This window comes from Vanellus vanellus, assembly GCF_965231255.1.
Source record: "Vanellus vanellus genome assembly, chromosome: 17".
Classification (NCBI taxonomy): domain Eukaryota; kingdom Metazoa; phylum Chordata; class Aves; order Charadriiformes; family Charadriidae; genus Vanellus; species Vanellus vanellus.
Genome location: NC_138922.1, coordinates 12455129 through 12595598, shown reverse-complemented (window position 1 = coordinate 12595598; position 140470 = coordinate 12455129). Strand labels below are relative to the sequence as shown.

General features: G+C 50.5%; 4 protein-coding genes across 4 annotated transcripts in view; 3 read left to right on the top strand and 1 right to left on the bottom strand.

Moving 5' to 3' along the window:
• MAP2K6 (mitogen-activated protein kinase kinase 6) overlaps positions 1-49236 on the bottom strand; it is a gene marked incomplete at its 5' end in the record, with an annotated part of 58979 nt that extends 9743 nt beyond the window's left edge. Inside the window, 12 exons of the mRNA XM_082492141.1 lie at positions 6906-7021; positions 10501-10546; positions 13437-13576; positions 14367-14444; positions 15167-15294; positions 17375-17426; positions 18192-18308; positions 19040-19159; positions 20786-20899; positions 23906-23954; positions 24903-24969; positions 49221-49236. Coding sequence (XP_082348267.1) covers positions 6944-7021; positions 10501-10546; positions 13437-13576; positions 14367-14444; positions 15167-15294; positions 17375-17426; positions 18192-18308; positions 19040-19159; positions 20786-20899; positions 23906-23954; positions 24903-24969; positions 49221-49236 — 1005 coding nt within the window. The 3' untranslated portion in view covers positions 6906-6943. The remainder of the gene's footprint in view (positions 1-6905; positions 7022-10500; positions 10547-13436; positions 13577-14366; positions 14445-15166; positions 15295-17374; positions 17427-18191; positions 18309-19039; positions 19160-20785; positions 20900-23905; positions 23955-24902; positions 24970-49220) is intronic.
• A 23631-nt stretch (positions 49237-72867) lies between these two features.
• Positions 72868-104846, top strand: ABCA5 (ATP binding cassette subfamily A member 5; the record flags this gene model as incomplete). The annotated part of the gene is made up of 38 exons (XM_082492253.1): positions 72868-72972; positions 73713-73917; positions 75229-75387; positions 76516-76613; positions 77226-77455; positions 79067-79208; positions 80649-80837; positions 81201-81348; positions 82194-82362; positions 83943-84001; positions 84551-84661; positions 84909-85084; positions 85368-85487; positions 86286-86424; positions 86598-86688; positions 86934-87073; positions 89141-89260; positions 90267-90468; positions 90724-90893; positions 92129-92262; positions 93222-93359; positions 93827-93940; positions 94561-94731; positions 95734-95847; positions 96109-96246; positions 96754-96828; positions 97363-97454; positions 98015-98141; positions 98238-98355; positions 98463-98554; positions 98715-98890; positions 99428-99503; positions 99587-99681; positions 100080-100199; positions 100399-100548; positions 101569-101648; positions 101908-101963; positions 103250-104846. 38 exons carry the CDS (start codon positions 72868-72870, stop codon positions 103355-103357), a joined length of 4947 nt encoding a protein of 1648 aa, XP_082348379.1. The 3' UTR covers positions 103358-104846.
• Positions 104847-106838: 1992 nt separating this feature from the next.
• Positions 106839-135223, top strand: LOC309679169 (ATP-binding cassette sub-family A member 9-like). The gene is made up of 40 exons (XM_082492421.1): positions 106839-107700; positions 107910-108886; positions 111866-111978; positions 112498-112708; positions 112946-113104; positions 114053-114153; positions 114527-114753; positions 115569-115707; positions 116217-116402; positions 116872-117004; positions 117660-117831; positions 118594-118652; positions 119604-119714; positions 120221-120396; positions 120715-120834; positions 121201-121339; positions 121881-121971; positions 122569-122708; positions 123182-123301; positions 123849-124008; positions 124307-124473; positions 124887-125014; positions 125451-125588; positions 126123-126236; positions 126657-126827; positions 126990-127103; positions 127270-127380; positions 127999-128067; positions 128635-128726; positions 129744-129864; positions 130195-130312; positions 130575-130666; positions 131400-131578; positions 132330-132405; positions 133160-133254; positions 133859-133978; positions 134285-134425; positions 134596-134675; positions 134768-134823; positions 134949-135223. The coding sequence occupies exons 2-40, from the start codon at positions 108868-108870 to the stop codon at positions 135036-135038; spliced, it is 4848 nt and encodes a 1615-aa protein (XP_082348547.1). The 5' UTR covers positions 106839-107700; positions 107910-108867; the 3' UTR covers positions 135039-135223.
• A 4044-nt stretch (positions 135224-139267) lies between these two features.
• The window catches only part of LOC309679010 (ATP-binding cassette sub-family A member 10-like), a 23636-nt gene continuing 22433 nt past the window's right edge, over positions 139268-140470 (top strand). Inside the window, exon 1 of the mRNA XM_082492234.1 lies at positions 139268-139776. Coding sequence (XP_082348360.1) covers positions 139642-139776 — 135 coding nt within the window. The 5' untranslated portion in view covers positions 139268-139641. The remainder of the gene's footprint in view (positions 139777-140470) is intronic.

Sequence of the window (140470 nt, the reverse complement as noted above, 5' to 3'; positions counted from 1 at the left end):
ATCGTTTAGAGAAACCCAAGAGCCTTTCGAGGAAGGGAACGCGGCCCATCCTCGCAGCCCGGCTGCCGGTAAGAGCGAGCCGCCTTGGAGCGAGGCTGCTGCAACTCCGGAGCTGCTCCACTTCCAGGCAGGGATTTTTAATGCAATGGCAGCGAAGCACGAAAGGAGAAGCTCTCGCTTCGGCTGGATACCTGCAGGGTAGCAAACCTCTGGCTGCAGCTTGCCGTTAAGCCGGCACTGGATAAGAGACAGGCGGCTCCTTCCTCTCCTGAAGCGCTCTGCGGAGGGCTGGCTGGACGGCCCCTCCCCTTGCCTTCACCCTGACCAACCGCCTAGAAAAAAGGCTGCTAGTAAAATCCCAGACAGTAAAATACAAAACGTAAAGGTGACTGCGACGTGAGGTGTCGATGGAGGCGAAGAGCTTTCTAGCAACCCAGGAGCGCACTAAGGGAGGCCACGTAATAAATGTCACGCCGCCAAAATTGTTCCCGGTGGAACGGCACTGGCCGGCTGCATATGCCCCTGAAGAATTCATTTATCCCTGTGGCCTGTAAATTAGCTATATTTCCACCATTAGGCTAGTTAGACACCACCATAAAATGTTTACCCTCTTCTTTCCCAGCTACAGAAGCTTTTCCCATGCTTTCCCCATCATTTAAGTCCGACCTCTGTATCTCACCAACGAGCTTGGCAGGAGAAGCAGCACTACACAAGACCACGTAGCAGGCAACAAGCATCAGCTCGCTTGCAGTTTTTCCCTGCGGGTTTCTTTTGGGTTTTAGATTTTGTTTCTCTTGTTGGAAGTGGGGATGCAGTGGCAATCTGGGACTTGTGAGCAAACCCACTGCCTACAGATCTGGGCCTGAAGGAGTACGTGGCAAGAGAAAGAGGACACAGGCTGCTCTCACCAGGCTACGTACTCCATCGAGTCTGTGGCTGTCTCTTTTTGCTCCAGCCTTCCTCATCGACTCGGGAGCTTCCTTGGCAGAGTGGATTGACACCAGCTGGTAATAGAGGAATCATTTTGTCCCTATGGCATTAAAATCACCCTTGCAGTTCACTACACTCTCTTTAGAGTCCTCTTCATTTTTATAGCACGCGAACCTTTGTGTCCAGACCACTGGCAGCACCACCTCCTAGCTGTGTCTACACACATCTGCAAACACATAAAAGCTGAAATCCAATTGAGCTTTTTCTGGCCCTCTTTATTAACAAAATGAACTGCTTTTATGGTGTGAGGTTACGTGAAGGAGTAGCATCCTTTCAACCTGCAACACAGCTGCCTACTGCACAGAAAGCATCTCTTCTAGCCACGGTCCGGGAGAGTGAATCTCACTGCACTGCAGAGCTCCGGCCTGCCAGAGCACACGTCAAATTTCATATTTTCCATCTGCTCCAGTAAAGGCTGAGTTGAAATATTAATTAGGAGATCTGATCCCTTCTCACCAGAAACAATCTGGATTTTATAGCTCAGCCAGAGGCCAGCGAAGCAGACAAAGCTCGGTGATACATCCTTTGCTGCTGGTTAACGGCTTTCAAGGAAACAAGCAACTTGGGGGAAGGACACAGACCGTAAAACACGTGGACATCTGGTCTGGTTTGTCCACCCTTCATCTCCCCCATGCTCAACCCCCACCTCCTAAGTGCATGTTCAGAACAGAGAGAGACAACTCCTCTAACATAAACAGCTATAATATGGCAATAAAGATTAATGAGTAAAACTTGCCATTTTATGTATAATCCGTGGGGATTTACAATCATTAATCTTTATTAGTGTGCAATAACTGTTTAGACATTAAGGACAGATTCTCAGCTGGACAAAACTGGCCTTATTCCAGCCAAGCCAATGGAGCAATGCCAGTTTACACCCTCCGTGACCCTAGCACTAAATGAGACCCATCCCCATCTGTAGGAATCATATCACTAGCAGTATTTCCCCAACAGCAGGGGCAAACCAGTGAAGGCAACTATTTGTCTTTCTCTGTATCCGAAAAAGAGAGCTGCATGTGTCCAGGAAGCTCAACAATAGACATGTCAATAAACATGAGGAAATTCAATGAAAAAGCAACAGCAACAAAAGGAACCCCAAGGAGCAGGGAAGTGGATGATTTTTGAGGCAAGACTATAAGATCTGGTTTGGCAGGAGTGTAACTAAGAGGGATGTAGCAATCTTTGGCATGTGAAAGAGCGAAAGCACCAAGACAGGCTCCCAGAGTTCCTCTAAAAGGAACAAGATGGAAGAGAGAGAGAAAAAAAAGAGCATCTTGGCTAGCTTTTCTGAGAGAGGAGTTTGGGTTTTGTTTTTAATAAAAAAGAGGTCTATTAAACAAGGGAGCTGGTGGGAACCTTGTCTGAACTACATCAGACCAGCCACTAAAGCAATGCTGCATTGGCCGAGCAGGATTTCCTCTTCCAAAATGTCTAGGAAAGATGGGAAATGTGCAGGTACGTACTTAGCTTGCAGCAAACATGGAGAAATCCCAGCTAAGGCTGTACATGCCCATGTCTCTGCCTTCGGCACTGGGCACTGCTCCGCTGCATGGGCGAAGGGCCCGGCAGCCCCTTCCCACCAAGACAAGGTGCAGCTTCCATTCACCCAACAGGCACACAGCCACCTCCCTCTGCACCCTCTCAACAACTGGGAGTTCAACTGCAGATCTTTTTTTAGAGCTTTTTCGGAGTATTGACCCACCAACTGCCTCCTCCATCACACAACGGAGGCCAGCTGCCTCCAGAAATGGTGTTCCCACCTCTTTAACAAGTCAGAAATGCCTCCTTCCTCACCAGTAAACCTGACAAAAGTCAGGAAAAATGCAGAAATACAGTACTGTGTAAAGTATTGTATACCTGGAAAAACTCCAGAAAAGATGGGCAACTTCACCCACTGCAGCAGCATGAACCTGGCGTTTAAAAAAAGTAACCAGCAAATGCCCCCCAACTCCCCTTTCAGGTTTAAGGGACCAGTGGGCTCTTGGAGACCCAGAAAATAGCTTTTCTGCCAGTGACACTTCAAGAGCTTTACGACGGCAAGGCCTCCAGCGTCCAGGATGTTGCAGGAACACCAAGAGCTGTATGGTTGAGGAAAAAAAGAGGATGAACATCGTTCCCCGGTGGTCCCCCACTGCCTGCCACAGCGATGGGCTATGCATCTTCCATGTAGCCCAATAACCACCGCCCGTGGCAGAGCGGAGAGGCCCTCCCTGCCTTGCACATGGCTAATTGTGCCGGAATTCATTCACGCAGCTGGTCTGGGTCACAGCTCAGTGCTGAGCTCTGAGCAGCTTTTCTCTCCCCTCTGCTCCCTGGCATGGTTTTGGTGTGCTTCAGGGTCTGTGGCACAAGACCTGTTACTTTTTTAGTTTAAAGATCCCAGTTCAGAACAATCTAACTTGCTGCCCGGAGTCCTGTGCAGTCTGAAAACAAAACAGCTTTCTGAAGAATAGCTTTAAGCTTCAACACCTTGGCTGGGCGTTGGGAAAGGCTTAGTGTCCCAGAAACCATGCCTGTCCTAGGCAACCCTGGGCTCATGTTATAGCCAAGCAAAGTTCTGAGCACTGACCAAAGGCTTTTCATCTTCACAGAGGTTACAATCACATGAAAGAGAAGAGAGTCTGATTTTCATCTTGTAGCCCAGAATGTTTTCAAAGCTTTTAAGCACACAGGAGTCCCTGGCTCTCCTCCCTGCGCCGAGGCCACCAGCTCAGGCTTCTCTCTAAGAAATCCTGGGGCAGGCCAAGCTTTCTGTCCACATGTGCCACGAGGGATGCAGAGACAGACAGACAGCCTCTGCATGTCTCTGCCACCACAACGACCTTCCGCAGTGGTGATCACTTGGATCACTGTTTTCATTCACACTTGGTCATATGGATTCACACTTACTCTGGGCTGACGCAAATGACTTTTAAAGGAACAAATCATGGAGAATCAGGAGGAAAGTGAAGTGATTTGTTGCATGCCCTATTGTAATGTCATTAAAACAAAAGGATTAAACGGCCCAAGCACTCCAAGAGCAAACAGCATAAAAGAAAGCACTCAGCATGTAGTGTCGAGGCATGTAGGAATCATTTTAGAGGGTTACTAGCTGCAGACAACACTGACATTAATTTTCTATTGGAAAACGCTGGTGACATTAATATCTGCTATTAATACTGAACTTTGACAGTATCTCATAAATTCAACCTGTCAATTACAATGGCACTGAAATAAAGGTGCTCTGAGGTCAAGGAGATGTGGTGTCCAAATGAGACTTATATTCCAGGAGAAAAGCGGCAAAAACAATCTTTAACAAAAGCATCAGATCCATATGTAGGAAAACCAAAGGGTGGTTTTAAATGTCATGTTTTTCAAAGCGAGAATTGATGCTGGAACCAACTCTATAAACTGGCTGGCTGGACTTTTAGCTGCAGCTGAGGACAATCAATCAAAACAGCTCTGCGACTCTGAGAAAGTGAGAGAGAGAAAACACACACATACACCATGGAATATGAGAGGGCAGATTATGAGCCATGCGAGGCCTCTTAAAATTACACTGCGAAGTAAAACATCCTTGTGTTTCATCCGCAACAAAATGTAACCTGAAAGGTTCCTCCCGACACGAAGTGGCATATGGAGCTTATAGTTATCGAGGGCCGGGCAGGCTTGTGAAACGCGGGCTGAGGAAGAGGAACCTCTTCCCCAAAACCTGCACGACCCATGAGCTCTTTGCAGCAAGGAAAGCCCTGCACCCCAACTCCTGCGAGCCCTCCTCAAGCCACCCTGCTCTGCAGCTGAGGGGCACAAGGATCGACAAATCCCCATGAGCAATGCTTCCCTATCTCCTTCGATCCCGGCCCCAGGGCAAAACTACACAATTCTGGGGTTCCCAGCCACCTCTGCGGGCACCACCAGCCACGGCTGTGACGGTGGCAGCCCAGGCACTGGCGGTTTCTACGTGCACCTCTTCAAAGTGGTCGGCATGTCCCCAGCACAAGAGGTACCACTGTTGGGGAACCCCTGTTCTAAATGCTGCTCTCCCCAGCAGCCCTCCCAAGGGATCGCTGCCCAAACAGATGCTCAGGCTAGTCCAAAAGCCCAATCCACGCCAACAAAGACTGGAGTCACTAAACTGGGAGAAAAAGGGCTGGATCCCGGGCTGAATTACATCCTGCACAACTTAGTGCAGAGCAAAGCATGCTTCTAGTTGGGATTTGACTCTGAGAGTCTGTGCTGAAGCAATGGATGGAGAAAAGAAGCATGTGGAGGGGCGCGAGGCACGTGTGTACGCTCCGGCGCAGCCGCACACGCAGGCATTGTCCTTCGCAGGGCCGGGGGAAGGAGCCACGGGCAAAGGCAAAGGACCTCATAGCCAAGTGAGGCAGCTATGCGGGTTTGGCTCAGTCAAACCAGCATCAGTCTGGAGCCAGTGGCCTTGCTCCAGACTCATAGCAACACCTTGCAGTGCACAGTCTCCCCTTTCTCTAGACAGTAACTGTGTTACCTAAAAGCAGCATGATCTGCTGTCTTCCCCTCCCACCCTGACAGTCCCCGCACTCCTGCCTTTGGCTAGCAGCTTTTCTCTGAGGACATGGCCAACAGCAATGAGCTCCTGGTACGGGTGGGCTGTGGTTTCCCTGCGCAGCTTTGCAGGCTGCAGCTCTTGTGGGGGACACCTGCAGCCCATGCCGGAGCCCAGTGCTCCTGGCTGCCTTCAGCATCCCAACCAGAACTGGACACAGCCCAAACCGCATGCCGGCACCGGCTCCAGGGGAGCTAGCACTCCCAAAGTCTGTGGGCAAGCACAGAGGGATTGCTGGCGATGCAGTGCCAAGAGCCCTGGAAACTCACACAGATATCCCATTTTTCACAGATGTCGTGCTATGCAGACTGTTATCCTTTCCCGTCTGGAGAAGGAGAGAGGAACTCCCTTTTAGACCCAAAGCAGCTCATCCCCAGCCCAAGGGAGCCCCAGACGCTGCAATGCTGCTGGGCTCGCAGGCAGGTGGGGACTGACCACGGCAGCCTCCTCCTAATCTTTGTGCAACTTAACTGACAATCTATCTCCCTCTGGGGCTTTTGTCCCAGACACTATCCCAGCAATGCAGTCCCACTCCAGACCTCATTACCCGCCCAATAGAGCAGAGTAAGTCGGTGGGACATAGGGCAGGGGCTTTCCCCAGGCGGGATGCTGGCAGTGCACCGCAGGCGGCAGGCTGTCTGGAGCTCAGTGTCTGGAGAAGAGGTGACCTTGCAGGACGCTGGGGCCTCCCTCCCTTACAGTGATGCTGCCTCACACGCTGCGAAAGCAGCTCGAGTAGCTGAGCTGAGATCCTTGTTTATAAATTCTTTTTACGATGCACATTAAATATTTTCCACAACACAGACACTTCTTCTCTTCTTTCTCTTTTCCTTTGACACCTTTTCCCCAGCAAAGCCCTACGACTATTGCTTGCTGTGGCCTCATTTAGTATCATCATCGTCACCACGCATTCATCCTCATATAAAACAGAAATCTATTCCATCAAGCACTTAACATAAATATTAAAATAATGGAAGGGACAAAATATAAATCTACATACAACTTCATGACTACCATAGCACCTATTACCATGACAAAGCAAATTCTGGTTCAGGGGGAAGGGAAGGGGGATGAGGATAAAGTTAGGGAGAGGGACTTCGACTGTCATTAAATATGTAAATCACTCGTTTAAATCTTTTTTGTTTTGTTTTTGTTTTAAGGTTACCAACCTTATTGAAATTCATTTCACTAACCAGCTTGTTCTATGTCACTATGGATACCAAAGAACCCTTTTAAAAACTTCGGCGAGGCGGGGGCTTCTCAGAATAAAAACAAAACAAAACAAAACACGGCGACTTTCTGTTGGTGCTTTCATGACAAGTCCTGCCACGCGCCCCTCCCCTGCACCCACCAGTCCACAGAAGGGCAATTCATTTACAAGTCCAGTTCTCAGTCTCCCAGGATGAGTTTGACAAAAGAGGCGACGTCTGTCTCTTTGGATTCGTGCAGGGTGAAGAAAGGATGTTGCTGGGAAAGAAAAGAAAGAACAAATAGAGAAGTTTATTATTCACAACGCTGAGGACCAAACCAAAAACCTTTTCAGACAATCTTCTAGACAGTGAAAAAGATTTTGTTGCTAGCATCATACTATTGGGCTTTCCACGTTTTGCAGCTGAGGCGAGTCGAGGAGCCCGAGCGGCCACTTCACGCAGGCTGCAGATTTGTGCTGCCTTCTTGGATTCCCTCTAAACCCTGCCCTGGCTGGGAGGGCTGAGCTGGGCAGCTCTCGAAGCAAGGGAAAGTATTAAAAACCACTGCTTCCACGTCTAACACATTGTGCCCTTCAGCACACACTGGCTTGCAGCTTTGCGGTGCCCTGGGAGGACACATGTTCCTCCTGAGACGGTGGTTACCCACCCCACCGCATGCCAGCTCCCAACAGGAGCAAGGAAAACCTTGCAGGAAGGCTGACTGCGGTGCGTTTTCCCCCAGCTTCCTGCTTTATCTGTGTATTTACCCTCTGGTGACTTTTGAGTCTCATTTCTTCCCTGCAATTGCTCATACTCACAGCGGGAGATGGCTACTTTACCCCTAACCACCGCAAAGAGGAAAGCCATCCCGGCTGGAAAGCCATCCGCAGCTGTATGTTTAACTACTTAATCGTGACCAACATGGGAAGACATCCTGCCAGAAAATCTTGCCTACATTTCAGCACGAACGGAAAAATACGTGTAAGGAGACGAAAACACAACCAAATGCCCCTGACAGCAACAGTGAAGTCCCTCTCTGTCAGTACCGGTGACTCAGTTTGCCACCCGGGGCTGCAACACATCAGCTGAGGTCAACCAACTTCCACCTGAAATCACCAAACACTGTTGGACACCCACTGTCCTGACAGTTAATCGTATTTATTTGGATGGAGGGTGTCAGAGAGAAGCAAAAGGCAGCTGTGGCCCAGCGGGGCTCACAGGTGACCTCCACCTTGTGCAAAATGCTGCTGTGCTTCCCATACACAGGCTGGGGGAGCTTGGTTTGATTCCTGACCCTCTCATTTCAAGGCAGATTTTTTTAAAGACAATTTGGGGTTTCTAGGGTTTTTCAAAGCTGTTCGTCACCTCAATCCCTGAGCACTCTCTGTTTCAATGATCTTTTATGGCAGTGGCCAAGTGGAGGGAGAAGAAGAGCAAAGAGACTTTCCAAGGTGGGCTTGAACGGAAGGTTATCCAGTGAATAAAAAGAGGCAGCTCTGAGCAGCTGGGAAGCGACCCAAAGACACACCAGCAAGGAAAAGGAAGCACAATTATGTGGGAAACAGAGCTGAAATGGGCTGAGGCAAGGATCCAGACATAATTTAAGGTCTCCCTGGGTCAGACAGTCACGGGAATCGAAGTGTCCTGAGTAACTCTTGGAGAGACGGCCCAAATGGCCTGCTGTGTTATTATCCCAGTGTGATGCCACTGCTTTCACATCCCAGCTAAGTCACACCCAAAGCAGAGCTACTGCAACCTGGAAGCACCCGCAAGCGTGGCATGCACGGCAGTGGTGGCCTCCAGCCCCGTCTGTCACTGAACCCAACCCCTTTGCAACGACTGAGTCTGGTTATAGCACAAAACACCCTGTGCCAGGCGGGACGTGCTCCATGCAATGGGCAGACCACCGGTCCTGCAGTAGTTTCATGCTCCACTTCACCTGGGGAAGTGGGTTTTAAAATGAAATTAAGCATCCGTATCAGTTTTTCTGATGCTCAAGATAGCACAGAGTCATATTTTCCATGAGAAACCTCAATTCCACAGGAAAGCAAGGGAGCAGTCTTGGTCTAAATGACAAGTCCAATCCAGTACCGCAACTTAATGCCATAAGAGAGAGAGAAGGGAGAAAAAAAACCCAACAAAACAGCAACCCTCAACCACAGGACCTCACAACATTCATGTCAGCCATAAAATACCACAGCATTGAGATACTCTGGAGAGGTGATCCAAGAACCTAATTCAATAGAAATGCACTCGCTTGCCAATGGGTATTAATGCTGCAACAGACGGAGCTGCTCCGGTGAACCTTTTTGATAAAAGGCCATTTGGCAAATATCAGAAATTTGCTTAAAATATATATGTATTTATTCAATAATATTAAAAAAAAAGGAAAAAGAGAAGCCATAAACCTCGGGCCTCCCTTTGTTTGAAACCAGTATTTGGGCAAACTGTGTGTAAATCAGATCTATATATAGTTTAACTTCATTACAGAGCCCAGCAAGAAATGCCACAGGAATTATTCATTGCTTACTACTCACGTTCAAAAGGTACATGGATTTCCAGCGTGTCTTGCAGCTGGAGAGCACCTCAAACCCTGGCACCTTCCCACCACAGAGGTCCTAACACTTCCGAGCACACAGCATGAGGTAGCAATGAGGCTGACCCCCTGGGTGGCATAATGCACGTCCTAGAAGTCATGGAGCCAGAGACACCAATGCCTGAGGAAATCCTGCAGCATTTTCCACCCTTAACCCAGAAGATCTTGCTGGTGGCACCGGACAGGGGTGGACATGTAGGGACAGGTAAGCATTTCGGTCAGGATCTTCAGGAATAACAAAGTTAGGCACCTTCCTGCCTTTAGCAAGCCATGAAATCAGGTGAGAGTAAAAAAGGGACTAGATGCTTATGGGAGTGAAACACTGACTTCCTAAGCTTTTTGCTGGCTATTAGGAGCACCAGGATCAATACTAGAAACTCGGGAGAGAGAGAGAGGCCATGAAGCTGTGGTGCCCTAGCAAAAAAATCCCACCACAGACCCTGTTCTTGCCAGCTCTAGCCCAGAGCTCTGCCTGAGCACACACCAGTGTCTGCGCTGCTGGGAGTTCATCAGCAGTTAAGTGCGTCTGACCTCAAAGCCCTACACTGCCTCGCGCTTCCCCCGTCGTAAGCCTTTATCAGCATTTTCCTCCTCAGTTATTCCTCTGTCCTAGACATGCTCACAGCAAACAGTCTCTAAGTAGCAGATGAAATTCAATAACCGGAATTATTAGTCACAGACTCGTCTCTGTCCCTAACATCCACGAATTACTCTGTCCAAAAAGTCTCCTGTCCAAGGCGCTGTGACAGTAAAGCCTAGCAGGCCGCTCAGCTCCCGCAGCCCATGTGGAGCATCCGTGGTGTATGCGTTTCACTTAGGCGTTTGAAGCCATCACACAAAACCAAGAAGAAGATTTTATCCTCGCTAACTGACTCTTCACAGCCTCGTTCTTGTCCCTTAGCAAATTTGTTAACTGCTTTTACGTATTTTTCTCCCTTGATCTGACTGGAATAGCACCTGAATGACATTTCAAAGAGCACCTCTGATTTACAGTTACTCTCCCAAGACCCTGAAGTGCCATGATTCTTACATCTGTTATGAAAATAGAGATGTTAAGTATCCCAAATCACCAGACACTATTGGAAACCCTGTCCTCAGCATCTCATTGTAATGCATCTCAGCTCTGAACCACTACGCTGCTTAAACACAGGCACACTCACCATAAGCTCTGGGTATGTTGGCCGTTCTTTGGAATTCTTCTTCAAGCTTTAATGAAAAAAGAAGAAAAATTTTAAAAGTTACATTCTGTATGCAATTTAAGCAAGGCCATAAAATTACACCATGACAAAAGCAAGGTTTCAAGTCCCTGTAGAGTAAGTTCAACAACTCATCTGTATGTTAAGCTTAGGTCTTGAGGACAGCTACAGCCAACGCAGCCTGCAGATGTGCCCTGTGTGGTACACAGTGCTGGGTACACACAAGCGCAGTGAGCCCAATCAAGGTCAAACAAGAGATCTGGAGACACCATATACACCAGTCAACACACAGTCAACACACTGCCTGTTGCTGGGAGCCAGGTACAATTGGTTTTTTGGGTACTATCCAGTAGGCCAGTGTCTAAGGGAATGGATACAGCCTCCAACCTCTGATTGGGAGCAGTGACCAAGTGGTTCTGAAGCACGTGTACAACTATTTGTTTATCACCATGCTGTTATCAGCAGGGACGGTTACATGGGACATCCTTTTTTTCTCCTCTCCTACAACAGATGGCTCTGGAGGGTTGTAGCTGGAAGTTATTTTGGTTTCCCTCCAGCAAAAAATAGTTTTTAAAAGACAGGACGTAATCTCTACTCACTTCCTGACAGTGCATTTAGGGGAAAGACGCTTGGAGCAACTTGAAAAGATCTTCACACACGTACACGTCGGTGGCGGGGAAAAGGTGTCACACTGAGCAAAACAAAAGTGAGAACCTCGGTGATGATAAGTTGCTCCTCTGCTGGGATTTGCCGGAGCCCAGAGGAAGCGGAGGACACACACTGAATAGATATTTCCTGCTTGCTGTGTGTAGCGGGCTCATGTTTAGTGTCATGTTGTGAATGAACAGAGGAACCTAGTAACGATACGTGCCAATATTGCCGAACTAAAGGTACGGGATGTGTCACATCCTCTGAGCTCAAAAGCAGCCCAAGCTGAGATGCTAAGGTGAATTTGAAGGTTAGGTGTGTTCAGAAGCAGGACATATAATCCTCCTAATTTAGTCTCTCTACAAACAAAAACCTTGTTCCAGGTTACTAATACCAGGAAATCTGGTGACAAGTTACTGAAATCAATGTAAATCTTCAGGAATGGAGAGCCATATTTGGATCTGATCCTGACTCAGACACCCCAGGAACTTCCCTGCAGCGGCTACAGGTAGATCAGCCTTTCGCTGCCCCAGGCAGTGGATGGTGTGGCTCATTCTGTGACCTCTTGAATTTGAGATAGGCCTAAGGTAGGCCGCTCTCAACACACTCAGTTCATGTGACCTGGTTTGGTGTCAGAAGAAATTCTCAAGATTCCAACAACACAAAACTAGTGTAATCCGCAGCCAAAGCTCACTCTTCCAAGTCCACGCCACTCCACTGGTGTTGAGGGATCTTTAATGATCCTGGAGGATCAGATTTGCAAAGAGAGGAACCGCCATGTGCTCCCCAAAGCATGAGTTCGAAGACATGAGTGCTGCTCAGCGGGGTCATTCTTCTCACTGCGACCATCATGAACGGCTGTGGATATCTTACTCCTAAATCAGCCCACGGCTATAGCTGCAAGACAGCGTGCTTGCAAAAGCAAAATATTCAGTGGGAACAACAGCCTGCCTGGCACAAACAAGCAACTTTGCAATAACAAGTAGCGAGCCAGCAGCATGGGAGAAAGGCAGCCGGCCCAAAATCTCAGCGTGGGCCTTGCAGAAACGGTGGGCATTCTGTGAGAGGGTTTTTCCAAGCCAGATCCCACCTCTGATAGACACAGAGCAGTGTGGGCATGGGCAGGTATTCCCCCAGCGCGGGTCGGTGGAGAAGCGTGCAGCTGAATCACAGAGACCTCGAAAACATGTTTGAACAAGACACCAAAGAATCTGAGTGTCAGTACTTAAAGTCCCTGGGCAGGAGTGGCTGATAATCCCCTTCCTGGGTCACAACAGAGCCGGCCGGGCTCCAGGCCCTGATGCTGGCAGCTCGGGAACAGTCTCACATTTCTGTATTTGTCGATCTGCCGTCCTTTCTTGGCTACCATGCAAACCCACCATCCACCTGCCAAGTTGGCAAGCAGCGGATGGCACTGCAGCGCCTGGAAAATAAAAACGCCTCCCAGGCGGTTTCCAGGGAAGCTGGAGGGAGAAGCAGTCAGGAGCCGCGGGGCCGCCGCCAGCTCTCTTTGAACCATACGCCGAGGGCAGCTGTGAGTCTCCTCGGGCGCGGGGAGAGCCTGTGCTTTTATGCAGCTCTCGCAACCTCCAGACAGCGCGCATCTGCTCCAGCCCTTTTCCTACACCACAGCCAAACTCTCCCGCTGCTTCCAGCTCCAAGTCCCATGGAAAGCAGCACAGCAGCCGGAGGGCCCCGGTAGCGGGACGGATGCCGACGGGGGCCATCGTGGGGTGAACAGCCCCTGTCCTCAGAGCCATGTCCCCCTGGGAGCAGGAGGCAGGAGGACGCAGCCATGAGGGGACGTGAGGGGCCTGGTGGACCTGCCTGTCCACACCTGCCCGTGCTGCCGGCCCGGCCACAGACACCCTGTGCTGTTGATGTTGGGGCAATCGGACTGAGAAAGCATCCTCAATCCCTTCCTCCTGTGTGTACCCCCAAGCGTGTTCCTCGCCACCTCAGGCGGGGAAGACCCCCACAGCTGCCATCACCGACACTCTGACAAAGGGTGCGCCTCACCTGCACAGCGCTAGGCCCCAGCCCAGCCCTCACGGCTCAGCGAGGGCATGAAGTCCCGTCCCTTCCCTTGTTTTGTTCAAAAATTTGGGTTGTACCCCACAGAGACGCCTGTGGGGACGGGGACGGAGGACGCCACCGGTGCCTGCCCTCCTCAGCCTCCCCACAGCATGGCGGAGGGGAGCCGGGCCAGGGTGAGGGGGATCATGGTGAGCGGGGCCGAGGGGTTGTTTTACCATTGCGAGGTAAAATCGACGAACTCTGCCGAGAACTTCTCTGCCGGCAGCTGCGGCGACGGCTCCTCCACCACCTGCTTGAGCTGCTGAAAGGGCGTCCCCCAGGAGTCGTAGGGAAAGCGCAGGATGGCCAGCTCGATCTGGGGAGACAGAGCCCTTGCCTCAGGCATGGCGGGCGGCCGCCCCACGGCTCACCTTCCCACCCCACAGATTTCAGAGTCCCATCTGCCCACCCAGGGGTCTGCTTTTTGAGGCCCCGCACAAACACGTGGCATTTCCTCACCCTACCCGGCCACAACGTCTTGCTTAACCTCCCCCAGCAAAAGGTGCAGGCCTGAGGAGAGCCGGCAGTCTCCATTCCCAATCCTCCGTTAACCCCCGTGTCAGACAGCGCTCGGGAAAGGTCAGAAGTTAAAAAACAACCCCACGTCGCAAAGGGCAACTGCGCCATAAAACGATTCTGCGAGCAGATGGATTCCCCCTAAACGCTGCGTGGGAGACGCCACCCATCCCTCCTCTTCTGAGGGGGACTTTGCTAATTGCGAAGCGCCGGGAGTATATTTTTTTCGTGTGTGCTTGAAATCCAACCTGCTCCAAGGCGACAGACGTGCGGCGCCGGACGCCCTCGCCTTAGCCCATGCTGCCATCTCCCGGCAGCCCACGGCCACCGCAGCAGGGTGGTCCCCACCAGGGTGACACCCCACCACTGCCACTGAAGACAGCAAGCAGTTGTCTAAACAGCTCCATCCTCCTTCCCTTCGACCCTGCAGCATGCTCCCTGTTACCCTCAGACCTGCATTCCCATTCCCACCCCACCACCTTCCCAGGGAACCAGTGCCACCGGTGTGAAAGAGGCTATGGGGAGGAAAATGAATCCATAAGCGATGCTCAACCCTCCCGGCATCGCTGCAAGCCCCCAGGTCACCCTACCATAGTGATCCCCAGGCTCCAGATATCAGATTTGACGCTGTACCCCTTCTGGTTCAGCTCCGGGTTAATTCTTTCAGGCTGCGAACAGAGACAAAGGCGGTTGAGGAACGGGGATGGCCCCAGTGTGATCCCCACACCCAAGGCTCACCAACCTCAGGTGGGTCTTTCATGGTGGCAGGCCAGGACCGCTTAGCCCATGCCACCAGCTTGCTCCCTTGGTTGTCATGGGGACAGATCTGGTCCCACACCCTTGCCGGTAAGGGCAGGCAGTGAAATGGGTCACCAGAAGCAGATGGTACCTGCACGAGGGATTGGGGTGGTGGGGCCAACCCAGCACATCTGGCACGCAGGGGGTGACAAGCCCCAATTCTCCAGGACCGTTTTCACCCTGTGCAAGTGCTCCACAGACAGCGAACCCTGAACAGCAGCTCCTGGAAGGAGTCTGAAGGACCCACTCCCTGGGGACTGTTTTTCCTCCCAGATGGAAAGTACTATTGTTGCCACAGGGCAAATAGCAAAAAATGCAACTCAGAGTAATGGCTGAACCTTCCCCAAGGTCACAGGGAGGTGACAAGGCAGCAGGACGCTGTGCCTAGGAGATCTGATCTGACCCATGAGATCCCTGTGCCCTCTCTGCCCCTTTGCAAGTAACTTCAGGGATACGTCTTCCAAAAGGAGTCCCCAGGACACATGCCGGAGGCTGATCCTTCCCCCTTTAGGATGAGCCGGTGCCCAGGCTCATGTTCCTCTGGCTGTCCTGCAGCAGCTTTCACACGCAGCTTCTCCGCGGCTCAACTTACAGCCATGTAGGGTTTGCATCCTGCATCCATGGTTTTAGCAACCGAGTCAACGAGGTAACCGCTAATTCCAAAATCACACATTTTCACCTGCCCCTGCGTATTGATCAACACGTTAGAGGGCTTTACATCTGCAAGAAGGAACACATACCACAGTCACTGTCGCGCATAGGTGGCTGTGCCAAGCCAAAAAAAGCCAAAGAGCTTTCTATCAGCAGAGGGCACCAGAGGTGGCCGTGCAAAGCCCTGTGCTTTGTGCATGCCAGGAACCCGGCTGGCTGCAGCTATGCAAGTTCAGGTGACGGTCTCATGGGCCTGTCATATGTCCTGCAAGCGTCCCTGCACTTGCAGACTCCTCTCCCTGATTTGGGGAGGTTTGGGAGGTGACCCTGCACGTAGCCATTGTACGCCACCGCACCGGGGATGGCCACGGACATCAGAGGGCTCCCAAGGGAACAGCTCAGCGGGGCTGGGGGCATCTCCAGAGGATGTCTGTGAACACCTGGAGCTCTGGCAAGTCCCCATCTGGAGCTGGTCTCACACCGGCACAAGGGAAAACCCATGGGGAAAGGATGAGGGGGTGGGCAAGGGTGAAGAGGAGCAGGGGTTGCAGGGGAAGGGAGGGGAGCAGTAAACTAACACGAGGATCAGGATTTCAGCAATGCCCTCTGATTTTAAGGATGGCAAGCTTGAAGGCAATGTGAACAGCAGCAGGCGTGTGGGTGCTCCACACCTTATGGAAATCAGGCCAGTGTCTCATCTATTTATTACTGCCAGATTTATCTGCTTCCCATCACGGCCTTATAATCCTTGGTGCAGTCACACTTGCATCACTGTCATGAAGGCAGTTACAATAACCATCAGAAAGGGAAATTAAGGGACAGAAAGAAGCTAGTAAGTGATATCCATGAGAGCACGGAGGTGCTTTCCTGTACTTCAGGCAACCGCTCTCTGTGAGGCTAATCCCAGGTGAAACCTCAGCACAGCACCAGTAGCGCAGGCTGCCCTGTTTTCTCTTGTCCCAGCACCCATCCTCCAAAGGGAGCAATCCTTTCCCACCCAGAAATAAGAGGTCTCTTCCGCACGAAGCTCCTCTGTCTATGTGTGATAAACTATTAAACAGAAGAGCTGAAACACCATCCGAAAGAGGCCAGAAGCTGCTTTGGAGTCCTGCTTATTAGAATTGGGTGGTTTATAGTTCCATAACATCTGCTCTCTAATCAGCATTTTGCAATCAAAAGCTTCAGGTATCTGAGATCCTCACCCATCTGTTACTATGCTGAAATAAGACAATTTTCAGTGGAAATCAAACAAGTAAACAGAAATCCAGAAGCCAAGCAGCATTTTCCACCTACTGTAAATGATACAGAAGGCAGAAACTCAACCCCCAGCCACATGCAGAATGTACAAAATGTGACTGCCTGCTAGAGCTGAACCCTGTTCGCTTCAGATGCTCCTTTCCCCAGAAGTCACACACTCCAGAGGGGGCTTTTTCCTCCTCATGACAAATTGAAAATGACCCTTTAAAAATAAAGGTGTCAAGCAGCAACATTGCAAATTTCTTTCTTTCTTTGTGGCATCTCTGAGATGCTCTAGAGGGGAAAATGTCAGAAGAGTTTAAGGAGGGTATTCATGACCTCACTTGAGGCTATTTTAGGTATAAAACTATCCTGCCCCACCAGTGCTCAGGGTAGCTCACAGAAGGGGATGGTTAGATCACTGCATGAGGCTTCACGCTGGCATGGAGCCGCCTCTCACTGCACATCAACGCGGAGCCATCAAGCTAGGGGAGAAGCCTTCGCAAAGCCTGATCCGAAGCCCACCAAGGTCAGAAGAAAAAGTCTGTTTAAATTTTGCAGAGGTGTTGATACAGACCATGGATTTAGACCGCGCATTAGGGAAATGCAGCCCAGGGGCAATCAGCCCTCTCTCTGCCAGCACAAACAGGCTGGAGCTCGCTTCTCCTCCCCCTCGGGGAAACGCTGGGACCAGCACGCAGTTTTTAAAGAGCAAACCAGCAGACGTTTCCTCTGACTAGGTTTTGCTAGTCATGAGATGCTGGGGAATGTTTTTGCTGTCAAAGGCCCATTTTATCTCGGGTATTTTGGGAGCCCTGTGCCTAGCCACAAGGCCAGCCCTTGCAAGGTCGAGAGCGCGCGGCGCAGGGCAGACAGACACCAGCATGGTCATGGCTGTGTGCCGGGCACTTACCTCTGTGGATCACGGAGAGCTTACTGTGTAGATGTTCTAGTGCTTTTACGATCTGAAACAACAAATCTGGAGTGAATCACAGCTGGCAACACCAGGATGAGGAGGAAATGCTATCTGGCTTCACCTGCCCCATCCTCACCAGACCTCCCCTTGGAGGGAAGGAACTACATCTCCCACGAATCCTGCACCCTCACAGCAGCCCGAGGTGACAGTGGGTACCCAGGGATCTCCCAGGGGCACCAGGACCTGAATCATAGAATCATAGAATCACAGAATCATAGAATCATAGAATGGTTCGGGTTGGAAGGGACCTTGAAGATCATCTAGTTTCAAACCCCCTGCCCTGGGCAGGGACACCTCCCCCCAGCCCAGGTTGCTCCCAGCCCCGTCCAACCTGTCCTTGAACACCTCCAGGGATGGGGCAACCACAGCTTCTTGGGGCAACCTGCGTCAGGGGCTCACAGCCCTTACAGTGAAAAATTTCTTCCTAATATCTCATCTAAATCTCCCCTCTTCCACTTTGAAGCCATTCCCCCTCATCTTATCATAGAATTATAGAATGAAAAGGGCAAAGGAGCTGCAGGGCCCTCCCCACATCTAACGCTAATTACGTATACAGGCACGTTTGGGGTATTTATGCTTTATATATAACATCATCTCAGACAAAATACTGGAAACCAGGTAAGAATGTTCACATGGGCTGGCCCATGGACCATGCTCTTCCTGGTGCCAATGCAGCAGGGAGACTGCGTCACACAGGCCTTGGTTTAGAAGAGAAATACCCTTTCCCCTCCCTCCTTGCTCCGGCAATACTCACAGAGACGGCTATTTTCCCCAAGATGTCCTCAGGAATCGTCAGGCCTTTGTCAATGACGTGTTTGTAGAACTTGTCCAGTGAGGTATCCATCAGCTCCATACAAATCCAAACGTCTCCCTGGAGGATAAAGAAAGTAAATATCTGCCCACTGGAATGAAGCATCCTTTCCTTTCATGCGCAAAGGTCTTCTTTGGCACTTGCCTTTTGCTGGCCTGTTTGCCTCTTCCCTGTCTTTTAAAAGTCATCCAACAAAACTGTACGGGGCCTTCTCTTTCCCTCCTCCCCAGCTGGAATGAAGTGCTGTCCACTACCATTTAGGGTGTATTTTCTGCTGTCTTTTCCCAAAGCAGAGTCCCAGTGATTTAGGCGTCCCGAAAGTTACTGGGACTGAGGTTCCCTACATGCTCAGGTCACTGCAAATGCTCAGCCAGGAAAAGTTCAGCTCTGCAGAGCTATGCTTAAAACCCTTCAATAAATCTTGCCCTTCAGAGCTTTCCACATTTTTCCTCCATGTGGCTTTCTCATTGCAAGTCAGGACAATATTAACACTAACGGATCAGGCTGTGAGTCGGTTGTCCCCATCACTCAAACCCACCACCAAGCTCCAGGGTCTGGGCACAGGGGCCTCGCACATTCCTGGCACCGGGGCCTGGCTGCCCTCGGAGCCTCCTCGCATGGGACCGCATCCCTCCTCGCTCACCAAGAAGTAACTGTATGCGACAGATCCTTAGGCTGGGATTGAGCACATCCACATCGTACCAAGTCTCCATGTCTAGATGGAGATTAAACCCCTCGCACTTGGAGGGATTCTCCCAGGAGCAGTGCGGCTGATCTCCAGGATGCCATACCTCTCGGAAAAGCGCCCCATAAAACGTGACAGTGAAGGGGCAATCTACTGTCCTCATGGAGATATCCAGATCCATCAACAACCTCTTCTGCTCCTGACTGTTCACTGTGGCTCGGATCCGCTGGAAGACAAAGCGTTTTAGCATTGGCTGTCAGCACCTCTGTACCACACTGCTGCCGCTGCAGAGGACTCACCACAGCCATACCCGTGCTGGCCGCAGTGCCTTGACATCACACCTTTACCCTTTTATCACACCTCTCTGTATTACCCTTTTCTCGTATCTCTTTGTCATAGGCACGTGACAAGCCCAGTACCCACAGCAGGAGCGCCCTGGTGCCACCAAAGGCAATGCTGGATGAAGGGATCTTCTCACCTCAGCCCAAGCTGCAGCTGATTTTGCTCCTCCCTGCAAATGCCACTTGTTTTGCATCAGCCAAAAGTCACCGCGGCTTGGGAGAGGAGAAAGGAGCAGGAAATCAAACTCTAGGCTGGTGGAAGCCCATGATTTTCAGAGCTGCAGTGGACATCTATTTACATCAGCAGACTTTGGTCACGAGAGAGGGCTCCAGCTCGGCAGCCAGAGCCCATGTGCTCCCCATGGCGTCGGAAAATGGACAATTCCCGGTCTCCAAGGGAAGAGATGTCATTTATGTGAAACACCTGGAGACCCTCAGCTGGGAAGCACCACAAAGGGGCATGACACAGCCTGACACTGGTCACACACGTATTCCAGGCTCCTTGGCCAAAGCTACTCGAGGTCAGTAATGTGATATAGAATTAAATTCAGCATTGCAGACGCAAGTAATAGCCTGAATGTTCCTGCCATACCCTCTGCAGATCTTCCATCATACTCAGAGAGGTTTTTTGCAGTTTGCTGAACACCAAAGCATACAAGAAGACTAAATGCAGAGCACAGAGGCCCTGAGACACATCCCAGCGTCCACAGCAAAGTCTATCCACAACTGAGGAGCTAAGAATTTTCTTTCAGTTTGCTCATAGCTTCCAGCTCTGCACCTTTTTTTTCTTTTTTCTTATTGTGAAAGGAAACTTGAGCTAAAATTCAGCCAAGCAAAAATTGGTCCTTCCCAAAATACAACTTTTCCCATGACTATTTCCCTAAGCTGCAAGCTTATGAGTCTAAACTGTTGTTTAGAAACTTTTGTTTTGAAATTTTTTTTGTTTGTTTTTAAACTTTTCATAATAGCACCTACAAGCCTGTCACGAATCAAGATCCCAGCGTAGCAGACAAAATGTGAAAATCTCAACAAAAATTTCCTGTTCCAAAGAGCCTAAAAAAGTCCCAGCTGAAGAAAATCATCTTATGCAATTAAGTTTACAGTACGCTCTTCTTTACAACTAGTGTGCAGAGCCCTGAATCTGAGGGCATTCCTACATTACAAAAAAAAAGATGTGTATTTAAAAAAATGATGGCAAGCAGCCTGTAAAATCCTAGCGAAAACAGGAATATTGCAGACATAGACAAACAATATGTTTGTATGCACCACAATGCTGGAAACACATTGAGCATCATACTTTCAAAACACACCCCTTTTCACGGTTAAACGGCCCAAATCTACCTTGGCACTCTTTGTCCTTGTATAGAAAGAGGATTCCATAAGGAAAGAAGTCGGTCCCGGTAAAGGCATGCGTCAGAACAAGCGAGATTAGAAATGTGCATGAACGAGAGCGCAGAGGGTGTCCCCACACAACGATACAGACAGAAAGCACCTCGGGAGGCTCACTCTACCTTCACTGCCATGATCTGCCCGCTAGGCATGTGTCGCATCTTCTCCACCACCCCGTACGCACCTCGTCCCAGCTCGGAGATGGGCTCCAGGTCATCGGCTTTCACCTCAAAGTTCTGCGGGGGAAAAAAAACATCAGCGCCAAAGCGGCCGCTGCACGTACGTGCTATGCAAGGAGCGAAACGCCCCGAAAATCTAGCCCTGCTTGGCACATAAATTCACCTCTGTGCACCCCCCTCCCTATCTGTGTTCATGAGGCTTGGAAAAAAAATCATGGTCCTCAGGAGCTGTCAGGAGGATTAACTCCTGTGCAGTAATTAGCAGAGTTCTGAAAAGGACGTGCCTCGTAACAGCATGAGCGGGGAGCCCGTGTTGATGAGCATCCCGAGCAGGGCGGGCGCAGGAACGACCGCTCCTTCGGTCCTTCGCTCCCCGCTGCCACCCGCACCCGAATGGCCCTCCCGGCCACCTTTAGCTGCCAGCACTTCCAGCTTCTTCATCCTCTAAGGGCTGGGATGGAAAAGGCCATGGCAGCCTCTCCCGTAGGAATCACCTTCGGTCTTTTACTCCTTTTTTTTTCCTTCCATCCTCCTCCTCCCACAATCATGGAAATTTCTCCAGTTTTTTTTTTTTTTTTTTTTTTTTTAAGGCCTGTAAAAGCTTATTTCTTCAGACCTGTAGATGGGCCAAATACCAGCTGAATGTGCCCCATTTTTAAACCACAGAGGATTTATTTTGTCTAGCATTCGAGATCTCTTTCTCCTGGCCTTACACAAAGGACAACTTTGTTTGGAGCCCTGCATTCTAACCTGCCCTTCTCCTTTCTGCCACGATATTGTGCAGCAGCTCTATTTTTTGGTTATTATTATTTTTGGATGTTTAAAATATGCCTTTGCTACTAAAACCAGCCATTCTGTTTGCTGAACGCACAACCACATCAGTCAATCATCCTACAGAAAGAAGCGGGTTATAATGAACTGATTCACAGTGCATAATCCCACACTGCTTTTTGCCGGCACAGCAGAAAAAAAGAGAGAAAAAAAAACCCCTACAGCCTGAAACGTGCCGGCTGGGGACGCCACGGCGTGCAGGGCCATACACTGTGTTACTGTGAGCTCGGGCGCCCGGTCACTCACCGGCAGCTACGCCACCTGCAAAAGGAGCCCTGACGAACACTTTTGTGTTAACGGCAGAGATTTAAGCATCTCTGACTGCCTGACGCTGCTCCCGCTGTTCAACAGGACCCTTTCCAAAAAAGCATTGGGACTCTCTCAAGGCCACTCTTAAACTTAGCAGCAAAGTTTAAAGGGAGAGGAGGGAAAGCGGCTTTCCCTAAGGATCAGGGGTGAGTGTGGAAAGGCGGGTGGAAGAGGGAGCACATCCTAAAGGAACTTGGCTGGAGTGGGGCCAGAGGAGGGCCACGAAGATGCTGGGAGGGCTGGAGCCCTACTCCTATGAGGACAGGCGGAGAGAGTTGGGGGGGGTCAGCCTGGAGAAGAGAAGGCTCCGGGGACACCTTAGAGCTCCTTCCAGTGCCTAAAGGGGCTCCAGGAGAGCTGGGGAGGGAGTTTTTACACGGACATGGAGTGACAGGATGAGGGGGAATGGCTTCACACTGGAAGAGGACAGATTTAGATGATATATTGGGAAGAAATTTTTCCCTGTGCGGGCGGTGAGCCCCTGGCGCAGGGTGCCCCGAGGAGCTGTGGCTGCCCCATCCCTGGGGGTGTTCAAGGCCGGGTTGGACGGGGCTGGGAGCACCCTGGGCTGGGGGGAGGTGGCCCTGCCCAGGGCAGGGGGTGGGACTGGATGGTCTTCAAGGTCCCTTCCGACCCAAACCATTCTGTGATTCCATGAAACAGGTACCAGATCTATGGGAAGTGCAAGCCAGCCCCTCCGAGATAGCCACCTATCTGCAGCCATAAAAAAGACCGAGCTCCGAGTTTTACAAGTGCATTTCTCTTTGCACCATCCAACATGGGCTCTCTGCCTCCGTGCATGGAGCCTTTTTGGAGCGCTTGGGCTTTTCCTCGTCCCTGGGACGGCGGGGGAGAAATGATTTTCTTGGAACGGGCGCTTGCTCTAGCAGCAGGCATTTTCTCTGCCTCGGTGCTGCATCATTTTGCTCCAGAGGCATCTCACACTCTTTCCACCTTCCAGCCCCCGCTCCATGCCAGGGAAAATACAAAATATGAAATGAAAGAAAAGCGTCCAAAGATAGACATTCTAAAACACTAGTGGATTAGCATTTCACTTCATAAATTAACTCGCTGACACCGAGGCCTATCTTTTGCGCCTCATAAATTTATTGCCCAGCTTTAAAGTGCTTTTATGAATGCTGCTGTGCCGTTTTCTCCTATCAAAATAGCTGTCCTCAGTTTTTCCCTGCTATTTTTTTTTTTTTTAGAACATCAGGTGGACTGGTTTCCGTGCTGTCAGAAGGATTTGCTTCCAGGACAGGAAGACCTACCCTAAGTTAGACTCTGGAGGAGATGGCCTTCAATATTAGCAAAGGGAAATACTTTGATGAAGGCTTTAAATCAGCAAAAGAACTGCAAAGGAGAGTAAAACCTGCTGTTAGCAATCCCCTTGTTTTATAATCATTATTTCCAGGGGATTAGCTGCACCTTATTGAGGCAAGGAAGGAACTTCCAAGGTGGAAAACATGAAGGGGACCCAGGTGTCATGGGATGGAAAGGGCGAGCGTTTGGGGGCATGTTCATCAGAGCGGTGACAACCAGTAGGTCACACTGCAGCTGGCCATGAGGCCATCGGTCCCACGGGACGTGTCTGTCCCATGCAGACAGCCCTTGTTGGAGAAGCACAAACACCAGATGCTAGTCGGCTGGAGGTGGCTGGAGGTGGCTGTCAGGGCTCCCACAAGCCCGGGCTGACTCTTCTTAGTGCTTTTTTCATCAAGCAACTGCCTTCCATTTCAAGCAAAATGGGCTATGTTTTTTTTTTAATAGCCGGTGTTTATTAATCTGCCCTTTTCTGGGGGGCTGAAGTTAAGCAATCCCACGAGCAGCCCGCCTGGACGAGCAGCCAGAACCACAGCAGCCAGCCCAGGAATGGTCGCCTGTCCCCAGAGGTCTTCTTCTCACCATAACTCCTAGCCTTACCTCCTCGCCAATAGAGATGCAGGCTTTGGAGTCTAGATCTCTGGGTGGCCTGCAGGAGAGAAAAGCGAAAAGATGTGAAATGTTCTTTTACAAAGATCAGTTTTCCTTCAATGAGTCAATACAACCCCCGTGGTCCCCCAGGCCATCCCCTCGCACCCCCAGGCCAGCAGCCCTCACAGCCCCGAGCAGCCAAAGCAGTCTCCCACCTTTGCAGGATCAATAGATACAGCCAAGATCCACAAAGTCACCCCAAAAAGGGGTCAGGAAAGAAGCTGCTGGAGTTGGCATTTCTAACATCTAACTTCCCCGTGCAGGAACCCAGAGAGGTTCACTGCGAAAGGCAAGCCAGGTGGCAAGCGCCAAATCTCTGCCAGCCTGTATGAAAAATGGATTGAACGCACATAAAGGTCTAAACCCACTGTAAATGATTACCTAAGTCACACAGCACGGGTTAACAGGCTAATAAAAGTCAATCCTCAAGGAAGCAAAGGAGGCCAAGCAGGCTGGAGTTGCACAAACTGTCTTAAAAACATAAGTTTTTCTTATGCGAGGCCGAGTACGGAGGGAAGGGGATGCGTTTTTATGCCTCGATCAAATGCATGTTACTCGAACTGGGTGGCAGAAGTGCCACATCGGTTAAAACTGGGTGCCCATTCTGCTTTTTCCTTTTCACGGGCACATCGTGAAGACATGAGACATGGGGAGCAGTGATGGACTGAGACCCCCTGCTTGTACCTGGGGCTACATGAGAAATACCAGGGCTGTTAAGTTATTAACCTCCCTAATGGTGCCAACATCAACCCAGGCGTTCTGCCCCTGTTCCTCGTGGTCCTCCCGTGTTCCTCCCCTCGTCCCAGACCTGCAAGCAGGAGCCCCGGGTGCTGGCCGTGACCGGCCGCCGGCCCCTGGCCGCGACAGCGCAGGCGCTCGCGGAGGCTGGAAGGCAGCTGGGGTTCGTGGTTTTCTTTTTATTCTCTCTTAGTGTTTGCAGACTTACGTGGAGCTTGTCTGTGGTTGCTCAAATGCTTCTTTAGGAATTTTCAGCCCAGGGTTTCTCTTCTTGCCTGCGAAAGAAGAAAGAGGCAGAATTAAAGAAAGGCTTTTTTTTTTTTTTTTTTTGCTGTTGTTGTTTTGGTTTGGTTTAATTTGCAAAACACAGCTTGTCTATATTTGTTGACCTTATTTAACATAAATGCCCGGCCGGGCTGGTGGTGTAGGCTCAGGGCACAGAGTTCAAAACATAAAGTGCCTTTGTTCAGTAACGCTTCATTTAGACCTGCAAGGTCTGGCTGCCAACTTGGTACAGAAAGCAGGCAAGAGCTCTGGCGCAGGCAGGCCATGTGAAAATGCAAAGAGAAAGGTATTTCTCCTTCGTCAGCCCTACCCACGTAGGATCCCTTAAAATGTTTCTTAGATTTTAAACCGTTCCAGATACATAACTGTGAACCCTGGCAGGATTAAGGCTTTTTACAATTGAATCTGAAAGTCCAGAACCGGATTGTGATTCTGTTTAAATGGCTGTTTCACCTCTCAGTCATTAAAGTTGTGCAAACCCAGCAAAAATAAAGCAGAATTAAGTTTGCAAGCTTCAAAGCCATTTGTTTCTGTCCACGCTGACCAGCCAAGCTTTTCTGAGCTGGATGAAGCTCAAGCTCTGAAGCAGTTCAAATGCAGGCTCTCCTGTAAAGGGGGTCCAAGCCGGCAGACACAAGAGCCAGGCAGGCTAGAGAAATACAAGAACCTTTTTATGACTAAACACATACAGCCACATTTCAGCACGGGGATTTGAATTCATGGATAAAATAACCCGAAAACATCAGTCATGTCACCAAAACCCCAAAGTAAACATCTGGCTGTTTGGCTGGGTAATAAAATCTCTGGTCCCCCAAAAACAGCACAAGCATCTAATTTAGGCGTTAAACATTTTTAACCTAATAATTTATATCAGTTACTGTCTTTCTTTTAAGCCTGAGTTTTACTCTCTCCTCCCAACGCTCTCTTTCAAACTTTACCTATGCATGTTGGAGTTTGTTTTTCCTCTTGACACAAACTCCCGTCAATAGATGTCTGTGCGTCCCAGTGCCGGAGGGGTGCTACATCAAAGCACAGGCACCCAGAACTTAAAATGACCTTTTTGAAGCAATTAGTCAATTCAGATTGCCAACCTTTCTTTTTTTTCTTTAATCATCTTGTTTTTTTTCCCTTGTCTGCTCCAAAAGACAGGATCGCGCTCACTCCTTTTGGCAAAGAGTCATTCCAGGATGGGACAGACTGTGACAACCCAGCTGACACCTCGTGGGAAAAGCATTTATTGGAAACCACTGTGCACACTTGCTATTGTTATTAGAAATCAACAGAGCTGCAAATTTACAAAAGGGGGGAAAAAAAAAAAAAGCAGCCAATTCTCTGCTCCAAGGAGCTTCCAGTCTAACGCAGAAAAGGCAAAATAAAAGCAGCAAGGTCACTCAGAAGCATGAAGAATAGCTCTCAGTTTTCGCAAGAGGTAAAAGCTGGTCTGTAAGGAAGTAAAAATTGTTGTAAAAACAAGTGGAGGAAATTCTACAGTTAGCAGAGCTGTTCTTTGACCCTTTTCCTTCTCGTTTTCTCGGTTGTACTACGAAGGCCGCTAGAAGGCACAGCCGAGGAGCAAGCCCTGCTGTGCAACATGCTCCACATACCATTTTTGCCCAAGCTGTGCCAAGGGCACATCGGATCCCACAGGATGCTAAATGGGTAACGTTCTTGACGTTGTGGTGTTTTAGATAAAAAAAGGAATCTCAAAAATACAGGTCTTGCAGCGCAGGCAAACAAACCTCCTGTTTGTCTGGCGCTTTCTACGTGTGCCGTCCCAGCGGCCTCTCTGCCTCCAAAAACCCGCCTGCATCCTCTCGCAGCTCAGGCAAACACGACAACCACGGGCACAAGGAAAGCAGCGTCTCGCTCTCGACAACTATCTGAAAGGAGGTTGCAGGGAGGTGGGGGTCGACCTGTTCTGTCAAGTAACAGGTGATAGAACAAGAGGAAATGGCTTCAAGTTGCGCCAAGGGCAGTTTAGATTGGATATGAGGACGAATTTCTTCACTGAAAGGGTCATCGGGCACTGGAACGTATTACCCGGGGCAGTGGTGGGGTCCCCATCCCTGGAGGGATTTAAGGGTTGTGTAGATATAGTGCTGAGGGATATGGTTTAGCGGTGGGTTGTTGGCATTAGGTTAATGACTGGACTAGATGATCTTACAGGGCTTTTCCAATCCAGGAGATTCTGTGATTCTGCGATTCTCTCTTCACCCGTATTTCACACGTGGGAATTAAGACACAGTAATTCACCGCCTTCCCACGGAGGCACAAACTACCTCTCCAGCTCCAGAGCTGAACTCTTCCTATTAACACTCACCAGCCGCCTCTTGGCGTACTGCTACACACCGACCGTCCCGCCATCCACGCTGCCGCAGCGGCATTCACACGCCAACCAAAAGCAAAAGAGAAACAAGCACAAATTTGCTTCGTTCTTTCCTTTTTTTTTTCCCCTTTGCAGACTTGCCTGCACAAGCCCATGGGCAGTACCTGACCCTCAGGACCCGGCTCGCAGGCAGCTCTAGGAAGGCGAAAACGAACCTACTGGAAATTCACCTAATTTCAACGTGAACCAGAACAGGTTGTACAGCATTGAATCTTATCGTGGTTCACCAGCGGTGTCAGCAGAAGAACTAGGTAGCAAAATGCCAAACCCAAATAAATATTAAAAGCCTTCCGCCTCCTGGTGAAATAAAATCTGCACTTTGAGGAGTTTATTTTCCTTGTCTCTTCTTCACAGAATACAATATTTTGAAACTTTGCCATTTTTTTGAAGCCCAATCTGTTCGCGTATTCGAGTTGCCAAGACACAGACACAGTTTAACGTTCTTTGGGGGTTTCTTTTCAAAAAAGAAGAAAGCAACGACGGTAGCGAGAAGAAAACGCGGATTTCACGACGGCACCGGGAGAAGGGATTGGAGAGGGGAATTGCCACGGCCTTAGTGATCCTGAACGTGATGCTGCCGTAAAACCGAGGGGGCACGGAGCAGCGGTCAGCACCGCTCTGCAGAGCCGGGGCTGCCACCCTGGCGGGCTGCAGCGGGCTGCGGGAACCGGGGTCCCCCTCTCGCCCCGCGCCCCGGCTCCCCAGCTCCCAGCCGCATGAACGATGGAGGGGCTCAGCTGAGGCTCCGCAGCCGCTCCGAAAAAAACAAAGGTCCAGGTCACACGTGCTTCCAAGAGTTTCTCCCCAAAGGCAACCAATGACACTTGTTTTTAAAGGAAAAAAAAAAAAAAATAATTGGAAGTCCCAGGATCAGTTCTCTTCAATAATAACTGCCAAGCAAGTATCTCGCTGTCAAAACAAAATCCCCCAGTTTACCGTAGCAGACATCGGCTTTCAAAGACGACGCTCTCTGAAATTGCAGTTTGCAGAGAAAGTGCAGGAGTTCAAAACGTGGAGGCAGCTTAAAAACACACAAAATTGGACGTTACCTGCTCCATCCACCAGAAAAGCAGTATTTTCCATAGTGTTTTTATGAACCGTTATTATTTTTAGCTTCGCTTCCTGAAGAAAATCACCATGTGTGTGTATTTGACAGTCTGTCCCCCTTGTGGCACGTTTAAATCCCCTGGCCAATTTCAGCCCCATCTGATGGAGAAAATGAGCTTTTGGAGATTGCAAATCTGAGAAAAGCGGGTGACTACATAAGTCCCCGACTCAGAGGCAGCTGAAGCACAAAAGCAACCCCTGGCAGACGCCGGGCATCCACACCAAAATAACAGCAGCAGGTTCAATCCCGAGGCACAACCCAGCCTGAGTGAGCATCAGTGCGGAGGATTCACTGCAATTCCTTGGGATTTGCAATAAGGAAAGCCCCAACGAGCCATCTCACAAAGCACGGAGTCGAAACGCGGCTCCTTCTGCAAACGGTTCACGGTCCTGGTTGATCAACAGATGGGATCGTACATCTGCTCCCCAGCATCTGAAAACTCATGAGTTTTCTGTGTAAACAACCACTGGTGGCTTTCTGGTCGCTGAGCCTTCAAGCTAAAGCTCATTTGAGAGCTCTCCCTGCAATTTTCCACGCGGAGACTTCCACAAGCACTTGACTCAAAAGCCAGGTTTTAAGAATAATTGAGGGAAAAAAACAGACTGGTTTGGAGCGATGCTGAGACGTCTCCAGAACCGAGTTCTGATTCAGCAAAACATACAGGATATCTCTAACGTTAAGCACAAACTTAAGTCTACGTTCTTTTAGCAAAGCGATTACCCACAGTATAGAATCACAGCATCATAGAATGGTTTGGGATGGAAGGCACCTTGAAGACCATCCAGCGCCACCCCCTGCCCTGGGCAGGGACACCTCCCCCCAGCCCAGGTTGCTCCCAGCCCCGTCCAACCCGGCCTTGAGCACCTCCAGAGATGGGGCAGCCACAGCTCCTCGGGGCACCCTGCGCCAGGGGCTCACCGCCTTCAGAGTGAAAATTTCCTCCCAATATCTCATCTAAATCTCCCCTCTTCCAGTGTGAAGCCATTCCCCCTCATCCCATCACTACATGTCCCAGTAAAAAGTCCCTCCCCGGCTCTCCTGGAGCCCCTTGAGGGACTGGAAGGGTAATATTTACTGGAATTAAATATTGAGCTGACTGGTGCTAGAGAAGTTGCCACCTTTAAAAACCCTCTGTTTTCCCGGCACACGCACTGCTCATGGCAGCAGTACCGCAAGCCGGCAGCCGCATCCCTGCAACTCCTGCGCCCAGCTCCCACCCTGCGTGCCTCCCGCGCGGGCACTGACTCCACCAGCCCAAGAAAGTCAACGCTGAGCACGAAGTGAGGTCTGAAAGCAAAATTCTTAATAGGAAAAAGAAAACCTGCCTTAATGAAAACACATTAAATACTTCCCTGTGAAGGTCTTAAACCCAGTTCCTGCGGGAGGGGAGAAAAATACAACTTCCAGCGGGCTCATTAACCTCTTCCCACCAGCCCTGACAGAGCGTACAGAGTGATTCATGTTGCTAGCCCCGTTCAATTAGGGCAGCGTTAAATATCAATACTGACAAAGGAAACTTCAAAGTTTCACAGCAGAAGGGTAGGAAGCATAACAGAGGATGATAAAGAAAGGGAAGACAGGAATTCACTACCCACATACGCTGTAATGGAAAACAACCTTGTACTTCTGAAGGAAAATCCCATTCCCCCCCGTCTCCAGACTTTTCATTGCAGTCAAAAACTTTGTACGATATAATCCAAAGTAAATGGTTCCTTGCCACAAAAAGCTCCTATTTCCTTCAAAGGATATTAACCAGTTCTGTCTTCACCACAATTTATTATTAAAGCTGTGTTCAACAGCCATGTAGCAACACTGTCTTTCAAATAACACTCTTTAACATAAAATTTGCTGGTAAAATTTCACAGGCGGGAAATGCCTCTTTCTCCCACTTTTTTAAGAGATTAAAATTGGTGCATTTACTACTCCTGTCTTTCCTAAGGATTTTTTTGTCTGATTTCTTGAAAGGTATTGAAAGCCCAATGATCTGCTTTCCCCCTATCAGCCGTACTCAACTGTGTAAGCAAAACCCCCACCCCTAAACCGAGGGTGAAATGGAGGCGCTTGGTGTGCTTCCATGGCACAGGAGTGAAGCGGCATCTCACGGGCTCTGCGAGACCGAGCCCTGCACCACGCACCGGCACAGCCAGCGTCTCGCCTCATACCAAAGGGCCACTGCGCCCACTTGGCCACAATCGAAGCACTGTGCCGGGCGCAGAGATAGCCGCGGGACAGCCCTAACTTCCTCTGAACTCCTAGTTCCCCGCTCCTTCTTTTGGTGCTTTTCTCCCAAAATAAATCTCATTTCATCCCAAACCTGGAAACACCCGCGGGCTATATGGAGTGCTTGAGTCGCTTCTCCTTGCGTTTTCCCTCTGCCTCTCCTTCCTGGCTCTGACTGGTGGCCGAGACATGCTGCACTGAGCAGGGGGAACCGGCTCCTAAAGACACCTTCCACAGACTTAAACGCCGCCAACACATCGCCCCAAGTGCTACCAAATTCGCTTTGGCAAAGAGGAGATGACCTCAGAGCCACAGCCCAGAGGCGGACGCTTCCTCTTCTCTAAGTCAGTCTAAGCAATGAAAACACAGAGACAGAAAGCCCCTGCATCTGCAGCTGGAAACCCAACATCTGGAAACCTGTATGGTAGGAAACCTTCAACTGTTGGCACAACACATGAGCAGGTGATGCTGCATCCACCTCCCATTTCAATTCCCGAGGTTCCTGAAGGTAAGAAGAGCATGGCGCACCATGGCCCGGGCACAGTTCACCCAGTGACCACGTACCGGCCGATCCCAAACGACTTGCCGATCCCGTTAGCGCCCACATTACAACGCCGGGAATGTCCTTCGCTGTCCTGCCCCGGCGCCTGCCCCGAGGTCTCTGTCGCAGGGCTCAGCTCGCTCCTCTGACTCAATCCTGCAACCTGCAATAAACCCAGCGCCGGAGAGGCCCTGAACCGAAACAGCCGGGCTTTTGCAAGGAGTGACCGAGGTGCACCCAACGGAGCCCACGGCACAGGTTGTGCAATGCCAGCTGGGATCGCACCAGGGCGATGTGCGTCCCGGGAACCACCTCCGCCGCAAGAGCCAGCGGCGCCTCCAACTGGCGGCGGCTGACGTAGGTCAGCTCTGCCGAGGCACAAACACAACGGAGACAAAGTTCTTCAGCTTCGCTGCAAAGTAAAACCACAAGGTCAGTCCCTCGCGCCTGCCTCAAGATCGGCTTCCGGCAGGAGACGCTTTGGTGGCGAAGCTCTGGACGGCACAGGAACAAACCGCTGGAAGAAGGCGAAGCAGAAAGCTTTGCAATAAGGCCTCCAGCAGACTAATCTCTGGATCCCGCCGTGCAGAAACATACAGAAATGTCACCAAACTGTGCAAATATCAGAACCTATTCGCCCGCCTTTCAATAAGCTCTGCATTTCAGTAATTCAATTTTGAAGGTAATTTCCTGATTCGGGCTAATCTCTCGGACTCTGTCCATTTTCCTCTTAACACATCCTGCAAAAGGGCTGCAGGCGGCTGTGTTTGTTCATGTCAATACAGAAACCGGAGGGATGCAATTTCTTCCTATCTATCTATCTGCACATTTCAGTTATGAGAGTCTGTTTGTCACTCTGATAAGAGCGCATCTCTAAATTTTAGAAGAGTTAAGACCTTCGGAGTGGGAAACGGAAGAGATACTTTGACAGAGATTTGACATGAGATCCCGTGCCGAGACGTGCACCGAGGGCAGGGCTGCAGGGACCCTGGGAAGGGTCCTGTACCCTCCTGTAATCCCCCACCAAACAAAACTGACCCCCTGCACCTCTAGTCCATAGGAGCCCACAGGGAGCACTGGGGTAATCACGTGCTGGAGCAACCTTCTTTTGTGGGACACCAACACCCAACGCCAGTTTTGAGATGAAGACCGTCCATCTCATGGAGGGTTTAACAAACATGGCTGCAGGGGAGAGGGTATAAGGGCTTGGGATGATCTTTTGTATCCCACAGAAGTTGCTGCCACTTCACTGAGCTGTTTCATGGGTTCCAGCACTGGCTTGGACCTTCCATTGCTGGGACTCTGGACTTTGCTTCCTAAGTGGGGTCTGCCCCGATGTGTTCCCCACCCCCAGCTCCAGTGTTTGCTTGCAACCCCACCTGGAGTACTGCCTCCAGCTCTGGAGCCCCCAACAGAGGAATAACATGGACCTGTTGGAGCGGGGCCAGAGAAGGCCATAAAGATGCTGGGAGGGCTGGAGCCCCTCTGCTGGGAGGACAGGCGGGGAGAGTTGGGGGGGTTCAGCCTGGAGAAAAGAAGGCCCGCGGAGACCTTATTGTGGGCTTCCAGTCCCTAAAGGGGCTCCAGGAGAGCCGGGGAGAGACTTTTTACAAGGGCATGGAGTGATAGGAGGAGGGGCAATGGCTTCAAACTGGAAGAGGGCAGATTTAGGTAAGATATTAGGAAGAAACTCTTGACCGTGAGGGTGGTGAGACACCGGCCCAGGTTGCCCCAAGAAGCTGTGGCTGCCCCATCCCTGGAGATGTTCAAGGCCGGGTTGGACGGGGCTGGGAGCAACCTGGGCTGGGGGGAGGTGTCCCTGCCCAGGGCAGGGGGTGGGACTGGATGATCTTCAAGGTCCCTTCCGACCCAAACCATTCTATGATTCCATGATTCTATGAATACCAACACGAGAAGAAAAAGCGCCTTCCACGACCGTTTTCATGCTTACAAACCAACAAAGAGCAGCCACATGCTCCCTTCTGACGCTAACAGTTCAGAGGGGAGGTGACAACAAATGGCTTTTCCAGGTAATGTCCCTCCCAGTCCTGAAGCAGCATCACTCCCAATCTCAGGGAGGGAACGGCAGGCAAAGCGTGGGGCCACCCATCATGTTCCTGTTGGAGCTGGTGCCTAGACCACATCAGTATCTGCAGACGTGACAAGGCAAGACAGAGCCCTCCACTGTCGTCCTGCTCTGTCGAGGGCCTTTAGCTCAGCCAACTTTTCTTCAGAAAGTAGACGCAATGCAAAACAGCCCTAAATCCATCGTACTTCAGGTGCTAACGTAAGTGGGAGATGGTAGATAGGAGGGTTTTGCCTGCCTACGGCTTCCAGCATAAGGGCACGAGAGACTTTAATATTAAAAATGCTGTTACGACACTTTGGCTGAACTCATCTGGCATGTGCACCCAGCTGCTCCGACGACGACGGCCTGGGGGAAAGGGCACGGCTCCTCCCAACCAGCAGCACCTCTGCGCATACCGTGGCAACATCACGGCGCAGGAAAGGCACTGGATGCGGCAGAGCCAGGAGCATCGGCTGTCAGGGAATTCCACCCGGGCTGGGGCTCGGCCGCCCCCAGCTGACCCCCAGCCCTGCCCCTGCACGGCTCTCCGGGGCTCAGCGCCTTCCTTCTCGGTGCCAGCATCGCCCGGGAGGTTGCAAATGTGTGGGTTTCTGCCGATTCAGCCCAGGTGCGAGATGCTCCGTCAGGGACGGGCGCTGCATGGTGACCCATGGCATGACGAGGGGAGGAGGTGGGGGGTGGAAGGGACCGGGTACCGGGATGCGCATCCTCCAGTTTCAGCTCTAGCAACCCCGTCCATGGCCGCAGGCAAGTTAATCACAGAATCGCAGAATCTCTCAAGTTGGAAGGGACCCATAAGGATCATCGAGCCCAACTCCCGAAGTTGCACAAGCCTTGTTTGCGCGCGCGTCCCCGCTCTGCCTAGCCTGCAGGTGTGCTGCAATAATGAATCAAGACGAAAACACCTCTGTTGCTTTGGGCTCTGACTCACACCCACCAAACCAAAGGCCTACCATGGATGAGGACATTGGCAGCTGCCGAAGGATGCTGCCCACGTTGCATGGGGGGCACAAGGCAGCACAGGCTCCACCACCGTCTCCGCTCCCCTTGGCACCGGAGAGAATTAGCCCAAACCCATTGAGGTGGCTCCAGCCAAGGATGGGAGAGCGCCACCAACCTCCAACAGGTTTGTGAGATTTCTGTGACACCCTTTAGCTGCAAGGAGACACGTGCCCATGCCAAAGCTGAAGCCGTCTGTGTCTTGATGCTCAGGACATGTTGGATCCTCCAGAGATGGTCGTGGAAGCACATCCATAAAAACACAAAATGCAAAATTCAACAGTTTGCCTGCGCACGCCCCATCTCCAATAGTCTGACGGAAATGCTGTAGGGACCAAAGCCTCTTCCTTCTCCCCTTGCTTTGCCAAACTGTTTTCCCACCCCGCAACTTAATTTCACGGGTGTGCCCAAGCCTTCCTCGTCACGCACAGAGAGAACCCACTCCCACGCCTCTCCTCCCGTCACGCCATCTCAAATACCCTCAAATCCTGCAAATCACTCACGGCTGCCTGACGTGAGGCTGCGAGAGCCAAAATCTTGGGGACATCTGACTGGGGTCAAAGCGATGCCAAAAAGGACTGTTTTCTGCTCCTCGCGGGCGCTGGAGCGGGTCGCATCCCTCGCGGGTCGCATCCCGGCGCTCAGGCAGCTGCATCTTCCCGTTGCTCTGGGAAAGAGGCGATGGTGGCGGAGACTCCACGGAGCAACAGAGGCCGTCGGGAGCCTCGTGGCCTCTCCCCTCGTCCCCATTATCATGAGAAATCACAGCAGCGGAGCTCCGGGGAGGCGAGCGGCGGGGGCAGTCGCTCCCTCCAGTCACCGGGACACCATAAATCAAGCCCGTATTTTCCCTCTGCCAAGGTCCGCTGGCTCCGCTGCCTCCCCATCCCAGAGCCTGTTTTCTTTGCTGCTTATCTCAAATTAGGAAATCCACAGGAATTGCAGGCCGGGGAAGCTGTTTGTCAAGAGCCTCCCAGCCCTCGTGGGGATATTTTATGAGGGACTTTTGGTTTAGTTGCTGCTTTGTTTTCAAGCCCTCGGCTGCCCGCTTGCAGTGGGAGTTTGCTGGAATCAAAACTGGAGAAAAGCTCTTGGAATTCACCCGGGGAACAAAAGGGCTTTTGTGCAGGAGGATTTGGAGGACGAGGCTGCTTTCATTGCCGCTACCTTCATTTCTGTTTTCTCCCTGCCAAAGAGCACCTGCCGGCGGCGCCGGAGGAGGTGGGCTGCTGCCCGTGCCCGGGGGGGGACGCGCGGGGGCAGGAGGACAGACGCCTCCAGTGCTCGCAGGCAGCCGAAGCCCAGCGCTGCAGGCGGGAGGGCGAAGTGCTTTCCAAACGTTCATGCATTGTGGCGTGCAAGGCTTACCCGAGCCTTTGCGATAAGCTTCGCGCTCCCCGCAGGGTGGGCTCTGCCTCTCCGTGCAGCGGCAGAACCCTAAAACGCCGCCCAAGGGACGGGCAGGCTCTGCCGTGCCGGTGGGTGCTGCCACGCGAGGCAGCCCCCGGCGTGAGGGGCTGAAGGGCCCACGGCCAACACGTGAGCGGGGATGCTGCGGGTTCGCCCGCAAGCTGGGCATCACTCCCGGGAGAATCACAGAACGGTTAGAGTTGGAAGGGACCTTAAAGATCATCCAGTTTCAACCCCTTGCCACGGGCAGGGACACCTCCCACGGGACCGGCGTGCTCAAAACACTCCACTTGCTGTTTTTTTTTTTAACTTCCCCTTATCCACCAAGATTTCACCTCCAAACGCCACAGTGCATGACCGCATGCAGCTACGGGGCTCTGAGCAGCCCCCATACGGATATCTAGCAGGCAGCAGCGCGTCTCCTACATTCAGCATAAAAGCAGGCGCCCTGTCCGCCTCAGCCACGGTGGGAGCAGGATTTGCCTTAAACCCACCAGCCCCAGCCCAGCTACAAACACTTCTACGCTTGCCAAACCCGCCGCTCCCTGGAAAACTCAACACACCAAAGGAGCACCCACCTCCTTTCCCCACTGCTCTGCGGAGCCTCAAAACCCAACTTTCTCAGGTCTGGCTGCAGGGAGCTGACGAGGATGTCCTCTCCCATCAGACAAACTTTCCCCTCGAGGTCTCCCTCCAGTTTCAATTTGGCTTTTCAGGTTTTTTAACCACGCTCGGCACGGCTGGGATTATCTCCCAGTGGATCCCACACAGTGTTTTTAAAGCGGCATCGCTGGCGGAGAGAGGACCCTGCAGCAGAGCTTCATTTCCCCTGAAAACACCAAAAAAAACAGATTGACTTCTGCATCTGCCGCGGCTGCCCGGATTCCGAGGGGCGACGAGTCCACGGGCGAGGGGCAGCCGCCCCGGCAGCGCCGGCACCCCGCTTCCCGAGCCAGGGCCTCTGGGAGCCGAGAGACGTGCTGCCAGCCCGGGGAAATGCAAATCGCTTTGGAAAACCAAGGTGACATTTCCATCCGCTTGCTGATTTCTGCTGTGCTGCTGACTCAAAAGCTCGATTCGGGCTTGTGGCTCCAGCTATGAAGGTTCTTATATCTCGGCGGTGCTCACGGTTAAGCACGTGCTTACCGGGAACACACGTTCCTATCAGGGCTGTAGGAAGTGCCGGGCTGAGCAGGAACGTGCACGTAGAGGCTGTGCCAGACTGCTGTCTCAGCCTTTGCAATAGCCGCAGCAAGTGTCCGTCCCCTGGGACCCGGCCACAGGCTTCAGCCCGTTCCTCAGCCATACACACCACAATGGACACAACACACGGGCTTCGGTGGAAGTCCCTCTGCAATCAGTGGTGTCCCCTCATCATTGCCCTCCTGTGCCCGAGATGCTGCTCCACTGGCAAAGCTCCGTGGGCAAGCGCTGAGGCTTGTTCAGCCAAAAATGAGGGTTAAACATGGAATCATAGAATGGTTTGGGTCAGAATGGACCTTGAAGACCATCCAGTGCCGACCCCTGCCCTGGGCAGGGCCACCTTCCCCCAGCCCAGGTTGCTCCCAGCCCCGTCCAACCCGGCCTTGAACACCTCCAGGGATGGGGCAGCCACAGCTTTTCGGGGCAACCTGCGCCAGGGGCTCACTGCCCCCACAGGGAAAGATTTCTTCCCAATATCTCATCTAAATCTACCATTCCCCCTCCTCCTATCACTCCATGCCCTTGGAAACAGTCCCTCCACAGCTCTCCTGGAGCCCCTTTAGGCACTGGAAGGGGCTCTGAGGCCTCCCCAGAGCCTTCTCCTCTCCAGGCTGACCCCCCCACCTCTCCCCGCCTGTCCTCCCAGCAGAGGGGCTCCAGCCCTCCCAGCAGCTCCGGGGCTCCTCGGGGGAAAATAGCACCTCTGGGATGAAAAGCTTTAATAAATAGTGTCAAAGTCATACAAGACACCTCTAGACTGAGTTACTCCTCTTCAGTCCCCAAGTTGTGCTGTTCCGCTTGGCAGCTGCCAACTGTTTGTTTCAACAAAAAGTGTTGAACAGAAGATAATTTTAGGACCACTTTCCTCTTCTGTGGTGCAAATAACACTCGGAAAAATTTCAAATCAACACCTCATTTTCTTCCTAGTGAAATGCTGCTCACGCTCTGTCCTCCACTCGCGGCTCGGGCCAAACAGATGAGTTGATTAGAAATCCGGTGGCAATCTCGCCCAGAGGTTTTCCTGCATCAGAAGAAGGTGGCGGCACCCGCAGCACCGGCAGAGAAGGAGAGGATCCGCTTCCTTGCTTAACATCTTGGCACGGGGAATTTTTGTAATGGTTTGGCCAAATATTGTGATTAAGTTTCCAACACGGTCAAGACTTTGACCGATCTGCCTTTGTGCTACCCCGTTAGAGAGGTCTCTTTTGCTATTCTTTTTTTGATTTAAGAACTTATTTGCTTATTGTTGTACCTAAATTATTAAATATTTGCCGGTTCGGGACCGCGTAGATGGGAGGAACTAACTCATGCTCCCTCTGCTGGCAGTGCCTCCCAGCAAACGTGTAGGTCCTACTTTAAAACCCCCCAGTAACCCTATTGCCAGTGAGAAGCCACGGGCAACCGCAGGAAAGCCAAACCCACATCCCCCAGAGCCCCGGCACCCACCCAGAGCTCCAGCACCGCAATTTTGGGCACTACCCCGACATGAAGCGGGGACAGGAGGCAGTAGGAGAAGAACTGCAACAACGGGGGCTACCCCAAGAACCCGCCGGCGGCGGAGACGGGCGAGAACCGGAGCTGCTCCTCCACCACCGCTGCTGCGGCAGCCACGAGCCTGTCCCACCGCGAACATCAAAGTCTCGGTCCTGCAACCAATTCGGCAACGTGTCTTTGCGCACAGGAGGCGGCTCGGGAAGCCCGAAGCCCTTCACGTGCAGGTGTGCAGGACACAGCGCAGCTCTCGGGGCTCCCAGGGAACCTCTGTCAAGTTCAAAGAGACTTCAGCCAGAGGTCAGACAGCAATGAACGTCCGGCTCTCCTCCCAGACACCTGCTAAGAGCATACGCTTGCTTCTATGCCATACAATACGTAAAGAACAAAAGCTTTTCCCCAGTTTTTATCCTGCAATTTTATTTCGGTTTGGAAAACACGCCGAAGCAGCGCATTACGGCACGGTACTGTGGCAGAAGCCGGCAAGGCTTGTTCTTTTTTTTTCCCCCAATGAAGTGTCTCTGACACAACTGGGCAGATTTTTTTTTCTATCCTCATATGCCCACATGGATCAAACCCCGTCGGGTTACGTCTCTCCACCCAGCCTTCTACACCAGGAGCTGGAAATACAAAACTCCCTTTATAAGCCTTTCTGTCAAAGCCTCCATAGAGCTCCCCGTGCGAGGTTCAAGCCCGTAGTCTCAGTTATACACGCACACACGCTCGCAAATACAATACTGCTTTCTAAGTTGCAAGAACAGATAAGCAGAAATGGGAAAAAAAGAAGCCAAGAGAGCGCAGGGGAGCCTAAATCATCTACGCAGGTCCATAACGTCCATCCTACTTAGCAACCGGGACAAAATACATCCCCAACCTTGTAAATTCTTATGTGTGTGCTCAACCCCGAGCACATTCAGTCCCACTCGCTCCCGCAGAAGGACTCATACGCTCCAAGTTTAGCATGTGCGCAAGCGGTTTCAAGATCAGAGCATGAAACAAAAAAATAATAATAATCCTATTTAGCTCCTCTTTTAAGGGGAAAGAAAAAAAAATATAAATTCCTCAGACCCCACTGGTCCAAACGAGGGCCCTGCTCGGCTACAGCTGCTCCGCATCGGCTCTGATTCAATCCTCCAGATTGCGCCTTGCGTTTCAGCTGCGGCAATGCCTTTTTCAAGCAAGCTCCCGGAAAAAAAAGTCATCCCCCCCACCTCCTCTCTCCACCCATTGCAGGAGGTGCTGGCCGGGGAGATGCTCGCGCAGGATGGGCCCTAAGCGGGTGCGCGACGCAGTACAGTAAATGGTTGTTGGCGCTGGAAGCGCTGGCATTGTTCTGCGGTCGGCGCAGGAAGAGCGAGAGGAGGAATGCTCTCCTATTGCAGGAAGCTGTTCCAGCCTCTTATCAGGCATAAAGCTGCTGATTTCTCGCGGGGGAAGTACCAAATGTTTTTGAGGGGAAGAAAAAAGGGGAAAAGTAAAAAATAAAAAAAAAAAAAGTAAAAAAAATAAATAAATAAAAAAAAAAAATAATCACGTGCTTAGCCGTAAAGGAAGCCGCCTAATGACATGAATGAAACTGAAGCCGTGCTGCGTGGAGGCCAGCTTGCTGCGCTGCCCGGCTCAGGTGGCTTCGAGCAAGGACACGTCCCTGCGCTGTCACCCCGGAGAGGTGCGAGCCCCGAGGTCCTTCTCTCTGCCAAAAAGGTGCCTGCCGCCAATTCAGCCTTTCTCGTCTCCAGAGAGCAACTCACTACTAATCGTCTTTGAACGCAGCGTCGGTGTGGCCCTCCCCAGCTGCCAGGGACTATTTTGGGCTCTCCCTCCAGTTGAGATGCTGCTCTGGGGGAAGGGGGGTGAGGAGGGGGGGTGGTTTGTGCTGTCCCTTCACGCGGTGCACCGCACCGATCTCCTCCTTCAGTTCATCTGTAAAACTGACTCCTTGGCAGGAATTCAAGTTCTCCCCGCAGAGATGCTCCGAGCTTTGTTAGCAATGAGCAAAAATTCCGGGTGTCCTTGGGAAAGGTAAGGAAGTCAGAGTCTATGTTAATTGCCTTCATTTTTTTTCCAAAGGGTATCTCCCAAAGGACAACTCTGTGCCACACAGAACGGCTCTCTGGTTACACAAGTACCTGTGTATATAATGGCTGTGGTGGCTTATTCCATAGGTATCCGCGTAAACTTCAGTTTTAAGTACGTTCTCTGTTTTATCAGACTTTGTGCTTTATTTGAGCCGAGCACGCTTTGTCTCCAGCCTGGTTTCTCCTGGTCGGTTATGAGGGGATTATGGTTTCCATCTCTTATAGTTAAAAAGCAGAAAACACTTTGGAACAGGTTGAAAAACAACAGTCTCTAGAGCATTGCCTTTCTTCTCCTTTAATAGGCTGCTCTGTCAGCCCTGCGCTTGTTAAACGAGAGAAAAATCTGTGGGCATGCAGTGAAGGTCAATCTTGTGGTTTTTGAAAACATTTAATTAGTATGGTTAAGTACTGAGGTCCGCTTGGGAGTGAGCTTCTGCATTACCCGTCAGCGTCCTTCAATCTGGAGACACAAACCCCCAAGAGGGGACTTCACGTTAAGTCTACACCTCCATATCCAGAACTTCAGTGGTGGTCAAGCTTGGGATGAACGCTGCCGGGGCCTCCCTGTCCTCTCGGAAGCTCCGAGACCCGCGTGGGGTTGGGAAATGGAGCTCAGAGCCCTGCACGCCCCCGACAGCGCAGAGCCCCCGTGGCCGGGTCCTGCCCCTCCGGGGCAGGGCTTGGGGCGACCTACGGCACCTTCAGGGCTACCAAAAGCCCTGTGCTCTGCCTGGGGCTTCTGCCGAGGCGGTTTTGCGAAGCGCTGAGGCTCAGCTTAGAAAAATCTACTTAAGGCGCAGCTTTGCCCGAAGCGGGGCAAAGTGGCGCTTTGACGGTAGCGTGTAAAGTCCCCGTCTTTTCCCTCATCTAACTGGCAGAAGGGGAGAGCTGCTCCCACGGGTGTCCCACTCCTTGCGCGAAGCTCCAACCGATGTCACGTATCTGCGCTTTAAGTCGCCGGCATCACCGCTGGGCTCGCGGGCCGACACTGCCTTTTTAAAAGGCCACCGCATCAGCTGTTTGGGGGCAGAAATCAATCCCAGTCCTCCCGACGCCAAACTTGGGTTTATTTCTTCATACTTTTGCAGCACCGGAGACCCTAATTGCAGGCAATTAAAGCAGCCCCGGGAAGAAAGGGGCCGTGTCGAAATCAAAGCGGGAAAGTGTGGCTCTGCACGGCCGCCGGCTGCCAGCGCTGGAGAAGCGCCCCGGGAAGAAGGAGCCGGTGCCAAAGGCAGCGCCGGGCGCTGCGCAAACCCTCCGCGCGGAGCCGCTGCCAAAAGGACCTTCTCATCTCCCATGCGCCGGTTTTCAAGCGAACGCCTCACCTCCTACGTGCGAGTACTTGTGCGAGCCTGCAAGTCTAGCGGGCTCTCACCGGGAGAGAGACGGGACAGGAGATGCTGAGAGCTGATGAGAGCAGATAGGACGGAGCAAATCCAGGGAAATAAACCCCGTAATCGATGCAGCGTTTGCCTTCAAAATTCCCCTCTCTCTTTTTTTGGTGCCGGTACTCTGGGAAGTCTGTCTTTGCCAGATGGGGACTTCCATTACTTGGGAGCTGTCAGAACAACAAAAGACTTTTGAGTCATTTTCTGTGTCTGACCTTGAACTACTGGAGAAGCAATAAACATTCTTAAGAGGAATGATAACACGGAGCGAAGCTGTAACTGAAGGGTGTCAAACCCTGCTGAAAACGCACAACGGGGGAACTTCAGGACGAGCCCCCGTTGCAGGACGAACAGAAGTGCACAAACATGTTACCTGGGACTCCCACAGAAGAAGAGCCAGGTGATGCTCCGAGGCCATTTGGCGCTGATAAGCATTGTTTCGCCGAGTGCAGCTACGTATTTTTGTTTAGAAAAATATTCTCCTTCAAAAGCAGCTACCAAGTCGATGCTGATTCAGCCTTCATTAAAGGCCTCTTGCTGCAGACACAGTGAAGCGTTGACTCCTGCACTTATTTTCTATTGCTGCTTTATCTTTGGCATCTCATCTGCAACTTCTGCTGGGTTGTTGTTTTGTTGGGTTGTTTTTTTTTTTCCACTGGTTTCATCTGAGTGCAGTAGAAGTGGATGCCGCTTGGGCTTCAGTTCTAACGGCTTCTGATCTGCTTGGGTGCAGGCTGGGAAAACCTACCCTCGATTATAAAATTGCCGGCTAAGTAGGCTAACAAAACAGCCGGAGCAAGAAACTGGATCAGCTCTGCTCGGCGAAGTTTTCCTGCTCAAAGAGGGGGGGGAAAAAAAAAAAAAATAATAAAAATAAATGCTTTCTTTCTCTGCAATCTTCCTTCAAAATATGAAACTATCTATCTCGGCTGCAGAGGCTGCTCCCTCCAGCTGTGGGCACAACGCTCCGTGGCACTCCGCTGCCTGCAGCGCCCCCACCCCGAACTGCCCTCCTGACGCGCTGGGACGCTGCTCTTCCCGCGCTCCCACGAATCCTCACTTGAGCACGGGATGCAAACCCAGAGCGCTGCTCAGCCGCAGCTCTGCCGGCACCGCGGCCCCGGGTGCCCCAGGGGCTGTTTGGAGCTCCCGCGGAGGATGTTCAGCATCTGCCCGCAGCATCTCCGCAGTCAGGATGACTCAGAAGCGCTTTAGCACCCCAGAGACTGCCACGGTGGGGCGAACCCTCCGAGACATCAACCAGGGGGTTGGGATTTCTAGCCGAAAAATAAGGCTACCTTTAATTTTGGCTTTGAGGCACGAGAAGGCCCTACAAGCGCCAGTCTCGGGCTTCTCCTCTCCAAATCCCTTTTCACTGAGCCGGGATTACTGAGCAGAAGGCACTTCTGCATTTGCGCTTGTCAACACGCAGAACATTGTGGATTTGGAAGGCAGAAGCCATAAAAAGGATCGTTTTGCGCAATGAGTCGATATGGAAATTGCACTGAATGGCCTTCACCACTCCGCCACCACAGAGCATAATATCCAGGGTGGCACCGCTCCAGGGCCCGGCATCCGCGTTCCTGCTAACATCGCTCCCGCTGATAACGCTGATCCCTTCAGCGGCTCCCAGACGGGCCCTCAGGACAGCAGCTGAGCAACTCTACAGGTAATGAAACTTTTTTTTTTTTTTTTTTTTTTTTAATTATAGCTCTGGCTATGTCTAAAATTAAAAGAAGAGTCCTGCGACTTATCCGGCCACCGGAGACTGACTCAACGCTTTCTACAACGACGCTGCTGGTGGCCACGCCGCCAACTCATCCGATGCACCAATCGTCCGTCCCCCCCCCCAAAAATGTGAAGGACCGTGGCCAGGGACACCCGTGCGCTCCGGTTTCTCCCCTTTTCCCTTACTCCGAATTAGCGGTGGTGCCAGCGGGACGCCGTGACCTGCCCAGCCCGAGCGCGGGACAGCCCGGCGGGCGCTTGAGCTCCCCGCGGGACGGGAGCAGAGATGCGGAACTTTGCCTCGGGAGCGGGAGGAAATGCAAAGTCCGTGGGGTAAAGGCAGGGAACCCCCCGGGAAAGGGGTGGGAATGGCCAGCGTGCCCCCGCGGTGGGGGTAACAGGCACTGTGCACGCAGAGGGGAGGGCTGCACGTGCGGTCCCGCTCCCGCGCCACCCAAGCTCCCACGCTATATTTCTTTTTCCTTCTTTTTCCAACTTAAAAAAGGGATCGGAGCTCGTTTCAGAGGTGCTGTTTTTAAATCAGTTTCTGAGAGGCTTCTATAGGCGGTGTTACCGCTCTTCGCAGCAAGAGAAAACGGACAAATGACATCAAATACACGGACTGTTTGGAGAAAATGAAGCCAACTTTTCAGTCATCTTGTACATCTGCAACCACAGTACACAGAATTTGCAAATCTGCCATGTGACTTTGGAGGTAACTGTGCGCCCTTAATGCCAGCACTCCTGCAGGAGTGAAGTGTCTCATCTCTTTAAATTACTCCTGCGGTTTTAATTGAGCATCGTTTGCTTCACCTCAGCAGTATGTGGCGCAGGAGGGAATTCACCCCAAAGGAAGCTCCAATTTTTATTTTTTTTTTTTTTGTGACTAAAGTAAGAAACGAGCAACACTTAGGGGCAGTGAGAAATCTGAACTTTTTTCAGCTGGGAGGGGACAACAGATCTCCGCTCCTTTTTCCCTGCAACTTTTATTGCCATAATTACTTCTATAATTTGAGCTTTTAAATGCTTGTGTTGTTCCTGTCCCTGCCGAGCACCGGGGAGCTCCTGGCTGTCGGGACGTGTCAGGACATGGGGACCGGGCACCCTGCGAATGCACGCTGGTTTTTGCAGCCCCAGTTTGGGCACGAAGGGTGCGAAGGCTCCTTTCCCGCGCAGCCCCGCGGCGGTGCATGCAAACGCCTCCGCAGCGCGAGGCAGAGCGGGGCGCAGGGGCTCGGCTGGGTGTCCCCGTCCCCGCTGGCACTGTGTGCCGCAGTGATTTGGCCTCCTTTCGAGAGAACGAGGGGGAATGGCTTCAAAGTGGAAGAGGGGAGATTTAGATGAGGTATTAGGAAGAAACTCCTTACTCTGAGGGTGGTGAGACACCAGCACAGGTTGCCCCGAGAAGCTGTGGCTGCCCCATCCCTGGAGGGGTTCAAGGCCGGGTTGGATGGGGCTGGGAGCAACCTGGGCTGGGGGGAGGTGGCCCTGCCCAGGGCAGGGGGTGGCACTGGATGGTTTTCAAGGTCCCTTCCAACCTAAACCATCCTATGATTCCATGATTACGCCCGGCATCATGTCTAGCCTAACACCTTCCAGCCCAACCAGCTGCTTTTCTTTCTTCCCGCGCTGGTTAACTCCTCCATCGCATAAGACCTCTAAACCTCATTGATAAACATTTGACCCATCTTAACCCAAAGCACGTAGGGAGGCACCTGCGGCGCAGAAGCGGTCCCGCAGAGCGGGCGGCACACGTGCTGGGGCGAAACAGTAATTCCACATGGTCTCAAAAAAAAAAAAAAAAAAAAAACCAAAAAGAGAAAATAAACCAAAGACTTGACCCGCAACGGACACCTGCGCCTCGCCATCCGTGCCCTGCCCTCGCCGAGCGCCCGTGTCGCGGGAGGGTGTCCGTGGCGAGAAGCTGAGGTGGTGCTGACGAGGCAAACTGCACATTGCACAACCACCGGCAGCCTCGCGCTGCTGACGGGTTAATTTTATACTAGCAAAAACCTCCACCTGCCTAGGATGTTTTATTGTTTGAGTTTTGGTTTGGTTTGTTTTTGTTTTTGTTTTTTAAAAAAAAAGCCACCATTTAGGCTTTACATCTGTTCCACTAAGCCTTCTAGCTGGGATGGGGGGGGGGGGGAGGGGGAGAAGAGAGCATTTTACATAAAATGTAGTATTTTGAATAGGTGCGGGGCCTTTGGTCAAAGTCCATAGGGTACCCGTTCAGCCAGCATCACGTGGGCCGTGGTTCTCATAATCTCTGTATCCCATTTCAGCCAGAGCAGAAAAAAATATGTATTTGAACCAACAAAGTCTGAGAATTAGGAATGAGATGAACGGACGGCAATATTTAGCAGTCGAACGTACCTCATTTCAATGTACTACTTATGAATTAGCGCTCTAACGGGAACCGCTCCCCCTTCCCTTTTCTTATTTCAATGGCGAAATTTGCATCTTTGCAGGTTGCTTCTCTGATGTGGGCTTTGTGAGTGAGTAATTCCCCCGTTACAATGAATTTTGAAGACTCCTGAATGTATCTGCTGTCACGAGAGTTCAGATTTATAGCCTCAAACTGTGTTTAGCTTGTAATTAATATGCACTTCCGCATATTTTTTTTTTCTCTTCCAGAATAATATCCTATTAGTCATGACAGCCAAATGTGCCACATTTGGGCAACAATTCCACAACTTCTGAGCTACCATCAACATCAAGTCCCACTTGTCCCGAGCGGAATCCTCTCTGCAGGTGAGAAACGGACCGCAGGGACCTGCTGCTGTGCTGGGAGAAATCCTATTTTCGACGGACTAACCACAAAAATACCATTTAGCAACTTCATATAAATAAATAAATAAACAAAAAATATCATTGACAACTTAAAAGAGGTAGAAATGAGCACGGACCCGGTGGTGTCTTTCTGATTTGATCTGTATTTTGTTGACCGCAAAGTCTTAGGGAGCCCATGAGGGCACAGGTCCCGTGGCGGCGTCCTGCGGGCGCGATGCTGACAGCATCTGCTGGTTCCTGCTACGGACGGGGTCAGAATGAAACCGTCGCTTACGAACTCCGGGGAGAGTTTTACCTTCCGCAGCGCTGCGCAGAGCGCCCATCGCCTCCGCCGCTTCGCGTGGCACAGGTACGGCGCGAGGAGCGCTTCTGCCCTCTTAACTAGGGGACATCCCTTGCAGGGAATAAGTCTTATCAGAGAATAACCCGCCCTTTTACCGTCCCCCTGACAAGCGGCATTAAAAAAAAAAAAAAACTAATCTCTGGCAAATTCTCAGAACAACTTTGGAAACGATTCAAAGTAGGAAGAGGGCTCCGCAGCCCAGCAGCTGGCTGAGGCTCCGCGCAGTATTTTAGAAAGCTGACGAGGAACCTCCTGTGCAACACATGAAAGCTGATCCTGAAATGCAGATTATGCCTCCCTTAATTCATCCTGAAGAACGATACCTCTGCTGCAAACCCCGGAGCTGAAACCCCTTCCCAAGCAAAACCTCAGCCCGAACAGCTGAACTCGGAAAACTTATCTGTGTCAGGAATTCCAACTTAGACGCTGGTATTGCAGAGCGTGAGATGGACGGAAAACGGATTCGAGAATGATGCCATTCATCGAGATCGTGTTTTGTGGGTTGGCCACTTGTATTTTCCCATTTTCCCGGTACCGAGAAGGACGGACAAGGCCACCGCTGGCGAGCACGGGGGCGAAGCGGCACCCCGGGAGGGTGGGCTGCAGGGCCACCACCGCGGGTCCCTGCCCGTCACTAGCTCCGCACCGGCAGGCTTTCCCACCCCGAGACCTTTTGGGGACGCCCGGGAAGGGGCTGCCCCCCTGCCCAGCTCCTGCCCCTCCGTGGGTCTCGCAGGGACCCTGCGGCGAGCGGTGGCGAGCTGTGGGTATCGTTCGGTTCAATTTTGCATTATCAAACTTCCTTGGCTCTTTCTATTGGAAACTTTTACAATTCTCTGCTTGGCTGGAAAAGATGACTGCAGCAAACCCAAATTAGGAATAAATTATACAACAACTTTACATTTTTCTTACAAAGGAAAACTGTGCGGCGAGAGCTGCGAAAGCACCTCCTTCCGCTGTCCTCCCAGCAAGGCTCACAGTGGAAGGCCACTGACTTCACAGATGTCTTGGTTGGGTTTAAAAAAAAAAAAAAAAAAAACAAAAAAGCCAAACCAAAACACAACAAACAAACACACCAAAACAACACCAAAACGCCCCAGTCCCAGTTTGGGAACCACTCTCCCACCGGGCCATGCACCTCCTCTCGCCCCCCCGAGTCCCCCATACGCGCGAGGGCTGCAGAGCGCAAGGAGAGGCAGCGGCAAGAGCAAACCCCAAACGCTGCAAAGAAGCTCCAAAAAAGCTGCATCTGTGTGGTCAGGAGCTGACATATGCGCATCTATTTGCACAATGAATGGCCGGAGCAACAACTCCTGAAACATCCCAGCCCGCTCTTGCAGGGACTATTGCATTCCCACAGCATTTTTGCAATATTAAATGCTCCGCATACACACACACACACACACACCACCACCACCACCACCACCACCAACCCCTCTGCAGGACGTAGAAGCCGCTCCGGAATAATCATCAAAGTTTAAAAAAAAAAAAAAAAAAAAATAAAGCGAGATCGAACCTTCCCCACCGCGCTGCCAAAAAAAAATATAAAAAAATAAAAAAAAATAAAAAAAAATTAATATGAGTGTTGTCCCCTACCCAAAGAGGCCCCTCCCGCTCCTAAACGCTAAATAAAGCGGCCCTTCTGCAGGCTGCGCGCTGCCGACCACGCTGCGCCTCTGACCCAAAGTTACCAAATATTAAGGGGAGGGGGGGGCTGGAGGGGGGGGGGGGGGGGCGAGGAGGGGGGGGGGAAGAAATCAGTGGAAAATGATCTCAGTCCTGGCACCAGAACAATACTTTCCCATGGAAACATAGGTATATATTTAATTCCTGCTAACTCCGCTCAAGTTTCACCTTTCATCCCCTCCGCCGACTTCTTTAAAAGTTGACTTTAATTCCGCGCTCGTCATTCAGCCGCGATCCGCGCTCCCCGCGCCCGTTCCTGCATTGCCCCGCTGCATCCCCCCCCCCCTCCGCCACCCCCCCGTTCCCCTCCCCCTCCCCCCCCCTCCAAACACCCCCACCCCCCCCCAATCTCCGCCCCGACCCCGCGCAAGGGGCTTCCGCGCTGCGCGCAAAGGGAAACCCCCGCCGGCTGCGCGCAGCTGCGCCGCGCAAACACCCCCCCCCCGCGGTGGAGCTGCGCGGTGGGGTCGGCGCAGGGCGAGGAGGGAGGAAAAACCTCCAAACTTCCACATGCGATCGCATCCCCCCCCCTCCCCCCCGCCCCCGCCCCCCCTCCAATAAAAAAAAAAAAAAAAAAAAAAATGCATGCGTGCATGCATGCAATGGGAAAGGGGGGAGGGGGAAAGGGGAGCAAAAATAAAATGCAAAATTAAAATATGCATGCAGGGCTATTTTGGGGTTGGGTTTTTTGGGGGGGTTTTTTTGGGGGGTTGGGTTTTTTTGGGGTTTTTTTTTTTTTTTTTTTTTTTTTTTTTGCATATTCGCAGCGCCTTACCTCGCGATTGAGACATTTTTCCCCTTTGCTGCTTGGGTGGGGGAGGGGGAGCACAAAAGACTTTGCCGCGCCGCTCCGCTGCAGCGAGTTTTGCAAGAAAGATGCAAAAAAACTGCACCCGCGCGCCGATCTTCCTGCACCGGGAGGTGTCCTGCGGCGGCGGCGGCGGCGGGGGGGGGGGGTGTTTCGGGGAGGGGGGGGGGGGAAGGGGGGGGGGTGCCCGTGCAATTGCACACCGTGCAGGGCAGAGGGGTGGGGGGGGGTTGGGGGGAGGGGAGGGGGGGGGGGGTTTGTCCTGCCCCCCCTGCTCGCAGCGCTGGGCCGGGCTGCGCTGCACCTACATGATGGGCCGGGGCTGGCGGCGAGAAACCTCCAAACTTGGAGCTGGTGGGGGGGGGCGGACGGAGGAGGGAAGGGGGGGGGAGTGGAGGGAGGGGGGGGGAAGGAGCGCAGTGCGCAGGCGCGGTGGTGACGGCCGCCGCGCCGCCGCCTGGGGGCTGTAGTCCGCAGCGCGGCCCCTTCCTGCGGGGGGGGGGGGGGGAAGGGAATGTGCGCGTCCGCGCAGGCGGGAAGGGGGGGGGGGGGGGGGGGAGGAAGGGGGAGCCCGCGGAGGCGGGGAAAGGGGGGGTGGGAGGCAGCGCCCGCGGAGGATGCGCGGGAAGTGGGGAGGGGAGCGCCCGCGGAGGATGCGCGGGGGGAAGGAGTGCCTGCGGAGGATGCGCAGGGAGGGAGGCGCTCGCGGAGGATGCGCGGGAAGTGGGGAGGGAAGGGCCCGCGGAGGATGCGCAGGGAGGGAGGGGTGCGCTCGCGGAGGATGCGCAGGAAGCGGGGGGGGGGGCCGCGGAAGATGCGCGGGGAGGAGAGGAGGGGGAGCGCCCGCGAAGGACGCGCGGGAAGGGGGGTGGGGGGGAAGCGCCTGCGGAGGATGCGCGGGGAGTGTGGAGGGTGAGCACCCGCGGAGGATGCGCAGGGAGGGAGGGGGGCGCTCGCGGAGGATGCGCAGGAAGTAGGGGGGGACGCCCGCGGAAGATGCGCGGGGAGTAGGGGGGGAAGTGACCGCGGAGGCTGCGCGGTGGGGGAGCGCCTGAGGGAGGCTGCGGAGGGAGGGGGGAGCATTCGCGGAGGATGCGCGGGAAGAGGGTGGGGAGAAGCGCCCGGGGAGGCGCGCAAATAGCGCGCAAACAGCCAGAGTGCCGCGGAGGCGGCTTTCCCCGGGGGTGTGCACCTGCGGTTTCGGCGTGATGCGCGGAGGTGCTGCGGTTCGCCTGGGTTTTTCCCCAAACTGCTGTGGCTGCGGGGGAGCGAGGTCCCTGCCTGCACCCCTGCCTGCATCCCTACCTGCCTGCGCCCCCGCCTGCATCCCTGCCTGCATTCCTGCCTGCCTGCATCCCCACCTGCATGCCTGCCTGCCTGCATCCCTGCCTGCATCCCTGCCTGCATCCCCGCCTGCCTGCATCCCCACCTGCATCCCTGCCTGCCTGCGCCCCTGCCTGCATCCCCGCCTGCATCCCCGCCTGCCTGCATCCCTGCCTGCATCCCCGCCTGCATCCCCGCCTGCCTGCATCCCTGCCTGCATCCCTGCCTGCCTCCCCGCCTGCCTGTGCTGCACAGTTCCGCGGTGCGGGGCGCTTGTGCGGTGGCTGCTGGGTGTCCTCCTGCCATTACTGGGTGTGGGGGGAAGATGGCATCCACCCAAGGCGGGATCCTGAGGCTCCTCGGGGACGGGGGAAAGGCTGCGGGTCTTGGGCCGGGATGGCGGGATGGAGGGATGGCGGATGGCCATGTCCGGGGCAGGGTGGAACCGTGGGAGTATTGCCCACGGGGGTCTTCATGCGGTCGCCCCAGAGCCCCCTCCACGTGCTGGGGTGCAGCTGGCACTGCCACCCACGGGGGCACTCAGGGCCTCTGCCACCCGTCACCCCACACCGGCCGTGGGGGAGCCCATCGCCGTGTTCTGGTGCAGCACAGTGAACACCAGAGACATCGGGGAGGTGAAATACAGCGGAAAGAGGAAAAAGACACACTCCGTTCTGTTTCCATTGGCTTTAGATTTTTAAGGATCCGTTGGAGAACAACCTCTTGTTTTTGTGCTCATATGGTGCCGGGGGCGTTACGCGTTCTGCGGAGCGCGGTGGTGCCCTGGCTTAACCACGGCTCTTACCCACCGTATATAACGTGAACAATTTCTTAATCTTCTTTTGTTGTTTTTTGGGGTTTTTTTCTTTCTCCCTTGCAGGCAGGGCCAATGAAGCGAGTTTATCCCAAGTCCGAAGCGGAGTGTTTTCCGAGGTGCTCGGCTCAGCCCCCGCGGGCTGACGGAGGTTTCCCATGGGAAGAGCCAGTGGAGCCGATGCAGTGACGTGTGTCCCCCCCCCCTTGAGATGGGGACACTGTTTGGGTCAGAAACGCAGCTGTACGCTGGGCTGGGGAAGATGGGGACCCCCTTGTGTCCGTAGGAACCCCACTTTGGGAAAAGCCCCTAAGAAAAAAAAAAAAGATAGGCCTTGCTAAAGCAGCGCTTTACATTAAATACGTCTTTCCTTATAGGAGAATATGGAAGAATAACAATAAAAAATAACTAAGCGCTAAGAAAGATGTGATTTAACAACATTTGCATCTAAGTTAGTGCCAAAGGTGTTTGTTTGCACCCCCGCAAAATATTGATGACAAAGGTATAAAAGCCGGTGAAAAGGGTGCGTGTCCTTTTCCCCTTGGGCTGGGAAGCGCGTTTTGGGGGGGATTTTGAGGCTCCCCCGCGCCGCCCCCTTTCCCAACCGGCCCGCGCCGGGCTGCCGTCCCGCAGGGTTTTGCCATTTTTAGCTGCAAGGGCCGAAGTCTGAAGGAGGCTGTAACCCTCAATTAGGGATCTGTTTGTGTAACTTTCTAATGTTCGGAGTGATTGTTTTGGGGTGAGGGAACCGCGCTGCTGAATGCGGTCCTTCCTGCCAAACTTGCAGCTAGAGCAAATCCTTACAGCCGAGCAATAAATCCCCCAAATGAAAGGTTTACGATGGAAATGGCGACAAACCCTTAACTAACACGGTACGAACGGCGGCGTTACGATTCGGTGGCTATAAGGCAAATGAGGGGCGGCGCGGGCAGCCCGCGCGGATCGGCCTTGTCGCGATGAAGATGTGCAGCGAGGCAGTGGCTTCTCGTTTGCTTTAATCTTTCTGCTGAACTTCTAGTGAAGTTCCAGTGGTGCCCAGTGACAGGACAAGAGGGAACGGGCACCAACGTGACCATGGGCAGTTCCATCTCACCCCGAGGAGGGACTTCTCTCCTGTGGGGGCGGCAGAGCACTGGCACAGCTGCCCAGAGAGGGGGGGAGTCTCCCCCTCTGGAGCCATTCCAAACCCGCCTGGACGTGTCCTGTGCCACTGCTGGAGGTGCCCCTGCTCTGGCGGGGGGTGGCACTGGGGGGGCTCCAGAGGGCCCTCCCAGCCCTGACCAGTCTGGGATTCTGGGGTTCTGTTGGTCTGACTTCCACACAGGTGCAAAATGGGGGATGCTCTTTTGGTTTTTCAGGAAGTTTTTGGATGAGCGAGACTGAGACCTCGGTTGTTTTAAGGCATTTTTTTCCTATAGAGGACGGAGTCCTTGTTCTCCGCAGTTTCCCGGAGGACTGGCTGTGTCCCATGCGCTCCGGGACATCCCCGTCACACGCACAGGCTGGAGCACCAGCCCAGCGAAGCCTGTGTTGTGCTGCCGCCACCCAGCAAACAGCACAATATAAATTTTAACTTTTTTTTTTTTTTTTTTTTCATGCTTTCCCAGTTTTCCCTCCCCGAAGCCGGGCAGGGATCTGGGATCCCGCTGCAGCACTGCCTTCCTCAGAATTGGGGCACTCTCGTACGGGGCCCTGCCAATGCCGAGGGAAATTTTCTCCGGTTTTGAGCGAGTTGAGGCTGCGCCGGGGACCTGCAGAGACTCGTCCAGCGCCGTGCGCTGCGCAGCGCTTCGCGCGTGTGGGGATGGAGGGTGTGTGAAGTTCAGCCGGCGGGCGAGTCCGGGCAGGCTGCGGTGGCACCGGGCGGTGGGGATGTGCGGTAGCGCTGTCCCCAGGCTGGGGGGCTGCCCCGGGGGGGGGGGGGGAGGAGGGGGGGGCAGTGAGGGCTGCAGCCTTCCCCAGAGCCTGCGGGATGCCCTGACCCAGAGCCGAGCGGGGATCATAGAATCACAGAATGGTTTGGGATGGAAGGGACCTTGAAGACCACCCAGTGCCACCCCCTGCCCTGGGCAGGGCCACCTCCCCCCAGCCCAGGTCGCTCCCAGCCCCGTCCAACCCGGCCTTGAGCCCCTCCAGGGATGGAGCAGCCACAGCTCCTCGGGGCACCCTGCACCAGGGGCTCACCGCCTACACAGGGAAACATTTCTTCCTCATATCTCATCTAAGTCTCCCCTCTTCCAGTTTGAAGCCATTCCCCCTCCTCCTATCACTCCATGCCCTTGGAAACAGTCCCTCCCCAGCTTTTCTGGAGCCCCTTTAGGCACTGGAAGGGGCTCTGAGGTCTCCCCGGAGCCTTCTCTTCTCCAACTCTCCAACCCCCAACTCTCCACCCCCCAACTCTCCCAGCCCCAACTCTCCCAGCCCGTCCTCGTAGGATGTCAGTGGGTGACCCCATGTCAGTCCGAGGGGGCTTCCACGGGCAGCGCATCACCTTTGCCATCAGTTTTGAGTCATGTGGGACCAAAAGTCTTTATTATCTTTATCACTCACGGTTGCTCCGGCGCAGCGTCCAGCCTTCAAGCTCGGCATTTAGTTTTCCCTCGACGGATCTTTTTTACTTTTAAAGCCTAAATTCTGCAGACAACGTGACCAGCTCTCCTTTGCCCTGAGTAGGAATCGCCCTCCTTCTGCCCAGTGAGAGGCTCAAGTCCCATCTCTGCTGCTCAGACCGTCTCCTCCTGCGGTCAGCGGCGCGTCTGAACTGCAGAAAAGGCCACTTGTCTTCTGAGGACTTGTTATTTTTTTAAGAGGACTCGAGTTGACGGCTTTGCTTACAGTAAAACACTTTTGATTCGCCGTGCAGCAATGAGCAGACGCTGAAGCAGAACGGAAAAAATCTCTTCTCGGACGGTTCCGATGGCCCCGCGGTGCACAGAGGAACCAGCGCGGTGCCTCGTGGGGGCCTGTGTCGCCCCATGCATAGAGGTAAATTCTCCAGGAACATCACTTTAGTCATCTTGTGTCAATAAGTAGTGCCGTGCCGTGGGCAGCCCTGTGCAATGGCTTTTTAGGAACTAAAGTACCAAGTCAGGAGTGGCCGTGAAATAGGGCAGCATGGCAAAGTCCCGGGGGAGAGAGCCGCTGGGCGGGCAGGGGGTCACTACGGGGGGGAATCCGTAGGGCTGAACCGACCGATCTGATCTCTACACCTGGGTCTGGCCAGAACTTTTCCTCTGCTATTTACTCTGTATATAGTCGTTTGAATTTTTACACGTGTTATGGTGGGTTTGTTCCCCCTTCCAGCTTGCTCCCGCATCGCTAAGAAACGTATGTGCTGCAGAGCAGTTGGACAAACGCGCTGTGGTTTCAGGGCACTAGCCAAAAAAAAAAAAATTAAAAAAAAAAAAAAATCTCCTCCCCGCGTTTGTAAACAAGGGATTTGCGCCGAAATATGTATTTGTTTTAGACACGATTCCGTTTCCAGCGTTGGCTTTGATCGGGGCGCTTGGAAGGCGAACCGCGCCATGCGGTGGGTTTGTCCAGTAAAAATACAATTAGGGGCTTCGGTTTCAGCGTTTGCGCGAACGGTCGCTCGTGGATAATCTAGAGGCCAAAAATTAATCCCAGCGCTCTGTCCACAAACAGCAGCGAGCTGGAGGGGTGCAGCTTCCCGAAGCCGCCCTGCTTCGCTCTTGCCTGAGCGTCGTCAGCGTTTCTTTTTATGTTTGGATTTCTTACATCTCGGGGCGGAGGGATGTGTTTTCCTCTGCTTCATATCCCTTCGCCAAGAGTTCTTCGGGAAACTCCCATGCTGGTCCTGTGTGGTTCATAACAGTTATAAGCACAGACGGTGTGAAACGGAAGCAAAACTGGTGTGCAAAACACCTCTGGTACCTCCTCGTACATCCTTGAAGCCTGAGACCAGGTTTTTGGCCTCAAACGACGGTTTTCCCCGGGCGCCAGGCAGCGGGAAGCTGCCGCAGCTATTGCTCCGAAGTTCTCGTGTGTTTTGGATGACAACCCTGTGCAGGGACGGACAGAAGTCGCGGTGTCGCGACTTCTGGTGTAGACAGTAAATTATCCATGGCCCAGCCATGTGCCCTTGTTGCCAAAAAGGCCAATGGCATCCTGGGCTGCACAGGGAAGAGTGTGGCCAGTAGGTCGAGGGAGGTCATTCTCCCCCTCTACTCTGCACTGGTGAGGCCACAACTGGAACACTGTGTCCAGTTTGGGGCTCCCCAGTTCAAGAGGGACAGGGAACTGCTGGAGCGAGTCCAGCGAAGGGCAACTAAGATGATTAAGGGCTTGGAGCATCTGCCTTATGAGGAAAGGCGGAGAGCGCTGGGACTCTTTAGCCTGGAGAAGGCTGAGGGGAGACCTTATGGCGTACAAGTATCTGAAGGGTGGGTTGAAGGAGGATGGAGCCAGGCTCTTCTCAATGGTTCCCAGTGACAGGACGAGGGGCAATGGGCACAAGTTGGAACACAGGAAGTTCCGTTCAAATATACGGAAACACTTCTTTACGGTGCGGGTGACAGAGCAGTGGCACAGGCTGCCCAGGGAGGGGGGGAGTCCCCTTCTCTGGAGGTGTTCAAGACCCACCTGGATGCAGTCCTGAGGGATGTGCTTTGGCAGGGGAGTGGGGCTGGGTGATCTCTAGAGGTCCTTTCCAACTCTGAAACTCCGTGATTCCGTGTCTGGGAAGTGGGATCTTCCAAAAGCAATAGGCTTGGCAAGTGAAGAAATCGAGCGGAGCAGCGGAGCTTGGGGAGCCGACTTCCACGGGGCGGGAGGTGGGACGGGCTCCAGCAGGACCTCTGCAGAAGGACCCAGCGGCTCTTTCGGTTTCTTTAGGTTCCAGTTTGCGTTTCTGTTGGATTGTGCTGCTTCCAGCCATCGCCTCCCCTGGGGGGAACGGGAGCTGTGGAGGAGGAAGGATGTTGTGGGGTGAGCGTAGCGGGGGTTTGGCGTGCTCTGTCCCGTGAGGGAGCGTGACGGTGGCTTTTAGAGACGACAGGCAAGACGATGAGATTTTCAAGTGCGATCCGCTTTTTGCGCCAAGGGCAGTTTAGATTGGATACGAGGACGAATTTCTTCACTGAAAGGGTCATCGGGCACTGGAACGCGTTACCTGGGGCAGTGGTGGGGTCCCCATCCCTGGAGGGATTTAAGGGTCGTGTAGATATAGTGCTGAGGGATATGGTTTAGCGGTGGGTTGTCGGCGTTAGGTTAATGATTGGACTAGACGATCTTACAGGGCTTTTCCAATCCAGGAGATGCTGTGATCCTGTCCCTCGGACAATATCCCATGAAATTTCCCATCACTTTTTAGCTGAGGTGGCGGTCGGGAGATGGCCTGTGGGCAGGCGAATGCCGTCCGTTTCCCTGATGCTCCCGAGCTACAGCGGCCTCCCACGAGCAAGCTGAAAATGAAAACCGGCAGCAATACGCACGCCACGGGCTCTGCCTGCTGCGGGGCGGGCGGCCGAGGCAGGGCTCTCTGCTAGGGAGGATGAAGAAGCTGTAGGAAGTTCTCCAAGACAAGAGGGACCGGCTGGGAAAAGGGGATGCTCCCGAGGGGACGTCTGGGGCAGGAGCTTGAAGAAAAGCCAAAGCAAACAGTGGGTGCAGATGCTGAGGAGGAGAATGCGGCTCTGACGAGAGAGGAGGTGAGAAACAATGAGCCGTCCTCAGCTCGAGCCGCTCATGGGAGCAGAGACCATCTGCTCTTCAACCGGCCTGAATGCTGCCGAGCGATATCCTGCATTCCTTTGTTCCCCGGGTTAAGGGGAATTGCAGGCTGCCAGCGTTTGAAGCCAAACACGGTTCCTGAGAGCTCAGCCGCCTCTTACCTTTTGTCTGAATTTCCTCCGTCTCCTTCTCCTCAAGCGTTTTCTTTTGCAGCCGTTTGTTCGGAGCGCGTTTTTTCCACCCCGGCTCTCGAGTAGGTGGATGAAAAGCCCGGGAGGACGTTGCAGTTGGCAGAAGTTGAACAAACTGTGCTGCCCCGGTGGGATAGTCGGTAAAGTCTCTCTCTGTGGCTTTAGCCAGATAGCCGAGGAATTCAGAGAGGATAAAATGACCCAAAAAACTAAGTACAGCTCATAAAAGTGGCTGAGGCCAATAAATAAAAACTACTTCCAACTTAGTAACCTAAGTAAAAATAAGGTCTTAGAGCCGTAAACCCAGCTCGATAATAATAATAATGGGTTGAGCACGCTCTTCCGGGGGGGGGTGAGGGTGATGCCGGTGTCGGTTAGCCTGAAGAAGAGGGACCGAGATGGAGAGCCACGGCATGGAAGAGCCAGGTAGGATTGTTTTTATTATTTTTTTTACTATGAGGTTGACGCACAGATGAACTAAAGCAGCCTCACACCACTGGCAGTCATTTACTTGGGGGCTGGGGAAAAAAAAGGTGTTTTTTCTGCGGCGTGTCTTACATTGCAGCTCCCTCCTCCTGGGACCCGCGGCAGTAGGGAGAGGCGGCGTGCTCTCGGTGCTTCTGCCTTTTGTGAAAAAGCCTGACGTTTTACCAGGTACCTTTGACACAGTCACTTTTTTTTTTTGCCGTGTTTCTGTCGTCTGTGCTCGAGACGTGCCCCACGTGCAGAAAGCCCCCAGCAGAGGTCCCGCTCCTCTGTCACGTGTTGGGTTTGGCGTGGTGGAGGCAGAGCTACGCGTTGGGGCTGCTGGGGGTGGGGTGGGGGGGCGGTCATGCTACAGATATTGCTTGCTTTGTTACTGGTTGAATTTCCCCCGATCCGTACTCCACGCATACATATATATACGTATATAATAGGTTCTCTGTTTACTTTGCTGAAGTAATGGACCAAAACGCATCCTTCGGGCATCTTGTGAGCACTTATCTCAGCCCTTGGTCCCAGCGCTTTTGTGCTTTGCTGGATGTGCGGTGCTGGGTCCTCTCCTCCCGTGTACGTCCCCAAGCCCGACGCGGTGCCGCGGGCGCCCGGCTCACAGCCCTGCCGCTGCCCAGCTCCGCCGGGGCCGGCCGGCTGCTGAAATATCTTTTGGGGTCATATCCATCGCTTTTAGTCTCCGTAGCGGCAGGAATTGCAGGTCCCTCGCCAGGCATCACTGGAATGCCCAGCGGTGTGGGTTGGTTTCGTCTTCATCCCCAGGGCGGGAGCAACACAGCAAATTTGGAATCTTCTAAATTCCCGACCCACCAACACCTGAGCCCTTTCAAAAAGGCCGAGTAAAGCGCTGCACCCACTGCACCGAGAGCTGTGGAGCATTTTAAACCGTAGAATCATAGAATCGCTGAGGTTGGAAGGGACCTTTAAGATCGCGGAGTCCAACCATTACCCTCCCCTGACAAAGCCACTTCTCAACCACGTCCCCAAGTACCACCTCTACCCTTTTGTTAAACGCCTCTGGGGATGGCGAATCCACCCCCTCCCTGGGCAGCCTCTTCCAATGTTTGATAACCCTTTCAGTGAAAAAATATTTCCTAATATCCAGTCTAAACCTCTCTTGGCATAACTTGAACCCATTTCCTCTCGTCCTATCACTTGTCACCAGGGAGAAGAGGTCACCCCCCACCTCTCTGCACCCTCCCGTCAGGGAGCTGTAGAGGGTGACAAGATCTCCCCGCAGGGAATCATTTAGGTCAGGAAAAGACCTTTAAGGTCACCGAATGACCTCTTTGAGGTTCCTCTAAATTCAGGGTGCCTTTAAGCTGCATTAAACAAACGCCCACCAACCTCTGAGCCAGGAGGGCTTCTCCCTCCTGCCCGGGCAGGGCTGGGACAGGACCCCGAGGGACCAGGAGCTGTGGCCACCAGCCCCACGGCACGGCTTGGTGACCGCGGCGGGGTTGCTGGTGGATGGGTGTAGACGGCGGCACAACCTTTGGCCCGGCGGGTGGCAGTCCCTGAGCGTCACCTGCCCCGCGTCCCTCGCTCCTGGGCTTACGTAGGCGTTTAGGGTGGGTTTTTCTCGCCTTGCGGCGCTGCTCTGCACTGCGGACTTTGTTTCTCGCCGGTTTTCCCCAACTCCTCCGTTCCGCCGATTTTTTTTGTTCGCAGCAAAATGAGTCGCAGGGTCATTCCCCAACCACGATTAAGGGTTCGACCGTAAACGTCTCGTTGCTCTGGATCCCCCGTGGACGTGGAGTTGTGGCCACCGGTGCTCCTGCATAGAATCATAGAGGAACCGCTGAGGTTGGAAGGGACCTTTAAGATCATCGAGTCCAACCATTAACCCAAACTGACAAAGCCACTTCTCAACCACGTCCCCGAGTACCACCTCTACCCTTTTGTTAAACACCGCCGGGGATGGCGAATCCACCCCCTCCCTGGGCAGCCTCTTCCAATGTTTGATAACCCTTTCAGTGAAAAAAATGTTTCCTTATATCCAATCTAAACCTGCCCTGAGGAGGGGGGGGGGGTTCTGCGGGAGCCGGGCTGCAGCGGGGTCCCGGGTCCCACGTGGGGCTGAGCATCGCGGGGGGGTCCCAGGGCTTCTGCAAGGCTCCCCGCTGCCGGACTGGAGCTGCCTCTAAGCTCTCCGGGGTAGGGATGGTCCCTATCGCGAGGTGCGTACAACCACCACCGCCTGAGTGTTTTTGTCGAGGTGGTTTTATTAAACCTTTATTATATTTATGTAGCTCGCAGGGTAATATGATCCGGAGTTAATTACTGGAGCCGGTTTTCTTTGCAAATACATCTGGGGAGTTTGTCAAAAGCCTGCGGTAGTCTTTTGCCCTCCTGTTTAACATCATACAAATTTGGGTGGCTCCGGGTAAACATCAGCGTCGGCGGGGGGGGGTGGGGGTGGGGGAATTGGGCGCTGAAGGCGCAGGCGGCCGTGAGCCCCGCGTTGCTTTGCGGGGGGCGTCCCCTCTCTCGGCACGAGCCCTGCCTCGCATGTGGGCGCCCCCATGATTTTTTTGGGTAGGGATGCAATGCTCCGCGGCGTCCCGACCCGCCTGGGATACGGTGGGGAAGACCACCTGGAAACTTCTGGTGTGGGGGGAGGACGGCAAGGAGAAGCCCAAATGTTCAGGGCCAGAAGCTGAGGCCTTACCGACAGCCAGGGAGAGGGAGGAGGAGGAGGAACCCACTGGAAAAATGTTCTCAAACATGGTTGAAGGAGATTGAGCAGCTCCAAAAGTGAGATTCTGAGAAAAGCAGTGCTAAATAAGGACAGGTAGCGGCCTCTGTCTGAAGGGATGTTTTTGTCGGGCCGGCAGCGGGAAGCATAATTTTCTTTAAATGACGCGTGTATCTGGAGCGTGCTGTGACACAAAGTCAGGCAGGGCGGCGCTTTTTTGAAACGGGAAATTATATTTTATAACCCGAACAGCAAAATCCACTGGGAGGGGAAGGCAGCGGGTGGTGGGCGAGTGTTTGGCGGCCGCTGGACCGGGGGGATGCTGCCACGCGCAACGGCGGCGCCGATGGAGGATACCCGTTGCCTGTCACGTCCCCGTCGGCGATGGGGCACGTTTGCCCCCTCTGAACTCCGCTGATTTAAAATAGGCATTTTGGTTCCTTTTTTTCTATGAAGATTAGGTACCGTTCGTGGCCGGAATGAATATATGTTTGTACCGACGCGGCTGTAATTACAGTATTCTATATGCATTGCGTTCAATGTATATATTATCCTTGTGCCCTTGGCACCGCTGTTGGTAGACGTCTCTTGATGCTTCAGTTAGAAAACTTTGGGGTTTTTTTCGGCGGTTTCTAACTTCCCATAGAAGCCTATTCTGGGCCGAAACTCTCTGTGCTGAGCCTTAGGCCAAGACTGAAATTTCTTTTATGAAATTTTATTTTGAGCCAGTTTGACTGTTGTTACAGAAAGCGGATAAGTGACATGTACAGAGTGATTTCATTATAAATTTATCTTTCTGAATCATTAATGTACCAGAGTGGTTTACCTTCTTAACATTTTCTAGACACCAGGAAAGTGTTCAAAGATCATGCACTGTCAAAATCAAGTCCATAAAAATCCATTTCATTTCACAGCTCTGTAAAAGTACAGATTTTAAAATTACAAGAGAACAGTAAGAGACTCCTAGAACAAAGAGTTAAATAGCTTTCTCATTAAATTAGGGTGGAAGTAGACAATTTGAAGATGTCCTGCATGCCATCGGCAAATCTGACCCCTAAAGAACCTGCGTTCTGCGCAGCCGTTTACCAAGGTGCAAAGTGCTGCCGTTCTCAACAGCGCTTTCAACCCCTTTTCTTTCTACAGGGGTATAAATTGCTGTCGGGGCTGGTCTGTGCTCGATAACCGTGCCCTGCCTCTGAATATCGGGGAAGTTTTGGGTGGCGAAGAGCTCGTGGCTTTGGCAGGGGCAGAGCACCCCTCGCCGCCGGCTGCAGCTGCGGACTTTGAGCGGTTAATGCTGAAGGAAGTTGGGTTTTGCGCGGTTTATTTTAGCTCCCAGAAGGAGACAGGGCCTCTAAATGAGGTGCTCTGAACTACTGCCGAAGGGCTTCCCTGGCAGGGAATCTGGGCTCCAGCGCTGGATGATGCAAATGCATCGTCTATATACGGGTTTATTGATGCGAACGTATAATTTCCAGTAAATGTGGAGTATATCTCCTCTCTAAAGCCTCTTCGGTCTTCTTATAAGCCATTGCCTCTGCTCCAGAGGGTGGGATAATTTTGCAGACAAAGCTGCCTGATTTCTGAGCACGAGTTTAACTGTTGGTGGCGACTTGTCTGATTAATTAAAGCTCCAAAATTCCAGACAACCTGTTAACGTTTTGGTTTTAAAAGCTTTATTTTGTTTTGACCCGGATGAAAGCACAGCGGGTGAAGCGAGCTGGGAAGCAGGAATAGTTTCCACTCGGTCCGTGCTATGCCCGGCGCCGCTGATGCTCCTCCCGACGGACCGTGCCGCACGCTGCCTCTCGCGGCCCGACAAAACCCCCCTCGTGAAAAAAAAAAAAAAAAAAAAAAAAAAAAAAAGGCACAAGCACATTCCTGTGGCTTTGTTCTCCCCGCCTGCGCCCCGCTGAAGCGCCGGGCACGCGGGAAACGCTGTCTCCGAATAAAGCGGGAGGCAACGAGGAACTCGTTTTTTCCCCCGTAATTTGGTTCTGCCCCGGGCGCAGTCGCTCATAACGATGCTTCGGGGAAAGACGAGAGGGGTTCTTCAATGCGCCCCCCCCGGCAGCGAGAAGGCGGAGAGCCGGCGGGAGGCACAAAACCCGGCGCTGGCGCTCGGCTTCAGGAGAGTGGTGACCTCAGAGGACCCGCGGCCACTGGTGCGGGTGCGGGAGGAGCCCTTTATTTGGTGAGAACATCTCTGCCCTCTGGCTGCGTGCCGAGAACATCTCTGATTTACAGAATAAATGCTGTTCCTTTTTATTCTTTCTGCTTTCTGGAGAGCGAAGGTGCTCTTGGATGCAGAAGGAGGAGCGTGCCAAGGGCTCCCCAGCGCCCGTAGCCCTCGGGCTGTGGCCGCTCGGTCACCCCCGCGACAGCGACGTGCCCGAGAAGGACGCCGCGGCCGGCCGCTCGCCTGGGAAAAAGGGATCTAAGAGTTGAGCCAGGAGTGGGACTCGAGTCAGTTAATAAGCGGATGGTAAACCCAAAGGAAAAAAAAGAAAACCATTTGGTTTTCTCTGCGTTTGAACCCCAGCGGTTTCTGCGGTCTCGAAGGGCTCCGCAAAGCTTTGATGAAAAGAGAAGCAGCGGCAGAGCTGCTGCTCGCCGTACCTGGCGCTTCTGCCTCGCTGGGCAAAATCACTTCAGCGTTCCCGGGCTTCGCGCAAACTCTCTGCTGAGCCGGGAGAGCGATGGGAGCAGGCGCGCTCTTTCCAGCCGCGGCGTAAAAGCCCCAGGGGACAGAAGGGCCCTAAAATTGACGACTGAAATTCACGGGTGGCGCTCCAGCTCTGGCCATTTCTTTGCTGTCTCGGTCCTGAACTTGTTCTGCTCTGTCAACCCAGCGCAAGGAAGGATGGGCAGAACCCTCCGTGTTTGAGAGCGGGAAATACAGCCTTCTCCGACTTTGGCATCTCCCTTTTGCTGTGTTCCACGTCGAGGTGTGGCGGGTTTCGCTCACCGGCAGGACGAGCAGGGACGCCACCGAAGAATTTGGAAACGGTCCTTTGCCATTTTTAATGCTCGGGGTGGTTTTTTGCCCCTTTTTTTCTTTTTTTTTTTTTGTTTTTTTTACATTAAAGGCTTAAAGGCTGAGTCACTGCCTACTTAAAGAAAGGAAATTCAGTTTGATCGCATTTCCTTTCTGAAACACGACGGGTTGGTGCGTTACCGCTGCAGCGCATTGAACTGCTGTTCCCATAATATCCTGTTCGCCGCATTCCTCAGGCGGGCGCCTGCGCGCAACTTTCTGCTCCAAAGAAATCCTTCTGCGAGGAGATCCTTCGGAAAGAAAGTGGAAGAAATGACCGTCCACAGCCCAGCAGGGAAGAAGTGCCATTCTGCCCCTGCCACTGCGGCTTCAGAGCTGCCGGTGCGACGCAGAGAGTCCATCAGCCCAAAGCGATGAGAACTGGAAAAAAATTCCCACTGTTTCACTGTGAACTGTCAGTCATTTGGGTACAAAATACAAACTGGAGCTTTGCTGGCATGAGCACCAGCAAAATACAGTGTTCGAGATGCCAACGTTCAAGATGCCAACGTTCAAGATGCCAACGTTCAAGATGTCAAAGTTCAAGATGTCAAAGTTCAAGATTTCAAATGTTCAGGATTTCTTTAAAGTTTTGAATTCTCTATTCCAGTCTCAGGCTCTGCTCAGCGGCACTCGCGGAGCAGGATCAGCGTGCAGAAGAGGAGCTGAGGAGCCGGGATAGCCCTGGCACGGGCATCATCGCCTTTAACCGTCGGCATCGGGTACCTGGAAAGCGAAGACGGAGGACCCACTGGCGCCAAGCCGGGGCGGTGGGGCTGCCCTGCAGCTGAAGGACAACTCCTGCCGGCTGGGCTGAGGGTCCCCAGCCCGTCTCGCCAGCACCTGCTCGGGGTTTGTTGGACTGGGACCGTCACATCACCTCGCGCCCCCCCCAGTAACCTCCCTCCCCCGGCTTTAAGGGAGTTTCGACTCAGACTTTCTTCCCCTGAACGCTTTGTTATTTTACCTGTTGTCATCAAACTCACCTAATTTAGTTTAAGGGACAACTCCTTCAGCTGCGGTGTGTTTCCGCTGAACTCCCGCGCAGCGGGAAGGACCATCCCAAACTTTCAAATAAACTCTGGTGCCGACGGAGAGACCCCCGCTGCAGGGGCGGAACCCCCCCCATCACGAGTAGAAACCAGTTTCCGTCAAGAAAATGGGATCGCCCGTGCCTGCCGAGCCTTGGCGCAACCACTCGCGCAGCTTTCTTGCATCTGATGCCGCCACCCGGGTGTAGTTGCTTAGATCTTCCTTCCAGTTAAAGAGATTAAATTGCTTTCTTGGTCTTTCAAGTTTTTTTGCTCAGCAGGAGAAGTTGGAGAGGTTTCTGGTGCCCGCTGCGCGCCACGAGCGGTGCCCATCCCCACCGCGGGTGCAGGCTCCGGTTGGCCTTGAACAAATTACATCACCCGCGGCTTTTTGCATCCGTAAATGGAGATTAGGTTTAAGGCACCTGAGCGTACAGGGCTGTTGTAAAAATTAATTAGGTAATGGGTTTAGGGTGCTTTGAAGATGAAAAGCACTGCAGTCCTCCAGGTGATGATTACTCTCTGGAGGCTCTCTCCCCGTCGCGGGGGTTGGTTTCGACTCTCTCGTGCTGCCGCCGCTGCATGTGCTCGGTGCCTCCCCGGTTCCATGGGTGTCTCACCCGTCCGACGGTAAAACGTAGTTTGGGTGATAAGAAGGACATGGACCTGCTGGAGCGTGTCCAGAGGAGAGCCACGAGGATGATCCGAGGGCTGGAGCACCTCTCCTATGAGGAGAGGCTGAGAGAGTTGGGGCTGTTCAGCCTGGAGAAGAGAAGGCTCTGGGGAGATCTTATTGTGGCCTTCCAGTGCCTAAAGGGGCCCACAGGAGAGCTGGGGAAGGGCTCTTTACTGGGGCATGTAGCGATAGGACGAGGGGGAATGGCTTTAAACTGGAAGAGGGCAGGTTCAGATTGAACATTAGGAAGAAGTTTTTCCCTGTGAGGGTGGTGAGGCCCTGGAACAGGTTGCCCAGAGAGGCTGTTGAGGCCCCATCCCTCCCCCTGGAGGTGTTCAAGGCCAGGCTGGACGTGGCCTTGGGCAACCTGGGCTGGGGGGAGGTGTCCCTGCCCGTGGCAGGGGGGGTGGAACTCGATGATCTTCAAGTTCCTTTCCAACCTAAACCATTCTATGATTCTATGATGTTATCTTCCCATAGGACATGGCCCAATGTCTTGGAGAACCCCCATGAGAAACCAGGTCCTGTGCTTGGTGCAGACCGTTCGCTTCTCCTCGCCGTGAATGCGCCAAGGCGGGTTATGGCCGTGGACCCCCGGCCCCGAGCTCTGCCTGGGAAGGACGGGGCTTGAGGTTGGACCCGTCACGGGGGGGGGCGGGGGGGGGTGGTTCTTGTGCTAAAATACCCGAAGCTTCAAGGACTTCAGCACTTTGCAGGTAGAAGGTGAATATGAGCAGTTAAAACTTTAAAAATATAAACAGAGACCGCAACAAACATCAAAGTGACCAGAAGAATTCAGCCCCAGACGGGCTTCTATTCTATTTAACGTTAGATGGATGAAGATAAGAAGTTTTGGGGTTTGGTTTTTTTTATTGAAGCTCAAGTTACGCCGTTTTATTTACTCAGTATTCATTAGGCAAAACTAAAGGGCATTATTTAATTAGAGTACTTTTATCTTTGTTACGGTGGAAACTAATGAAAAAAAAAGAAAGTTTCCAGTTAAAGCAAGCCTTTCTGACAGCGGGATTGTTGGGGTTTTTTCCCCTAGCATAAAGATCGGGTGGGATTTGATCATTTTCTGTACGTGGGGTAACTGAAGAAGCCTGGACCCACCGCTGCGGGGCTGCACCGCTCGCGGGGGGCACCTGGTGGAAACAGCCTCCTCCCCAAAACCTCCTCCCCAAAACCTCCTCCCCAAAACCCGCTGCTCGGAGCGCCGCTGCGTTGGCCCACAGGGTTTCTGCTGCTCTGGGGCTGCAGCAAACGGTGCCTGAGCCTAACGAGGGCACTGGGACCAGAGCGGGGGTGTGAATCCGGGGTGTTTCCAACCACCGCCGCAGGTGAAGGTGTGAAAGGAAAGTCTTCTGCACGGCCGTGATACCTCCTCGTCTGCACCACTCTTTCCACTTAATACTGTGCTTTGAGACCCATTTTTCTTTCTTCGGGATGCTGACCCAGTCTCCCGCTCTCAGTTTTCCAGGTGAAAATGTTGAGTCCCCGCTGTTGTTCCGGAGCCGCGCGTCAGCGCCGGCACGCACGGTGCTGGTGCAGCTCCTCAGGTGCGCAAAACCCACTCGGCCACGGAATGTCCATCGCTGCTCCGTCAAGCGGCTGCGCTCCCCCGCGGGAACCCGACCAGTTGGTCCTCGGCGGAGCACGAGGAGCCGCGTGGTTTCCTCCCGAGCACCCACACAGCGTCCCCGCCGCAGGACTCCAGACGCTCAGCGACACCTCCGGGTCTCGTTTGCCGCTCGGCTCTTTCCCAGCGTCTCGCAGGAGGCGTTTAGGAAAACGAGCACGTCGGATTGCGCTCGCAGCCTGCCACGGTGTGGGCTGGGCTGGCCACCACGCGAAGGACAGATGCTCTCCTCGTTGGGAGGCGGGAGATGGGAACGGGATAATGAAGTGGTTTTGATCACATCCCACTTGTCAGCCGGTCGCGGGCTAAGGTGAAGGGCCCAGCCGGAGGGTGATGGGAACGCTGGGCGGAGGGGGAATAACTTGGTGGGAAACATCCCGCACCGAGGTGGGGACCCCGCCACGTAAATGATGGGAATTCAGTGTTTGTATTCGAGGCGGCATTTTCTATGCTTTAATTCTATTTTGGGTAATGCAATAAAATACTGGCGACCTTCCGGCTGCCGGCGGGGACCAGCGGCGCTGGGTGTATCCAGGCGGATCCCACTTCCCACCCTTTTCCTCCGCTCCCCGGCGAGGCCATGCTGGGAGGCGAGTGGGAAGGGAGGGGGGCGGTGTCCTGGCAGTGGGGGGTTCCCGGGAGCGGGAGGTTCCCTGGGATGGGGGGTGTCCGTGGGATGGGGGGTCCCTGGGATTGGGGGGGAAGGGCTGGGATGGAGGGTCCTTAGGGAAGGGAAGGGATCCCGGGGAATGCAGGGGTCCCCCGGGGATGGAGGGGTCCCCAGGGGTGGGGTGGAGTCCCCGCGATTGGGGGGGGGGTCCCCGGGGGATGGGGGGTCCCCAGGAGTGGGGAGGGGTCCCCAGAGGTGGGTGTCACCGGGAATGGAGGGGTCCTCGGGAATGGGGGGGGTCCCCGCGAGTGGGGACGTCACCAGGATGAGGGTTCCCCGGGACTGGGGAGGAATCCCCGGGAGTGTGGAGGGGGTCCCCGGGATGGGGCGTCCTCGGGAATGGGTGGGGTCCCTGGGAATGGGGAGTGGTCCCCGGGGACGGAGTTGGGGGGGGGTTCCCGCCAGTGGGGGGGTCCCCGGGAGTGCCGTGGGGGAGTTCCAGCGAGTGGGGAGCGGTCCCCGGGGGTGTGGGGGGGTCACCGGGATGGGGGATCCCTGGGAATGAAGGGGGTCCTCGGGAGTGGGACGGGTCACCAGGAATGGGGGGGGGGGTCCGGGGAGTGGGGAGTGGTCCCCGGCGGTGGTGGTGGTGGGGGGTGGGATGGGGGATCCCCGGAGCTGCGGCCCCGCCCGGTGCCGGCGGCGATGGGCGGGGAGGGGGTGGGGGAGCGGGGGGCAGCCCCGCCCCGCCCCGCCCCGCTCCGCCCCGCCCCGCCCCCGCCCCGCTCCGCCCCGGCGCAGAGCGGAGGGGGGGGTTTGGGGGGGCGGTGCAGCCCCGCGCTCTGCGTCCCCCCGCGGCAGCGCAGCGCGGCGGAGCGCAGCGGGGCCGGTGAGCGCCGGGACCGGGCGGGGGCGGGGGGGATACGGGGACCACCGACCGCCCCCCGCTGCGGGTGGAGGTGGGGACCGGCTGCTGTACCGGGGGGGGGGGGGGGGGGGGGGATGTGTGTCCGTGTGTCCGTGTCCCCCGTTCCCCCCCCCCCCCCCGAGGTGTGTAAAACGGGAAGGGGAAGAAATAAGGGAGAGGAAGAGGAGGAGTTTTGCTGTACCTGTGGGTGCGCGTCACGACTCCGGAGTTATTTATTTATGGATTTATTACGGTTTTCGTGGCCGGGCGGAAAAATGGTGAGAAACCGACGTTTGAAGGGGGGGGGGAGAGAAGAAAAAGGGAGGAATGGGAAGCCGAAGGGGGTGTCCGCCCCCCCCCCCATCGCCTGCAGTTAGGGACCCGCGGGGAGGGGGGGGGTCCCCGGGGAGCGATGGGGCGGGATGGGGAGGAGGGGGATGCAGGATGCGGGGGGTGCGGGATGGGGGGTGCGGGATACAGGATGTGGGGGGGGGGGGGGGGGGATGCGGGATAAGGGACGTGGGGGTTATGCGGGATGTGGGGGGGGGGGAGATGCGGGATGTAGGATGTCGGGGGGATGGGGGGGCTGTGCGGGAAAGAGCCCATCCCGCTGTTCCTTCGTTAGGCTGCGGTTAACTAAGGCTGGGTTTGGGGGGCCGGGGTCTGCAGCTGGCACTGGGCAGCCCGAGAGGTGGCTTTTCCCCCCTGGGATTCAGATATGGAGGAAAATTCCACCCGTTTTTAAAACCGCATAAATAAAGCATTTAGCTTAAATAATTTAAGGCCAGCGCGCGAGCCGACGCGGGCAGGATGCGGGAACAACCGCAAAAACCACGGATGAAAGGCAAAGAACACATTTAATCTCGCTGCCCCACGGCCCGCGGGACCTCCGGAGCAGCATCCGCACGGGGACGCGGAGCGGGGACGCGGGGACAGCGCGTGGCAGCGAGCGAAAGGGCGAGCGCCCGCGCTCCCCGTCCCCGCCCGCGTTTCAGGGGCTCAAACAGGCGCAGTTTCCCACTGTGCTTTGATCATCTTCAAGAAAAAGGCAGCGATCTCACGATGAGGCGTCCCCGAGTCCATCCGTTACCCAAGCGCGGGATGTTCGTGCGAGCACGCGAGGCTGAACGGCCGTTGGCGTGATGAATGTGTTGCCCACGGCGCCGGGTGTGGGTCGCTCGAGCGTGGTTACCGTCCCCCTCGCCGATCTTCCCTTATTTTCCCACAACCAGTAAAAAGCGCATCAAGAGCTTTTCTGAAGCGTCATTTAGGCCGTGGTCTCCTTGCAGCAGGATCAATAATCGTATTGTTTTAATCTTTCTGCAGGTGTTGCTCGCTGATAAGTTGGGATATTTTTTTTTTTTTTCCTCAAGCCACAGCTCATTTAGCTGAGGCTCACCGCCCCCCTTTTTTTTTTGTGGGTTTGTGGTTGTTTTGTTTTGTTTTTTTTTTTTTTAGCTTAAAAAACAAGGGAAATGTGATGTGCAGCACTAAATCACATCAGCTGACCCCTAAAGACGGTTGTCGGGTCGCTGGCTGGGGCAGCGAGGGGAGTCTTCCTAAGTATCATCAGATGGTGATTTCCCCGCTGTGGGGATGCACCGGCATCTCCGATGTGGAATTAGATACAAAACCAGTAATTTCCTTGCGATTGATTGCTTTGATAGAGACGCCCACCAGAATTTTGTTTCAGCCGCTTCTCCTGTCGGTGCAAGATCACGAGGAAGCGGCTAAACTGGGGGGGGGGGGGGGCTGTCGCAGGTTAAGAGTATTCTCATTTTTTCCACTATTACTCAATTAAATGTCATGGCAGCTGCTTTTTCTGTTGAGCCTGCGTGTTCGTTTTCCTCATCTGGAGTTTCTAGGAAGGTTTGGGGTTTTTTTTTGCCCAGATAGATAGAATCATTCACCATTCAAGTGATTCTTCTTCAGTGTTCTTCATTGTGTGTTATGTAGCTTCATCAGCTTATGTGGAGCTGGCAGGTGTAATATCAAGAAATTAATTAACATTCTTATCCTGACCCTTCTGCCAACCTAGGTGATGGGAATTAAAGCGTGGAAGCGTTCCAGCGAAGATGTGGAAGTATTACTGGGTTGAGTTTTGTTTTTTTTTTTTATAACTGGATAGAAAAGAATTAAAGACAGAGTAACTGGCGTTAGTGGTTGAATCTGATTAAACCAGCTTTGCCAAATTTCTGGGTTTCAAGTAAGGAGAGGAGTGTGACCGAGGGAAGGGGTTTGCCGCGGTGGCGTGGTGTTCCTCAGGGACCGCCGTGCAGCGTCGCCGCTTGTCAGAGCTCCGCAAATCCGCTCCTGACCGCAGGCGGTGGCGGTCCCAGTGCTTCGCAGGGCACGCGGTGAGCAGAGGGGAGAAGCCCGGTACGGGGTTTTTTTTTGTTTGTTTTACGACCTGTAAGCAATAGCTGCTGCTCTTGATTAGTTTTAAAACGCTCTGCTGTCGTTTCGACATTGACGGGCTGAGAGAGTTGGGGGGGGGTCAGCCTGGAGAAGAGAAGGCTCCGGGGAGACCTCAGAGCCCCTTCCAGTGCCTAAAGGGGTACAGGAGAGCCGGGGAGGGACTTTTTACACGGGCATGGAGTGATAGGAGGAGGGGGAATGGCTTCAAACTGGAAGAGGACAGATTTACATGAGATATTAGGAAGAAATTCTTTCCTGTGAGGGCAGTGAGCCCCTGGCGCAGGGTGCCCCGAGAAGCTGTGGCTGCCCCATCCCTGGGGGTGTTCAAGGCCGGGTTGGATGGGGCTGGGAGCAACCTGGGCTGGGGGGAGGTGGCCCTGCCCAGGGCAGGGGGTGGCACTGGATGATCTTCAAGGTCCCTTCTGACCCAAACCGTTCGATGATGCTGAAGCAGCCCTTGCTTGAAAATATCCAGAGGAGTTGTGCACGTTTTTCCCGCAAGAATTAGTTATTAAGCATTTTGTGGGTTTTGTTTTTTTTTTTTTGATCAAAGGAAAAAAAAAGAAATATTTTGCTTTATTTTGGGAGTAGCTTTTATCGGAAGCCCTCCAGGCTGTGGGTGGGATCTCTTCCCACGGCTTTGCTCGCAGTCCTGTGCTGCCTGTGGCTCCTGGGGGTCCCAGTGACCGGCGAAGGGGGGGCGGGGGGGGCAGTGGGCGCCTCTCGGCCCTCCTACACCCCGAGAAACGCGGCTGTGATCGCGCCGGCTCTCCAGAAGCCCTCGGGGTGTTTGAAGTTCTTGGAGCTCGGCTCACAGCAGCGGTGCTGACATCTGAGCAGCCTCGTGCGTTTCTGTAGTTAAATGATGTCTGTACTCCAAAAATAGATTTCCATATTAAAATGCAGCTGGGGAAGGAAGCTGGAGCCACGTGCTGTCTAACAGATAACGGAGAAACCAGGTCCTGCCGCGGAGCTGCTCGGAATACGCAGCCACCAAAAACATCAGTCGGCTTTTGGGATAAGTGCTGGGAGCTGTAAAACCTGGGATATGGACGCTTTCTCAAAATCTGCACCGTGTTTTGGCCGAAACGTTGAGAAATGACCCGGTTGTTCACCCGTGGGACGTGGGCATCGCCGGAGGCGGCCGGAGCGGTGGGGGAGCGGGAAGGGGCGGTGGCACGCGGACCCGCGCTGCGTCTCCCGCTGTCTCTGCTGAGCCGCTCACGGTGGTACGTCACCTTCCCAGGTGAGGAGACGCGGCGGGATGGACGTTGACCAGTGACTCCGAAGCTCCGACAGCGAGGTGGTGGCAAAACCGGGGGATAAAAACCTGGTGGGTCCCCAACCTGCCGTCCCTCACCAGGTACGTCTTGGTGGAACGGGGTGCTGCCTCCTGGGAGAGCATTTTTCAATTTTAATTATTATTTTGTTGGTTTTTGGTTTTTTTTTTTTTCCCTCCCCCCCCAAAGCTTATGTTTCGCACCGCTGCGGTGCGCAGGCTGCCCTCGCGAGAAGGTAAATTGAGAAAAATAAGTAGCGTTGGATCCGCTCCAGAGCGGGGAAAGGGGTTACTCGCGGTAAATCGAACGCTTTGCCGGGGGTGAGGTGGGGGCGGGCGCGTGGGGCGGGCGGGCTGCGATGGGCACGGGGATTCTGCCCCGGGATCAATACCGTGGTTTGTAATTTCTGTGTAGCAAAATGAAAATAAGCCCAGGTTAGCCCGAGCCCTGGGGAGGGGGGGGGGGCGCAGAGCTCAGCCCGCCCCTGGGCGACGGAGCGCTGCGGTGGCATCCCGAGGGCTTTCCCCGCCGGCGTCCCCAGCTCTCCTTGGAAATGAGTGCTGCCGATTTCTTCGTGTACCGGCCATCTAGCACGTGTACCGGAAGGCATTAAAAGCATGCAAAAACTGAAAAAAAAAAAAAAAAAAAATCTATAAATCATCTATATGAAATTATATAAATACGACGCGCTGAATGCTGCCGGGCTTCTGCTTTTTCAATTAATTTTTTTTTTTTTTTTTTTTCATTCCATACGGATTTCTTTTTCTTTTCTCTATTTTGTCTTAAACAAACTAGTCTCGGAAAATGGCACCGGCGGCTCCAAGAGAAGCAGGGGTCTGGAGGCAAACCAGAGCTCTCTTATTCAAGAACTGTCTTATTAAGTGTAGGACTAAAAAAAGCAGCGTTCAGGTAAGCGGAGCGCCTGTTCACCGCTGCCTTATTCCGCGTCGGAGCGCATCCCGAGTCGGAGGCAACGCTCGGCTTTATTATATTCTGAAGCTTCAAGGTCGGCTCTGAATTTTGGGTTGCAAAAATAGGCTGTTTCAGACGGTGCGATCCTTCGGTTGAAAATAGATCCTCAGGTGTAAGGCTTTATCCAGGAAAACCTCCGGGAATTAATAGCGCGGTCTTAGTGCGCTTTTAAAACCATTTGCACCCGTAACAGTGCGGTAGAGCGGGATTAGACCTCTCCAAAAGATTTTTCTCTTTTCTGGCAGTTTCGCCCTGTGCGTAGGTGACGTGTGGGATCGTTTAAGGTGAATTTGGAGGTGAAGGAGAGGTTCAGCTCAGCTGAACTTACTGAACGGTTCCTGGTTTGTGTTTCGCTGCTTTCCAAATCGCGACAGTGTGCCAATATTTAAAGCCTGTAGAATTATCCCTTTGCGCCTTAAAATGGCTTCTTAGGCGACGGCTGCGCGCGATTCCGGCCCTGCCTCGCTGCCGGAGTAGGAGTAGGCGTTAAAATTACTGTCGCGTCGGAAACTTTGCGGGGAACTTTGCAGCCAAGTGATGAAAGCCGCGGTCCCGCCTTTTAAGCCGTGCGTAACCGAGAGAAACGTTGGGAAATTTTTTTGTTTCCCCAACTGCTCCGGGACGTTTTCGGATTTTTTTTTTTTTTTATGAAATTTCCCTATTCTTTCTTTGCGCAGGAGGTCCTTTTCCCACTCTTTTTCTTGTTTTGGCTGATTCTGATGAGCATGATGCACCCGCACAGGAAATACGGGGAAGTGGCCAACACCAACCTGGGCGCTCTGGACACCTCCGTGCTGGTGAATTTTGTCATCGGGTACACACCGCCCACCCCGATGGCACGAGAAATCATGAAGAAAGTGGCTTTCGATAACTTCGAAGACGGTATTCACGACCTGAGCGGGTTTTTTTTTTTTTCCGAGCGCGTCTCGCGCTGTGGTTTGTGTTTGAAGAGGGAACTCGCCGTCGCCGCGGCTGAGGGAGGAAAAAAAACCAACATTTTTTTTCCATCACAGATAGAGAACAGACTGTGAAGGCATTTAGTTTTGGGTGGTTTTTTTTTTTTGTTTTTTGTTTTTTTTTTTTTTTCTTTGTTCTGGCACTGCTGTCTCAAAGTGGTTCCCGTTCCCCTGTTGGGGCCAACACGTGTTGTGTGGCTGCAGGAAAGGTTTCGGGGGGACCCAAATGCAAAGTACGAAAAGCCCCTGAGCAGCTCTGGGGCAAAGTACCGCTTATGCTGTGACATCCTGGGGCGCGTTCCGGAGACGATGCTGTCCTGCAAATGTACTAGGTGGCGTTTTCTATCCTGCTATTACTAGCAAAACAACATTTTTTTAAATTTATTTATTTAAAATGCTGATTCCCGTATACCATCGTGTCACCTTTTGAAAGCGCCTTTTTTTTTTTTTTTTTTTTTTAAAAAAAAAAATTCTTTTCTTTTTTTAAGTGCCGTGCCCGCACAGCTGACACATCTAGCGGGAACTTCTCTCTCCAAAACCACTCTGATGTATTTTTAGTTTGGTATCCGACTCTCTTCCCTGTGCTATGCGTACTTCAAAGGTACCGCGGAGAAACAGCCCAACGCGATATCTGCATTTTCCTTTCGGGCGCCCTCGGCTGCTTTGAGCAAACGGTGCCGCTTTCTGCCTTCGCAGCCCATCTTCCTCCCGTCCTCTGCCAAAACCGGTGGCAAAATACCACTTTTTCATATATATCACCCTCTGCGCCAGTTAATCCGCCCTCCTTGAAAAGCGCTGGTGCTGGAGAATGAACTCTGGGGTAGGCTGGCAGCGGGTTGGGGCACGGAAGCTGTTGGAGCAGCAAAAAATTGGGGGGGGGGGGAAGGGGAAGACTCGGGGGGAAAATTTGAATTACCCACTGGTGAGCCGCACTCCCACAGGGTTCGCTTCAGGAGAACAGTTCCTTCACTGGGACAAAAAATAGAACCCTATATTATTATTATTTTATTATTATTATTATTATTATTTATTTATTATTATTGTTGTTGATTATTATTATTATTATTATTTAATATATATACACACATCTATCTCCAAAACCGAATAAATCCTTCACGATTAACACGATGCTTCTTTAAAACTGTTGCACGGGGTTTGGGTTTTGGTTTGGTTTTTTTTTTTTTTTCCCCTGCTGTGCTGATGCCGAAATCGAGGGGTGATTTCTTCTGCCCCGCAGGCATCATCACAGAGGAGTACCTAAGCGCAGAGGAGCTGCAGGAGGCCAGTGCTTTCAAGCCCTCCAACTTTGTGGGCGTAGTGTTCAGCGATGCCCTCTCCTACCAGCTGAGGTTTCCCGATACCGTCGCTATGTCTTCCATTTATATGGAATCCAGAGGTAAATGTGTGCGCTCTGCTGTGTATCCGGAAAGGGATAAACTGAAAAAGCAGACCTACTTTCTTCTTTTTCTTTCTTTTTTTTTCTTTTTTTTTCTTTTCTTTCTTTCTTTCTTTTTCTTTCTTTTTTTCTTTTTTCTTTTTTTCTTTTTTTTCTTTTTTCTTTTTTCTTTTTTTTTCTTTTTTCTTTTTTCTTTTTCTTTTTTTTCTTTTTTCTTTTTTCTTTTTTTTCTTTTTTTTTTCTTTTTTTTCTTTTTCTTTTTTTCTTTTTTTTCTTTTTTTTCTTTTTTCTTTTTTTTCTTTTTTTTTCCTTCTTCCTTCTTCCTTCTTCCTTCCTTCCTTCTTCCTTCTTCCTTCTTCCTTCTTCCTTCTTCCTTCTTCCTTCTTCCTTCTTCCTTCTTCCTTCTTCCTTCTTCTTCTTCCTTCTTCCTTTTTCCTTCTTCCTTCCTTTTTCCTTCCTTTTTCCTTCTTCCTTTCCTTTTTCCTTCTTCCTTCTTCCTTCTTCCTTCTTCCTTCTTCCTTCTTCCTTCTTCCTTCTTCTTCTTCCTTCTTCCTTCTTCCTTCTTCCTTCTTCCTTCTTCCTTCTTCCTTCTTCCTTCTTCCTTCTTCTTCTTCCTTCTTCCTTCTTCCTTCTTCCTTCTTTCCTTCTTCCTTCTTCCTTCTTCCTTCTTCCTTCTTCCTTCTTCCTTCTTCCTTCTTCCTTCTTCCTTCTTCCTTCTTCCTTTTTCCTTCTTCCTTCTTCCTTCTTCCTTCTTCCTTCTTCCTTCTTCCTTCTTCCTTCTTCCTTCTTCCTTCCTTCCTTCTTCCTTCCTTCTTTCCTTCTTCCTTCTTCCTTTCTTCTTCTTCCTTCTTCCTTCTTCCTTCTTCCTTCTTCCTTCTTCCTTCCTTTTTTCCTTCTCTCGTTTGGGGTTTTTGTTTGTTGTTTGGTTGTTTTTTTTTTAATTTTTTTTTGTCTTTGTTTTTTTTGGTTTTGGGGTTTTTTTTGGCCTGATGTTGCGTATATTGGTTTTCGGAGGTTCTTCCCAGCGTTTCTAAGGGGTGGCCTCAAGCTGCACCGTCTTTCCGCGAGGGACGGGACTGCCGGAGCTCTGGCGTTTCGCGGTTTGAAGTGCCTCGCTTTATTCCGCAGCCAGTTGCTCCAACTTGCGGAAAGGGTGTGAGTCGGTAACGTACTGGAGCTCGGGATTCACGGCTCTGCAAGCCTGCATCGATGCTGCAATTATACAGGTAAATCGGGAGGAAAAAAAAAAACAACGCAATAAAACCCCGGCGGTTCCAACCCCTGCGCTGCCTCGGCTTGGAGTGCTTTTGTGGCGTCCGTTAATTGTGTAAAATGCCTTATCAAAAATCGGTGCGCGTCCGCCGAGACGGCAGATTATTTCACGTGTGTTTTGCCGTATTTCGTACAAAAGTGTTCTTGTCCTCTCGAGTAACGCGGAAGTTTGTCTTCATTTGTGTCCAAACGAGCAGCAGTCGTGACCACACGAAGCCTCGACAGCGCTCCCCCCAAAATGCTATTTAAGATGCGGTACCGAAAGGAGCCGCGGAATTTGATTTCCTATTTTATCGTCGGTATTTGTCCCCACTTCTCTCCCGTCGCGCCGCTCGCGGTGAGAGCGCGTCTCATCCGTTCAGGAGACGGGAATTCCAAAATCGTTCATTGATGTTCTCCGATTCCCGTGGTTTTGGACTGGGGTTTGGGGCCGGCGAGGTTTCGGGAGCTCCAGGTCTCTCCCCATCAGGGGGGACGGAGCCGGCGCTGAGCTCCGCTGCCACTGGGTGGGATGGGCTGAAAATGGGGAACGATGCAAAAATAACTCTTCCTTCTCTCACCTCCAGCTGAAGACCAACCAGTCGGTTTGGGAACAGCTTCAGCTGACGAGAGCAATGGTTATGGGAGAGGCCGCGGTGGTGGAAATAGATAATTTCCCTCGTGCGATCATTTTGATTTACCTGGTGATCGCTTTCTCGCCGTTTGGGTACTACCTGGCAATTCACATCGTGGCGGAAAAGGAGAGGAAGTTGAAGGAGTTCCTAAAAATACTGGGACTTCATGACACCGCCTTTTGGTATGTGAGTGGTATAACCCGTTGTTTATAAAAAAAAGTATAAAATATATGAAGAAATATTAAAAAAAAAAATAACACTTTCTAAAAGAAATATGAAAAAATAATAACACTTTCTAAAAGAAATATGAAAAAATAATAACACTTTCTAAAAGAAATATGAAAAAATAATAACACTTTCTAGGAGAACTCCTCTATCCCATCCTCCAGGTTTTTAATTGTTTTCATTCTGATTAGCTGAAAGTAGCCTAAAATGAGATATTCTGTACAATCTACCGTAGAGATATTTGCGGTGTCATGACAATAGGAATATTTTAATAAGTAAATACCAGAGTTAGACTGTTGCACTTATGCATGGAAGGTTACACCAGACTTGGAGGGATTAAACGCGGTGATGTGTGGGATATTGATGTAGTTTGTTTTTATTGTTTCTAAGCGTTTTTGGCTCAGTACCCCCTTTCCTGGAGGCTTGACAGGTAACCCCCACTCTCCCCCCGGGAGCTTAGCAGCCGTTTCCCTCCCCCCGGTAATTAAATGAATCTCACTCTGTAATTTTAACACGACAGAGCAGTTTAAGCAACAGGTTTTAATTTATTTCCTTACCGTGATGGAAATTGTCCTGTGCAATATAATGATTTTTTTTTTTTTTTTTTTTCCCCGAGTGAGAGGATGTACTAATTTGAAACCATTGATAGTCGCAGAGATAAAAACGGGTTTGGCTTTGCCCTTCGCCGCAGCAGCCGACAGCGTTTTAGCGTCTTTCCCTGCTGCAGCCTAACAGGCAGCTGGGCCTGTCTGGCGTATTTTATTTTTTTTATTTTTTTTTTCCGGTTTGGTTTGGTTTTGTTTTATTTCTGCACCCGAGCTCTTTTCTGGCAGTCAGTTCCGTTTGTCCTCGGTGGCAAATCTTATTCCGCGGAGTCTTTCACCCGCAGCGCTGCTCCGCTCTCCCCACCGGCACGTCAGCGTTGAGCGTCTTTGCTCTGGAGAAAATCATTTTGCTTTTCCCAGCGTGAAACGGGAGCGATCCGCAAAGGCGCGCTGGTAATGCAGCTTTGATGGGCCGCTGAATATAACTCAGCAACTTCTTCTTCTGAGGAAAATACGTCATTTTTTTACTACCTGTACACAGACGGCCTTTGTTTCCTGAGGTTAGGATTGCTCACAGGCTTGCAGCTCTGTTTTTAAAAAGAAAAGGATTTTATTACCCTGCCCAGCTACTGGAGTGACTAGTGTATTAAATTTTAAATAGAATTTCTTTAATTATTGAAACTTACTACTCAGTTACCCTCTTTTGGTTATGCCAGGGAATTAATTATGCAAGTTAAAAAAAAAAAATAAAAAAATCATGAATCATCTAATTGTGTATCTTTGATGCCGTGGGTATTGATGCGTGTGCTCTAATGCCTGGAACAATTACAGGGATGTTTACAAGAGCTCTGTTTATTTGGGAGCTCTTGTTTTGTTGCAAGCCCGTCCTTGGGTGCAGCTGTCTGGAATATTAAAGAACGGTCGTTTTTAGCTATTCTTGTGTGTGAATAATTGAGGCTGGGGATTTATATCGCCTGCTTTCTGTTCTTTTTTTTTTTTCTTTTTCCCTCCCTTTGCTCCTAGGCTTTCTTGGGTGCTGCTCTACGTGAGCCTGATTTTTGTCATGTCCATTCTTATGGCGGTGATTGCAACGGCCTCTTCCCTCTTTCCCCAGAGCAGTGCCTTCGTCATATTTCTCCTGTTTTTCCTGTATGGCATCTCTTCAGTAAGTATTCCTGCTCTTGTTGAATTCCGCCATCCCACCCCAGGGGTTGGTGTTGGTTTTTTTTTCCTCCCCATCTGGTCTTGTTCTCTCTACCAAAGCGTTTGGAACAGCCGTAGGTTCTGTAGGACCGAAGGGTGGTGGGTGTCTTACCTATCCCGTCCCCATCCCCAGGATTTGGGGTGGTTTTTTTTTTTTTTTTTTTTTTCCATAGAATTAGTGAGGTTGGAAGGGACCTTTAAGATCATCAAGTCCAACCGTTAACCTACCCTGATAAAAACACCACCACTCCTAAACCATGTCCCTAAGCACCTCATCTACCCTTTTCTTAAACACCTCCAGGGATGGTGAATCCACCACCTCTCTGGGCAGCCTATTCCAATGTTTAATAACCCTTTCAGTGAAAAAATGCTTCCTAATATCCAATCTAAACCTGCCCTGGCATAACTTGAACCCATTTCCTCTCGTCCTATCACTTGTCGCCAGGGAGAAGAGGTCAGCTCCCATCTCTCTAAAACCTCCTTTCAGGTAGTTGTAGAGGGTGATAAGGTCTCCCCTCAGCCTCCTCTTCTCCAGGCTAAACAACCCCAGATCCCTCAGTCGTTCCTCATAAGGTTTGTCCTCCAGACCCCTCACCAGCTTTGTAGCCCTTCTCTGGACACGCTCCAACACCTCAGTGTCCTTTTTGTAGTGAGGGGCCCAAAACTGAACACAGTACTCGAGGTGAGGCCTCACCAGTGCCGAGTACAGGGGGATGATGACTTCCCTAGTCCGGCTCACCACACTATTCCTGATGCAGGCCAGGATGGTGTTGGCCTTCTTGGCTGCCTGGGCACACTGCTGGCTCATGCTCAGCCGGTGGTCCACCAACACCCCCAGGGCCTTCTCTGCCAGGCAGCTTTCGAGCCGCTCCGCCCCCAGTCTGTAGCGCTGCATGGGGTTGGTGTGACCCAAGTGCAGGACCCGACACTTGGCCTTGTTGAACCTCATCCCATGCCCTCTTCTAAACATTTGCTCTTGCTATGTAGTGTAATGTTAAAACCCTAATTAAGGGTCAGAGGATTAATTTACACGGCAAATTGCTTGTCTGAGTCCATAAGCAGCCAGTGCAGAAATAGTTAGTTGGTTTACTGCCTCTCGTTTCCAGAAGGCGCGCTAACCAGCGCGTACGTGCGCCCTCAGCCGTACCGCGCCTTCTTTTTCTTTTATAGCTTTTTTTTTCGGCGCTCTGTCACTGGGCATCTTTGGGAAACTGTCCCTCCCGACGCTCAGTTTGTAAGGGTGGGACCTGGGTGAATGCTGCAGGGACTATACCAAGAAAACGATACGATTATCAGAGGCAAAACTGAAACTGCGCTCTTTTTCCTTTAGCTTTCCTATACCCTGTATTATTAGTAGTATTTAATATAGTACCTTCTTATGGTTTTTTTAATCTGTCCTTAGGTTTTCTTTGCGCTTATGCTGACGCCTCTATTTAAGAAGTCAAAGCACGTGGGTATAGTGGAGTTCTTGGCGACGTTGGCTTTTGGTTTTGTGGGCCTTAATATTGTCCTGCTGGAAGATTTCCCCAAGTCCTTCGTGTGGATTTTCAGCCCTCTGTGTCAGTGCAGCTTCTTGATCGGCGTCGCGCAGGTAAATAACCTTCTGCCCCTCCCACGGCGACCTCATCGCGCTCATTTGTCCCGCGTCGTTTTCAGATGGGTACTGATGTACATATTCTTAAATATATATCTATTTTTTTAAAATAAACTGGTGACGGTGGGGAGGGGGAAATGCCAATTTTCATCGCTTCCCATGGCGATTTAATATCAAGCGAAACACAATGCGCCGTCAAAAAATTATTCTTCGTGTTTGTCGCTGTGATCTCAGTCACTTTTTTGGTTTGTGTTGTTTTTTTTATTTTTTTTTTTTCCTCCTGTTGCCAAGTTCTGCGCCGTGCGGCCGTGTGGGACGGGGACGGTGTGTAACACCTCCCTGTGCCCTGTTTGTCGGCAGGTCATGCATCTGGAAGATTATGAAGACGGCGCGACGTTTCCGAATCTAAATCGCGGTCCTTACCCGCTCTTTATCTCCCTGATTTTATTGGTGCTGGATAGCGTATTTTATCTGCTGGTGGCTGTCTACCTCGATCAGGTTATCCCAGGTACGTTCACGAGAAAAACTGAGCGGAACTGTCCCGGCGGCGTCACCCAGTTCCCGAAGCCCTGAGCCTGGTGGCGTTTCGGACTTAATTCCAACTGTGGGGAAAAGGGAGACGATGCTGTTCGCCAATCTGTTCCACGCTGTGACTCAGAATGCTTTTAGCTGAAATAACGTATATTGTGTTTAAAGCTGTGGGATGTGAGGAGGGGTGTTGGCATGTTTAGAATCGACGGCCTTTGGGTACGCCGGAGCTAAACTTCGTTTCCCTCTTTCTAAAGGAAAAGCGGCTTTACTGGGTTAACCCGTGCCTCAGCCTTGGCAACTTGTTCTTACGGGGTTGAGAATTGAAGAGTGCTCTGCCGGTTCCAGACCCGTCCTCGTGACGGCGGTGGTTTAACATGAGACGTAGGACAAAGTTGTTAATCTCGCGACTAATGTCTCGTTGAGCCCTTCGGTTCCCTTTGCCTCGTTGAGCCCTTCGGTTGCCTTTGCCTCTGCTCTCTCCGGCGTTCCATCGCCGGTGTTTCTGGTCTCTCCGCGCTGGGGATTTCTCTCGCAGAGGAAGAGATTTGCACGTGTATGTGAATGCTTAGCAAGACTGGAACCCACCAGCAGCGTTGGTGGGAACTGTGCCTTAACTGCGGATAATGTAAACTGGGCCGATGACGTCCCTCTGGAACAGGGGGGGTGGGCTGCTCCCGGAGCTTTGGCGGGATGGCTCACGGCTTTTACAGCTGAAACCCAAAGGCTGAGGAACACCTGCGGTTATGTACTTATACGACAGTTTTTGTAATGTTGCGGGTACAACAACAAAAAAAGTTGCCTTTTTTTCCCTCTGTTACCCAGGGGAGTTTGGACTCCGCCGCACGCCATTTTTCTTTATGAAGCCCTCGTTTTGGTCAAAGCACAGAAAAAATTACAAGGAGTTATACGAGAGCAGCGTCAACGGCAGTTTAAGCTTCAGTGAGATAGTTGAACCTGTGCCTTCCGAATTTCAGGGGAAAGAAGCCATCAGGTACGATTCCCGCCCTGCCCCGCGCGCGGTGTAGCAGCTCACCCGGGTCCCTGACGTTTTGACGTGTAACTTGAAAATCGCTCTCGTTTCTCCAATGGTCGCGTTCAAATAGCATATGGTATGCATTGCAGAGAGTGCCCCGCGCCCACGGCGCGGCCGCTTTCCGCTTGCAGTGAAGCCCCATCGTGGACGACATGGATGTTCTCCGAGGATAAATCACTGGGCTTAAAGGAAGGGTTTGGTCGGGGATTGCGTTGCTCCAGTTGGAGTCCTCTCAAAAGCGGCCGCTTTTCCATTCCCTCAGTTTCGCTGAGGCCACGAGAGGCGTAAGCGGTTGCAGATGTTGAACCGCCTACTCTTCTGGGAGGGTTTCGTTTTCTGCGTTTGAGGAGAAAAAGCTGAATTCCAGGTTCGTGCGAAGGCTGTTGTGTTCTCCGTAGACCAGAGGAGAACTTCGTGGTGGCTTTACCCAGCTGCTGGATCTAAGAGGGTGAAACAAAACCAAAAAACAGATGGCCGTGCTGTTGTCTTGCGCGTTGCCTTTTGTGTCACCTGCCGTCTTGCATCTGGACTGTCGTGTTTTTTTTAGTGGGGCTCAGATATTATGTTCAACGTGTTCCTTTTCGCCCTGGTTTCCATCGCTTCCAGCGGCGCAGCCTGCTGCGAGTTGAGGAACTCTGCGTCTTCGCTCCTCCTGGTTGGCTCCACCCGTCTCAAATAATTATTTGAGCTTTGTGACCAGAACGGGTCTTGTGTTGTCCGCGCTACCCACCTCTCTTTGGGCATCTGCCATAGGTTGAAGGGTCCAGTTTTAATCCTGATGTTCACATGAGACCATTGTGCCCGTTTCTGCATCGTTCATCCACCCTGGACCCTTCCCATAGCATCCTGCCACCCGCTCTCCGTCATTTTCCTGCTATCTTGTCATCTTTACGCACACGGGTTTTGTTTTCTTTCATACCCAGTTCTCCCCTCCGCTACTCACGCCTGGAATCCACTCCTCATCCTCGTTTTGAGGGTGGCCAGGCTTCCAAACCCCGTCCTTCCCGCGCTGCCTGCAGATAAACTGGTTGGGGTCTTTCATTTTGAAGAACAGCAGGGCTGGAAGGGAGGCTTTTACCTTTCTTGGAGAGAAAGATACCTGCTTCCTTTGGCCAAAGAGCTGTCAGGAATCCCATCTTTGGTGTCTGCTGTACTAATGCCTCTTTTCCATATCGTGTCTGTTGAGTCTTCTGTTGTGTTGTGAAATCACTGGGGAGCAGCCGTGCCCTCTTCTAGCGTGGGAAACCTCTACTGCATCGGTCTACCATGCGAAAGAAACACAGATTTGAAATAATTTGGTTTGTCATCATAGGAAATACCTTAGAAGGTGACCAGAAAAAGCTTTCTCATACCGGGCTGGAGATGGACTAAGGTGTGGGACAAGAAGCGCTGTCTCTTAACTGGCCTCTACTGGTCATTAACGCGTCTAGTGTCACTTTAGCATGGTTGTCGTGTTGTGACTGTTGCCGAGTGGTGATCATTCAAAATGACGTAAAAAGGTCCTAAAATAGTTTATAAAATGACGTGTCTTTTTTCAGAATCAGCTGTGTTCAGAAAACATTCAGGAAAAAGGGGGAAACTGTGGAGGCTCTCAGAAGTAAGAACATTTTAGCTTTCTAGCTGCTTACCAGGCGCAGAGGAGCAATAGCTGAACTGTGGAGTGATCTGTTGGGTTTCAGTTTGGGCTTTTGGGTTTCTTTTAGCGGGGTGGGACCTTGGAGCATGAATGCCGGCTGGGCTCGTGCGTGTCTTCTCTCACCGCTTTGGCAGTGCTCTCCTTTTAAAATGGCACCCCAAAAAGAGGAGCGCTTCCACCCCTAAGAGAAAGCCTGCTGGCATCCTCCTCGTTATTCCTCCTCTGCCCGTGTCGTTAGCGATATGCTCTTCCCCGCCCCGTCTCCCCCATCTTTTCATCTCGTTTCCCCACGTGGCTTTTAAACGCCGCCACCCCGCGGGGATGGTCCCAGCCCCGGCGGTGCGGTGCAGTGCGGTGCCGGGGCGCTGGAGGTAAGGTGTCCCTCGGAGCAGAGCGGAAATGCATACCCCATATGTCAGTATTTGAATTTACCGCTGCGGTAGGAGCCGGCTCCGGGTGGCGCGAGCGCGTCGCTAACGTCTCCTCTTTCTCCTCTGCCTCGGGGACCAGATTTATCCTTCGACATCTACGAAGGTCAGATCACGGCTCTGCTCGGGCACAGCGGGACCGGGAAGACGACGCTGATGAACATCCTTTGCGGGCTGTGTCCGCCGACGGACGGTGAGCGTCTCCGCCGGTGGGAGGTTTGGGGGGTACCCTGCTGCGGAAAAACCGAAGCTGTTCACCCCCAGGGGTATTTCGGGATGCACCAAATCTTTCTCTGGATAACATCTGCTTTAGATTCGTGTCCGCGTTAACCTGCTCTCTGCCTGTAAAAAAAACCTCTCGGTTGATTGCTCCTGGCATTTATTTATTTCTCTATTCATTTATTTATTTATTTATCTCTCTATTTATTTATTTATTTTAGGGTTTGCCTCTGTCTATGGGCACAAAGTCTCCGAAATCGATGAAATGCTTGAGGTGCGACAGATAGCGGGGGTGTGCCCCCAGTCCGACATACACTTCGATATATTAACTGTGGAGGAGAACCTCTCCATATTTGCTGCGATTAAAGGAATCCCCCAGAATGATTTGATACAAGAGGTCAGTCGAGCCGGGCACGAAAAAAAAAACGCTCACGAAACTTTTTAAATCCTGACATTCCTGTTCGGAGACGCCTTTTAATTCGTCGGGTTTGCTGGAGCTCAGGGCGCCGCTCTGCATGGACGCGTTCGTTAGCAGGGTGGGCGGGTCACGTACAGAATACGCTGTGAATTAAGAACAGTTAATTTGAATGTGAATTGTTAATAGTCTGCCTAAAAAAAAAAAAAAAAATTGTAATTTTTTTTTTTTTTTAAACAATAAATGTGTTTCTTGTGTTTTAAAGGTGCAGAAAGTGCTGTTGGATTTGGATATGCAGCCTATCAGAGACAACCAAGCTAAAAAATTAAGCGGGGGGCAGAAAAGGCGGCTGTCGGTGGGCGTTGCTGTTCTGGGGAACCCGAAGGTGAGTGTGCCCGAGGCCATCCCGACTTGGCCCTCACCAGCACACCCGCGGTGTGATGTCTCTCGTCGCAACCGACTGACGCGTATAATAACGTGTGAGACGCAGAAATTGTCCCTGCCAGCATCTGTTGCTGTCGTCTTCTTCATTTATGGTTTAAACAATTATAAAGTCACTTCAGTAGCCCGATGCTTGAGGATGTTAGTGGCTTCGGGAACGGCGGCAGCTCAGGATTTGATCTCTTTGTGAAGTAAATAGCGTGACAAGTTCGATGTTGTCTCTGGCAGGTGACGTTTAACTCCCAACAGTGAAACTGTCGGGGACTTTCCTGGCAAAGCCATGCCGGCGCTTGGAGTGGGGACGGAGCCGGAGAGCCGGAGAGCTCTTTTGCGTTACTGATCTATTATTTCTGGCCTGTAGGAATGGGAACTGCTTTTAGAGCTGTATTTAAAAATGATGCGTGTGACAGTTCGCTGGGATTTTTAAAAGCGTGTGTGTATATTTAACCATCCCTTACCGAAAGGAGTGAATAAGCGTGATTGTATTCGAAACAGAATAAAACAGACTATGGCATTAACGTACTATATGATTTTTCCATTTGTCACAACAGGAGATGAATTTATTCAAAGCATAGTGAAGGCAGCTGCCTTGCTTCCCCTGGGATATTTCCGATATTTTTTTTTTTTAAAGGACAAATTAGGAGGCTTAAACAACCAGCCCTGTTACTTAGGTGGGATCTCCTGAGGGCAGTACCTTGCACGTGGATGCGCCTTTGCAAGCGCTGCTTGTTTTTGCACAAAGGTTTTGCTGCTGGATGAGCCGACGGCGGGTATGGATCCGTGTTCGCGGCACATCGTCTGGAACCTCCTGAAAAACAGAAAAGCGAATCGCGTGACCGTTTTCAGTACCCACTTCATGGACGAGGCGGATATCCTCGCCGGTGAGTCCTGCCACGACCCTCTGGGTACCGCCCCGGGGACCCAGTCCCCGAGCGACAGAGCAAAAAGTGACGCTTCTCTGACCATGGTATATGCCTTTATTTGAAATATATAGCTGGCTTGGGGGAGCAAATTGACAGTCCTCTTTTTTTCCTTTTTTTTTTTTCCTTTCTAGATCGCAAAGCTGTGATTTCTCAAGGGATGTTAAAATGCCTTGGATCTTCTCTCTTTCTCAAAAGCAAATGGGGAATCGGCTACCGCTTGAGGTATTCTTCCTGTGTGATACCTGTTAGGTGACATCACGTATCTTTTTTTTTATTGTTTTCTGTTGAAATCTGTAAGATGGCATCCCCTGCTCCCCCCCGAAAAAGAACCTTTTATCACCTTTGTACTGCATGTTTGATGCTCTGCTGCCTGCTAGTTCCGATGCGGGCGTACGGGGGAAGGCAAGCTTTACAACCCCGATTATTTTATTTTATTTTATTTATTTTTTCCCTGCGTGTTTTCTCAGTATGCACATCGATGCCTATTGCAACACGGAAGCTACGACCTCGCTGATAAGACAGCACATACCCGCAGCCAGCCTGATCCAGGAGAACGACGAGCAGCTCGTCTACACGCTGCCGCTCAAGGACATGGACAAGTTTGCAGGTAGGGATGGTTTTGTGGTGCTGCGGAGTGGAACGGCCGCGGGAGAGGAAGCCGTCGAGCGCGGCCGTCGCCTGCAATTTGTGTCAAATTGTCACTTCTGCACTTAGGTGGTTTTATACCTATTCATTGTTTGGCCGTGATTTGGCTGATGGTCGGTTGGCGAGGTCTTTCTCAGGCGAGCGAGGACCTCCTCGCCTCCTCCAAGGGGGTTGCGGTGGGTCAGGAGGGACGTGGGTACCCGGCAGGGAGTGGTGGGAGATGCCTTTGGCAGGAGGGTGAAGAGACCCTTCTGCCCGAGAATCCCCCAGTCCTGCAGAAGCATCGTCTGCTTGCAGAGTGTTTTAATGAGCGGGGCTGGCCGCCGATAGCAGTCAGTCCCCCTTGTTGACGCAAAGAGCGTTGTGTCACTGCCTTAAAATTCCCTGGTGAGAGGGAGCGTGGAGCAGATGTGTGGGTTTCACTAGATGGCAGCAATTATCTGAGCAGTCCGACGCCGCGCTGCTTGTTCATCTCCCCGGAGAAAATAGAAGAAACAGTGTGTCCTTTGCGCCGTGTGGAAAGCTAAAGGCAGAATCAATACCGATGCAAACACGGCTCATATTTCATAAATGCTTTTTTCCCCCATTGCCTTTAACCAGTTAATAATTTATTAGCTTTTCCTCTAGCAGCCACTGTGTGTACTTTTGAAAAACAGGCGTCTCTATGCAAGATTGGACCTATTCCCCCAAACTATTTTAAGGAGAAGCCGCAGTTAGGAACACGCCTCAGCTGATGGGGCAGAAGAAATCACAGAGATGTGATGAGCATCGTTGGGTACCCAACTGCTCTTCCCTTTTTACGCGTTTGCGTTTCCCTTCAGTGTGACCTTGGCTCTGAAGCGCCTCGTTTTCTTCAAGTCCTTCGCTTCATAGGACTGGCAAGAGCCCAGTAGCATTTTTTTATGCTAATGAGCTAATGTGCTAATGAGCTAATGTGCTAATGAGTGCTCTCACTCTGAACATCTTTTTGGTCTCCACGCTACGCGTGCCGTGCAGGATCCCCTGCCCAGTTATCCCGCCTTTGCACATCTGGTTGTGTATCTATAGATCAAAAAAAAAAAAATACTCAGTGGTTTTATTTGTAAAACCTCTTTGTCCCTGGGCAGGGACCTAGGTAGGATGAGCTGTCGCCGAGTGTGATGTTTCCAGGAGAGGGGCTCTCGCAGGCAGCCAGGAGGCAGCCCGGAGCTTTAGGATCACAGACTGGTCAGGGCTGGGAGGGCCCTCTGGAGCCCCCCCAGTGCCACCCCCCGTCAGAGCAGGGGCACCTCCAGCAGTGGCACAGGACACCTCCAGGCGGGTTTGGAATGGCTCCAGAGGGGGAGACTCCCCCCCTCTCTGGGCAGCTGTGCCAGTGCTCTGCCGCCCGCACAGGAGAGAAGTCCCTCCTCAGGTTGAGATGGAACTGCCCATGGTCACGTTTGTGCCCGTTCCCTCTTGTCCTGTCACTGGGCACCACTGGAAACAGACTGTTCCCATCCCCCGGCACCTGCCCTTTGGGGATTGATGAGCGTTGAGAAGATCCCCCCTCAGTCTTCTGTTCTCCAGACTAAAAAGCCCCCACGTCCCTCAGCCTGTCCTCATAGGAGAGATGTTCTAATCCCCTCATCATCTCCGTAGCCCTTTGCTGGACCCTCTCCAGCAGTTCCCTGTCCTTGTGGAACCGGGGAGCCCCAAACTGGACACAGTGCTCCAGATGCGGCATCACCAGGGGGATGACCTCCCTCCCCCTGCTGGCCACAAGATGCTGAGGTGGTTTTCATAAACACTACAGCTTTGGGAAAACACACCACGTTTCCCACACCTGACCACAGAGGTTGAAAAGTTTTGTGCTGGAAGGAGCTTATCCCAACCTTGGTCCTCAAGCCATGACCCGTGTCTTCATAATTAATCAACCCTATTTGCACGTTACCTGCTTTTTCTACCCTGCAGAAGGCTTTAGGGATGCTTCTGATGTGCTTGAAGGTCTCTGAGGAAGATGATGTAACGCTGGTTCAGAGCAACCGGTAGGTTTCCCTTCTGTCTCTAGGTTTGTTTTCCGACCTGGACACTCATTCCCATTTGGGCGTTATCACCTACGGCGTTTCCATGACGACGCTGGAGGATGTCTATCTGAAGCTGGAAGTTGAGGCAGAGATCGATCAAGCAGGTGGGATGGACCGTGGCTGTTTTCCTGCTTTCCCTCGTATTTGATTTAGTCTTAATTAGGGTAGAATTGTCCGTGCCCCATCACTGCAGAAGGAGTTTTGCTATGGAGGTGAGAATAAAACAGCCTCTCGCGGACCGCTACATCCAGCAGCGTGGGGCTCCTTCGGTCGCGTGGCATTCCAGGCTTTTGAAATATTTAACATGAAAAACAGACAAAAGCAACGAGTCGGGTGCGGAGTGATTCTGGGAGGATCTGGGGGAAAAGCTTTTTACTGTCTGTCTCTGCAGCAATTAATTCTTCGTCCGGTTTTTCATCCGCTGCTTTACAATTGCCCTTTGTATGGCTAGCTTTTTAGAAGGGGCTTTATTTTTCTAATGGAGCTTATTTTCAAGGAACTGTAAATGCGCAGTATAAAATTCGTTTCCAGCCTTCTGCGTGAACAGTAGCATGAGTAGCCCACCCTTAAGGCTGAAGAAGCTGAACTTGTCTTTCTTCCCCCCCTTTAAATTAACTTCCAATTGAAATGAAGAATTGGGACCGCTTGATATGACCCCAGAATGAATCAGTTCTTCTTTTGATGTCAACTTTGAACGGTTTAAACTACCTTAATCTTTCCAGAGCTCCCGTTGTGATATGGACTAGTAAACTGTGCTGCTCGGCAAAGCTTTTGGGTGGCTGTCAGAGGGTTTAACAGCTGAATGTACCGGTACCGAATAACACAGGTGGTACAAAGGCTACTGGTATGAAACTGGGGCAGGCCGCACCTTTTGAGCGGCAGAAGTTTGTATCGTCTGCCTTAAGCGTCTGCTGCGCGGGTGATTCGGGGCTTTGGGGTCGATCGGTGTCCTTGAGGTTAAGTTGAGAGATGGGGATGAGGTGAGGTGGCTTCTGCCATAGCGAGGGGCAGGCACCGGCGGCCGCCCGGCTTTCCCCAGCCGTGCCATTCCAAACCCCGTAACTCTGACAGAGCGGCGAATTTGTCAGGTTTTACCCTCTCCTTTTCCAGATTATAGCGTGTTCAATTCCCAGCAAGTGCAGGATGAAATGGATACAAAGTCCTTTGACGATATGGAGCAGAGCCTCCTGATGCTCTCGGAGACGAAGGCGCCAGCGATGAGCAACACGGCCCTCTGGAAGAAGCAGGTTTCCACCGTAGCGAAAGTTCATTTCCTTAGTCTCAAGCGGGAAAATAAATGCGTGAGAGTTATGTAAGTATTGGGGCTTTCTCATTTTGTATGCAAAATTCTCAAAAGTGGTCTGAATGACACTAGGGAAACGGCAGCGGGCGATTAATTTATTTTTTTTTCCCATAGTTACATTTAAAAAAAAATAAGTACAAAGCTACGCGTTACTGCTGAATACATACTTTTGGGGGATGAGGGAAATGTTTTAATAACATGCACGTAAACCGGGTTGGCTTTCGCTAAATTTTAACGAAAACAAAACTTTTTTCTTTCTTTCAGGTTGTTGCTTTTTCTGATTTTTCTTGTCGTTCAGATTTTATTGTTTTTCATACACCACATCATCAAAAATTCTGTAGCTGCTATCAGGCTTTCCCCAGACCTGTACTTGCTGAAGCCCGGAGAGGACTATCACAAGTACAGGAGCCGTCTCCTGCTGCAGAACTCCACAGGTAGGAGAGCAGAGGCGCTCCGCGGGAGAGCTCCTGTCTCCACCACGCTCCCACGTAGCGTTTCACATGGTGGGGAAAGATGGTGTGTGCTACTTCTGGGATTGGGGACAGGCTTTTTCCTTGAAATTTACCCGAACGGAGAGTTTCCAAGTACCCGCAGATGGCAGAGAGTGAGCGTCCTTTGTGCCGTAGGCTTTGGTTCGCAGTTCCTCCTCCTCCTCCTGTGTCTGGCAGCCTTGTGCTCGCTCTGTCTCGAGACGGAGAGATGACCCCTGTGAAGGAACTGGGTGGGGAGACACTTAGATCCTTCAACGTTAAACTCCCGCTACAAAGCGTTTTGGACAATTCCTTTTCGTTTCAACGTAGGATGTTTTAAAAGTTGCGCAGCAGCGATCTGGGCAATAGAACCGAGCGTCTGTTTGAGCTGTCGGGAATTTGGGCTTAATACAACTTAGTTTCTCCGGACACTGTATCGACGTGCCACTGGTGCCCTGCTCTCTGTTCGGCTGAGACGTGGAGGACGCTGCTAATGCTCGTCGGCAGCTCCGCTTCTTCGCTGCTGCATTTGACTTGCACAAATTCATTGCACAATATAACCAAACAATTGTCTGGAATGCTTTGGAGTGGGAAGCCGAAATAAAAACATTCCCGTTGTTCAGAATAGCGGAGGATTCTTTTTGGTGGGCACGTGTAAGGAAGCGGTGCTCTCTCATTGTGGGGTTATATCAGTGGAAAAGCATTGATAATTGTGCGCGAAGTGGTCCAAGCGGGGGATGAGTAATCATAGAATTGTCTAGGTTGGAAGAGACCCTTGGGATCATCGAGTCCAACCATCTACCCTACCCTACAAAGTTCTCCCCTATGCCATATCCCCCAACACCACATCTAAACGTCTCAAACACATCCAGGGATGGTGACTCAACCACCTCCCTGGGCAGTCTATTCCAATGCCCCACCACCCTTTCTGTGAAAAATTCTTTCCTAATGTTCAGTCTGAATCTACCCTGGTGGAGCCTGAAGCCATTCCCTCTCGTTCTGTCATTAATTACCTGTGAGAAGAGACCGGCACCAACCTCTCTACAGTGCCCTTTCAAATAGTTGTAGAGAGTGATGAGGTCTCCCCTCAGCCTCCTCCTCCTCAAACCAAACAGTCCCGGCTCCTTCAGCCGCTCTTCATAGGATTTGTTTGCGAGGCCCTTCACCGGCTTCATGTTGTTTTCTCTGTCGTACACCAGAATCGGATATCGACGGCATTGTCCGCTCTCTCGGGAGCATGAACGTACTCTTGGAGATGTTCAATGACAGCGATTACGTCTCGGCCGCACCTCACAGCGCGGCTCTAAACGTGTTTGACCTTCAGTCCAGACAGGTGAGACGCGGCGGCGGGCCGGGCCGCGTCCCCGAGGGCAGAGGGGCGGCTGCTTAGGGGTTGGCTTTGCTCTGCTCCTGCCCGAAAGGCACATAAAGAGTCCTATCGTCAAATGATTTCATATAACATTGCTCATACAAGAGGCCTGCAAAGAGGCCTTGTATTAACAGAACGGAACTGTTACCAAAGTAAACGTTCTTCCATAATGATAATTATGGCAGGCTAATAAAACTTCCATCCCCCTTTCTTCTTTTGGCTTTTTGTATGCTTGCGGGGAAATATTTTACTTCACAAGAGACCTGGCATAGGAATTTATTATTATTATATTATTATTTTATTTTTTTTTTTTTTTAGTTATACTGGCTGAATTGTACAATTTGACAGCAGTATAATTCCGTGGTGCTCTGGTGTGTAAAGAAAAACGAGTTTCTTGGATTGCAAGTGTTCGTTTCAGTAGGAGCGTCAGGAAGCTTTGAGCATTGGGGTCGTATTTAATCTCCAACAAAGGAACTGCTTTGCAATATGCCAACTCTGCCTCTTGTTCCCCTTTTTATTCATTGCAAACCGTTACTATTAGAGCGGCAGCGCAGCCCTCGGCGGATGGGAATTTTCGCCCGTCTGGTTTTTAAGTGCGTTAACAAGAACATATGAGTGTGGGTCGTTGTGCGTTTTGTTTTTCAGACTGTAGTTGTCGGGAGCCTCATTTGTCATAGCGTTGCAGTTGCATAAAACATTCTGGGAATTTATTCCGAATAATTCGCTCTCTACGAGCATGACTTTTCCTGAATTAGGTTATGTCTTATAACCGCCCTGAGCAGCCCAGAGCTTCCTGCAAAGCCTACTCTATTATGCAAAGATTTTTCCCCACGTTGATGTTTAATTAAGCCCATAGGAGACCCCCGTGAGGGTATTACCCTTTTGCGCAGAAGAATTAACACAGCAAACAGTTTCCTTTCCAGAACTATGTTTTCACGGTCGTATTCAACAGCACCATGGTGCATTCCCTGCCCGTTTTGATGAACATCGTCAGCAATTTACTTCTGCGCAATTTCAACGTGACGGAGAGCATTCAGATCTGGAGTAACCCCTTCGTGCAGGTGAGCGGCGCCCGGGGGAGCTGCACGGCAAAAAAAAAAACAAAAAAAAACCAAACCAAATCCAAATCCCTCTCCGACACGGGGCGGGCGGCAGAGCATCCCCGGGGCGAGACGGGGAGCGCCAAACCGCTCCGGAGACCGCGGGAGAAGTTCTGGCGGGGCTGAAGGCGGGGATGCCACAGGTCTGCTGCCTCCTGCCCTGAGCTGGGGTGGCCTTCAGGAGAGGAGAGGACCTGCTGCAGGAGGTAGATGCTCTAGGGCTTTATTAGACGCTCTTCTAAATACTCCAAAAACTTCCATAGGTTTTTTTTTTTTTTTTCTTCATGCTGCGGCTCAGATGATCTTGAGATACCCGGAACGGATGTTTTAGTGTTTACAGTCGCCTTCCAATTCTTCGAAATGCTTTTTTTTTTTTTTATTTGGGTCGTGCACCGGCTGGTATTGAGGAAATCTGATTTATATTTCAGAATCTTCCAGACACAATTTTCCGACTGGAGATCTATTTTGAAGCTGTGTTACTGGGAATCATTATCACTGGAATGCCACCCTATTTTGCCATGGACAATGCAGAAAACCATAAGGTAAACTCCTCGGTGTTGATTCGGAGACTGCACAAGAGCTTCAAAACCTTGGGATTTGGGGAATGTCTTAAGAGGTGTTTGAAATAGCACCTTTAGCCGTGAGCAGCAGTGTGGCTGTGACTGCTGGTCGCCGCCTGGGGTAGAGCAGGTTTGGGGAAAGCCCTTTTGCTTTCTGTGGAATGGCTTTTTGCTTCTTTGGCAGCTAAAATCAGCAGTAAGTGGGTGACGCGCTGATGCAACGTCGGTGGAAAAGCTGTTTGTTAGAGGGAAAACCGAGATCCTGCTCACGCCCCGGGGCGCATTAACATACTGTTAATTTTAGTCAAGGGGGAATGGCTTCACGCTGGAAGAGGGGAGATTTAGATGAGATATTGGGAGGAAATTTTCACTCTGAGGGTGGTGAGCCCCTGGCGCAGGGTGCCCCGAGGAGCTGTGGCTGCCCCATCCCTGGAGGTGCTCAAGGCCGGGTTGGACGGGGCTGGGAGCAACCTGGGCTGGGGGGAGGTGGCCCTGCCCAGGGCAGGGGATGGCACTGGATGGTCTTCAAGGTCCCTTCCAACCCAAACCATTCTGTGATTCTGTGGTTAATATTTAATTAACGTTGTATTTTCCTGCTGCAGATCAAAGCGTACACGCAGCTGAAGATAGCGGGGCTTTATCCCTCCGCTTACTGGACTGGGCAAGCCGTCGTCGACCTCCCGCTGTTCTTCTCCATCCTTGTCCTGATGATAGGCAGCCTCTTCGCTTTTCACTACGGCGTTTATTTCTACGTGGGCAAGTTCCTCGCTGTGGTGAGCGCGGGGGAAACCGCAGCGCACGTGGGGATGTGGGGGATGCGAGAGCATGGTTATGGTCTTTTCCACAGGTGCTTTTTATTAGTTTATTTTTATTAGATGGTTCAGCAGACTGGGTTTTTTTGTTTGGTTGGTTTTTTTTCAACTAATATACAGGGAAAATGCCTCTTTTCAACCAATATACAGGAAAAATGCCTCTGACTGGCGCAGAGGCACCAGTCAGGCTGCACCAAAGGCAAAACAGTACTGCTGCTCGTGGGGAAAAAATATTAATATTTTGGAGTTTAATTCGGAACTGGAATAAAATGGAGCTTTACAATACCAGGATCTTCCAAGGAAAGGCTTCGTCTTTTTTTGCCCTGCTTGCCCACTCCGCTTTGCCCTCTTCGCTGCTCGGTTTGCGTCGGCGTGCAGCTAATGCCGAGGTTACAGGGACTTTGAACGCAGAGCAGCTCCGCGGTGAATTGCAGCAGATGATTAAATTGAAAAGACTACAAGTCTTCCTGTCTTTTATATTCAGAGTGGGCTTTCCTCGGATACTGTCTGTAATGGAGAGGAATCCCATTTTCCGAGCGGCTTTCCCAGAAGCCCCGAGTTAATCGGGTTTGGGCTGTGACCGTTGCGCCGCAGGGCTGTTTTTCTACCAGCGCATCTGCCCTTGCTTTAGTTTCTGCAAAAATGCTAAGGCTGAAGGGTGGAATTCCTAATGTTTGCCAAAGTCTTCGGGTCAACGTTGGTGGGAGCCTGTGTTATATAAAAAAAAAAAAAAAAAAAAGGGAACTAGTTGAAAAGGAACTGAGTGAGTGAGGTTCCTGCTGACCCAGGTACTCTTTTATTTGTGTCTTTAATAGTATATACTGTATGTAGCAAAGAGGAAAAACATATCAATTTGAGTGACAAAGAAGAATCCAGAGTTATGTGGCGCACTGAAGTGATTCCAGGTGATTCCCCCTGGCTTCTGGCTGTACGTTTCCTGAGACACCTTTCCTGTCTTTGCAGATCTTTTGCCTCATCGGTTATGTCCCCTCAGTCGTGCTCTTCACTTACGTGGTCTCCTTCACGTTTAAAAAAGTCCAGAATACGAAAGAGTTTTGGTCCTTTATATTTTCAGTGGTGAGTAACTTTACCCGGAGTCGTTAGCTGGGAGGACTGGTTATCTCCAAAGCCAAAGAGGCTTCCCAGTTATTTTATTTAACTGCGTGTCCTTAAGGCACGAGAAATTTGAGACATTTACCGATGTCTCTTTATCACTGTCCTATCCTAAATGATAAAAGCTTTAAAGAATATGCCTCAAATTAGGTAACTTGTGCTTAGAGAGTCTGAACTGGATGAAAATGGACTTTATTTTTTTTTTTCCCCTTTTCTTTTGTGCAGACAGCCTTGCTCTGTACGGTAGTCACTGAAGTGGCCTTTTTTCTGGACTATTACCTGGTAACCACCATCCTGCATTATGTCTTCTCCATCTTCATTCCTATTTATCCCCTTATTGGCTGTCTGATTTGTTTTATAAAGGTAAGGGGACACGAGGAACCCTCCCCAGAGCTCTCGTAGGTGGCTGGGACTGGGTGGGTGTCCTTAATGATAACGAGAGAGCAGATACCCACCTGGTGCTGTAGTGTCACCCGTAGCCACTTAACACGTGAAGAATAGCAACTGGTGGTGAAAAGGCGCCTTTCTTTTCCTGTAAGCAGAACGTTGCAGTTTTAAAATGAGGAAATAAGCAAACCTTCCATGAAATATGTAAAGGAAAACCGTGCGTTTCTCGGCCTGTGGCCCGGGCGGACACGGTGGTGGGAGGATGGGTTAATTGGGAGTCGGAGGCTTTAAACCGGGAGCAGCCCCGGGGGCTTTGGTGGAGCTTTATTGGCCTCAAACTGGTGCAAGCAGAGTCTCTGCAGAGCTCGGAAGGTGCTTGAGCAGCCTCACTTAAATGACTGACTTGAGATTAAAGCGCGGTGTGGAATACGCGGTCAATGGTAAGTGGTTATTTACCTGAAGGCAGTTTTTTTGCCTTGTCAGGTCTCGTGGAAAGGGAAGCGAAAGAATGGAGGATACTACGACCCGTGGGACCGGCTCCTGGTAGCAGTCGTAGCTGTAAGCACGATTATTTGATTATTTGCCATATTTGCTGTAGAGAATTGCTGACTCCTGCTGGCGGCCCCCTTCTCTTGAGGCACCTTTGTTAATAAAGACTCGCTGGGACGCTGAGCAGGGCGGGAACCTGCAGCTCCGCAGCCTGTCGCGGCACAAACCGTGTCAGGAAAAGCCGCCGTCCCTACCAGCTCGACCTCTGCTGCTTCGCCGGTCTTATTAACGGTGCTGATATTAATCCTGATTATTGCGGGAGCCTGTGCTGATGGAGCAAGAGCTCCAGAGCGGGGGATAGTCCTTTCTCTCTCCAAAAACCCCAAATAATTGCCGTTAAATCTAAGCAGACGCTGGTGGCGGTGTCTAATGATACGTTTCATCATCTTGGAAACATCCAGCTCTTCCCCACCACGGAATTGCTGAGCTTCTTGTCACTCATCGCACCGGTGGGGTCACCTATAGGATCCCCTATAGGGTCCCCTATAGGGTGACCGGCCTCGCAGCGCCCCGAGTAACCAGGACTGTATCTGTGTGGTTTAGCCCTATTTGCAGTGCGTCGTGTGGCTCTTCCTACTGCGGTGTTTCGAGCTGAAGAACGGAGGGAGGACAGTTAGAGAGGACCCGTTTTTCAGGTGCGTCTCTGTCGAACAGACTTTGAAAAAGCAATAGTCCAAAGAAGCCGTTTTTAAAAACGACGGCGGTGATTAAAGTGGAACGTGCGGCGCGTAGCTGGGGGGGATGTTGCAGGAAACCAAATACCTGCGGTTGTAGCCCATCCCGAGTGTCTGAAGAATGTGTTCTCCTAACTTTAGTTTTCTGAAATTCAGTCCGTAAAATGCGTAAAGAGGGTTTTTACTTCCTTTTAAGTTGTATCGGTGCAAAATCGGGAATTTTGTAAGGATGTCCCCTCTATAAAAATAGGAGAACTTCCTTTCCCCTTGCGTGGCTGGAGATGCCGTACCCCGGCGAAGAGCTCAGCACAAAGATGACGTAGTTGTAATCATTGACAGCTCTTTCTGCTCTGTTGGGGCTTCTCCGATGCGCCGCCTAGATTTGTGACTCCTGGGTTCAGCAAGCCCAAATTGCTTTCCGCATCAGAGCAGCGCGCGAATCCCGACTGATTTCTCCATCATCAGCGCTTTGTTCCACCTGAACGCCGAGCAGAGGCCGCGTGTTGTTTTCTTCCCCTTAGAAAATGTTTCACGAAAGCCAAAACCTGGAAGTTCCCCGAGGTCCCGCCTGACGAGAGCGAAGATGAAGACGTGAAGGCGGAGAGGCTGCGAGTCCAAGAAATCCTGAGCAGCCCCAAAAGCGAGGAGGTAACGCTGTGCGCCCCCTGGCGCTGCCCAGACCCCGAATTCGGGAGGTTTCCCGGAGCTGTTGGGATCTGCAGCCCCTTCCCTCTTCTCTAGCAGATGCCAGCGATCCTGGTCAGCCGCTTGCACAAGGAGTTTGATGAAAGAAAGGAGTTTCTGCTGGGGAGAAAAATAAAGAAAGTGGCAACGAAACACGTGTCCCTCTGTGTAAAAAAAGGTTGGGGTTAAATTACGTGCTCTTGAGGTGGTTTATTTGCCAAACCAACTCTTGAATCCATTTATCCGACCTCATGGGCGACGTTGTGTGTGTTGTCCGTCCTCTAGGAGAAATACTGGGGCTGTTGGGACCCAACGGAGCTGGGAAGAGCACGTTAATTAATATGCTCGTTGGAGAGATTGAGCCAACCAGTGGGCAGGTATGTTATGTGCTACAAACGAAATAAGAAATGAACTTGTATTTGATCTTTTTTTTATTACCATCGCAAGCATTCCCAAGTGGGTTTTGCTAAAACTTGGCAAAATCGGTCATGAAACTTAAACCGTTGTTGAGTAAAGTCTATATATTTTCCTTTGAAGGTTCTGATGGGAGATTATTCTTTTGGACTGAACAGCGAAGATGACTCGGTGAAATTTGTGGGGTACTGTCCTCAAACGAATCCGCTTTGGCCAGATATTACGCTGCAGGAACACTTTGAGATTTATGGCGCTATCAAAGGAATGAGTCAGACTGACGTTAAGGAAGTCATAAAACGGTAAGTAGCTTATTATAGAAATGTTTAAGGTTTTAGCTATATTTTTCTTAGGGCTTTTTTTTTTTCTCCCCGTAACTGCTAAGACAGTATTTTTGTTCATTTAAGTTTGATTGCATCTTTTCAGCGAATTCGGCGAGTGCGGGTTTGTACGTTAGGAGGTACAGATTGGGCCACAGAAAATCAAACTGGTATTTGTTTAGAGGTTATTTGCGAGGTATCCTTTGTATGCAAAGGGCTTGGAGCCGTTTCTGGGCTGTCACCTCCTTTAGGAGGATGCGCTAACCATGACCTGGCAGAGGCTGCAAGGGCTCGGAGCCGTTTCTGGGCTGTCACCTCCTCGAGGACCCCGGGGCGGGAGGTCTTGTATGGAAGCACCCAGCTCCGATTCTGCTTACTGCTCTGCTTTTTTCATACTTCACATACAACTATTTGTAAGCGAGTTCTTCCAAGGAGAGGGGTTCACATCCTGCGCCGTGAAGGGGGAGCCCAACCGTCGCTCCCTCAGCTTTTCAGGCGTGGTCCTCCCCCTTTCCGCAGCATCGCGAGTGCGCTGGATTTGAAAGACCACCTGCAGAAGACAACGAAGAAGCTGGGCGTGGGGCTGAAACGCAAGGTACGGGGGAGCTTCTGGAGCTGCCGGGTCGGGCGTCCCCCGCAGCCGTCGCATCCTTACCCTTTCCCTTTGCCTCCCCCCAGCTGTGCTTTGCCCTGAGCATGCTGGGCAACCCCCGGGTCACGCTCTTGGACGAACCGTCCACTGGGATGGATCCGAAAGCCAAGCAGCACATGTGGTGAGTGCCACCAGGGCCACAGGCTCCTTTCTCGTTGGGGAATTTGCCGGGTTTGACGCGCGCGTTATCCCCGTTAACGCTAGGGAGAGCCACAGACGGGGAATCGACGCTGCCTCGGTGCCCGGTGCGCTGCTTCTGTGTCCTCTCCCAGAACAGTTGGGAGATTAAAAGCTTGAAAGTCGAAAGAAATCTGGAAGTATAAGTGTAAGGATTTGAGTCACCTCCGTGGAGAAAATCAGGTGTTAATTGTTGCTGTGGCAGTAGGATTGGTCCATAAGATAGAGGGTTTGTGTGTGACCCATCACGGTCCCCTTGTGCTGCCGACCCGGGATTTACTGTTACCTGCTGAATGTTTTATTCAGGGTTGGGTTTTTTTTTTTTTTGGTTACGTTTCGCAGGCGAGCAATTCGAGCAGCTTTTAAGAATAAGGAGAGAGCAGCTATCCTGACCACTCACTACATGGAAGAGGCAGATGCTGTTTGTGACCGTGTGGCCATCCTGGTGTCCGGGCAGCTCAGGTACCGCCGGAGCTCTCCCATGTCGTGGGAGGCGTCCACTAGAACGTATTTCTTTGAAAATGCGAGTAGACAATTTTTTTACGCCTTAAACTTGGAGCAAAATTGAACTTAAACTGCAAAAAGGGTCTGTTAGAAATTAGGCTGCTTTTTGAGCGCAGTGTGACACGTACAACTCTCACTGTCTCTCTGCGCTTGGCAGATGTATAGGTACGGTGCAACACCTGAAGAGTAAGTTTGGCAGAGGATACTTCTTGGAAATGAAATTAAAAGAAACAGCAGACTTGCAGCAGGTGGAGTATCTGCAGAGCCAGATTTTGCACATCTTCCCAAACGCGAATCGTCAGGAGAGGTGAATTTCAACAAATCCGCAGAACACGTTGGTGCTAATGCATCCCCTGATTTCTCCGCAGTTCCTTGGCACCGAGTAGGGAATGCCGTGGTACTAAGATTTACCGGAAAAAAAAAAAAAAAAAATTACATGTGGCTTAAAAAAAAAAAAAATAAATAAAAGAGGAAGAGTTTTGCAGGCCAGGAGCCGCTGCCAGGGCGGTGGTGGCCGCGAGCCCTGCCTGCAGATGTTTGGCACGGAGGAAGCAAAACTCGATTTCTGCATAGCTGGTGCCTGACGGCTTCCTCCTCGGTCGGGGCCCCCGGGACGCGGGGGTAAAATCTGAGTCACTGAGTCACGGGCCCTTATCTAGAAATGTTTTGGACGTTTTCTGCGGGTACCGCAAAGTTTGAGGGTGGGTTGGTTGGTTTTGCCCCAACAGCTTTGAGTTTCTGCGGTATGAACTCGAGGGTCTGGCTTGGTGGCCGCTGGTGAGACTCTCCGAAAAAGGGCACTGCCGGCGTCGTATGAGGAGCATTCCTCAAATGCAGGAGATGTGGAGGAGAGTTGATTTTTCAGAAACGAATATGTGGGGTATTGGCTTTATAGCAGAACTCCCGTTCTGGAGTCTGGGTTGCGGGAACCGCTGCGTGATGCAAAGTCCCAAGAGATGCTGTGACCTCCGTCCGAGTTCACTTGAAAGGCAAAACCCTTCTGACTTTGGGAGTTCCGGGCAGCGATTTTTCTTTCACGAGTTTATAGGCAGAATATAAATGGTTGAGTCTTGGCTGAAGAGCATACAAATCGTAGAGTGGTCTTGGGGGGGGTCTCGGCTGATGCACCAGGACCTGCGTCTCTGAGATGGGTTATAAACCGGCTGGTCCGGGAGGAGCTGCATCATTCCCCTTCTGTGATGATGACGAGTCAAAATGCCTGGAGTAACCTTCAGAAAATGAGTTTAAATCCATTCACTTGGGTATTAACATTTTTGCTTTGACTGGTTTTACCTGAAGCTAAATTCGCTTTGTTTCTTTATTCCAGTTTTGCTTCTATTTTGGCGTATAAAGTTCCTAAAGAAGATGTACAGTCGCTCTCGCATTCTTTTTCCAAGCTGGAAGAAGGTAATTAAGCGCTTGCCACGCATCACATAACAGAAATCCTTTCGCCTCCCGTAACTGACACGTTTGCCGCGCGGTGGCACTTTTGCATTCCTCTTCCAAATTCATTTAATTTATTTTTTTTTCTGTTGTGATTGGTGTCCCCAACTGTTTATTGTGAAACGAAGAGTAAGCGCTTGTACCGGCTTAAAATGCGTTAAATCCGGTTGGGTCAGATGGTGAAGTATCCCTAAATACACTCTCTCGTTAATTCTTTTAACAGTGAAACACGCCTTTAACATCGAGGAGTACAGCTTTTCTCAGGCGACGCTGGAACAGGTATGTTGAAGAAGGGGATGTTTCGTGGGAGTAAACCCTGCCGGGCGAAGGCGTGCCAGGTTTTTTGACGGGGTTTTCGCAGTCCTCCGGGCTGGATTTGCGTTGTCCCCGCTGCGCGGGAGCCGTGCGTCCCATCTGGGCACGTGGCGGTGGAGGGAGGGAGAGGATGGTGGGCGCGGGGCGGGCAGCCCGTCCTCGGCGCCCGGCTTTCAGGCTGCTGCACTGATGCCTGTTGGGGCGTTTTTTTTGGGGGGGGGGGGGGGGGGGGGGGGGACTGAAATTCCCTTTTCCGAAGCGAATGGGGACTGACAGTTCACGGAATCACGGAGTTTTCAGAGTTGGAAGGGACCTCTAGAGATCATCCAGCCCCACTCCCTGCCAAAGCACATCCCTCAGGACTGCATCCAGGCGGGGCTTGAACACCTCCAGAGAAGGGGACTCCCCCCCTCCCTGGGCAGCCTGTGCCAGAGCTCTGTCACCCTCACCGTAAAGAAGTGTTTCCGTATATTTGAACGGAACTTCCTATGTTCCAACTTGTGCCCATTGCCCCTCGTCCTGTCACTGGGAACCACTGAAAAGAGCCTGGCTCCATCCTCCTTCAGCCCACCCTTTAGATACTTGTACGCCATAATAAGGTCTCCCTTCAGCCCTCTCTTCTCCAGGCTAAAGAGTCCCAGCGCTCTCCGCCTTTCCTCATAAGGGAGATGCTCCAATCCCGCAATCATCTTAGTTGCCCTTCGCTGGACTCGCTCCAGCAGTTCCCTGTCCCTCTTGAACTGGGGAGCCCAAAACTGGACACAGTGTTCCAGTTGTGGCCTCACCAGTGCAGAGTAGAGAGTTCCCCCGCTCCTCTTTAATCCCATTTTCTCCTTTAAAAATATCCTCCTTTAAAAATAAGATGCCAGCTGCAGGGACTGGAGCCTAATAAATTTGTGGCGTTAGTGGAAATAACGCTCTGATTTATTCAAACGGCGGGCGTTGCTGTTCGTTTCTGAAAGGAGGGTAAAGCTGAGGCTTATTATTGCTTATTCCGGATCAGTTATTGCTGACGGTAAGCGTCCTTCAGCGTATATTTGGTTCAACTTCCTTTTCATTGCGCTCGCGAGGAAATGAGGCGGGAGGGTAGGAGCGAGGAGAGAAAAAAAAAAAACCCAAATGCTAAAAACTTCCTGCTCGGAGATGGAGGGATACATTCAATACTCATGAGATTTTTAGCATGATTTCCATTCGGGACCAAGAAAGATCTCGGAAGGAGTGGGGGCGTATTCCTTTTCTGTCTGTTCCAGGTGTTCGTGGAGCTTGCGAAGGAGCAGGAGGAGGAGGACAGCAGCTTCGGCACGCTGAACAGCACGCTGTGGTGGGAGAGGACGCAGGAGGACCGAGTCGTTTTCTGAGCTCTTTACGGTCCGGATCCGCTCGGCAGCTCGGGATTCGTGCCGGCGGCGACCATCCTCTGCGCGCACCTTGGGGCGGGTGCGTGGCGGGGGGGGGGGAAAAATCAGAGCTGGCACAGTCGCGGCAAACATTTTTGGGAAGCACCGAGCGTGTTGCAGCGCCCTGGCCTTAGGAATAACGCCCCGGTAGCGGTGAGCGTCCCCGCCGTTATTCTGGCTCCTCTGAAATTCCTCCTCCCCTCGCTGTTTCCCGGTTTGCGTCGAGCGAGGAGATGCTGCCATGGCAGTCAGTCGCCGCCGCCGCCGCCTGCCCGGGGTCGGGCTCTCCTTGCTGGGAGCCGTGCGTTTGAGCAAAACCAGTTGTTGCTGGTGTGTCGCTGGTTGGCGGGGCCGTGCCGTGCCTCCTGCCCGACGCGCGTCCCCGGCAAGGTCCCGCTCCCCCGCCGGCTGCTCCGTCCCTGCTTACGCTTAGAAGACACACCTGCTTAGAAGAGAGGGGGAAAACCACTCCGAAGCAATCGTATTCACTGCGAAGAGGGTCCTGAATGACACCGGGAGCTGAGCTGGGTCTCCGACCAACGCGAAAAGGTTCATTTACAGATATAATACGGCACTTGTCAGCGCTCGTACCCCTTTGCGCTGCGGGTTGGCAGCTGGGGCTGCCGCCTGCTGCCGTCCCGGGTGGCGTTGGTGTTTGTGATGCATGTGCTGCGGGGTGAAAAGGGGGGGGGGAGGGGGGGAGGGGGGGCAGAAGCGGATGCTGTTTCTTTTTCCCACCCCTCTCCCACCCCCCGCTTGGTAAAAGTACAAAGACATAACTGTGTAGTTACGGGATTTGCGGAGATTGGTGTGAGTATTTCTCGTCTTCATTAAAACCAGTCTGATTCTTTTGTTGGGTGTAAGGGTGTGTCTCCTGCCGGCTGTTTTTAGAGACAGCCCTTTGTAGATGTTTTCGTTTCTCTTGACAGTGAATTCATAAGTACGTGCAACAGCATTTCCTAATCCGTCTTTGTTGTGATAGCAGTGAGTGATGCAGTACTGTGCTCAGCACCGGAACGTTTGCTTTGTCCTGCCCCGGCAGTTTTTCATTCACCTTCGTCAACCCCCCAAAAATCACATCCAAATTCACAGCCTCACCGGTAGGAATGGTGCCTTCGCTTTGCACAGAAGCACTGAGAAGAGCAGAATGTGTGATCCTTTATCTTAAGATATGACAGATGTACGTTGAAAATATTTTGTTGTTGTTGTTGTTTTTTTTCTACACAAAGCTATCATCACTTTTTTAGTTTTATAAGCTGAAATTAAAGATTGCTAACAGTTCATTGTGTCCGACAGTGAACAAATATAGAGATGCATTTATATTGAAACATTGGCTTCATAAGTCGTATCTATTCTATATCTTCGCATTAAAGTTAGAAAAGACCTTTGTTTTTCCTGCGAAAACTCAAAAAAACTGTGGCTTAAGGTGGAGTTCTGTGTCCCAACTGTTTGTGATTGTCAGGCAATAATGTGTGTTATACGTCTGATAATGGTTTATCATCACGTTGCGCCACAATCTGTTTCCCTTAATTTCTTACTGCACTATGGGGAGATGTGAGCTCTGTGTGCAACTTTTTCTTCCTCTTTTGTGCCCGTAGATTGCACGTAAACGTACAGATTTTGTTTTGTAGTTCAAATCTTGAGCCCAAGAACTGCAGAAACACCCGGACGTCCCGTTTGCTTCCCCGGGGAAAGGTCCCTTCCCTTCAGGGGCGCCGAGCGTGAGTCTGCGGGGGTGGGTGAGCCCTGAGCCGTGGGACGCGGCGTACCCCCCCCTCTCCTGGGCTGGTGCCGAAAGAGAGGGGGAAAAAATAGGGTTACAGCAGCCGCCTCTGAACTGCGGCTCCAGTAGTGACCTTTCTAGGGCTGAAGCTTCCCTGTAAAGAAACGGAAAAATTACCCAAATTCGGCTCTTTTTTTCTTTATGCAGCCTTTTATTTAGCCCGTTGCTCCCGGCTGCATCCCTGCTGCCCGCCGCTCGCTCTCGGCATTTTCCTCTATGTGGAGGAAAGGTGGGACCCACAGTTTTGTCTCGCGATGCCTTCCCGTGTCTGTACCTCCAGGCTTCTCCAAATTCCACCTTTGTTACTTCCATCTCTTTTTGCAAATGGTTTTTCAGCTGAGTGGCATCTGCCCATCTGTCCGGCGAGGCGCAGCGCGCTCTGTCCGCCCGCCCGTGGGAAAGTCCAGCTGTGACCTGTTCGCTTTGACATCTTAGTGTCACTCTTTTAACTTATGCTCAGAGTTAAATAGTCCGTAAAGTAGTTCGGTGCTGTCTGGGTGACATCGCCGTCTTTCAAATAGTTTATTTTCTAACGTTTCGAATGGATGGCGTGAAAACTTCCATTGGCATCTGGATTTGTTCGGCACTGTTCTTGTTTACCCCGGAGTAACCCAGCTGACGGTGGCACTGTGTTTGTGCCCTGACACGTACCAAGAATTTGGCTCGTCAAGTTAACTGCAGTGTTTGGGTGGGATCTTTTTGGCGCGGTGACATCGTGTGTCAACGGGGCGTAAGGCACCTCCCCGAAACATCACTGTGATCACAGTGTGTTGTGTCAAAAGTCTTTCAGAGTGTCATATGATGTCTATAATGGCCAGAAGAGATTAAAAATTAAACCGGAGAATGCCCTGGAAGCTCCAGAGCTTTATTCCTGCCATTTTAAGTCCCTTTGTTCAGGTGTTACCGGTGGGATGCCGAATCCCAGCCGCACCATACACCCCCCAGTGTGCGCTCTGGGAGATGAACCGGAGCTGAGGTGGCTGGATTGGGGCTGGGGGGGGGGTGGGGTGGGGGCAAATTGGTTCACTTTGTCCCACCGTTCCCGGCTATAATGGCTTCAGTTACCTTGCAGGGTCGCAGTGAGAACTTGTTAGCTGATACAGCCAAACGTGGAAGATGCGTTTACTCTGCGGTGTTATTATAAGGTGGTATTTTTCTATGGAGGCATTTAACGTGTCTGATTTTTGTTTACATTACCAAGAAAAGCCCTTATTTTAAGAATCCCTCTGTGTAGCGAATGAAGCCTATGGCGTAGCCGACATCCAGTAGCAGGAAACAGAAGGTATCGCGTCTAAAGGCGACATGTTTGTAACGCTCCTCCTGACGTTGCCGTCGGGCGCTTTGAGTCATTCGCGGTTTGATTTCATACACCCGTCTTTCTTTTACCACTTTGCTGTATTTGTAAAGTCGAGGTTTTTCCTTTTCCAGCAGAAAGTACTACCAAAATAAAGATGGATGGGATTGTTAAATGCTCGTGTTTCTTTCGCGCGTCTGTTTTGCCGTGCTGGAAATTGGGGGGGGGACTCTTTTTGAAAGCCTTTGCTGTTCCCTGGGGCACACCGGGGGGTGCAGGGGAGAGGGCTTGGGCAGAGCTGGGGGGGTTGGGGGGGGGGGGGGGGGCTGCACTGCCTTCGTCCACTTGAAAAAATTAACCCCACCGAAAAGAGAAAAAAAAAAAAAAAAAAAAATTGATTTTTCTGGTTGGAGCCATTGTCCGAGACCGGGGCCGGATGGGTGCTCCCTCCGGCACGAGGGGCGGCGAAATGGTGTTGCTGAGAGGTTTGGCTGAAGGTGGAAGGTGAAACCCCTGAACGGAGGGGATGGAGAACGCCGCCTGCTCCACCACCGCCGCGGGGGACGGCCAGCTCCGGCGGGACCCGCTGCCGAGGAGGAGGAGGAGGTGGTCCACCTCCAGCCCTGCGGGTCAGCTAAGGACCTCGAAAAAGGAAAGGGGGTTGTGCCTCACTCTCCCCGGACCCCTCACTGGGGAGGAAAATAACCCCACAGAAATTTAACCTGAACTTGGCGAAAGTTCCCAGGTTTTCATACTAGTTTTTCTTTAATAGCGTGTTAAGGGCAGTGTGCCATTTATTTTATTTTTTTTTTTTTTAAAGCTGTAAGATTAATGCATTCCCTTGTAATGCTTCCTTTAAGAGATCTTCAGAAAATCCCTAACTTAGCGTGCTGAATTTCTCCTTGACCAAAAAGAGTTTCCCAGAGCTTTCAGTTCTCCTTTTTCCTGCAACGCGCTGCTTGGAGTGTCCCCCTCGGAGGATGCTGCGCCGTCCCCAGCCCCTCTCCTCCTCCCGGTACGTGATCCGAGGTCGGTCCCGAGTTCCCCTCCTTGGGAATCCTGTGGAGCAACTGCTTGGGGATTTAATGAATGATATTTTGGGATGCCACGTGCTCCCTAGCTGCTTGCCAGTGAAGCCCCAAGGGGTTGCCTTGGAGCGGGCTCCCACTGGAGCGGCAGAGCCGGGAGCAGCAGCCGGTACACGGGATGGGAAACCCCAAGGAGCAGGTGTCATTTTTCTGTTAAAATGCATTTTCTGTAGATCCCGTGCGGGTATGCCAGGGCTCCGCGCCAGGTACCGCCAGCACGCCATGGCACGGGGGATGTGTCAGAAACGGGGTGATTTTTGTTGTTTTTTTTTTTTAATGAAGTGCAGTTGGGATGCGCTTTCTGCCGTTACGAGTAGCTTTCCTCGTTTCTCACTTGTTGCCCAATAGGAAGTGATGGAGGAAAAGGCTCTGCTCCTCTCCGAAATGAGCTCATTCCTTGAAAATGAGTAAATCGGCAGCTGCAGAAGAGCCACGGCCTTTTGTTAAGCAACGACCAGGCGGCTTTTGTGGTTTTAGTCAGCTCTGCAAATGAGATGCAGAGTCCTCAAGCCGTTGAAGTTCCAGGACAGTCGAATTCCTTTAACTACTTGCATCGTCGCGCGGCTGTACGCCCTTCCAACTCATTTGGATTTCCTGGCTTATCCGATTTCCTCACCTCCCTGTTTTGAACGCAGATCCACTGGACAGCTATTTTTTTAAAAGGAAAAAAAAAAAAAAAAAAAAATCCCACCCCAACAAACCCCATCCTGATTCCAGCTGTCTGACAGCTGCTGGAAAAGCAATTAAAAGGAGTGGAACTAGCGAGAAATTATTAAAAACAAAGGGGAAAAGAGAAACGAGAGCTAAAAATCCCGCCGGTCCTGGGACGCAGGGTTCGCCTCCGCCGAGGAAGGAGCGCTCGCCGACCCGAGCTCGGAGCAAGACGGGGAGAAGGCGGCGAAGTTTTCCCTGCGGAGCAGCTCAGGCAGGGACGAGGTTGCTTCGCCATCGCTCGGGGTCTGGCGCTCGCCCTGGCTCCGGGCACGGGCGCAGCGCCTCTCCCGCTGCAGCTCCCCCCAGCGCTCATAAACCCGACAGAACCAGGCTTTTTGTACGGCACGCGATGCGCGCGTCGTGTTAAATACCGCGACGCCGTCAGGTTAGTACCTCCGAGCTCTGGGCCGGCTGGCTGTAGGTGTTGGTCCCCGCTGGGGTCGTTGCCCCAGGAGCGCCGGCGGGAGCGGGCTCTGACGTCAGGCCGGAGAGGGGCACGGCCGTCGGGCTGCGCTACAGCGGCGATCCCGCGCCAGCCCTGCGACGAGACGGAGAGCCCGGGCACCTCAGGGCTGAAGGAGACACGTTTCTAATGGAAAACACGGTATCGGGTAAGGAATTTCACGTTTCTCTTTTGTTAAGAGAAAAATTATACCTAGGGCATTTTCACGCAGGGGTTGCGTTTGGTGATTAATTTTTTCCTGATTGTGTTAACGCAGTGTTTTGCTGGATGCGTAACAGCTGTACTTCCCAGCTCTGTTCTCTGACAAACATCGAGCTTCGCATCAAAGCATCTAAGAGGCAAAGGAGCCAAAATATTCCGCTTTTCTGGGTGCCCGCGGATTTTGATTCTCACCGCTGCTGTTCTTTGGCTGCAGGCGAAGATCCACAGGTTGAGCGCCGGGTCCTGCCAGCCGCGATCCCTCCCCTCGCTCCCCCTCCTCCAGCCTTGCCGGCAGCGGGAGAGGCTTCCAAAAACACGGACCCCCTTAAATTTCGCTTCTCTGTACGAACTGAAGCGTTGAACTTTGACACAGGGCAGGCTCAGAGCTACTTTTTTTCGGGTTGAGAGTAGGAAAAAAAAAAAAAAAAACCCCACCCCAACCCCGTTTCAAAAACTTTATGTTAAAGAGTAGAGTCAGGACAAACGTGGCTCGTGTTTGTCAGGAGTTAAAGACGGGGCTGCGTAGGGGCCAGATGCTGTTTTTTGCGCTTGCAATAACTGGCAAAGAGGAGGGTACGGAGGGAGCGCGCTCCCCTCTGCGCTCCCCGTGCGCAGGGATTAATCATTGGCTCCGGGAATGCCGGCGGCTCCGCTGGGAAGCGCGAGCGGCAGCGCCCAGTGCTCTCTGCGTAGCCAACGGCGAGAGGTTCCTGCCACTGCTCCTGAAGAGCAGCTCGCTCGTCGGAGTTAGTCACAATCTGCTCTGTTAAGTTTTTATTAGAGGGGGGAAAAAAAAAAAAAACAAACAACTGAGGAGGTGTTAAATATAGGAATCTGAGGGATCTGAGATGGTAAATCAATGAAGTGGTTATACGGGCCGTGCCTTCCTGGGCCAACCTTTGGTAGAGCAGAGTTCGGCACAGGGTCCCAGTACCAGTTATCCCGGCGCCTGGGAAACGTGTTGCTGGGGAGCAAAAAGTTTGGATGCGTTTACTGAGTCCCCAGGAGAGAAATTCTTCCAGAGACACCTGGTTTTACGAGGGATGCTCTTGCTGGTTTAAGGCTTCTCAAACGGCATTGCCTCCAAAAAATACATTTCTGCTGTTTGGTTTTGTCTTCTGAATCTGCAGTTTTGAACCTCGGGGCTTGTAGAGGCACCTCTCCCCCTTACCTTTTGCGTCTCTCGATATCTGATTCAAATTGAACTCTTCCTGATGAAGTCCGCGCAGCCTTCGTAGGCAGCATCGTTTGTTTGACTTTCTGACTCCACATTTCAGCTTCCAGGGGCGTTTGCTTCTTGCTCCAAAGGCAAAAATAAGATTAAAACCAATAGATGTTTAATTGGAATGCTTTAAAAAGTCTTAGATTTGCTCCGTCTTTTTTTTTTTTTTTCTTTTTAATGAAGTATTTGTTACATCTGTAGAGATTCAGTGCTGTTTTTACAAAACCGCCGTGTTTTCCGTGTTATCCAAATACTCCAGCGTGAACCTTTGTTTACTGCCCCAACGTCCCGGGCTGGACTGCTGCAGTCAGTTCACAATGACTGAAATCCAGACCTGGGCAAAAAAGAGCGGCGCTTCCTAGAAATCCCTTCCTAATTGCCTTTCCCCTTCATTGCGGGCTGCGGTGGGGAAGCGCGGGAGAAAGCTCCGGGCAGGGAAAGCAGAGGGCCGGGGAGATAAGCCGTGTGCTAACAGTCAGAGGGTAAACAGGGATTCTGGATCCATCGCCCCTGGAGTACGCAAATATTTAATTCTTCCAAAAACAAACAATGAAGGGAACAGAGTAGTAGAACCGTTTATTAACTCCAGCTGCCCGATCCACGAAATCAGGAAACGATGTCCGAGGGGAAAAGAGCACAATGCGTTTGAGGTTGCTTTGATTTTTGGTTTCGGTCATTTTTAAAGGACTAAAATACAAAAATATGTTCTGAGGTTCCCTCCCCTGTTTTGCTTCTGGGAAGGTCGTGAAACCCATCGCTCTGAAATCGCTGTTGTTCTCGCACAGCCTATGTGCTGCTTGGCCACATGATCCAAACTGGAGCTGAAAAAAAAAAATATTCCCCATAAATATATGCCCCGATAAATACTCCCTGCTCATACCAAGGAGGGCATAAAGAGCCACACTGGCGTTCTAATGCTTCCCTGCTTTGGCTGTACAAGAGATGTAATTCATTGTATTCGCATTTGGGTGAAAATATGAAAAATTGGTCTCTCACCGGCCTGCTTAAGGGAGACGTTGGCAGCATCTATTTTAGGCTACTTCTATAGCATCTAACCACCTCCTGGGTGGCAGCTGCCTTCCCCTATAGATGATGTGGGGAGAAGGCATGTATCTAATGGGGATGTTTTAGGGTTCAGTTACCGCATGTCTAAGGCGAGAGGTAAATTCACTGCAAGAAACGCAGGACCTGAGGCTCAGCTCGGATGCGCCACATAGAGCAGAGCTACAGCACTCAGGAGCTGGACTTGATGCAGCTGCTGCAGATCGTGTATGTTTTAAGTATTTTGAATAACTGCGTGACAAAAAGAAAATTAAAATTTATGTCTTCTTTCTCCTATATGCCATTCGGTCTTCTCACATTTTCAGTGCAGGACAGACTGGCTTCTCTGTTGTTAATTTTATGTAGGTGAAGAATCAAACTATAGCCACTTGAATGCCTTTTTCTGCAAAGCCTCTTTGGGCTGAAGAAGGACGAATCTGCCCAGGGAAGAGGCAGCTGAGTCCAGCCCATCTCTCTGTTCCCTTGCGTGATCTTGGACTACTTCCTTTGAACTTCTCCTTGGTTGTCCAAATCGAAAAATTGAGAAAAGCTCTTAACCTTTGGCATGTTATTGGCTTCCTCTGGAGTGGTGTTTACTCGACTAAATACATTAACTTCCAGTGATCTGTTTTATTCTAAACGATATTATCTTTCTCACCCTAGCCGGGAAAATGCAGGGGATATTCAAGAAAGCCTCAAAAATATTTCAGCAAACCCGTGCTCTCCTGTGGAAAAATATTCTTCTGGTGTGGAGGATGAAGACAGAAAGTTTTCAGGCAAGTATTGGTTCTTCCAAAGGGAAGGTAAGATTTCCACTACGAAGTACTTTTACATTGCATTGTTTTTATACTGCGTGATACATGAGAAGACTCAGCTGGTAATGTGGTTCTCTGGAGAATGTCAGCAGTTACACTTCTTCCTGTGACACTGCAATATCACAGCGTAATCCGGGCTTGTTACGAAGCTGCTTTGTTGCTTTTGGTTGTTGATCCCGTTTCTGCACTGTGCAGAGGAACACAATGTCCGATTCACCATTGCGGGTGTACGATTATCAGCAGACCTCGTTGGCTCTGGTACTAAGAAAACACGTTTTTCACTTGGAATGTTCCTCCTGCTTTCACGTTATTACACCTGTGAAATAGCTCTTCCCCATTTACAGAAAGAAGTCATTCACGGCCGGAGGAGCCGGACTGCGCCGCCAGACCAGCGCTGGATGACGAAGACACTTTCCGTACCACCCAACCTCCACGTCGCTGTGCTGCCGCTCACCTTTGCGTTTCCTTCCTTTCCCCTAGGAATGGATTACCTCGGTGGTTTTTCTCTTAATAATACAAACGTCAACGAGTATGATATTTCACTACCCGCGGCAAGAAATCCCTTACGACTTCCTTGGACGATTAGATGACCCTGCCTTTAACGCTACGGGAGTTACGCTCGCGTACACACCTGTAACAAACACCACCAGGCGAATAATGAGCAAAGTGGCTTCGGAGTCTGCAATGACGGGTAACGCTGCTCTTAAATCCTGGTGGCTGCAGTGCCTGAACCCACCCCGACGCTGTGGGCGCCGCGGTCTTCGTTGTGGTGGGGGGAGAAAAGGCTTTGGACAATACAAATTTTGAGGGTACAGATTGTGGCTGGTGCACATTTTCACGTTGTTGCATGACTAATCAAAGTTTCAGCTGTCACGGTTTTTATTCTTTTTTCTCTTTCCTGTTTTTTTTCTCCTTTTTTTAATGGCAGGTATAGTGCTAGAAGAGGTAGAAAACGAGAAAAAAATGGAAACAAGAGGAATTTTGGAGGGAGACATTATTGGTGTTGTTTTTAAGGATGACTTCTCCTACCATCTCCGATTTCAAAACTACAGAGTGGTGCCTCCAAATGATGCCTTTGAACACATCGGTAACACAATAAATGAAACCAGAGAACTTGATTTTTACATTTAAAAAAAAACGCTTAGCTGGATCTCTCTGCTGCCGTGCCACTCAGAAGGCTTCGAGGCTGTATGTGTTAAATGGTTCAAGAAAGATATTAATTAGAATTTGAGGTTTTGTTCACTTAGAAGGAAACAAATGCCCGAGAAAAAAAAAAAATAAGAACAAATACACATTATCCACAGTCCTTGTAGTCGCTCTCCCTTCTATGTCTCATCATGTCAAATCACGACCTGAAAATGAGCATTGCGTGCACTAATGTGCTTCTAACGTGTAGCGGATGGACATCTGTTTAATACATTAAAACATAAACCTGCACGCACGTTTGTCCACAGTGCTACTTCTTTGACCAAATACACCCCTATTTACTAACTAAAAGTAGTAAGGTAGCAGAAAAAAAAAACCACAACCAACTTATATTCAGATAAAAAGGCAAAGGAGTTCATCAGTTGATGGGGGGGAGGGAGGTATTTTGCTAAGAACGGCTCTTGGGAAATGGAAATGATGGAGAGGCCGTGTATTCTGCCTACCCCAGCCAGTGGCTCCTGGCAGACGCTCTGGGTCCCCGAGAGATGCTCCTCTCCTGCCCTCGGCACTGGGCACCTGTACCGGCGCTGTACTTTGAGCCCGGGCTCCTGCCAAAATAGGAGAGCTGAGCGCGGCCGGCTCTTCAGCGCGGCGGTGACAGGGTTGATGCCACACCAGGCAGCCCATGGAGCCAAAGCCACCAACGCCCAACACCACATTGTTCTTGGAGACAAACGGCTGCTCCAGGAAAAAGGCTGAGTAAAACGAAATCTCGATTTCCTCTCTTAACTCAAATACATTTCCAACCCCTCACATGTACGTAACTACACAAATACACATACATATGGAAACATATAGATCAGATTCTTTTTTTTTTTCTTTCCCACAGATACCTGCTTCAATTTTTCGTCCAGTGACTGCAAAGTCCCATCGTACTGGTACGCGGGTTTCCTATCAGTGCAGTCCAGCATTGATGCCGCAGTCATAGAGGTAAGTATGATCCTGATGGAAAATATGTTTTCTGTTCTTTCCGGAATTATTTGTAAATTTATAAAAACAACCAACCAAAATAAATAAAAATAAAAACCAAACCAGTTCATTTTCTGTCATCATTAACTTTTTAAATACGTAGTGTGATTCAAAAGTTAAAAGAATAATAGATCGTTCTCATGGCTAAAGGCAGCGTTGGTGTTTATTACAAGGCGATGCAAACAGATACTAAATATTGAGGTCATTCGCCACTCACAAGTGTAACGTTGTTATTGACTTACTAATAATTTTCATGCTTATGAAAACCTGGTTATTCTGATGTTGGCTGTTTCATTACAGAAAATCAAATTAACAGCTAATTTCTTTTCTTTAGATGAAAACAAACCATTCTGTTTGGGAAGAGATGAAGTCAATTAGCGGCGTTCGCCTGAAATCACCCGCGATCAAACTTGTGTATAAGATGGATTATATTTGGTTTATTATTTACATTATATTGTGCTTCTCCCCATATATGTACTTTTTATCAGTGAAAGTTTTGAGAGAGAAAAAGAAGCTCAAGGTATTAATGAGAGCAATGGGTTTGCAAGATATCGCATTCTGGTAAGTCTCACAGAGATAAACTGTGTAATTACAGAAATTATATTATCTTATGCGTATAAGAGGTGTACTAGCGTGCAGGATGGGTGTGGGTCTGGTACCACTGCTCAGCAGAGCAGCAGCGATTCCCCGCAGCAGCGCTTCGCAATCGCCTCACCATCCCTCTGGGCTCTCTGAAGCCGAGATTTGCATATTACTGAAGCAAAAAACCTTTGCTGCTTTTATCTGTGACGTACCATTTGCTGGAGGACCTCAGTTTCCGGGCGCATTGCTCCGATACAGGATTGTGGTGGTGGTGGTGTTTGTTACACTTCGCTCCGCTCTCCTCCCCCTCCCCCCCAAAAAAAGAGGAAGAGCACTCTTTGCCCAGCAGAGATGTGCGTAGCAAGGCTCTGGTTTTGGGGTGCTGCTTGCCTCCAGGATACACACACAGAGCACAAAAAGGGAAGAAACAACAAATTTTGGAGAAAACTGCAAATGATGAAGCACGGGGGGACATAGGGTCTATCAAAGCGGGTTTCCAAAGCCGCCTGAGCACGAGTATTTCACATCATTGGGAAAAGCGTAAGAATAAATGTTCCTGGCTGCGGAGCCTGTGCTTGGGTGCCCCATGGCTCTTTGTGGGCATCGGTGTGTCTGCAGAGATTTGGGTAGGTGCAAGACATGGATATTGGCAGTTTTCCAATCTGGAAACTCTCAATGGAAGTGTATGTGGAGTGCCGAAGTATTTGAATTAAAAAGAGTGAGTCTTGTATTGGCTGTGTCATGGCAAGTGCTGTCATGTACAGGGGCAAAAATAACTGTGCCTTCATTTGTAGGTTATCGTGGAGTTTGCTGTACGCCGTTTACATTTCGATAACGGCAAGTCTGCTGACACTGATCACGATTCAAGGAGTCATCCATGATCACAACTTTTTTGAAATATATTTTTTTTATTTCTTTTATGGCATAGCATCTGTAAGTCCGCTTTTGTGTTCTTAAACGATGCACCGTTTTTTCCATTTCCTAATCAAAACGTCTAAAACTCAAAGACTACAGAGCACTCCGGGGCTGGGCGTTGTATGAGAACGTAACAAAACCTTCTCCGCTACTGGGATTAATTGTTATAATTGGTAGGCTGATCTATCACTCCTTTTACATTTTGGGAGATTCTGACTTGAAATTGGAGTAAAGAGAGGTGCTAACGCCAGCATGGATGGGACGGCTGATGTTGCGTGCCCTGGGACCAGGGTTGTCTCCTTCCACCCGGCTGCCGCGGGAGGCCGAGAGGGGTCTGATCCGTCCGCCCCTATAGACCTGCCCTAAACATCAGAGCTGTCTGCTAAACGATGCCAGCCCCGAGCGCATCTCTAGGGGGACAACTGAAACTCAGCTGGGTCTCTAAAGTTGCTTGGTGGATTTTCATGTTGTTTTTTAATCACCCAGCAGAAATGCATCCTTCTAACTCCTGCTTTCCTCTGCTGCAGATTCACTTCTCTTTCATGCTCAGCTCGCTGTTAAAGCAGCCAAATATTGCCAGTTTCGTGGGATTTGTCCTTCACGTCATCTTTGGGTTGCTGGGCTTTTTGACACTGTTTGAAAAACTACCACCGTCTTTGGAATGGATCTTTAATCTCTTCAGTCCTTTTGCCTTTACAGCTGGCATCTCAAAGGTACGTTCAAAATAAAGCCGCCACTTCATAGACGTTCAGCCCTCAGCAAACACACTGCAGACTTCTGCCAGACAACAGTAGCTGTCGGACGTGATTTGTGTTGCCTTAACGACCCAATCATACCCCTCTGCCCTAGATGTTTTGTAAAAAGAAAATTTGACTCCAAGACGTACGTGCTAATTCATAACAAATATTATTAGACTCTCAATTGCATCACGAATTTTACCAGCGCTGTGTATAAAATAAATTTCCATCTCTGGAAAATTTTTGCAGTGGTGGGATGTGTCTGGTGGGTACCCAGAGATCTGCCAGAACCGCGAGGTCTTGAGGTGCTGCCCCAGCAAATGCTGTGTGCATCACTCTTCTGGTGTAGAAACAATTTCTGCACAATTTTGAATTCAGCTTACTGAAGCACTTCTGATCCTAAAGGAAGTGTCGCATCTGACTTGTGCTTTTTTTCCCCTCCTAGATGGTAAAATTAGAAAAATATGGACCGGCCCTTACATCAAAATTCTACCCTTTATTTAACCTATACATCATACTGACCCTTGATGGTGTCTTGTATCTGCTGTTGGCCATCTACTTTGATAAGGTTTTGCCTGGTAAGTAGAAATGTGAGGGGAAAGAATACAAATTTCCTTGCATTTTTCTTCTATAATCCTCTCCCCTCATAAGGAGAAAGGTGCCAAAGAAGTGGTGGGATAGAGCTGTAATCTACGGGGAACAACAAAAAAGGTGTCCTGGGTAGCGAGCTGGTCAGGTCATGGGATGGCATCTTAACAGCAATGAGCCGTGCCACGATACGTGAGGGGCTGAAAACGGCATTTGCTGTATTGCTCGGGAAAAAATGATCGGGAAGAATCCTGTTTTCCCAGAAGCTGGGTGCACAAAGCTACGTCATTGGGCCCTGCCTCAAAAACAGGCTCCAAAAGGAATTTTAAATCTTGCAGCGAGGCCCTGAGATCCTTTACATCTACTCCAGCAGCCCTAACCACCGGGTTTAAAAGGACGTTGTAGGACTTGACCTGATTTTCCTATAACTTCTGGGCCGAAGACGTGGTCAATGAGGTCTTTGCTGTGATTGTTCTGCGTTTGCAGATATGGACGAGTGGAGAACTTTGCAGAACGTACCAACCCTTTTACGCTGCCGAAAGGCTGTGTTTGTTCTGCAGCTGTAGAGGAAGAGGTGGCTGCACGTGACGTTTATCAAAGTAGCAGGTTTGGGTTGATACTTCACCTTCTTTGTTCCCGAGTTAGGCAAGTACGGAGTACCGTATCCGCCTTCATTCTTCCTGAGACCGTCGTACTGGTTCAAGCCCCGCGGCGGGTACATGGGGGTGCGAGCTGGCGGCGAGAGCAGCCACGACCCCATCCTCAGCAATAACACCGAGCCGATGCCTCCAGGCTTTGACGGGAAGGAGGCAATCAGGTAAAGACTCTTGTAGGCATGAAAAATATAACGCTGCACACTATATTTGGCTCGAGAGAGCGCACCCGTGTTGCACTGGTGAACGTTAGGCTGAGCCGCCTGACATATACAGGTAAGGCGAATGGCAAATACAGGAAAGGGAGGGTTTGTTCGGTGTGTCGTTCTGCTCCAGAGCTGGATTTGAACATTTATTGGACATGGGGTATCTTCTGTGCCGGGGACTGGCTTACTGCCCAGAAATTTCCTCTTTGCAGGGCAGCAGCAGGGAGTCCGCTCCCCGTCACCGTTGTCTTTAGGAACGCTGCTGCTGGACTGAGCTGTATAAGACGCTATTTACACCCTTACGGGGCTAGTTTGGCCCAGTGCTGTTGCTGCCCATTGCTTATTACTAGAAAGCAAATATAAATTGCTAAAGTAATAGCTAGGTCATCGCTTTTTAACTGTATAACCACATGTTTTCTCATTCCCTAGGGCTTCCCACTTCATTCACAAAGCGGTCATTGAGTTTGACTTTAAAACCATTTAAACATCTTTCAGAAAATCACATTAGTTAATTCTGCTTTTAAGTGTATAAGAAACTAATTATATAAAGGAATCCCTTCAGATGGAATTACGCTAACCCCTGATGGTAGTGAGCAGGAGCAGTTTGAGCAGGAGGTTGAGGAATATTCTTCCAGTAGTTTTCAAAGGTTACTTCGAGGCAGAGAAAACATGCCGAAGTTGTGAGATTCAATAGTAATGGCTTGCTTACCTTTCCTTTAGATTAAACAATATTAAAAAATTATACAAGAAGAAGGACAAGAGAACTGAAGCTTTAAGGGGTAAGAGAGGTTTTGGCATTCTTTTAATTTCATTTTTCCCTAGATATGAACTCAAACTATTTTGAAATGTACTGGGTGTAGTTAATTCTGCCTCAGGCACTGTTAAAATGTATTATGCAATGATTATTTCTGCTGGGGTAAATTACTGGCAAATTTCTACCAGGTTGTTATCTTCCTCTTCACTCCAGGAAAATTACTACTTATTATTTTTTGCAACAGCGGAAATCTCCTTAAAAGCAGTGGGTTTTGCAACCGTGAACCACGATAAAAATCAGCTCTCAAAGCTGCCCTCTGAAAATGTAAACTCTTTTGGGCAAACAAAACTTGTTTTTTTTGGTCCCTGGCTATAGCCGAGCGTTCTCCAAGCACTTCCACATCTGCCCACCATGGGTAGGCAAGTGGTTGGTATAGTCACAGCATAGTTGTGGGATATTTGGTAAATGCCTTTGTTTGACAAGAACTCCAAGTGACAGTGAAAATATGAGTATTGCCTCAAAGGTTTATATTGAGTAAAAAAAAAACAACACAAAGAACCCACAAAACTACAAAATAAATTCTTTTTTTAAAAAGAAATGAGGTAGGAAAGTCTGGCTGCTCTGAAGTCTCTTGACATGTCACGCGTTGGAAAGGCGATGGGCTCTTCTCTTCCTGTGGACTCTCTCTTGGCCGTGCTAAAATAAAAGGTTATGAACCTCATAGAAAACAGAAGTCAAAATTCTTTAAATATTGAATTTAATACACTTGTTCCCTCAGTTCAATCAAGACGTGACTGCAAGTTCCTTACTAAGTTTAGTCTGAACTTCTGAAGATGCGACCCGTGGGTTTAGACCTGTGTTTTTCCCTCTTGGCTCCAAAAGAAATGTCACTCTCTGCCGTACCTGGCAGCAAGCTACAGGTACAAGCCTATTTCTCACAAGCGTCCATCCTAATGTCATCCTATTTCTGTTCTAGGTTTGTCTCTAAGTGTTTATGAAGGCCAGATCACCGCGTTACTTGGTCACAGTGGATCTGGAAAAACTGCTCTCTTAGATGTGCTCAGTGGGTTTTCCAAGCCTTCAGCAGGTACGATGACCGACCTGAATGCTGAAGAGGAGGTGATGTTTGTTTTTTTTTCGAGTGGAAGGGGTTAAAGATGCAAAAATACAAGCTTTCCCTCAGTTATTCAGTCTGGCTTGTTGTCAGTGCAGATTGCTCCTTCAACCGGAGCTTCAGGGCTAATGCATCCCTTGCGGATACGCTCATGTGTGCAAGCAAAACCAGATGGTTATTTCTCCATCTGGATGGCCTGATGTTTTCCATGAGCTGCATACCTTTAGGAAATATGTCTTAGTTCTTAAGGGAGAGATTTGGTGCTCTGAAATATTTTTGAATGGTATTAAAGCTTTGGACAACACAAAGTTATTTTGCCTTTTTTTAAAAAAACAAAGCAAAACAAAACAAAACACTTGAGAAACCCCCACAATGCTGGAATTATTGTCAAAGGTATGAACGCACAGCAGTCTGCTTTCCCCTTATTACTGGGAAATACTGCACAGTGTGAAATTTGTTTCATTCGTTCCTGTGTGCAGGTTCTGCAATGATATACAACTACCAAGTGTCTGAAATACAGGATATGGAAGGGATTCAGGCAATGGTTGGGATTTGTCCCCAGTTTAATTTGCATTTTGAAGCCTTAACGGTGAAGGAAAACCTGAGAACTTTCGCTCACGTCAAGGGGATTTGGCAGAAGGAAGTAGAGCAAGAGGTTGGTATGTGCTTGTCCGACCTCTGTTTTACGGCATCTCGGACACTTTGAGCTTTCTTTATAAAAGATCATCACCAGCATCATGTTCTGTGGAGATGAGAACAAGCCTAATTTAGGGGAGAAGTGTCTTTTCAATTCTTTCTTATCCTCATATCTTAAGGGTTATAATTCAGATTTGCAGTACTTAAGCAAATCCTTTCAAAGAAGATAATTTTAAAATCTTGAAGTTACACTCTCCTGTACTGTGCGTAGCCGTGTATGAATTAAAATGCGAGCAGTGCTTTGGAAATCTGGCTCTTGTCTTTGTGTATTGCCAAGGTGCAGAAAGTTCTCGCGATGCTGGACCTCACCGACCTTCAGGATGTCTGCGCCAATGCTCTGAGTGGCGGACAGAAAAGAAAATTGTCTCTTGGAATTGCAATTTTAGGGAATCCCCAGGTAGGGACCGGTCATATTTACACACACACACACTGCATACTGCTTTAGCATATAGTTTTGCATTTTGACTTGGCACGCAGACATCTGTGTTCTTCCCCTGGCACTCCAAGTCTGCTGACCTACTAATTCACTTGGCTGCTGGAAGGAACGAGGAACCTAGGTCAACGAGAACTGTATTTTAAATAAAAACGGTGATAATATTGTAATAGGAGAAAGAGCAATAAAAATGGCTGATATGTGAGGATGCATTTCGTTCTTAGAGTGAGATCATAAAAAGGATGAAATGAAATGAAATAAAATGAGATGATGTACGCATGGAAACGCTGTCTTGAACGCGTGGAGGTCTGACCTTGTTCGCCTTTGCAGGTGTTGCTTTTAGATGAGCCGACAGCTGGGTTGGATCCCTGCTCCAGGCACCATGTGTGGAGCCTTCTGAAGGAGCGCCAGGCTGGCCGCGTGACGCTCTTCACGACCCAGTCCATGGAGGAGGCCGATGTTCATGCTGGTGAGCCCAGATTTTTGCGCTGTGGTTGACCTACGGTTTGAAAACGAGGGATTCCCGTTGCAGAACCCACGTATGGGTCAAGCCATGATGCACTCTGTGCTCGCTGGACATGTTTTGTCCGATAGCGACCGCCCAACCCAGGCTGGGCAGAGGCTAAAACTGGGCTGAGGTGCCCTTCCAAGACTTTGCTCGTGCTCTGCTTCAGGACGAAGCAATTCCATATTATCTGGATATATGACTAGCAGCTGCCACACGAATTAGTGATATTGTTTGAATTAATATCTTTCGTATTTCCTTACTGCTCCTGGGCTGCATGGGAAATTTTCCACAAGCCTCCAAGAATACATAATTAAAAGATTAACCTTGGTGCTTAGGAGAAAGGCAGCGGTTCAAAAAGAAAAAAAACGTCAGCTCTGGCCTGGTTTTACTCCTCTCGACTTCGTAATAAAAATGTCTGTTGAGTTCAGAAGGAGCAGAGTGAGGTCAGTCTGTTGCACTGCTGTAAATCCACCCTAAATCCTTTGTATTCGTACCTCCTTAGATCGGAAAGCTTTTCTCTCAAACGGGAGATTACAGTGTGTTGGCTCATCTCTGTACTTGAAGAGAAAATGGGGAATTGGCTATCACTTAAGGTAAATCCTTTTATTTTTGGTCATCGCTCTTTTCATAAAAAGCTTCTAGTTGATGTATTGTATTGTAGAGTCTGTGTCTCCACCGAGTTTCTATATAGAGTAATAGAAATCTTGACAATTCATTTTAGAAGACTTTTGAGGCTGCCAAAAGTATCTTGCTTTGGATAGCAAGTTGCTTTTCTTTGGAATCCAATCTTGAAAGCTCCGAGCATGCAGCTAAAATGACTTTGCAACCTCCTTCGCAGCTGAAAGGGGACCAGACTAAGAGGAATTGCAATTTCCACATACTCTGTGGTGCCAGAGTGACGTACGACGGCTTTAATGTAAAGTTGTTTTCCTTTGGATTTGAATTTCTGTGTTCTTGGTTTAGCAGTATTGGCCGGGATCATTATTCTTAACCTCAACTATTTCTTGCGTGCATGGCAAAACCAGGGGCACTGCAGACATCCATAAATAATCCCCCTGAAATGCTGCCCAGTTTTGGAGTTTTCCCTACGGCTTGAAGAACGACCACTGGCTTTGTGTTTTAAATGGATGATGCATGCTTTTCTCTTTTTTTCACTTAATATAATAGCAATTGCTTTTTAATACAAACAGGATGTGCATAAATGACGTGTGTGACCCTGAGCTTACCTCATCCCTGGTCAGACAGTACATCCCCGGTGCCGCGCTCGCAGGGCAGAAGCGGGGAGAGTTGGGGTATATGCTACCTCTGGAGAACACTGACAGCTTCCCAGGTAAGAAAAACCTGTTGTCGTGCCAGGGTTGTAAAGGGAAACCAAGTGGTGGGAACAGCCGAAAGCAAAGTTGCTGTGAAGGGAATAACTCTATTCCCTGGTCCATACTGCATGGGATTAGGAAAGTCAGAGCTGCGTAAACATCAGCCTTAAAGAAAGCCTCTAATGGGCATACTACTATCAGCACTGCAGATGAACAAAAGAAAACCCACCAACTAATCTACGAACTAAAATCCACTGAGCCTCCTCTGGTTTGAGGATGGGTCTCCCACCAGGATCACCATGGTAACCAAGAACCCTGAATTTTCTGCTTACCTCTAAAGGCACAATAATTTTGCCGTGGCTTTTAAAAGTTATGGAGATTAGCGATGTGAACGAACGCTAGGAAGTAAAACATTGATCACGCCAGTCTGGGTTTCTGCTCAACACTGACCTCGGTCGCTGGGCTGAATCTGGCTGTTTCCGTGCTGCAGATCTGTTCAGCCGTCTCGAGAGCAGTCTTCTGCAGGGGGTTGTTAATTATGAGGTTAGCAGGACAACGCTGGAAGATGTTTTCCTGCAGCTGGAGGGTGAGGAAGCCATTGGTCAAGAAGGTAAAACATTGACTCCTGTTTGCAAGTGTGGCACAATTACGGTTCCATATATACATATGTTTTAACTGAATATCCAATGAGTTTCATTTATATGTGAATTTTGATAGCTTAAGAGTTTCAGTTGTATTCAGCTCTCCTTTAGTGAAGGATATCTTCTTGAAGAAGTCGAGATGATTCATTCTCGACTTCCCACAAACTTTTAAGCACATGAATTAAGACTGATGTTGGAAGGGTATTTGCTTTTGAAGGGTATGCTGCCCAGATCAGGAGGTGGGAAGAGATAAACTAGCCAGAAGGCATTTCATAAGGCCAGTGAAGATATTGGATGTGTTGCCATACAAGCCCAGGTCCAGCCAGTCTGAATTCACCGATGTGAATTATGTTCTGGATAAATTATCTCCCTTTTTCTCTGCCCTTATTTCTTTTCTGGCTAAAAATGAAAGTGTTCCTCTATTCAGAACAGAAGATCTTTGTTGGTTGTTTGCACTTAAACGTGTCCTTTGAACACTCTTTGTGGATAATGATGTTTCTCGTGGTGACCACGCAGAAGACGGAGACCTGGAGGAGAGGGACCAAAGCCTCCTGGTGTTTTCCGAGCAGGGGAGCACGACAGTGAGCGGGATGGCGCTCTGGAGGCAGCAAGTGTGTGCCGTGATGAGAGTTCGCTTCTCAAAACTGAAGCACGAAGGAAAGTTTCTCAGGTCCATGTAAGTACGGAGCTCTCGCCCGATCTGCAACCCTTGTGCAGTCTTGGTGCTTCCAAAAGGACTTGATCATTGCCTTGAGTGCCTGAAAGAAGGCTTAAATACTAGTGGAGATGTTCGGAAGCTAAGAAATAGGTGGGAAATGTTTAAATGCTGCAGTCATAAGGACAGTTAGAATTTACTGGTAGAGCTCCGAATTGCTTAAGTTTTAAATTTCCCCTTGCCTTTCTCAACATGAATCACACAATTCATTAAAGGTGGAGTTCCCCTGGACCCGCTCATGGTCTGTTTTTCCATCTAGATTGCTGTTCTTTGGAATATTTATCCTTCCCATGCTTATGATTTTCATTGGATTTCAACTGTGGGACAGCTCCAGCAACTGGGAAATCACGGCTAGCTCATATTTTCTTCCCACTGCAGAGAAAATTCAAAATAAGTCAACAAATCTTCTCATCTTCAATGATACAGGTGAAGAAGGACATGTGATGTTGATTCACTTTCTGCACCATTCTGAGTCCCTTAGAGTTGATAGACCAACCTTGCCTTACTCTTTCTGTACGTTCCTTTATATATTTGTGGCTTTGGGAAGTCTTTTCTCTTGAGCAAAAGCAAATCCAATTTTGGTGGCGCTAACTGTGTAGCCAATATTTAAGAGTAATGAACCAGGCAAATTAAAAAAAAAAAAAAAAAAGCAATAAACAAACTACGAAAACATACATTGTGTTGAACCAGTTTAATTAAAATAGAAAAAAAGAGACAATGTAAGTTTGCTTAGATTCTAAACAATTTTTTTAACGTACTTCTGCTTTGCAAGTGGGAACTTGTCTATAAGAAACTGTTTATATTTAAAGAAAAAAAAAAAGTTCTTGACTTGATTTCAGGATCAGAAATTGAGGATTTCATTGCTGCTTTGAAGACTCAAAACATAATCCCAGAAATAACTCTTGAGGAAAACATCACAAGCATTCCACTACATAATGGAGCTATAAAAATATCCCTGGAAGGCAAGGTAAGGGATTTTTATTTTATTTTTCTTCTTTCATCCTATGTGTCAACGGGAGTTTCCAAAATGTGTTTAAATGAGGCACGGCGAAATACAGACACCAGCAAAAGGGAGAATATTTATTTGACACGTTATCAGTAACCCCATTTGTGGGAAACGGGGGTTATATTTGGTTCCTTCCACTGTATGCTTTTCTAGCGTGATCTTCACAGAAAAGCATTAACGTAAATCTTTTGGGCTTTTCCCCAGAAACTACTGTCTTTATCCATCATTTTGCTGGTGGGACCTGTTAGCACACTTCCAGGTCTCCGTGTTCCCGCTCTTCAGTAAAACTGTCTGATTGTATTTCTCAGTGCTTTCCTCCGAACCCCTCCCTGCGGCCAACTCCTCCTCACGCCTCTCACGGCCACGGAGGTGACCTCTTTTGCTCTTACGTCTTCAGAGCTACCGATTCACGGTCATGTGCAGTGCAGAACCCATCAACTGTTTCCCCATGCTTGTGAATATCCTCAGCAACACCTTCCTAAGGCTCTTCAATTCCACCGCGCGTATCCGTGTCTGGAGCGAGCTCTTTTATAGCGTGAGTGTCCTGCCTTACTTGGTGAGGATGAATTGAAACAGCCGTGCTGCCGTGATAAGGACTGGGTGGGCTGGAAATGAGGTTGAATGAGCAACCTCCAAGGGCTGGGGTCAGTGGTCCAACTACTGGGGACGTTTCTCAGCAGTCAATGCCAGGGGTATTTATTGAGAATTTCCTCTGCAGTGTTTAAGAGCTCTTTAGGGTTTCAGTGCCAAAGACTCTTAAGCATGAGTTATGTGGCAAATATGTAGGAATATAGCAATAATACTTGCAAGCCCTACCTTGCTTTGGCATCCGTTTGGTGAGAATCAGCATCAAAAAGACGGTCTCTACCCTCAACAATTTACAGTAATTCAAATATTTTTTGCCTAAGAGCTTTTGTTTATTGTTTTATTTTGTGTTCTTAAGCACCAATTATTTACCATAAGTGTTATTGCTCACTTGCATGTTTAGTCATCCTATGAGCATTGACCTAGCCAGATTTTCCTTGGGCAGCTGTTGATCACTGATGACTTCTGAATTTCTATTCCGCAGACACAAAACCCAGAAATTAAGAGTGATATTTTTTTCATCTGCCTCAGCTGCTTGCTGATTTTGGCTGCTGGTTTGCCTCCTCTCTTTGCAGTGAGCAGCATGGAGGACTACAAGGTAAAAAGCGTGCGCTGAAAGCGGTCTTATGCAGGGAGTGAATGCAAATGCGATATCTCTGGAGAGCACTTGGTGTGCCCGTGGGCTGGTGGCATTTCTAGGTGGGATGCTAGAAGAAATACAGCCACACAACATCCTACCAAAGAGCGTTACCTGCATCCCAGGGAATCACCTTGGGCTCAGAACAATTTGGGTGTTAATAAAGATTTTGAGGTCAGGACACTTATTTATTTATTTTTCTTTTTAAGAATGTTGTGTTTTTAACCAACAGTAAGCCAAAGAAAGATATGAAAGTGTTTGGAAGGGAGAGGAAGGCTCAGCCAGGGAAGGGAGGAGTGAAGGTAATGGCGAAGGAGAAGGAGCAGGAACGATGTTTTGGGCTCTGCTGAATCATCTCCCCTTTCCCACTTGCTTTCACAGCTCCAGGCTCGTGCCCAGCTGCGGCTCGCGGGGCTCTTCCCCTCCGCGTACTGGTGCGGGCAGGCGCTGGTGGACGTCCCGCTTTTCTGGACCCTGGTGTGCCTCATGTTTGGGATCATGCTACTCTTCAACCGCATCTGCCCCTTGCAGGCCAGCGCGGTGCTGCTGCTGGTGAGCTCTCTGCGTGCGGGAAAACGGGCAGGCACAAATCCCCCTCCCTCCTCTCGCAGTCAGGTTTTGCATTAAATATTTTAATCGAAACGGACTGCTCGAGGCAGGCTTTCATGGGCGCGCACCCAGCTCCTGCTCACTGGCACGGGTCTCTCTCTCTAGATCATTTGCCTCATTGGTTATGGAGTATCTCTTGTCCTCCTCGTCTATTTAATTGCTTTTAAATTTCGCACGGGACGAAGCAATCGTTACCTTTGGTCTTTCATCTTCATTCTGGTAAGTGAAGTGAATCTTCACTCTGAAGTGTTTGATTTACACATCCCACCACTTGAGGTTTCCCTTCAAATACATTGATATTCAGCAGAATAACCCAAATCAGTAACAGCCTGTTTTTCAGCAACAATGCAGTAATAATGGAAATACATTTTCTGCTTTATTCCAGGTGAATTTCACTCTCTATATGCTCAGTGACCTGCACAATGCACTTTACTTCACCTTCTCTATTTTGATTCCCATGTTTCCACTGCTGGGCTGGTTGATCTTTACTACACCAGTAAGTGAACGTGTCCTGCTAAATTCAAGAATGGTCCTAATGGTGCAGACTGGAAAAGCAAGAGGCGCTTTCCAAATTCCCTCTCTTGAGGTGCCAACTGTCAAAAAGGCAGAGTGAGAAAAGACAGCAGGAGAAGAAAAGGTCCAGGCTGTGGAGTGAGAGAAGGGACCGAGATTTGACTTGTTTAATCCATTGTTTGATCGAGATATATTTTTTTTTTTTGGTTTATTCAGTTTCAGAAAGCTGTTACGATGACTGTGTCATGGCAGCCAGGGTAGCGTGGGAGGGGAAGGTGGTGGAGTGGGAAGACCTGGAGGGATGAAGGGAGCTTGGCAGAAGGAGGTGAAAGGACTGGGAAGAGAGAAGCTGTGATGAAAAAGGTCGATCTAACCTGGCTGATTTGAGGCACCTCTGAATTAGCTGCAGCCAAGGAAGTTGCAGCTCTGAGGCAGTATGAACCCAGAAAAATAAGTACATATCAAAGCTCCATTGTCACATCCTGAAGAAAAGCTAAGCATCCCTAGATCCTACACTTGCTCCAACCTTGCACTGAGGTACACTGTGCTATGGAATTTTTCTAATCAACTGATTAATTTTTACTTTTTTTTTTTCTTGTAGCGTTTTTCATTGTTTCATGAGATGGGTCTCCTTGAGTCATGGGATCACATCTTTGTAGCTGTCTTTGCAGTAAGGAGCAATTTGGTGATGTTCGTTTTGGAAAGGATGACTGCTCTAATGAGACGGACTTGCGCTGGGCTTGTATAACTCTCCCCATAAATAAGGCGTGGGTTATGTGGCCAAAGTTTCCCATTAAATGTTGGCAGGGGAGGTTCATCCCAGTAATCACGGACTCATGTCTCATGTGACCCCTGGATGCTGTACCATATGTGGGAAAATGGTGGGGGGATTAAGTGGGGCTTATGTATAAGGCAGAGATATTATTAATCAACTAATCAGTCTGATGATGCTTCTACAAGAGAAAGGTGTCATCTCCGATCCTGTGGGATGTCTGTCGGGGTGCAGATTGTCTGAGCTAAAACTGCAGCATGAAGTCAAGGCTTTTGCAAACGATCGGCATTTGAGATGGAAATGTATGCGAAGGAGCAATTTGACTTCTTCCCCTTTTGGAGCTATATGACTATCTTTTCAATAGCTGAAGTAAATGAGACAGGTCCCTGCATCCCCTTATAAGTAAAATTAACTGTGTGATGCTACCTTGTCTCCGTACAAGCCTAATTCGTTATTGCTTTTTAGCCTTACATCCATTGTGTGATTTTTGCTTTCCTCCTGCGCTGTTTGGAGATGAGATACGGAGAAGCAGTCACGAGACTTGATCCCATCTTCAGGTGTGTCCCGGGCAGGCGGGTGCCGGGGGGCCTTGCGAGCCACAGTGGTCCCGGTCTGCGGGGGGGGCTCGGGGCCGCGCAGCCAGGCAGGACCCTCCTGGCTCACCCCTGAGTGAGCTTAAAAACATTCTGCAAAGTGTGGATAATTCCATATTTTTAGTTTTAAGCAGCTTATCTGGAGAGGAGGAAATTGAGAACAAAGGGAGGGATTTTTTTATTCCTTTGGGTCATTGCAGTTTCCGACTTTACTTACTGGAGTTTTCCTGAATGTGTCTGGAGGCAAATTCCCACCCAGTGTGTTGCAATAGAAGGTCAGTTGAACTACGATGTCCTACAGAGAATAATTCGTGTGATTTAAGCTTTTTTTTTTTTACTAAGCTTCATAGCTGCGGTTTCAGGAAATTTCACTGCAGCCGGCTAAATTAATAGTTACAAGTTGAACTCCAACATTTTTTACCTCCTTTTCAAAGGTGTCAGTATTGCTCTCTGCAGGACGGAGACTTCCCCCAAAGCTTCCTCAGGCTGAGGTCGTCTGCCACCTGCTCTCTGCTTATCTGTGTCCCACAGCATGTCCCTGACCACCGAAGTCAAGCGGGAGAAGATTTGTAAAAAGCATTAAATTGTCACACATTAACAAATGTGTCTCAGCTAGCAGTTAGATGCCCAAATAGCTTTGAAAACCCGCCCCGTGTGTTTTAATTCTCCTTAAACAGATCGTTGGCATGTATCGAGCCGGGGACCAGTCCATACTTAGTGATGCAGTCCATACTTAGTGATGAAAGAAAAGCTAAAGCTGGCCTTCGTTTCCTCATGCATGCCAGTGGGATTTTTTTTTTTTTCTTTTCTTTCTTCCCCCATGAATAAATATTTGAGCAAACACCGCCTGTGGAACAGCTCCCTGAATTCAAATAAATTGTGTGGGGTGCCGCATTGGCGCCGCCTTGGGAACAAACTCGTAAATCTGAGCCTTTTTGGAAGTGATTCCCGGTGACACCATCTCTCCTCCTCCGCTCGTAGGATCCAGCGGAGGAGAGCGGTCGCCCACCAGAACAGGGACCCCCCCGGGGAGGAGCCCCCAGAGGTGCAGGCGGAGAGGGAGAGGGTGAGGAGCGCGATGGCCTCGCTGCAGCAGGAGGAGGTGAAGGCAGCCTCCTGGCGTGTTCTCTTTTTCACTCTCCAGCTTCGGGTCCATCTCTGCTTTCTCAGCTCATGCATGTATTATTTACGGATCTGATGTCCAAGCGCACATCTCGCCATCCAGCCCACGGTCGCCCTGGCACCAGAAGGAGTTTGGCTGGCACTGGATTTTTATTCCCATTCTGATTCTTTTTTTTTTTCTGTTGCTCTGTTTCCTGGACTTTTAATTTAGATGTTTTCTCTTTAAAGAGTCATACTTAATGGTAAGAACAGATGACCTGTCTCATGGGATAGAAGGAGAGTTTTTATTTCCCGCTTCATCTCTTCGCAGGACTCGGTTATCGTTGTCAACAGTTTGCGCAAGGAATATGAAGACAAGAAAGCCAGTTCCATCTTTAAGAAAAAGAATAAAGTTGCTGTCAAAAACCTCTCTTTTAGTGTTAAAAAAGGTACAAGTATTTTGCTGCACCCCCTATAAATGGCTGAAAACTAACGTGAATGTCACATTTGGAGACCGTGTTTTTGTTAGATCTTTCTTGTGTGCAACCAGACCCACCACCCCTGCGCTCCTGCGTTCTCACTTTTAATTTATGGGGATAAGTTAATGAACAGCCCTTTCTCCTACTGTACTTTTAGATATCGCCTAGCACACAAGGAAGAAGGTCTTGTTAAAAATAATTAGTATTAACAGCTCTTGCATATTTGTTCCAGGAGAAGTATTGGGTCTGATAGGACCCAACGGAGCTGGAAAAAGCACAACTATAAACATGATTTCTGGAGACATAACGGTGACTGCTGGGGAGGTAGGTGACTCCTTTGGGGCGTTTGGGGGTTGATCTTGGTACCTTTATAAATGAAGGATGTGACAATGCAGCCCTGCAGTCAGGCAATCTACGTACAGGCAACCCTGGCTATTTACAGAAGTAAGAAGAAAGTGTTGATTTTACTCAAAGCACATTCTAGTTTTCATCAAAATCAATGTTACAGATTTAAGGCTTCGAGCTATGGGAAATCTTTGGTGTGCATTTGAAACCCACCGTGAAATTTCACCAGCCCTGTAAGAAATGTTGGCATCTAAGAAAAAATTAACACTCTTCACAAACAGCCTTGCACAACCAGGAAATTGAAAACGAATGCGAACAGGGTTGGGCCAGTAACAATCCATCACTTAATTATGTGCAGGATGATTAATGACATGTGCTGGGGGAGGGGAAATACCATTGCTGTTACAGATTTGGGACTGATTGTTCGAAATAGAAACGTATTACTAGGAAAAGATAGCCTCATGTTGGTACTATTGCCCGCAGTTTTATGGTAGAAAATCCTGTTTGGTTTTGTGAAAAGGCTGTCCGGGGTTCAGGCGAGCAGAAGTTGCAGTAGGTGGAGATGATGGCTCCAGTGATGCTGGACTTCCTTTCCCGTGCGCTATTGAGGTTCCTCACAAAACGGGAGAAAACATTACCGCCTTTCCAACGTTTTCACCGGTTCACCCCAGAATAACACGCTACAGCGAGGGAGGCGTGTGTGTTTGTGCAGGTGCTGCTCAAGGGCCGCGATGCAGCTGCCTCCCCGCCGGGACCGGGCAGCCCGGGGTGCCTGGGCTGCTGCCCACAGCAGGACCCGCTCTGGCCAGACCTCACGGTGCACCAGCATCTGGAGACCTACACCGCCGTGAGAGGGATGAGGAAACAAGACGCAGCTGTTACCGTCAGCCGGTACAAAGCCAAATGGTTCTAGCTCTCGAGTCTTCCTCTCGCCAGAGGTATAGGAGAGGGAAAGGTTTTTCTGCTAACAGACCTGGGCAGTGCGAATAAGAGACAGCACCTTCAGTGCGTCTTCACCTTGGAAAAACTGGATCTCCTTCTGATGAGATCTGCTACCTTATACTGTTCTCAATCCCTTCTCTGTGAAGATTTTAACCCTAGTTTATCTAGAAAACTTCAGAAAAAAAATTAAACTTGCTCCATTTCATGGCCAGTTACATAGAATCATAGAATGGTTTGGGTTGGAAGGGACCTTGGAGACCATCCAGTGCCACCCCCTGCCCTGGGCAGGGACACCTCCCCCCAGCCCAGGTTGCTCCCAGACCCGTCCAACCCGGCCTTGAACACCTCCAGGGATGGGGCAGCCACAGCTTCTCGGGGCACCCTGCGCCAGGGGCTCACCGCCCCCACAGGGAAATATTTCTTCCTCATATCTCATCTCAATCTGCCCTCTTCCAGTGTGAAGCCATTCCCCCTCATCCTATCACTATCACATACGTAACTTCTCTCACTAGCTGTGCTTACAATCTTGAGTTTCTGCCAAAATTCCTTAATTTACTGTGTGAGCTAGAAGTAAAGTCAGCAAGTAACACGAGGCGATGCCAGAACATGTATGTTAGTCTCTGGTTCCTCAGTACCCCTGACCACAGCGTTAGCTTGCAGAGATGGTCATTTCAGTATTTTTCCTTTCTGTTCCCCGCAGGATAGCAAAGGCCATGGATCTCCAGAAGCATTTAAAAACCCCAGCTAGGAGGTTATCTGCTGGAGAAGCCAGAAAGGCAAGTATTATTTTTGTGTTTGGTACTTGAGCAAATCCTGCTCTTTCGTCCGTGAACGTGGTGCACAGAAAACCTTCATTCAAGCTTGAGGATCTGTTGGGTTCCTTGCCCTGGTGTCAGCGAGAGCAGAATATGGTCCTTGATGTTGTAAAAGTTTTAATTTTTTTGTTTCACAAAGCAGAAATTTTCTTCTTGGACCAAAGCCTGAAATTCAAGTAAAATAAAAATTTCTGCAAATTTGATGTCGTTATGAAAGAACATTATGGTTTCAAAGGGAGTTACTTCCTCCTAACACAGAAGCAGATACAGCAGAGTGGGTCCCTGGCATGATTTGATTTCATCAATAGCTTTTGAACCCAGCCTGGCAGGATCCCCTCACCCCCCACTGCCTCCTCTTTCCCCACTCTCCTCCATTGTGTGATTAATAAATGCTGAGCACAGATTGGATTTACACGGTAATCACCTCTTCACGCCCCACCATGTGCATCTGCCAGTAAATGGGATGGAAAACACCTTTAGATCTTTGCCAGGCTTGGGAGTTTTGGGGAAGGCTGATTTGGAAAGATTAAAATGTTAAATGAGAACACCTGAGGTGGGTTTTTTTTTTTGCATCCCCGTTCCTCCTGCATTTTGGAATCAAGAGCTTCAGCTTCTGAAAGATTCGCGGGGATTAAGGTATAGCACGGCAACTCACCAGTTTTGCAGGTAAAGTAAAAGCAGACCCGACCTGACCTCGGTGTGTTTCCCATTCCAGCTGTGTTTTGCGCTGAGCGTCCTGGGAGATCCGACGGTGATGCTTTGGGATGAGCCGTCGGTGAGCGTGGACCTGAGAGGGCAGCGCTGTATGTGGTGAGCAGCCCTGTTTTAGCAGAACTGAGAAGCGTATAACAGATTTCACAGGACAGGTTTTACCCTCTGTCTTGCGGTAGCTGTTGGGCAGGCGAAGACCTTCTGCCTCCGTGGCAGAGTATATCTGTGTTTTCTCTTTTTCCTGATGGATGAGGTGCCACTCGCTAAACTCCTTACGCGGCAGGCAGTAAGCCCTTGCAAACCGTCAGATGTAATCTTAATGGTAGTGCACCAAAAAAATATGAGTAGGTTCCAGCGGAACCCATGCATTTGGTACAAAAGACACGAATTCCAGTTTCTCCAGAGCATGAGAAAAAACTATAGGTAGTTCTTCCTCTCATCGCTCAGCCCTAGTGCTTGCTCCAGCTTTTCATCAACGGTTTATACAGAAAGTGTAAAATTTAAAGGGATGCTGACATGGCAAACTGCAATGTAGTATTGGCATCCAACGTGTTATCTTCAAGCAAGATAACTCAAGTCTTTTAAATAGCCATCCACTTTTTCTATAGTTTTATCATTTCAGTTGTTTTTTGGGGATGGAGACACAAAACGGGAGATTTTCTTTAGCTGTTCCTGGGAGTAACTGCCATGCCTCTGTTCCCAGGAAAGTGATTCGGGCAGCCGTGACAGGCAAGGAGCGGGCAGCCATCCTCAGCACGCAGTACCTGGAGGAGGCAGCGGCGATGTGTGACCGGGTGGCCATCCTGGTGTCGGGGCAGCTACGGTGGGCACCGGGGTTGCATCGCTCTCCAGGATGCCACCGGATTTTTAGTCTGGGTGGAGTGGTGGGGTTTTTTGTTGAGTGGGTTTTTTGTTTGTTTTTTTTTTTCTTCTTCATCTAGTAGAAAATGTGGGTTTGGTTTATCCCAAGCATGTAACGAATATAATTTTGTGAAGGAGGCTGGTTGTTTTAGCAGCACAATATAAACAGTTGATGAATAAGAGGACGTATGTATATCTGCTGCCATTTCCAGTGATTGCTTTATTTGTTGATTGTGATGGTTTGAGCACTGTTTTCCCCCCTCTGCAGGTACATCGGTTCCCTTGAGGATCTGAAAAGTAAGTTTGGCACGAGTTACCACCTAGAAGTCAAAATGACGGACACGGGGCAAAGCGATGCTCTCCACGCTGAAATTCTGCGCCTCTTCCCCCATGCGGCTCGTCAAGAAAGGTCACTACCCCGTGGGCTGCACACCCAGCCTGGGCTCGTGCTGGGATGCTCCGTTGCTCCTACTGACCTTGCTCAATAATTCACCTGGAAGTAAAATAACCCCACAAGCAACCCCAAAACTTGCTGCTGAGTCACGAAATGATGAATTCGTCTTTTTATTCTTTTTGCAGGACGACTTCTTTGCTCACCTACAAGATACCAATGGAAGATGCACTACCTCTGTCCCAGTCTTTCTCCAAGCTAGAAGCAGGTAAAAGGAAACAATCCATTAAATGTGAAGAGTGTTTTCAAATTGTTCATATGGATTTGTTTTTTAAGGACGTCTTCTCCATCCCTCCACAGCTAAACAGAATTTCAGGCTCGAAGAGTACAGCTTGTCATTGCACACTTTGCAACAGGTATGTTGATGTAGAAGTTACAGGTTAGAAACTGCCTGTATAAAAAGAAGAAATAGCCTGTGACCAGTGTAGGTACCATCAGAAATTGGCAATAACAGGGTCCTTTCTGCTGCGGTGCATTGCAGGTGTTTGTAGACCTCACTCGGGACCTGGAGGAACACGACCTGGATGCGGCATCCGACGGGGCTGTGGAGCGGAGACCACTTCACCTATGAGCCCTTGGAGCCACAAAGGAAAATATTCAACGTATTTCATCAGTGTCACTGATACGTGGGATTGGATGCAGCCCTGGGACTTGGTTACCCATGCCACAACACATACCACTTAGCAGGTTTTCTGCCTCACAAAGAAAAAAAACGAATTATTCTTTTAATAAATAAAGCCTTTATCCTTTGACAAATTGATGCCTGCCATTCTGTACCTCTGCTCAGACTGACTTACGAAGATTTGCTGTGCTGAGGAACAACCCTGCTGGGATGAACTGGTGGACCCAAAGCAGCAAGGTGGGCACCGTGGCTGTGCACGGGGGCTCGGTTGTTGGAGAGAATCATGTGCAAACTCAGAGGAGGCTCTGAAACCCTCACTCATCCATGGCAGGAGGACACCAGGGCTTTGGCTTGCTCAGTCCTGAGAAGCATCCTTCTGGCTGGCATAAGATGGCCAACTAAAGTGGTGATTTCTGGTGGATGGGCATGGGGCTGTGTTTTGACCCAAAAAGCTCCTGTTGCTGTGTGTTCCAGCTTAGGCCACCTTGGTCAGTCTCTTTTCCCCACCACTGGGGACACAGAGAGAGGAAAGGACTCAGCAGTCCCTGGAAAAGTGTAATGGAAACTGGCAGCTCTTAGATCAGCATCTTTAAAAAAAAAAATTATTACCTGGAGTCACAGTAAGATGTGTTTTGATGCAAAGTAAAGCCAGAGCAGAACAGTAGGCTGAAAAGGTCTTCTGGCCACAGGATGTGTGTCTGACTTGCTTTGGTGGTCAGGAAGACAGGGTGGGCTCCTCGCTAACACCCACCCTCTGTGGGTGCTTGGGAGGGATGAGGGCGCTGGGGGGGAGATGGGGGCAAGCACCACCAGTCTGAGCAGTTCACCATCTCTTCTTAGACACCCACCTGCCAGGGCCAGCTTTAAATAATAAATAAATTTAAAAAATAAAAATAGAAACTCCTTACATTCAGGCAGCCAGGTGTTTCCCCTGGTGCCCCATCACCCTCTCCCCCAGCACTCCCAACCTCCGGGAAAGGCCAGGCTGGGGACCCACCAGAGTACAGGGGCAGTGCCATCCCATGGGACAAACACAGCAGCAAGACCGTCACCCACGCCACCATCTCCCCCGGTTCATGTGGGTGGTGCTGGCGATGCAGATGGTGCACGTATGGGCGATGCAGGCAGGGATGATGCGGGTGGATGATGCTGGCACACATGCGTGTGTAGGCAATGCAGGCAGGGATGTGGGGAGGCAGGTACCAGCAGGTGGCTGCCGTGGGTCGGTGATGGGCTGCTCCTGCCAGGAAAAGCCCCCGAAACAGCCACAGCACACACCCAGAGAGTTGCTTTCCATATGGATCTCCAAACATCAGTGCTTCTCTCACGGAGGTCGGCAAGGAGGCGCCTTTGCTTGAGATTCACTGGCTGGGACCTGGCATGTCCACTTCTCTGCTTCAGCTTGGGTTTGGGGGTTTTTTCCCCTTTACGAAGAGAGACTGAAAGGGGAACAGAAGGTTGGTGCACCTGGGAGACGTGCCGGGGACAGGTCTTAACTTCATTCTGCGTTCTGACTTACTACTCCTCTGGAGTCTGCCTGGCTCTAAAACATCTGAATTTTATTTAAATGTTAGGGGTGGGGTTTTTTTCCGCTCGGCAGAGCAAAGGGAAGCAGATCCAGCTCCTCTGCATTCGCAAGCCCAGCCTCTGTCCCAAATGGTTCCTTCCCTCTTCCACCCTCGGTTCCTCATCCTCGCTGCGTCAAGTGATGCTGCGGTGGGCGATGGGGGGGCAGGCGTGCTCCACAGCCGTGCTCTCAGCCTGGGGATGAAATCAACTCCATCCCCTTTAGAAGCACAGAGTTAGTCAAGAGAAGTTTATTTTCATGTTTACAATACATTTTGTCATCGGAAGAGCTGTTCCCATCCAGGAGGCAGCGCTTCACTGCTCTTCCTACACCGGGGCTGGTGGCACTGAGACAGTTTGCAAACACAACCTTTGCCTTTCGGAGATGAGTGAGAGTCACCGTTCCCTCCTCCGCCTTCAGTACTGGTCTGTGATATTTCTGTTGACTTCAGCCTCTCTCGCTGCACTGAGAAACATAACAAAATTTGCCAGCAAAAGGATCGCTGTGTGGTTTGTTTTGGGGCTCATTTTTCTTCTCTTGGCCAAGACTCAAGAATTTCCTGAGTAACGTTTCAGAGAATCTGCTCCAGCGACTCAACAACAATGCGCTCTGTTTGCTTGTTATAGCATAAATAAATCTGAAGCTCTGCCAAGGAGGAAGAGGGGAGGAAGCCAGGGAAAAGTGAAGGGATGGTGTGAGGAATGCCTTTTGGCAGAAGCTCCTGAGTGAAAAAACGGGTGTGTGGACAAGGGAGCACTGGGAGCTGCTGGGACAACCAGCGAGTCCAGCCTAGGGAAGCTCAGTGTCTCCGCTTTTACAGGCACACTGCAAAGGACGAGCTCTGGATTCCTTTCAAACCTTCCCGTTAAGGTAAGGCTTAAACATTCTTCTTAAAACAAATAAAAATTATTATTTGAAAGGTATGAAAACACCCATTAATTAATAACACCGTTAATAATACTGGGTGAGAATATGTGACGCTTCTAATAGGCTGAGTTTGTGATTAAGTTTACTGACTATTTAAAGGAGATGATAGAATCTTTTTAGCCTTACTGCAATATGAAATAGCACACCAGTGGAGCTCGGTTTACGGCAGAGTTGTATTTCCAGCGTTTCTCGGTGCTAAGAGGATGAGGTAGGTTCAGCTCAGCTCAGTATTTTACGTAATCCAGCACATGTGAGGAGCAGATTTCCTTCCCTGCGGGCAGCGTAAGCTAAAGATTGGATTTATAAAGTCTTCTGTCAGTCTTACGCTCTTGAAAATTCCCCCTGAAATACTGAAGGAGCAACGAGATCAGTTCTGCCGAGTTTCCCCCAAGCTCTGCAGCAGCGGGGTTAGGGGGTGACAGGGAGGGGGGAGACGTGGGACATCCGCAACGGGTACCTGGTGCACCGGCTCTCCATCCTACATGGGATCTCCTGGGTGGGAAGCTGAAACTCCAGCGGTGTGTCAGCTTGTCGAGATTACTCTGTGTGACTATTAAAATGAAGGACAAACTGGAAACCTGCTTTAGCGGCGACCCAAATCCCGTTTCAGTTGTGGAAATGCATATGGGGGATACGCGCGGTCTTACACCTTGCTTCTGTTAGGAGAAAAAGTGACCAAGCAATTGCACGTTTAACTTCACAGTCTCCTCAAGCAACTCTAGAGATCGTTAGCACAGGCTAATTTTTATCTGCCTGGATTCAATGAGATAATCTGTAAGAGAAAAATCTATTCAGAGAGCGATGGCAAAAGAGCAGATTCCGGCCACTGAGCCAATGCCTCTGCCCCATCCTCCCGCCGCGCCGCCCCAGTACACGTGTTTGCAGCATGTACCCAGGGAGGACCATTTGTTGCAGCTGTTTTCTTCCAGCATTTCGGTGCCTGCTGCCTCGTTACCGCGGAGACGTGCCTCTCCTGCGGACGGAACAGGAATATTTGGAAGAAGATGCACTCTGTCTCGCCTGTCAGCACTGCGAGGCATCATTCCCCAAGGGGAACAGGACAACGTAAATCCTCCTTCTATACGACAGGAAGGTTTGAAAGGATTAGGTCTACAAAGGCTCTGATATTTCTGCCCGAGACTTCTCTTAGAGAAGATCAAGATCTTGTCTGAAAGCGTATTTTAGCTGCATATGTGACAGCAGAGCAGTTGGGCCATCTGAGTGTAACCCTTTTGCATTTGGATACTTAGTCCTTTTGCTCATTGGAGAAATTAATTATTATTTTACTGATGTTAATATGGACATATCTCATCTGCAAAAGTTACTCTGACGGCTCACTTTATGCCCACTTCCTTAAGTTTTCACCATCAGTGTTAATCCAGGCAACAAATCCTCATTTTGCTTCAACCACATCTTTTTAAGGGTGCTGCCACGTCTTTTGGAGTAACGCACCAACGCACGCTCGTGGCTGTTTCTCTCTCGTTGCCCATGAATATCCCCGACAGTGACAACGCTCCAAACGCACTTCCAAGAATTTGTTCTCTCGTAGCTCTGCTGCCTTCGATCAACACTGCTTTCCGTATGAGCTCAGCTCACGCCGCAGCCAGGGGTTGCTCAACGCCTCTCGGTGTGAAGCCGATAGCACATTAAAATTACACGCAAAAAGATTTTGGTGATTTTAATCGGCCATGTTGTTGTCGTTATTTCTTGGATATTGAGGCCACCCAAGACAATTAGGTCATGTAGGCTGATCTTCCCTTTTTCATTTCATAAATAACTCCTCCCAGCCTTACCGTGCTACAGCGCAGAAGTGTGAAATTCTGGTTATAGTCAGTGTCTTACTGCTGAGCTGCACGGAATGGGGGTACCTTGAGAACAACGAGGTCTCTTGGTCCCTCACTGCTAGAAGCTGTGCTGCAGGGCTGGCTTGTGCTCAGCGGAGGAGGTCTGAGTCGCTTCAGCTCTCCCTTTTGCAGTAAAAAGGGAAAGAAAGTGTAAATGTGAACACGCGTGAGGACTGTGCAAATAAACCAGTCACTTTTGTTGTATTTGAAAATAATGAAAAAAAAAAAAATGTTTGTAGGCTCAAAGATGAAGACACTTCAGAGAAACTTGAGTGTATTCCAGCAAACAAAAATTCTCTTGTGGAAAAATGTACTTATCAAGTGGAGGATGAAGATGCAGAGCTTTCAGGTAAGCTAAAAAAAAAAAAAAAAAAAGAGAAAAAAGTGAGTATCTAACCATTGAGAGTGGTCAGTCCCTGCCTGCCCCCGTACCCCAATTTCATTTTGTAAAGTTAAAAGTTAGAGTACATTTCATAGACTCATAGGACACCGGGTTGGGAGGGACCTCAAGGATCATCTGATCCAACCTCTCTTGGCAAAACCACAGTCTACACAAGATGGCCCACCACCCTGTCCAGCTAGATCTTAAAAGCGTCCAATGTTGGGGAATCCACCACTTCACTAGGGAGATTATTCCAGTGGCTGATTGTTCTCACTGTGAAAAATTTTCCTCTTCTGTCCAATCAGAATCTCCCCAGGAGTAACTTGTACCCATCAGCCCTCGTCTTTTCCATGTGACTCTTTGTAAAAAGGGAGTCTCCATCTTCCTTGTAGCCACCCTTTAAATACTGGAACGTGGTGATAAGGTCTCCCCTGAGCCTTCTTTTCTCAAGGCCGAACAAACCCAGTTCTTTCCTCAAACAGCAGGCTTCCTAGTCCTTTGATCATCTCAGTGGCCCTTCTGTGGACCCTCTTCAACCTGTCCACATCTTTTTTGTATAGTGGGGGCCAAAACTGAACACGGCATTCCAGGTGTGGCTTGACAAGTGCTGAGTGGAGTGGGATAATGACGTCTTTCTCTCTGCTGGTAATGCCCTTGTTGA

Excerpts from the sequence above, each read along its gene's own strand:
- LOC309679169 (XM_082492421.1), top strand. Across the intron at positions 111,979-112,497 it reads TGAAGACAGAAAGTTTTCAG|GAATGGATTACCTCGGTGGT; the intron begins GCAAGTATTGGT and ends CCTTTCCCCTAG. Across the intron at positions 127,381-127,998 it reads GGTTGATCTTTACTACACCA|CGTTTTTCATTGTTTCATGA; the intron begins GTAAGTGAACGT and ends TTTTTCTTGTAG.